Consider the following 144,179-nt stretch of genomic DNA (forward strand, 5'->3'; position numbering starts at 1 on the left):
CACCCAGATCCCTCTCTGCTTGCTCTGGGTGTTGCTCTTCTTTCAGCTCTGGATAAGGTCAGGCTCATTCACAGGAGCCCTTCTGGAAACCTCAGCACCCACCTCAGCACCCATCTCAGGCGCTGGCATCCACAGTGGCCAGGTGGACAGGGTCAGGGACAATCAGAGTGCGTCCGGCCTGCAGTGTCACACGTGCCCTCACACACGGCCTGCCTGGGAGACCCAGCTATTACTTTCCAGACACAAAGCCTCTAATTCCGGGCACGTCCCCCGGGGAAGCTGGGGTGCCGGCCTGCAGGCTCAGGGCTGTCCTCGAAGCTTGCACAGTGACACCCACTCCCGGCAGGACAGGCCTGGGCTCCCTTCTGCCCTCAGAGCCAGTCAGGGAGACAACAGGGGTCAGAGCAAAGGGCAGCCCCGCTCCACCTGCTGTGAGCACACGGGGCCTGCCCCCCTCTGCACCCCGCGCCGCTCGGCTGCAGAGGGAACGGGCCCATTCCTGTCTACACGGGCTCCCGGCGCTGCCGCCAAGCCAGGCATCTTTCTCAGCTGGCCAGGAAGTGTCATGGGCCTTCAGTGTCGTCCCCTCTGGAGTGCAGGTGACCGTGTCCACCAGGAAAGTGCGGTGACGGAGGCCTGGGCAGGGCGTCTGCAGCATCCAGGCTGTGTCCAGGCGGGAAACATCTTCACCAGGCCCGGGTTCCCTTTCTGCTGGTTATTTTGTACCCGGGTGCGTCTGGGTGGCTGCGGTGTGGACGCTCGGGGACACCAAGTCCCACCCCACATGCAAGGGGACAGGGTGAAGGTGCATCGCTGGCCGAGCGTGGCCCAGGCCCAGCCCACGAGGGACACGAAGGATCTTCAGGTCCCGGCAGCTGAGCAGGTGGGAGGCGCCGCCCCTCCCTCGGCCACGCGGCCACGGGGCTCGTCGTTCACCCCCAGGGGACCCGGTCACCAGCTGTCGGCGGCGGAGGCGGGGCAGGGGTCCCCGGGGCAGGGGTCCCCGAACCCCGACCTGCCCCCGGCTCTGCGGTGCAGCTCGGCATCCCGCCCTGGGGGGGGGCCTCACACGCCGGCCCCGACTCCACCCATCCCGGGGCGCTCCGGCCGCGCGGGGGCGGCTCCTGCAGTGCTGAGGGGCAGTGTCCGGGGCAGCGTCGGGGGCAGTCCTGGAACCCCTCCCGTCGGGGTGCTGCGCTGCCCGGACCCCGAGGCCGCAAACCACCCCCAGGCCGCATCCCCACCTCAGGCCGCATCCTCCCACTGAGGCCGCATGCCCCCCAGGCCGCATCCCCCCCAGGCCGCATCCCCCCCAGGCCGCATCCCCCACCAGGCCGCATCCCCCCCCCAGGCCGCATCCTACCCCGATGCCGCATCCCCCCCAGGCCGCATCCTCCCCCCAGGCCTCATCCCCACCCCCCCCCGAGGCCGCATCCCTCCCCTCAGGCCCCATCCTCCCACTGAGGCCGCATGCCCCCCAGGCCACATCCCCCCCAGGCCGCATCCCGCCCCGAGGCCTCATCGCCCCCAGGCCGCATCCCCCCCAGCCGCATCCCCGCCCAGGCCACATCCCCACCCCCCGAGGCCGCATCCTCCCCCAGGCCTCCCCCCCACCCGAGGCCGCAAACCCCCCCCAGGCCGCATCCCCCCCAGGCCGCATCCTACCCCGAGGCTGCATCCCCCCCCAGGCCGCATGCCCCCCCCAGGCCGCATCCCCCCCAGGCCGCATCCCCACCCCCCCGAGGCCGCATCCCCCCCAGGCCTCCCCCCCAGGCCGCATACCTCCCCTCAGGCCGCATCCTCCCACTGAGGCCGCATGCCCCCCAGGCCACATCCCCCCCAGGCCGCATCCCGCCCCGAGGCCTCATCCCCCACAGGCCGCATCCCCCCCAGCCGCATCCCCCCCCAGGCCTCATCCCCCCCAGGCCGCATCCTCCCCCAGGCCGCATCCCGCCCCGAGGCCGCATCCCCCCCAGGCCGCATCCCCACCCCCCCAGGCCGCATCCCCCCCCAGGCCGCATCCCCGCCTCAGGCCGCATCCTCCCACTGAGGCCGCATCCCCCCCAGGCCGCATCCCCCCCAGGCCGCATCCCCCCCCAGGCTGCATCCCCACCCCCCCAGGCCGCATCCCCCCCAGGCCGCATCCCCCCCCTCAGGCCGCATCCTCCCACTGAGGCCGCATGCCCCCCAGGCCGCATCCCCCACAGGCCGCATCCCCCCCAGCCGCATCCCTCCCCAGGCCACATCCCCACCCCCCCGAGGCCGCATCCCCCACTAGGCCTCCCCCCCATCCGAGGCCGCCCCCCCCCCGGAGCGGCAGCGCTCAGACTGACCCCGTAGGGCCCTGCGCTGGCGGGTCCCAAGACAGGGCCCCGAGGACCCCCGGGGTGAGACCCCCCCCCCGAGGCCACACAACCCCCCCACGTCTCGCGGTGCACGAGCGGAAGGGGAGAGAGCCCGGTGGCTGCGAGAGGCCGGGAGCGGCGGGGGCGCAGCGAGGAGCAGGTGCGGCCTGGGGGGGTGGGTGGCGAACACACGGCCGCAGGAGCTGCTGGCCGCAAAGCACCGACGAGCTCCAGCAACGCGTGTGCCTCCGTGCGTGCACGCACATGCACATGAGCACACATGTACACACATACACACGCGTGCGCACGCACATGCAGACACACAGGCACAGACACATAAACACAGGCGCACACGCACATGCAGACACACGCACACATATACACACGCGTGCACACACACATAGACTCACACACACACCCGCGCAGAGACATAAACACAGGCACACCCGCACATGCACGTATAGACACGTACACGCGCACATGCAGACAGGCACACGCACACACATATATGCACACGGACAGACACACACATGCACACACATGCACACAGAGACACATGCATACAGACACACACACTCGCATGCACACACGCATGCACACACAAACGCATACACCCACACACAGACACATGCATACAGACACGCACACACACATGCACACACATATGCACGTGCACACAGACACAGACACGCACACATATACACACATGCACACCTACGCACATGCAGACACACCCAGACCCACACAGACACACGCAGACACATAAACACACAGGCATACAACGCAGACACAGGCACACATGCACACCTGCATACACACACATGCACACACATAAACACATGCGCACACACGTGCATGCATGCAGAGACACACACATATGTACACAGACACACGCACACACATGAACAGACCTAGGCCCAGACACACACACATGCACACGACACACAGACCCAGACACACACGTGCACACACACACGCACACAGAGACATACATACACACACATGCACACACACAGACTCACACGCACACAGAGATACGCTCCTGTGAGCAAGTGGCTGGGGAAAAAGTGACCACCGTAGGTTATGTGAGAGTCCAAGCAGCTGCGTGAAGCAGTGAAGTCACGAAGGAGGCGGGCACGGCGGCCGTTCACCAGGAGCGAGCCCGCGCCGCACACCCCGCCACGCTGCTCCCAGAGCAGAACTCACAGAGCAGCTTTGCCCCTCCAGGCACCTCACCCCCCGGCTCACAGAGCAGACGTGGCGCGGAGGGCGAACACCTGTGCAAGACCACACGGCTGCTTACTCGCAAAGTCACACATCAAATCCAGACACAAAGGTGATGCTCCTGGCTCTAGTGCTCTCCAGTCCAAAGCGACGCTCACCTTCACATCGAGCCCCTGCAGTTTTAAAAGGCAGGGCCGATGTTGGCTTCTGTCTCTACAGAAGAAGAAGCCAACGCTTAGAAAAGCGAAGCGAGTTGCCCAAGTTCACACGTCAGTGAAAAGGGTGATAGGAATCCGGATGTTCTGACCGGAGGCAGCTCCTCAGCTACTATTTTATGATGAGACTGGACTCCTCATGTCACACGTCTGTCGAGAGGCCCGCGTCGTATGTGCAAAGGACAGGCTGGGAGATGCGAGGCAGGAAAGGGGAAACCGTCAAGCACAGGGGCACTTGCAGGAAAAGCCCCAGCTCTGGCCTGACCCCGCACGAGAACACTAGACCCAGACGCCCCGGTTCGCCCTGCTCCCCTCCTTCTTTCCAAACACGGGAGCCGGACTGCATCATCCAGGCATTCAGGAAACTGGGGCCCGCGGTGAGGGAAGCTGGGCTGCAAAACTCACAGGACCTTGGGGCTGTCTACACACCCACGGGTAACAAGCTGGAGAACCCTACGTGGCGGGCTGGGGGTGGGCAGGTGGAAGGAGTGACCGCGCCAACAAAGGGAAGGCAATCCCAGGAAGTAGCTGCCCAACTGGCCTTCTACTGCCGGGACGATCTTTCCTGGCGTGGGAATCATGGCCTTCGTCTATGTGCTTCGTGTCCACCTCTACTAGGAAAAACCTATATATTCTTCTGGAGTCCGAGGCAGAAGTCAGGCCAAGGCCAGAAGGGGGGCAACAGGTCACAGGAAGACAGACATTCCAGATTGTGATCGAAACTGGAAGCCCTAGGCTGAAAGCTTTATTAAGCCACCTACAGCATCCATCTCAGGCGCTGATCTCCGCCAAGGGACCAGATCCCAGCCTCTGATTTATTGGCGATGAGAAGCACTGAAACAAGGCAGCAAATAGAGACTGCGAGAGTTGGCTCTTTTATCACAGTAATAAATGCACGTTCCCAGAATTATTGAAACCTTTTTATTTTTAAGTTCTCCACCCCTTACCTAATACAATTAAGGCCGAAATAAATTATACGAGGGATAAACAAAGAGACGTACTGCTTCCCAGAGACTCAAAAGGAAATCTAGATTATCTTCTTGCATTAATGCTACTTAACAAATACATCTCCAGCCCAGGCATAACTTAGTAGTAGGCTTCCCTTGGAAAAAATTAATTTGCCCCCAGATTTTTCTGGTTCCAGCCGATTTCCTTTAATAGTTCTTGTAAAAAAAATTGTTGTTTTTTGCTCATTTGTTTCTGCTTCGCATTTTTCTTTGAGCAGGACATGCTATATCCTAAAGTCATGAGAATAGATCACTGGGTAAAAAGCAAGCAGATGGACACACGCAGATTTCTCCAAAGCAAAAACTCGGAAGGCCTGGTATATCATGGGGAAGACAAATCTTACCTTGTTTCGAGAAAATAAAAGTCCATGCTTTTGATTTTTGGAGTTTTAGTCACGGCACTGGCTTATTTAAATGTGGGAAGCCTAAACTTATGACAAAGATCGCTGGTTCCGAAAGCAAAATTTTAAGATGTGTTTTAAACTGCAACGTCACCAGGAGATACCAGTGGCCAAAACTCTCTCTTGGGAAAGAAACAGTGTGCATCCTAGGCACAAGTCTAGGCTTGAATTCCAGATATGAAGTTGACTAGCTGGGTTATTTTTCACAAGTTCCCTAACTGTGAATCCCCATATCCTTGTCTGTGGAATGGGGGGAAGAGATGTCACCCATGTTTTATTGTACAGGTTAAATGGAATAACCCATGACAGATACTCCAGGAAGCAATGACTATGAAGAGCTCTCAGCAATTACGACGCATTATTAAGGTACCATTTTCCTGGCTGTATGATCCTTGGGTCCGCCTTGAAGACTTGGAGAAACCTAAAAAGGTCCCTAATGTAACAAATCACCAGAGTAGCAGAATAACTGAGTGGTTTTGTAAACCAGCGAGCAAGGATTGGTGGTGGTATGACATTAGCTGAAAACACAATTCTGGAGAAAGTGTGTGACAGATTATTTGGTTGGAATGTATATTAATTTTCTATTGCAGCACGACAAGTGATCACAAATATTGCAACTTGGAACTACATATACATTGACTGACTCACAGTTTTTATGGGTCATAAGTGTGGGCATGACTTAGCTAGGTCCTCTGCTCAGCGTCTGAAGACTGTGATCAAGCACACTTTGGGCTATGTTCTTATCCGAAGGCTTGACTGAGGAAGGATCCATGTGTACGCCCACTGAGGATGCTGGCAGAAACGGTTTCCTTGTGACCCAGGATTCAGGAACTGCCTCCTTGTTGGCTGCGGGCTGGAGGACACCATCAGACCGCAGGGGCTACCTGTGGCTCCCAGAGGCCACCAACAACTCCTTGCCACGTGGACTTCTCCAGTCTGGCCCCTTACTCATCAAGCCTCTAGATGCAACGTGCTAAAATGGGTTCGACATAGTATAATCACAGGAATGATTTTAAAGGAGGTCATCCATTACTTTTCATTCTATTTGTCATATTATTTTGGTTATAAATAAGTCACAAATCCCACCCGCACTCAGGGGGATGAGATTATGCAAGGTTGAGTCTGACTCCGTTTTTTGGCATTTGCTGACAATATTTAATCAAGCCTTCCTCTTTCCATTCTGCCCCATATCTGGGCAGGCTGATAAGAAAGCCTGGGCACCCCCTCATTTGACTCTGGAAGTTCAAACCACAGCAGCCCCAGGCCATACACAGGAGCCTTTACTCCAGGCCTCCCACCCCAAATGCCGTAAAATACCTCAAGCCACTTTGAACTTTCTCAAGATCCACCTTGGCCTCCCCAGAAAGCCTCATTTTGTGAGTAATAAGCATTTTCATACTCTCTTGGACTATGGTGTATGTGTGTCATTGGTCCTGACATCTGAACCAAATTCTGGGTAGAGTTCTTCCAATGGGGAACATTCTAAATTCAGAAATGGCCGAAGTGGTTATTGGTAATATAGACAGGGATCTAAAGCTTTTTCCAGGATGACTATTTGACTGTATCAAGTAAATATTTCAAGCACTGAGTGACCTGAACGTAGTGGTTCTAAGTGCAAAGGGTTTAACGTGAACTTTCTTAACCACTAGAGGGATTAATCTACGTAGTCTGATCACCCAGTCACGATCCCACCTATGCATTCATTCTAAAAGGATGTGTTGAGCATCTGTTGTTAGGTTCAAGGGATACGATAGTACCCATGACATACAATATCCCGACCTGTCTCATCATCTGGGGTATACAGAAAAATGCAGAGAACTGCGCATCAGCAAATGATACACGCTACCACGGGTAAAACGTGGGGAGCGATGGGATCGCCACGGAGAAATATCTGTCCCACTTCAATATGGTAACGTGAAGTGAGGAGTGAGAGATGAGCAGGGATTAGTCAAGCAGAATGTACCAACATAAATGCAGAGAAGAGGGCTATGGAGAAGCAACCAGGAGCACGGAGGTTGGTTCAAAAAGAGAAAAGCATGTGAAAAGGTCTAACAGCAAAGAAGGAATTGGGATAATCAGGAAACTAAAAGTATTTTAATAATTTAGTGCAAGGAGAGAATGTGTCCGTTACTTTAGCCCCTGGAGACCTGCTCTAAAATCACATGAAGAGCGTAAAACATCCAATGTCACGACTAACATAAACTGTGCATTCAGAAAGGTGGAGTTTTTTTTTTTTTCCCTACAGTTTTATGGTGTACAACAGCCAGACCTAGAGATACTGAGTTGGAAACATTCTGGAGTCTTCTCACGATCAATCGAGAGTCCTAACACATGCCTCCTGGATCTCCGATGTAACGTGTAAGATGAGCTTAATTCTCCAATCTTCTCTGGAGTCATCACAGCACGACAGGGAACGCCGCCGTGCTGGCCATCACGGCGAAGGCTCGGTCATGCTCAGCTCTGTGGTTTGATCCCACACTTAAGAGCCGTGTGGTCCTGGGCTTCTCATGCCCCAGTTTCTTCCCTTGTGAATAGACAGTCATAATATTTGCAAAGATACCACTTGTGAGAATATGGGATTTCTTTGATTATACCAACTCTCCCCGTGTCCCACACCCCAGAGCTGTCACTGTAACCCTCTGCACAGTTGGAAAGAGACAACAAAGCTCCCCGGAGAGAGAAGAGCCTCTGATCCAAACTTTGGCTTCGCAGCGAAGGTGTCTTCAGTTGGAGTCGAGCGGGGCTGCCATTGTTGATTCATTCTGTGTCGGTGCCTGAGAAACTTAGTGACTTGTGTTGATATTTATGTTGGCATTTGGAGTCTCAGGAGGTGGGATTGAGATATGAAAAAAGACAAGAGAAAAAGAGAACTTTTTAAAAGCCAGAACAAGTGCCAGAGTTTGTCTTTTCACTCTGGGTTGACTTCTAAATAACTTTCCGGGTTTCTTTCTGCATAATCTCATAGGAAGAAGGATCTTGGCTGAGAGAGATGGGGGGGGGGGTAAGAAAAAATTTAAAGGATGTAAAGTATACTCAGAATTTCAATGAATATTGATAAAATATGTGCAAAGAGTTACTGTTTTAAACTATTATTTTATTTTTCGGAAATAGGTCAGTGCAGAGTAAAATTTATGCAGGGACAAAATTAGACGCAAAAGATTCAGGGTCTCGACACAACTAGGCTTTTATAAGAACCTAAGTGTGTACATGACCCATGTCCTCTGAGAACAGGGAGCAGCACACCAAAGCTAGAGTGATGCGTGATAGAGCCAATCAAAGTGTCATTCTCATCTTTAAAAAAAAAAAAGATTTCTCAATTTCTTGGAGAGAGAAAGGGAGAGAGTGGCAGGTGTGGGGGAGGGCGGAGGGAGGGAGAGCCTTACGCAGACTCCAAGCTAAACACGGAGCCTGGAGCCCGACGTGCGGTTCAATCCCACGACCCTGGTAGCAGGACCTGAGCCAAAACCGAGAGTCAGATGCTCAACTAAACGCACCCCCAGGCCTCTTTCAGTTCGTCTCATCTCTCACTAAAGACTCCAGATATGGCCAGCAGGACCCCCCACCACCCCCTCGCTCCGTCCTCAACCTCCATCAGATGAGCGAGCGTGCATGCCGACACCATCCTGAGCTCATCCAAAAAGGGAAGCTTAACCAATGAAACAACCTATTTGGCACTTCCAGGGCTTCTTCATTCCTGGATCAGCTTGAGGGAGGGGAGAGGGACTGCGTGGATAAGAGGTCTCCTCCGGTGGAGAAGGACCGCGGTGATGGATGCTGCGCTTCCACTTCACTACACAAGCTTCCCGTTTTGGGGGGAAAAAAGAACTATCGCTCCCTTTGTGATCTTTTCCCTTATTCCAGATGTTGCTTCTTGTTGCTCCATACGGTAACTACACACCCCACACCCATTTGCAGAATTGCTCTTGCGCACCCGTGATGGAGCTCTCCCAGAGACGGACACTAACGGCTCCCAGAACGGAGCCCATCCTGCCATTCTATGAGAGCGCAGAGCAGTGATTCCTGAAAGATGACCCAGTAGGCCCCAGAAATCAGTGTAGATGCTTTCCGAAAGTAAGCACTGTCAACAAGGTTCATTTATGGTAATGGAGTTGTAAAATCAACCAATTGTCTAAAAGCAGGGGATCTATTAAACCAAGTATGCTGTAACTTTAAAACGAAGTTCCATATACGCATTCCAGTTGAATAATAAAAGCATATTCGACGGCGCGGGGAACTGCTCCCAGGGTTAAGATGCAGAGCGCCGTGGGCAACAAGACGATCCTATTCTTGCAATATGTTAAGATGTACGTTCCTAGCAATTTCCCCCTCCCCACCTTCTCTCTGTCTCTGTGCGTCTGTAGAAGGTGCTCACTCTTTTCTTACAGATCTCACTCAAAACTCACTTTCTTGGGCATCCCAGGTGGCTCAGCAGCTTAGCGCCGCCTTCAGCCCAGGGCGTGACCCTGGAGACCCGGGATTGAGTCCCGCATCGGGCTCCCTGCCTGGAGCCTGCTTCTCCCTCTGCCTGTATCTCTGCCTGTTTCTGTGTGTGTCTCTCATGAATAAATAAATTAAATATTAAAAAAAAAAAACTCACTTTCTCATGGAAGCCTTCCCTGCACTCTACACTTAAAATCCCAAGCTCTTCTCAAGTACTTGAGTCCCCATTCCCTTGTTTATTTTTCCTCCTTAGTATTTATAACTCTGCAGCATACTAGGTGTACCTGTCAAGGTCCTAGAAAGAAACAGATGGCACACGGAGTATAGTCACTGCGGGGGGTGGGGGGGGGAAGGGGGATAGTGCAGGGAGTATTTGCAAGGGTGTAAGCAGCATGAAGGAAAATCAGCAAGATACTGCGAAATATCCCAAGATGGGCAACAATTGGGGTAGGGACAATGCCATCCCTGGAAATGAGGGGACACGAGGAGAGTGTAGTTATCAGAACCTGGAGAGAAAGTAGTGACCGCAGAAGAGGGCTACTGGACAGGAGCTGTGGCTGCACAACGGGGCAAAGCCCCTGCGGACCCAGGGCCTCTCTGGCCTTCCATTTCCTGACCTCCTGCCGGTGCCTCCCGTGATATGACGTATATATATAAACATACGTGCATAAAACATGTATAGTGGAGTTCTGAACGGAGAACAGAACTTTTCCTGAGATCATTCCTTGGCTGCACGGGACCAACTTTATTTCTCAAGGGGAGGCCCGTAGAGTACACATTCTGAAGCCAACCGGAATGCAGACGACCAAAGAGCTGCTGGATGGGGTCCTTAAAGTCCATTCTCCCACAGAGCTGGGTGGAAATGCCCAGGTGGAAAGCAGTCAACAACTGCAAGGTTTACTTAGTTATTTGGATATTGACTCCCCTCATTAAAATTTAATTTCTGAGAGGATAGGGCTTTTTTTTTTTTTTTTGGTCCGTTTTGGCCACTAATATATTCCCAGCACCTAGAAGACTGCCTGCACACAATATGTTGGCTTAGTAAATATTTGATGAATGAATGAATGGATGCAATAGATATAAAATGTTTGAATTTGGGTAGTAAGTCTATGGGTAGTTTTATTTATTTATTTATTTTCCTATGGGTGGTCTTAATTTCTTCATGTGACTTTTCATGTTTTCTAAGTTTTTTCAATAAACGTACCTGTTTATAATCAAGATATATATATATATAGTGATACACACACACACACACACACACACACAGACCCACACGCACGTACATACATATACTGGAGTCCAGCAAGAAAGCAGAGAGAAGGAAGCCAATTCCTCTTCTGGAATTCATCAAGTAATAAAACGGGTGCTCTGTTCCCTAGCCCTGAACCATGCAGACTCCGTCATGTCTAGGAAATGCTAATCAATATTGTCTTTCCAGGCTTTACAAACATCCCAGACCGATTGCCTATATATTATTTATGCTGTCAAGATAATATTTAGGTGATACATAATTAAACAACAGCCAACTCCAGAGACACAAGTAGAGCGCTGATCACGAAAGAATCCAGCCTCATTTTGACAAAAGGAAGGAAAGATGTCCTTCGGGGGTTTGACAACTATTTTTTAATAAAACCAGACAAGCAGCTTGGAAGTTCCTCTTCCTGGCGGAGGCCCCCAACCTTTAGCAGTAGGTGTCCCAAATGAGCGCCATTACTTTCACTTTTATCTAGCTACCTGTAAATTAGAGTTACCTGTAGCACGAGCCCAACTTGATCTCTGGTCCCTAAATACCAGGCCGGAAGTAGATTCTGGGAACACGTTCCCCATGGCAGAAATTACCCTTTCAGTAGCAGAAATGTTGATTGGATGATATGAAATTGTATTTTATCAGTCGACTCAAAACATATATGGTAAAATCCTGTTGAGAAGGCCCCCTGGAAAAAAAATTAAAATTAAAAAAAAAAAAAGAACGCCCCCCCTGGTACCCAAGTTTCACCTGCCCCGGATACTAGGTGCTGCACCATACATGTTAGGACAACACAGAAAGCGTAGACCAGTTACCTCCTGCATTCGCACCAGTCCTATAACAGGGGCTTCTAGCACTTTTAATGGTATGTAATAGATATTGACTTACACACCCAGGTGTGAATGGTGTGTTTTCCTTTTTCCACTTTCCAGCTTGAAAACAAATGAGCTTCTATTTCTGTTCACCATTACCCCCTTTCTTCACTCTGGATGCTGTTCCCTGCTCTTCTGTACGGTTAATTGCATGTCAAACACTTGAACACTCCCTGAATGCTGAAAACGAAAATACCAGATTGCATGGAAGGGTTCTGTTGATCACAAGAAAATAATCTTAGATGCAGTCTATAAATATTGTTAAATCAATGAAGGTTTTACGTTGACTCGCTTCATCTATGTTATGGAATTTATCAACTACGGGTGTATTTTCTCTGTATTTATCATGAAATTTCACCAAGAGCATCTTTGACTCCAAAAATGATTCCCAATCAGGTAAATGGCAATAAAAATTTAAAGCAAGACATTATGTTAAAAGGAGACGAGTAAGATATAATAGCCATTGCCATCTGATGTTTCACGGCAGAGAGTTTCTGGCTAAAGACCTCCATGAACCGATGTCCCAAGGTTCCACGGAGCCCTGGCCAGGACTTTGCTGGCTCAGGGGCAGTGGCAGTAAGGGCGGCAGCCTCAGCACCTTTGATCGGAGTAATGGACTGATTAATAAATGGTAACCTAGTTTATACAGCGTAAAGATGTCTGATTGGACACACTAATTCATCAGGGTTGTATCTTCACGCTAAATTAGCAGCGGCAGCCCCAGGAAGAGGGAAGGGGCAGTGGCAAGGAGCCTAGACAGCAGCCAAGATGACAGCAGGAAAGGCTCTGCTGCAAGTTGAGACAGAAAAGCAAAGAGGATTTGTTGGTAAATCCTTTGGTCTGTGGTTCAGCATCATTAAAAAACTAATTTTTATGTTCATCTAACTCCGTTTTATGCAATTAGCAAGGGTCACTAAGAGACCCAAAGAAATAGGGAAGAAAAACCTGAGGATGTACCGTGTCCTTTGCCGAAAGTAATGCAAATTTACCGTCTGCTGATTTCGCCACCACAGTGATGCTGGAAACGCGACTGTGTCAGGTGTACGAGGCAAGGCCCTCGCCCGGCAGCCCATCGACGACAGGGGTGGCATTTTCCTAACACCTGTTTTTAAGAGTTTGAAGCTTAAAACTGCTACTTTCCACTGACCGGACTGACGTTGTTACCAAGGTCTCCTTAGCTGAACTGGTACCTTGGCTTATTTAATCCAGAGAGCCCACAGCAAGGTCTTCAAAGTTTCGGGGGACAGTACAGACGGCAACCTCCCACCCTCCCTGGAGAAGAAGTAGGGAGCCGTCCTGCTGCAGGGAAGGCCAATTCTCAGAAGTTGGATCAAGAATTTAGTTTGCAATTTCTTTCTGTGAGTACAGGGTTTATTTAAAAAGAATAGTCTCTCAAAAAAAATAAATAAAAATAAAAAGAATAGTCTCTCTTGCTTAAAATCAGTCATCCCAGTGTTTATTTAAAAAGAAAAAAATAAAAAGTCCCAGGTCCCTCAGTGTATGTGAACAGCATATGGTACCTGGTTGGTTCACGATTAGAAAATAATTGGAACTATTGCTTTGTTCATTGTCGCGCTCCTACGATGGGTACAGAGAAATGCCATAGTACAAAGGCACCGAGCTTTGTGTGAAGCATTTAACAGACACTGTTTCATTATTTTGTTGTGAATGAAGTAGAGAATAATGGAAGCCCAATTAATGAAGCTGGCCCATTTCTAGAAGAAAAGAAGAACTAAAAGCAGGTCTTCAAATAATAAAAGGGTTTTCATGTGGAATAATAACAACATTCCAGTATGATTCAGGGGGCTTGAAGAATATCTAAGGAGGTATCAGCTGTCTTCCCGCTGATGAGTTCAAGGCAATTTCAGGGAAATTTCCTCAAGTTCTCCAACAGGAAAGCCATATAGATCCAGGAAGAACCTTGGAAACTGCACTTGGCTACTGTATTAGACCAAACCTCTTTTAGTTGTCTTTTCTTTAGACAAAATGGTCCATGTCGAGGTCCTCTGATGTGTGGACTTGGCTAGGTTACGGCACCGCGTGATTCCGCCCAATAGTCACAGAGGTGTTGCTGTGAAGATACATGGTCTATGTGAGTAAAGCCCATAATCACTTGATTTTAAGCCAGAGAGACTATTACCACAGGGGAGTCTCATTCGGTCACCTGAAAGGCCTTAAGAAGGAGGCTGAACCTTCTTGGATGAAGAAATTTTGTCTCTGGGAGGAGCAGCCACAGCCTGTGCTGGGGGTGCCAGCCTGCCCTTCCTGGTTGCCCGCCCCAGGATTTGGAACCTTCCTAGCCAGGCCCCACAATGACATCAGCCAATTATCGATTGATTGATTGATTGATTGATTTTTGCAGTAAATCTCTTAACTTCTGTCTCCTGTAGCTCCTCTTTCTCTGGGTTGCATGCCAACTGGTGCACTCAAATTCCGTTACTCTCTTGTGGTTCAATGTGATATAAAGTCAGTTGCCAAAAAAGAAGTATCGTATGTAAGACAAATGTACAGTTGACTGAAAATGAGAAAAATGATTTTAAAATGGGTATGGGAAAGCAGCTACGTTATGATTGAATATATCGTCTCTGTACATTGTGTTAACACTTTGCAGTTCCTTGTTTTTTTGCTATTTTGCTATAGAAGCCTGATCAGATATGTGTAATATAAAAGCATAATTAAAATTTCATTATTTCATTACTTACCATTCGGTGAGACTTAATCTGTCGCTATTTTCTAGTCAATTAATTTTAAGAATGGGGCCAAGGAGACATGAATTTTGACAAGAGGGTTAAGAAAAAGTTTTCAAAATTACAGAACTGCTCAGGAAAGAGAGTCACTGGCAAAGTACTTCTGTGAGAGGGATAAAGGAAACATGTTGCCTTTTTCTGTTGTTGGAGGCAATGTCTGGCTTTACCAAATACGTAGTTTTTTTGGTTTCTTTTTTTAATTATTTTATTTTATTATTATTATTTTTTACAGTGGTTTCTTTTTTTAAAAAAAAGATTTACTTATTTTAGAGAGAGAGAGCATGCGGAGAAAATAGGCAGAGGGAGAGGGAGAAAGAATCCCAAACAGACTCCCCGCTGAGCACAGAGCCTGCCCTGGGGCTCCATCTCATGGCCCTGAGATCATGACCTGAGCCAAAATTAAGAGTCTGAGGCTCAACCAACTGAGCCACCCAGGGGCCCCTTCAAACACATAATTTTGATAAAAGGCCCTATTATTACCCCAGTTTCTTTATTTCTTCCCATCAGTGCTTTATCATCATAATGCTAGTGGAAGCCAGAAAATGTTAAGTATCTGCAGATCCAATATTTTTGCCTCCTTGCACAAAACTATGACTCTAGCAGTCACCTCCAAACACTCTGGAGCCAAACACAGCCATGGGGTTGAAGCCAAACGGCCGACCCTGGTTGTAATGGAGAACAGGAAACTGGAGTCATAAACGGTCTCGATGAAAATGATCAGCAGTGTGAGTGGCACAGGTAAGGAAGGCTCTTAAATGGATGTTTCAGAATCCAATGGACTCCCTTTAAATAAGAATTTATGGTTTTACTGACACAGGACAGTTTAAAATGGACCCACATGCAGGGAAGAATAATGAAGAGAAATACTAAAGGTAAGCTGGAAAGACAGCCGTGGCCCCTGCACGATTTCTCTAAAATCTAGCTCCACTGAATCACTGACATGTTCTCTATTTAATAGGAGGCTGCTCTCTGACACCATAAATCCAGCAACAGTATTTTAGTTATTTACTAAGTGATTAAACTGTAGTAATTTATTCCATTCTTACACCCATATTTTCCCCCAGGATCCTAAAAGATTTTACTGCCTTCCATAAAGCATTTTCACTCTAAATATCGATATCGATTTAACTATATCCTATTATTTTTTAGATTTACTTTCTTATTTTGCATGAAGTTCTAATCTCCACACAGTTTATGAAAAGATAAAGTAGCTCACTTCCAGAACCCCTTTCTGAGGGTCCTTCTATGCTTTTATTTTTTTCCCCCCTGGCTGCCAGTTCTGGGGAAATTACCTTTGACAATAATCCTAATTGTGACTTGACTTTGGTGCTCCTTATAGACGTTTTTAAAGAGGATTGCCACATTAAAGGTAAAAACTGCATAAAAAGGGTAAAATCTCAGGCCTCTGAGTAAATACTCAAGGCGAGATTGAGCTAACCAGCCAGCACACCCGACGAACAACGTCCCCATTAACTATCCCGCACGCCCCTGGGTAGTGGTGGGGATGAGGCCGGGGAGGAATGTGCAGTAAAAGGAGCAGAAACCCCTGGATCAAGTCAACCCAACATTCTGGATAATCAGTTTTACTCACATTCTTAGAGGAAATACTTTTTAGCAAACCAGTGTGAAATCATTATTTTCAATGTTAATGTGTTATGCATTAACATTGTGATAGAGCGTCAAGTATGAAAATTTTTTTAAAAAGTATGAAACTCATACACTGTATCTTACAGTTTGGCATTTCGTAATGTGGGACAGCATGTTAAACTGCGGCAGGAATTTGTAAGACAAATTGCAACCATTACTAAAAGATCAGCCTTTGGGACTTGCCTTCAGGTGCCTTCAGATATCATCGGCATCGCCTTTTACGTTGGACTCACAATTTCTTCCATTTCCTTCCCTCATCCTACTTAAAAATATGCATTCACTCTCTTCTTTACTGAAGGGTACTTTGGTGAGAAAGTTTGAGGAGCATTATGTTAGGGGCACTGATCTCAGGGAAAGGTGTTTCACGCTGAGACCAGGATAAAGCATGGTTACTTACCATGAGTCAGGCGTGTTCTTAGCAGGTGTGAGCTAACAGCTATGGTTCAAATGCCTTAGCTTTCGTTTATAACACCTACAGAATTCTGAGGGCCGGATGAGTGGTCTGGCCGGAGACAACCTGACTTAGTTCCAGCCCTTTCTTCATCTCCTCTTGGTTGAAAAATATTATTTTCTTTCTTTTTTTTTTCAAAAGAGACAGGCTTTTCCTTCTTCTAGGAACATACTACTCAAAAAGCAATGCTGCTTGGAAACATCCTACAGGAAAAGGTGATGTTGACCGGTGCAATGGAGAGTCACTGAAAGCTGAGGGGCTCTTATCTCCTCAACTCTAAAACACTGCTTTCATCCTTTCTGTGCGCCTGTTTCCCCACTTACAAAAATAGAGGCTATGACTCAACAAAACCCCATTGAGATGAAACGCTTGGTGCCTTCCAAAAGGCTATTTAAAAATAACATTCATAGATTTATTTCATAGACATCTATATATCTCCTCCTCAAAATCAATGAAGTTGTGAATGAAACAAGTAAGGACATTTAACATGGTCACCAGAGTCAAATCAATAGCTTTACCATGCAAGTTAAAATTCTGTTACTTGAATTAATGCTTTTATTTATAAGGAGTGATTTTTAAAGAATATCGACTGAGACCAAATCACCATGTTGTGAAGCAAAATGTAAAGCTTAAGAACACCTTTGGATAGTAATATTTTAAGTTGACTTTGCTTATTGAGCTTTGCACTACTGAAAATAAGACATCTTAATCCAAATAAGCATATGATTATAATCAATTAAAAAAAGACATTCTTGTCCTTTACCTCTGATCTTTACTCTATACCTAAGACTGATGTTCATAAGCCAGACTCTAACTCCACATAAATGGTAGCAGCTCATAGTATGTGTCATGTGTTTCCCTTTGCACCAAAAAAAAAAAAAAAAAAAAAAAAGACGGTACCTTATGTAAGGACTTTATTGTCCACCTTCCATGGAACATTTTAGCACAGTAAACCATAAAGATATTTATTTATTTATTTATTTATTTATTTATTTATTTATTTATTTATTTTCTTTAGCCTCACTCTAATGTCCCAAACTAAGTAAATCAGATTCTAACCTAGCAATTCTCTCCTTAGCAAGAAAATGTAACTCTTGGAGCTGAATTCCCCAGCAGTGAGATTGGAGCATTTCTTGGCTTTTTGCACAATAGGCTATTGAATTCCCTAGCACTGGCACCAAAGAGTACTGTATCTCCCCACCCCAGTACTGTATTCTGAGCTTGGATAATTCACACACATGCACATGTACATGTACACGCACACACACGTGCCTCCTTCGTTGACAGTATCACTCTTAAGTAGCCGTGTGTTTGTTCACAGACAAGCCTCTTTTCTTACCCACGCTAATAATCCTATTTTGTGGGCTAAAAGCCACAAAATAAATTTAGTACTTGCGTCCTTATCTAATCCATATTTACTGCACAGATGTCAGGAGTGATCAGATGGAAGAAAAAGGAGATATATTTTTCTGTATTGCAGAAGAAACGATTTAGATTCAGGATTGGATTTTCCATTTATGTATCCTTGCAATACAAATGCAATAATGCTGGCACAAAATGACCTGGCTGCCTTTTTCAATAAACAGCAAGACTGTTAGCCAGACCATTTCATAAGCTTATCTTAAAGGTGAAAAAAGAGGCATTAAAAAACACAACAACAATTATCTTACAGCAGTACTGCACCTTTCCTCTGAGACTCTTAAAACATTCTGGAAATTATGGTCCAAACTCTGCGCTCAGCACATAACCATCCTCCTCTGGTCCTCCCAGTGAGAAATACAGTACATAAGAGTGGATAAAAATGACTCTCCAATAAATACAGTTCATCTTTCTCTCATGAAATACAACTATTTTGGACAGATATACACAATTCGGAAAGCCAACGGTGTATAAAACCTAAGAGGCCCTTCCCAGGAGTTTCAGGCGTACAGGCCCCCCAGGACTGAATCCAATTCACAGATGTTGTTTGCTTGGCCTGCACATGTTTTAAAGATTAAAAAATTTCACATAAAGTCTTGAGTTTCCATCTTCTCTTGAAAGACTTGAGGGATTTGATAACGCTGAGCCCATATTCCTTAGGGCAGTTGTTGGAGCTCTGTCCTCAGGGATACTGGCTTCACCAGTGACTGCTTACCCTACGTTTGCTACACCTGCCCTATTTGCTTTAGCTGCTCACCCTTGGAGGTAATCCACCTTGAAAACTTAGTTTTAATCTGGGTAGACACACTACCTCCCTAACTAGGTTGCTTTTTTCCATGTGCTTCCTAATCACACTTTAACATTTAGTTACTGAGATAACCCTGGGATGACAACTCCTATTGCAACCTGGACTTCATTAATTATTTCAGCAAATGTTTGTTACATATGCCAAGCAGAAGACTGGGATCTGGAGGGTATATAGAAATAAGTCAGACCTGAATCCCATCCTTGGAAAGCCACTGGTCTGATGAGGAAGATGAAACTTGGATAGAAATTTCAAGGCGGAAATATACCAACGCTGTAAGAGGGCTATTTAAAAAGGGTCAAGGATTTCAAAGAAAGGAAAACCCAGGTCCACTGGGAATGGGGGAGGAAAGGCCTTGTGAAGGAGGCTTCCTAGGTCCCCTTCTCTGGGAAGCAGACTCTGAGATGGAGGTTTGCATGCAGGTAGCTTTAATGAGGATGCTCTCAGGATAATCACTTTAGGGGAGTAAAAGAAGCAGGATGGGAAAAAGGTGATGCTGAACCAACATGCAGTCCCAACAACTGGCTTCAGCAGAGCTCATGGGGAGCTTTGGAACTGGGATGGCCTTCCAGGTTGCTCCAAATAGGGCCGAGTGGCCAGGACTTTATAACCTACGCCAGCCAGCCCGTGCATGTGCTCATCAACGGGCAAACTTGCTGGCTCCCGTTAACTCCTTCTTTGTGCTTTCTGGGCTCAGGTATGGCCAACTCTGCTTTATATTCTGTTCCCAGGCAGTGAGCACATAGGGCAGCGCCTACCTTGTAATTTTTTCCGATGATGGCTCTATGGGGAATATGAGGCAGCCCCATGTCCCCGTGCGGTAGGTGGGTAGGCAGACTCAGGCTGCACTGCATGCCCGCACCCATCCGTGCTTCTTTTTCTCAGCCTCATCACCGAGTCTGTCTCACTCCATTCTTGCTCTCACTCTCTTCCTGGGAATGCCTGAATTTGCAGATCCCTAAGTGTAAATTCAAACTGAGAGATAAGCAGCCCCACGTTGGCACTGGGTCCACCATCTTGTTTTAGCCAGCTTTCCCCAGAAAGTCTCATGATGGAGTTAGATTTTTTCCCCCACTATTTTGCTATCTGGCATCCTTGTATGGATGTTCCAAAATGCTAGGGGAGTGGAGGGGTGATTGGCACACCAACCCTAAGGAACAAATGTGTTTGGGCACCATTACTAGTATCACTCCAACCTAGGCAGCCATATTATTTAAGGTATTTTGTAACACTGACTTAGAAAAATCTTCACTGGCCATGGCCAGCTTGATTAACAATAACAAAAAGTCATAGTTACCAATTACTGACCACTTTCTATAATGACAAGTACAGGAATGAGCAATTTGTGCATATTCTCTTAAATTCTTATATCAACTCTTCAAAAAACATATTATTCCCCTTTTATAGATGAGTAAGCAGAGGATAACAAAGACAAAAAAAAAAAAACTTGCTCATGGTCACATAGCTGATAAGTCGAAAGCTAATGTTCAAATGGTAGTCATCTGGGTCCTCGACCTTAGTTCTTTCTCCTACATCTGCTGCCTGTAGAAATGGTAAGCGGTTATTCAGCTCCTTCCAAGTATAATGTTCTTTACATATATTACCTAACTGAATGTTTACAGAAACCCCATAACATTTATTATTGCCTGATTTTTCCACATGGAAAATAAGGCTAGGAAAACTTGACAAAAATCAGCGAGCTAAGTAGCCATGCCTAATTCATGGTCTGACTGTTCCCTGAGCCTGTATTGCCTCCACTCTGTCTCATGCTCTGTCTCCTTGGTGAGAAAACAGAAAGCTCAGAGAAGCCACATGGGAATGTTCAAACAACTCCACAATTTGCAGAAGTCATTAGATACTGTCTACGCTATCTGCTATATAGGCAGATTGATGTCAGGAGCCAAGGGCTTCCTGCTATTAGCAATAAACCAGATTTTAATGATCCCCAGCCTTGGGACACCTGGGTGGCTCAGTGGTTGAGCACCTGCCTTTGGCTCAGGTTGTGATCCCAAGTCCTGGGACTGAGTCCTGCATTAGGCTCCCCACAGGGAGCCTGCTTCTCCCTCTACCTGTGTCTCTGCTTCTGTGTCTCTTGTGAATAAATAAATAAAATCTTTAAAAAAGAATGATCCACAGCCTTTCCTCCAGCTTGAAGTCAATGTGGCAGCCTTTACAGAGACCTCTAGGTCCTTAGAAAGACTCTGGGATTCACAAGGAAGATGGTCTTCACTGCTTAGAGCCATTGTGAGACTCATAAGCATCCATGAAAGTTCTGAAGATGGCAAATGGAAGAGGGAAAGTCCAAGGCAATGTTTTTAATACTTACCGAACCTATCACCAGGTTACCAGAGTCTTTGGGACCCAAATATAACTCCTCTGAATGACGCCAAATACATATAAACCTCCACTAGCACCTGAGAAGAGACCTAGGGGAAATAATATTTGTATGTAATAGCCTCTTCCAACATTCACCAGGATGAGGCCTCAGAAAAGCGACCTCAAAAAGCAATTCAAAGTGCTGGTGAACCAAATGGAATGGAAAAATAATCATGATTCCAAGGTTTTCTCTTTTTTTTTTTTCTTTTTTTTTTAAATTTTTTTTATTTATGATAGTCACAGAGAGAGAGAGAGAGAGAGAGAGGCAGAGACACAGGCAGAGGGAGAAGCAGGCTCCATGCACCGGAAGCCTGACGTGGGATTCGATCCCGGGTCTCCAGGATCGCGCCCTGGGCCAAAGGCAGGCGCCAAACCACTGCGCCACCCAGGGATCCCCAAGGTTTTCCACAATCAGTGTAAAGTTAAGATCTTAATAAATCTGACTTATGATAGGCTATGTAGAAGAATCCAGATACAAAAGACTACATACATATCACCCCATTTATAGGAAATGTCCAGAATAAGCAATCTGTAGATCCAGAAAGTAGATTAATGTTTGCCTAGGGCTTGGTGCAGGGATAAGGGGCACAAGGTTTCTTTTAAGGTGTCAAAATATTCATAAATAAATAGATAAATACAATTAGATTATGGTGATGGCTGCATGACTCCTTAAAAATACTCAAAACATCAAATTGTACATTTTAAATAGGTGGATTTTATGGTATATAAATTATACCCAGATAAAAGCTGGTAAAAAAAAAAAAGGAAGATGATTTACCCCATATCGATGAAGCATTGATAAAGGATACTTTACATAAAAAGAATAATCAAGAAACATTAAAAATAAAAATAGGTATATACAGGAGAAAAGTCAACCTAAGATTTTATCAAAGATCACCAATTAAAATTTAGGTCTAAAGTTCAGCACACATTTTGTCTAATTTGAATTGGTTTTCCTATTTCAAGTCTTTAGTTAAGGTTACTTGAGAAGAGAATCTGAAATCACAAAAGAAAATCAATACCACAGTTGACCAAGGCCAGGTTCAATAATACTGCCCGCATCTGCGTGCAGTGAGGGAAAACAGCATTCATTAGTCATATAATAACTACACGGCCTCCTGCTTAGCTTAGAAATTCCTCCGAGGAACACAACCATTTCCCACCTATTATTCCCTATTGATTTTTGCCATCTGCTAAGAGGCAGAGAAGGAAGAGGAATTACAACCAGCGAAGGTGAGACCAGAGGGGGCGAAGCTCCGTGGTGTGATCGCAGGCGGGCAGGTAAGTCTTCCAGCTCAACTCCTTTTTCTGTGTTCACTTATGTGACACAGCCGTGAAACAGTGGAGGGGAAGCACGAGCCATGGCAGTCTGCTACTTAAGTGCTTGCTCGGAGGCCTCATGCAACTGCCTTCACAGGAGGGGAAAGCTCTTTCAAAGGAGAACATTTCGTCCCGGGCTCCTATTGTTCACAGACAGCTGAGGTGCAGGAGAGGTGGGGATCCCGGTGGCTGTCATTTCCTAAGTCGTGCGATTTTCATCCCACAAGAGAGGAGATGGGGAGGAAGAAAGAGCAATGAATACTGAGAAAGGAATGGCAAGGTGGCAGAAAGGAATACTTGGTAGGAAGACCAGGATGCCCCAGAACAAACTGCTACTTAAGGAAGTGACAAGTCAAAGTGTTTGGGCAAGATCTTATCACTGAAACAATACTGTCTTGAAAAAACTATCAAATCCCTAATTTGAAAACAGAAATGAGGGTGCCTATTGGCCTGCAACATGTGTCAACCGTTGGTCCCTTAACCTGAATATAAAACACAGCACTTAGCGTCTAGAAGCATTGTGCTAAGTGCATTTTAATCAACAGGCACTCTTTGAGTCCTCTCAACTAGACTCTAAGAAAGTGCTGACTTATTAAGAATAAACATGCATATAGCGAGTCCAGGCCCATTCTAAGCACTTCATGTATTCAGGTTAATTCTCACGATAATACTTTAGGAAAGAAATTGTTCACCTTATTATTGTCATTTTACAGAGAAGGAAACTAAAGCAGTGGAAATTTAAGTAGACTGTCCAAGCTCACACAGTCAGTACGAGGGGAATCCAGGGTTTGGACCAAGCAATCAGACTCTGATCTGGGCCATCTACCACCGACCTGTATTGCTTCTGGATAGCACCCTACTAGTCATTTTCCAAATGCTATTAGTAATTATACTAAGCCGATTTTATAATTGAAGAAAATGAGCCTTGGAAGGGTTAGGATATTTCAGCAAGGTCGCCTGGATAGTGAGGGACAGGTATTTTGAACTCAGATCTCTCAGACACCAGTGCTCTTACTCTTAAATATTCAGCAAGTATCATAACCTACAAGATGCAGAGAGAGAAACCAAAGTTACAAGAAGGCCCAGAACTCAGATCGAAGCTTTCGCTAAAAGACAGCATGATCTTGTTCTCAAAAGCAAATACCAATCCCTCTTTATATCCCCTGTGGGCAAAATCCAGCATGGAACTCAGTTTTCAGCCCCGAACAATGGACACCCACTCTCCTCAGTCCAATTTCCAGCCACCTATTTTAAAGGCTCCTAGTCGTTAGGTGTGGGTCTCCACCATTCTTAGCACCTGCACCCACTTTGTTCTTGGAATGGGCTACCCTCCATTATTTAGTGATTTCCCTTTTGGACCAGTTCGGCTTTGTAATACGATATTCACTTGTAGATCATTTGTTATAAGGTGGTATTTGCTCAATAAATATCTCTTGATTAAGTATTAAATGAATACTAGAGTTGTTGAGTGGATCAAATTAGACAAAGCCTACAAACCACTTAGTTCTATATCTAAAATATAGAGCCTGCTCGATAAATCATAGCTGCTGTGCTACTATGCTCATTGCTACTATGACATTTTTGGTTTCGTTATTGCTATGTATCAGCGGACACAAAAATCATATAGATACATAGCAAAGCCCAAAAAGTAAGATGAGTAACTGGGAGGAATACATACAGGAAAAAAGGGGAATCTATTTTCCTCCCTCCTAATAGGGTGGCCAAGGGAGTTCAGAGGGGATGATCACAATTTAACATGGCGTATCTGCAACTTGGCATCTCTCAAGTGTGATCAAGACTCATTATCAGATTAAGATTGGTTTTATACATGCAAATCAATTGAGAAAAGAATGACTTACTCCAAATAATAGCTTAGTAAACTGTTATCTGACTTACTTCAACTGCATAGTTCTGAAATACCTAGTTATTATTTTAGTTATAATAGATGATTATAGAAACTAAAAAATTCAGATAAAACAAAAAAGATAAAATTAAAATTATGATGTTTTCATATATGGATGCATATAGACACACAGATGGTCCCTGACTTATAATGGTGGAACTCATGATTTTTCACCTTCACAATGGTGTAGAAGCAATATGCAGTCAGCAGAAAGCATATTTCAAATTTGGAATTTTTGATGTTTTCATGGGCTAGCAAGGAATGGTAGGATCTTCTTCTCCCACGACGCCGGGACTGGCAGCAAGTGGCAGCTCCCTGTCAGCTGTGTAATCATGAGGGTAAACAACCAATGCACTTATAACCATTTTGTACCCGACAACCATTCTGCTTTTCACTTTCAGTACAGTATTCAATATATTAAAGGAGATAGGCAGCACTTCATTACAAAATAGGCCCCGTGTTAGATGACTCTGCATGGCCGTAGGCTAATACAAATGCTCTGAGAGCACAGGTAAAGTAGGCTAGGCTAAACTCCCGTGTCTAGTAGGTTAGGTATATTAAACAGATTTTCAACTTACAAATATTTTCAATTTATGATGAATTTTTTGGGATATAATCCCATCTTTAGGTCAAGGAAGATCTGTATACAGTTTGGTATCACTATTTAGCATTTAGTATACTAAACTATTTAGCTGTCAGTTACTATTTAGTATTACTAAACCAGTATTTGAGTCATTAGGGGAAATTATATATATTATATATATATTATATATAATATATAAATATATAAATTTATATATTATATATATTTAATATATAATATATATTTTACATATAATATTTTTATTTACTTTTTACATTTTTAAAAATATTTTAGTTATTTATTCATGAGAGAAACAGAGAGAGAGAGAGAGAGGCAGAGACATAGGCAGAGAGAGAAGCAGGCAGGGAACACGATGTGGGACTCGATCCCAGAACTCCAAGATCACACCCTGAGCTGAAGGCAGATGCTTAACTGCTGAGCCACCCAGGTATCCCATATAATATTTTTATATATATTATATATATATAATTATAATATATATAATATATAAATTATATATATTATATATAATCGTTTAATATATTTATATATATTTTATTTATATAATATTTATATATTATATATTTTATATATTATATATAATTATATAATATAATATTTATATATAATCTTTTAATATATTTATATATATTAAATATATAGTGTTAGTTCCTAACACAATGGCAGTTATGATGAGAGATGCTGAAAATCCCAAGAACTGATGGTAATTCCTGAGCCCCTGGATCAATATCTGAGCAATTTTGAACTCAATTACATGAGCAAATAAATTCCTGCTCTTAATTTAGCTGATGTGGACAAGGTTTTGCTTATGGGCAGCAGAAGTCATCTTAACTTCTACAAGCACAAATTGTATAAACCAAACTCAACAAGCAAATGGAAACTAAAATTTTGGTGAACATGAGAAAATCTTACAACTGGATTATAAGGGTTCCCTTGTGAAGTGGCTGCACTTGGAAAAGAGATTTGTGGTTCAACACCATAAAAAATTATTTCCCCACCTGTCCTCATCAAGCTTAATGAATACCTCACACATAAAACACCCCCCTCTTATTACTGCCTTCTTGTACTCATGGGGATCACACTCCCCCCACACATCAAAATGGCACCCCATGCCAGGCAGCATGCAATAGTATCTCCAGGCATCATTGCCATGGGCAAATATGGCAAAGCCTTCCTCAAAAGAAAAAACATCCAATCAAAGGAAGCATACGATGATCTTTGAAAACTAGGGCAAAAAAATAATAATAATAATGTAGTCAGCTATATTCAAGAGGCATACTGAACAAATATACGCTGTTTTACAGTATTTATGTTTTGAAGGGAACGCTTTGTATCTCTTTTTAAAACCTTGTTATGCCCCCTAATCTCCATAGCCTGTCGCATCCATACAATTTATCTGCACCTGTCTTGTGGCATTTATCATTTGCTACGTTTATTATCATTACATGTGTATAAGTCTTATCTTTGCTACAAGAATGCAGACTCCTTGAGGGGAGGGATCTGGTTTATCCTCGTATCTCAGACATGACATAACACAGTAGCTTAGAGATACTGGGCCTTCCATAAATATTACAAACATGAAGAAAGTATGTTTTTTTAAAAGCAGGGTAAACCTGGATGGAAACAGGAAGCTTTTTTCACTTGTTACAGGAGATTGGGTTAGAAGGAACTTGTAAAAGAATATAAGGAGTTGTAGCTAAAACTGTGGTGGAGAAAGTGGTTCTTCATAGAAACTCAATCATTCATTCATTCATTCATTCACTGAACTGTTATCTATATAAGCTACTGATAAAAAATAAGAATACTAGGAAAATTAGAGCAAATTACTTCTATGAAAAGATGGAAAGTTGCTCCATTTTCCCAGATCTCAGTATTTTATGCAGTCAGTGACATCATGGAGTTTATTTTATCACACTTCTTGCTTCATTAGGACATAAGGGAAAGGTAGGATGATAAGGATAGAGAATTTTCGAATGAAAAATGGCTTTTCCTCCAACAAGTTATAAGAAGGAAATTAAAGAGCTTCTCGTTTGTTTGCTTTTTGTGGCAGGAAAACTGAAATAGAAAAAAAAAAAAAGCATAAAAGAGGGAAAGTGGAGAAGAGAGAAAGAAGAAAGAATGATTATGTGAAACCTTCTCTAAATTTCCAAAGAACAAGAGACAGAATTATGAGTGAGTCCTGGAAAGACTTCAGACTTGGGATAAAAAGATACGATGTGGACAAAAGAAGTCTTCCTTTCAAATCTAGTAGCCTCTCCTGGATTAAGAATAGTCAGAATTAATGAGAAATGAGAAGCATGTTGTAACTTGTTCATTGGTTTCATTCAAGCCTAGATCTAAAATACATAAATAGTTTTTAATAAATTGATATCTTCAGAGTCTACACTTTTCCACTAGAAAATGTGCCAGTAGTATTATTTTGCCTTGTTTATGTTCAAAAATAAATTTTTCTATCCAGATATAATGGAATTATTCAAATAAAGTATAAAACGGGAGTCCAGGCCAGGAATGGCACTAGACAAGTCAGAGGTCTTAAAATGTTAGTCAACAAATAGTCAGTTATAAAGAACACTGGTCAATTATACCTCAAAAAAGCTGAAAAAAACAAAAACAAAAACAAAAACAATGTAAAAGTCTTAGAAGTTTCTCTAATATAATTACTTTGTTGAAAAAAAAAAAGAAAACATTTCCTTTGAGTATGCTCCCATTCATAGAAATATTATGAAATCACATATTCTCCGGGAAAATATAAAGAGTAAAGAAAAAGTATATATTGTTAAACAAGTAGAATCCTTAGTTCAATAAATGGCAGGTAAATACATCTATGTTCAAGAAAACAACTGCATTTTAATTCATCCTAATAAAAAACAAGAAAAAACAAGCAACAAAACCCCTTCTTCCGCTTCTCTGTGGAGGTGGTGTGCCTGGACTGTGGACTGCATATAAAAGAAACCCTGTTTTTTTTCTACTTAACATAATTTATCTTTCAAGATCTGCATATATCTTGAACTCCTCAGCCAACCCAATTAACGTTTCTTCTTTTTTCTCCCTGGGGAAGCTTCCACATCCCAAGCAGGGTGTCTACAGGCCGCACGGGTCCAGGTGGGATCCCGGCCTTGGATGTCATTTCTCCATGCAGGCATTGACTGGTAAACCCATCCCCTTCTTTGTCTTTGGTCCTGGGTCCACAGACAGGCCTCACTTCCATTCACAGGAACCCTACAGGGATAGTCCTCAGGGCTCTGGTGCTTCGTGTCCGAGGAGGAACAATTGGGCTTCTGGTTCACTCTGGGGCACTCTCTGAAGCTTCGGGGAGAAGACCTCACTGGGTTCGACTCAACGAGCAGCCACTTAGGGGCACGCTGCTGCGTCCTAGAGTTCAGCGTGGTTTTTATTCCAGAAAAGTTTCTACTCTAGAAAAGATGGTCAGGGTAGTGGAAGGGATGGAACTGTAGAATGTGCAGAGTCAGCAGGGGAGCTGGAACTTCCTCTGTCTCATTATGTTTCTCCAAACATTTTTTTTCTGGGCTTGGAGCTTTCTCAATTCTCTTAAGTGCTTTAGGATGTAAACCAATGCCAAGGAGAGATTGGTAGGCTATTTTTTTTTTTCTTTCTGGGTTGCTACATCCTCCTCCTGAGGCAATGGCCCAGGATGCCCTAGCTGTTTGAAGAAGAAAGTTCACAAGGATGGAATTATCAGAAGCGGTCATAAAAAATAAAAAATTTAAAAAAACACATTGTTTAATATTTCAAACTTTCCCAGGAAATAGGAAAATTTTCCATGAGGTTATAGGGAAGAAAATTAGCATAATGGTGGAGGTTAGGTGTGGGAAATTAGCATAAATTAGAATAAAGCACTCTGATTTTGCTGATCTCTTCGCCTCCAAGCAATCCTATAGAACTGAACTTTGAAACTCTTTCAAATAGAGAAACTTACAACAAAGACATTCTTTCCTATAACATATTCTTCTGCAGGCTTCACAGTACGCCCTGAAACATCTCTAGGGATAAATCTTTGTTTTCTTCAATGGATCTCACTATTCGAAATTGAACTTTTCCCTCTATTAAATATATCCAAGATCACCAACTGGTCATCCTGGCCTTGCCCTTGGATGCCTTTCTAAGTTACACAGATAAAATTCTTTTCAAACTCCTTAATATATCCCTTCTAAACCCATGTCATATATTCAGCTATTTTTCTTCACAGTTTATAAATTCCTTCACAAAGGAAGTGTCACTAAAAGTCAATGTCTACACACATGTCTTGCGTCATGCAATCTCAGAAATTTCTTATTGATTTGGTCATTTTGTCCCACATTCATTACAATAAAAATCCATATCTGCACTCACCTGGGGGGTATAAATAGCTTGATGAAGCTATGACTTATAAATTAGTGAATGTTCCCCTTTATTTGAAAATAGTTCAAACATTTCAACAGCCCAGAAGCCTCCAGTGCGTGTGCAGATCACCTACCTGGACTGCCTCCGTGCTGTGAGCGTGCATCATCTGAGCATCGACAGCATGCCTTACAAACCTTCTTCATATTTTGGTCATTTTATGCTTTTAGGAATCTTGCCATTCCAAGGTAGAGCTAGACAACTTGCATCACCAGACCTCCCTGCTCCCGGGGTACACGTACGTGACCTGGGTTCTGCTGCTCACTCACACCTGAACGCACCTGGGTTTGAAGGATGTGACAGACGGACGCTTCCAAAGATGTAGGAATTGATATTCTGGCCATTGTGGTGACAGAGACACCCGGTTCCTTGCAGGGGGCAGTGGCAGAGCTTCTGGCGGCCACTCACAGAGCATCACAGGCCCCGTGGTGATAAGGTTACACTTTTCCCTGCCGGAGGTCCTTTAGTGAGACCAAGACTTGCCCCTGGACAGGCGATTCGGGAATTCAGTTCTCACCCTCCTGGAAAGTCATCAGGTACCAGCAACCTTCTAAAAATTCCTGCTCTGGTTAAACTAGATGCTGTTTGCAGTGCAAAACACTTTTATAATTACTGAACGAATAAATAATCACATCACATAACATGTATGTGTAAAAAAAATAATCTCATTCGTGTTGACATGTTAATACTGTGATTCTGAGTAGGAAAAAAGAGCAAACGCTCAAAACACTAGGCATTTGCTACACAGTCCAGACAACATGGTGACCCAATCTTCCTTGGCTAATAGATTTTTTTCACTTCTTTTTTTCATGTTTATACTTTGGTGCCTCTATTTCTGACCTATTAAAAAGGAAGGAGTTTTTACAGGTATAGTTTTTATTACTGGTGATTCATTTTAGTACAGTTCTGTGGAAGATGAGATGGGACTGCCTAATGTAATTACTCTAAATCCTAAAGGCATACATTCTGTGAGCAATTACTGCCTACTTACCATGTACGGTGGGTAGCAAAAATAAAATGCACAAAATGAATACAATGGAGATAATCCCAGTTATCAAGTAGCTCTCACTATTGAAGTTTCCTTGGGGAAAAAAAATGGTATCCAAACTAGAAGTTCTCATTATATTTCCATAATTTCTATTCCATCCCTCAAATCAATTGTTCTTTCCCTGAAATTATTTATGACTGAGACGATCCAAGGAAAATGACTTGTTCTGGCCCTGAAAGCTTCACTGGAAGGATTGACAACTACTGTGTTATATGTAAAAGCACTATTATTCTGCTCTCATGGACCATACGAGTCTAACAAATGTCCTTTGGGAAAATGACCGGATGAATCACTTGTGAATGTGCAACAATGACCACGCGCCTTGTGAGAATCCTAGAGCCAGCCGCCCGTCCTACACTCATCCTAACAGAGCTCTGCTTTGTGGTATCGATAACTCATTACATTACAGCTTTGCCTCACTAACATAGATTGATGGTTTCATTATACCATTTAATTAGAACTGTTTTTAATTTATCAGGAAGAAATGGTGTAATTGGTGAAAGAACAGCTGTTGCAGGTCACATGGAAACACAATGATTGAGTAACAGAGACTGGCAAACTTTGCTGGGAAATTCAAGTAGCATAAACGTCTTCTGGAATGCATTACGTGGCAGGAAAGGGGGTCTGCCGCCTGTCATGTTTCATCTAATCAATACCTCTGGACTGGATCACTTAAGCGGCTGGTGCAGGGTGTGTGGACAACAACAAAACGTGCTTCGCAGAACCAAGGTTTACTCTGGCTCAGTAAACTCTATTTCCCCACAACATGGTACCATCTTAACTTTGAGGGATCTGAAGGAGAATGTTGATCCTTTGATGCAGCTGCTTCTTTGACAGTAAATGCTAATCTTCTTGTGTTGTCCAAACTAGTGGCAGGCATAACCATTTATTTTATTAAAGGAATTGGTATTAGACTTACCATACTCTAGCCTGATTTCCTCCTTAAAGATGGGCCCCGTTGTATTAGTCAGAGTTCTCCGGGGAAACACAACCAACAAGGTTAGGGTTTATCTCTATGTGTGTGTGTATGTAAAAGACGTAAAAATCATTAAGGAATTGGCTCTTGCAACCATGAAAACCACAAATACGGAACCTGTTGGGTAGGCCAGCAGGCTAAAAACTCAAATGAGGAGGAGTTGATGTTGTAAGTCTTGAGTCTGAAATCTTTAGGTCACAATCGTTGTTAGGTCAGGCTAGCAGGTTGGAAATTCAGGCAGGATTTTTATGTTCTGTTTTAATGCCACATTTCTTCTCTGAGAGACCCTAATTTTTGACCTTCAGGTCTTCAATTGATTGAATTAAACCTACTCACATTATTGATAGTAATCTAGTTAAAGTCAACTGATTACAGATGTTAGTGACGTCTACAAGACCACCTTCGCACCAGCATCTGGACAAGGTTTTGACCCAACAACTGGGCAACACAGTCTAGTCAAATTGACATACAATGTAACCATCATATCTATTAACCAAAAAACCTCCCAAGGTTTTTCAGACTTCTACCCTTAGCTCTCTAGGACAAGAATGGCATGTTTCTCCACAAATATTTTCCCTCTGTCTTCATGTTCACAAGGAACACATGGTTAATCAGTTACAGTAATCTTTTCCACTGATACAAAAACATTTCTCAACCCAATGCTCCAAATGCCACTTCCATTTTACTAGAGCTAGCATGCAAAATAAATGTATTGACTCTCCCTTCTTAAGCAATTTACTCACCTTGTGCTTTTAGCTTTTGTTTCTCTGCTGACTGTCACAATAGAGTTGGAAGCTGGATACTAAATATATAAGAATCATTCAAAAAGAGACCGTAGTCAGAGATGAATGCAAGAAAAGAAACAATGGAACTGTAAGACCCAACTCTGGGACAAGGACACTAGAGGATCCAAATGATAACATATCATGAGTCAAATAATGCATAGGTCAGTTAACTAAGTGTGAGCCAGTGGAAGACTCGGGGAGTTGCTCCAGTTAACGTCAAGAGTGAAGATCTAACACTTTAGGGACCACAGAGGACCAGGCTGAGTCAAAACAGGATTTCTATGGCAAATCCAAGAGGATTAGATGGTGAAGATGTTCTGCATTTGTGAAGGATCCATACTGGACTTAAAATTGTGTTATTTCCCAGTGAAGGAGCCACTAATAGCGGTTAATAGAATGGCCGCAGCCAGTGCTTTTTTTACACCATAGCTGGGAAGAATCACCAACCTCATAGAATCAAAATACCAAGTTTATCTTTGCCTCAGCATCTTCTTCATGCTCACTGTCAAAGCACCAAATCCTATAACTTCTCTCCATTCCTTTCCCTCATCCCCTATCCTCTTTGTTCATTCATCCTCTTTTCCTACACCTCTCTGTAAAGATCTCCTTGGAGACCATATTTTTGTTCCTTCTAATAGCTCAAAGGCCCTTAAAACATGATTCTGCTAACGCTTCTTTCACTAAAGGCTTTTGCTAAGCCCTATAACCTTACAGGGTAAAATCCAAATTCCCTAATTTAACATTCAGTGTCTCCCATAAACTAACCCGAGCCATCTTTCCAGGACTGTCTCCAACCAGGCTCCTATTCTGAATTATATAATCCAGAACACTGTGCTATTGGCCATTTCCTGAAAATCTTTGGCATTACTCATTTGCATGCCCTTTCACATGTGTTTTGCCTATTAGCTGGTTTCTACCTCTCTATTAGTCCATTCTTCAAAATCCAGGATAAAACTATTCCCTTTACAAAAAGTTTCCCTGTTCTCTTACTTCAATGAATTCTCTTTCTTTTCAATAAATGACTACATCACTTGTAATATATAGCATTTTATCATAGTTACCTAAAAAGGGACTTTCCTTACCATATAAACTCTTGGATGATAAGAATCATTTTTTTCACTTGCCTTTTTTTCTTTTTTTTCACCAGCAGTGCCTTTCACACATTAAATGTACACTGTATGTTTGTCAGTGGAATAATACACTGAAGAGTGAATCAATCCTTGGAGCAAGCTCATTTTCAGCCATCTCTCATAATCCATGTGAGTGAAAGATTTGTTTAAGCAGAGATGATTAAAATCTCAAAAAATCCCTCAACTTCACAGGATACACGACTCTAGCAAATCTTTTTTTCCTGAAGCAATATACAAGTAGCAAAAAATTCAGTATGAGTTACTCCCTACTCTCTATACACAGTCTCATTTATTCTTATATTCTTTCATTCAGCTAACATTTACTGTGTTTTTAATGTATGCCAGGCCTAATGCTGGATTTCAGAATCGTAGAGAACATAGTTCCTGCCTTCAAGGGCTTTCAGTGGGGATGATTGAATAGGTCAACTGTCATAATTACAGTAGAGTATGACGAGGTGTCCAACAGAGAAATACAGGTAGTCTTGGAAGGCAAAGGAGGAGTACCTAAGCCCAATCAAAACTCAATGAGGATTTTGAGACAGCAGTATTCAGCCGAATTGTTAAGGAAAAACAGAAGTTATATAAATGAACAACTTTGGAGGAAGCAGCCCTCTGGAGAGAAGAACTGCATATGTATTCAAGAGCACAGAGGCATGGTGAGCAGGATGGGCTCTAGGATTTGCAAGTAGTTGACTCACAGAAAACAACACGAGAGTAGGTTAGTTTCTTACAGCTTTTGTAACAAACTACTACAAACTTGGTGCCTTAAAACAGCATACATTTATTTTCTCAACAACAATTCTGGAGGTCAGAAGTTGGAAATCAGTTCACTGAACTGAAATCAAGGTGTCAGCAGGACCATGTTCCCTTTTGAGGCTCGAGGGGAGGATCTAATCTGTTCCTTGCCTCTTCCAGATTCTGCTAGTTGTCAGCATTCCCAGTCCTGTGCCTGCATCACTCCAATTTGGCCTTAGTCTTCATATGGTGGCCTAATTTCACTCTGCTTCCTTCTTATGAGGATACATATATGAAGATATTTAAGGCCCCCCTGGATAATCCAGGATGATCTCCTCACCTCAAGATCCTCCACTTAATCACATCTACAAAGACCTTTTTTTCATCTCTAAGTGCTGTAGCATTTACAGATTCAAGAGAATAGACTGTGGACACACCTTGGGAGGCCATTTCCAACCTACTATATAAGTCTTCTGAAATGCCTTGTATGCTAATCTACAAGAATATCCATAGGCACACAAATAGAGAAAAATCATAAGGCCTGGCATGTCCCCCAAATACATGGAACCACAGGTGAAATGCTGAAGTAGAAATATTTAATGCCTATATTCCTCTAAAGAGGGAAATTAATTGAATTCTAGCAATGCTTTGGTATGAGTGTGGAGTAAAAATGGAGTCCCTGGAGGTGTGATACAACAACAACCTCTTTAGGCATAACAAAAAGAAAACATTATATTTGATGCTCCAGGCAAGGAGTGGAAGATGAGAGAGAAGTGACAGATGAGTGAGGTTAGGGGAGAGAGAAAAGCCAAGATTGGAGCAAAAGGTGTGCCTCAGTCAAGATACTCTTAAGAATACAAGAATGAAGACCTAGCACAGAAATTAGATTCTAGACAATTGTGACAGAAGCTGAGAAAGTGATTGGTGAAGTAGCTGAGCAGGAATATCAGAGAAACCTTAACACACTAGTCTGCCTGAAGTCTAGACAGGGATGGATAATGGATAAGTGGGAGCCAGGCTCGTGGGACTCCCTAGGGAGGAGCACAGAGATAGAGCTTATGTAGGGATCTGTGAACACTACCTCTTCTGGGGGAAGCTTCTGGTCCCTCAGTGGGCCCACAGAGACTGGCCTGGTGATGGGCTTGGGGCCACAGTTACCAACTGAGTCAGCAGTTAGGAAGCCAAGTTGGGATGCTCAGGGCACCCATTTATCTACTTGTCCCTGTCTGACCACAACAACCTTCTGAGAGCAATGGTTTCCACTTCCATCTTCTAAATCCCATGGAATTTTTCTTTTGACAAACTCTTACTTCCTGTTACTTTATTTTGTTTCACTGAAAAGCAAAAGAGGTGTTTTGTTTTTTCATTGAGCCAATCATGGCTAGAGTTAGGGATTCCCTGTCTTAGCCCATAGTGGACACAACAGATTCCAGTAGAGCCTACGGAGTAGGCAAAAGCAACTCCAAATCTTTGATGAAGTCCAGGTTCACAAACACTTTCTTTGAGTGAAATAAGACAGCTCAGAGTGGCATATGTGAAAGGGACAGTAGGCAGAGAAAATTCTGAAAACAGAACTCCCCCCTCCAGATTCACCAACGTCTCGAAGAGTGTTGGGCTTCTGCAAACCACGGAAGATTTAAGCTAATCCACCTTGATCTTGACAGACAAAGAGGCTCCTCTCAGACACAGTGCACAATAATTTATCAAACTCTCTAAGTCAGGGCTTTAGGGAGAGATTCAAGATGATTCTAAGCATTTACACTACTAAATCTTGGGAAAGACTCTTTTAATTCTCCCTCAATTCTTCTTTTTTTCTCTATTTTATTTATTTCTTTTAGCTTTACTTGATGCCAAAGATGTTTATTTCTTTTTTTTTTTATTGAGTCAACCCATTAGTCTGCCTTCAAACTCTCAGAACTTTATACTAGTTCCTTTCTGGAACTCATAGGCCAATCCTGCCCCTGCCTCCTAATGGGGAAGTCTCTTTTGAGCTCAAAAAGAGCAGGGGTAGATCATTAATTCCCAGTGTCTCTCATGAATGAATAGATGGGATCTTTAAATAAAAAGAAAAAGAAAAAGTCAACATCTACCAGTCAACACAAACTCAGTCTATGAGTCTATGAACAGCGACGATCTATCCACCTTATCATTACCAGTAAAGAAAAATATATACATATATGTACTATTTTCTGAGTAACTGAGTTTACCAAGTGCTTTTTGAGACAGTGGTGTGCTCTAACAGTCCCTCAAAATAAAGGACAAAAATTGCTACTCCTTTATTAATGGCAGCTACCCTGGGGAAGGAGAAACCAAGACTCTGCCCTCATACGCATAACCAACGAGCATCAGAACAGACCCTAAAGTTTCTCCACTCTAGGTCTGAATGGACACATCTATCCTTTCAAGGGTTGAAAAAAATTCTCAGAGAATAACCACATTTCATTTTATAATATTATCAAGAGAAAAAAGGGTAAGGGGAGATATTTCTCTTCCACAATAAATAGAAAAATCAAGTCCTATACAGGTTAAGTGCTTGAAGATGCCCAACCAGTCAGATACAGGTGGGACTTCAAGACCTCATACTTGAGCTCTTTCTCAGGCTCTTACTCCTAACCACATCAGAGAAAATAACAGGGAAGTGTGGAAAGCACTAAGACATTCCTCCAAAGCAAGGAGCCCTTACACCCAGCCTCAGGGGAGTAATTCCACCATCTTAGCTTCTAATCTGTACCTTAAAAAGCCTAGTCAGCCAAATGACATTGATTTTATTGCATATTCCAAGATATCATAAGGATAATTAATCTCCTGGAAAACAATACAGTCTGTGGCATATCCAGAGAAGCAAGGGCTAAGTGTGTTCTTGGTGAATTACACCCAACGGGTGCCACTAACCTTCAAATGTGCTACTATATTATTTAACCTTTAGACAGTTTAATACAGTTCCTGATTATTAATATGATTTTAATATCTGATAGTGCAAAAGGGTAATAATGTTGTAGAGCTAAGACAGTACAAAAAGGTAAAATAATCATCACTATTGGTGATTCACTGCTGGTGGTGAGTGATGATAAAAATACACTTTTTCACTTGGTTCTAGGTTAACAATTTAGAAGAAAAAAACCTGCCAATCGGGCAGAGAGCCAGGGGAAAAGCGAGTGGCCCTGTTCTCTTATCCCCCTGCATAAGTCAATAAAATTGAGATTACAAAGGTGTTTCAATCATCCAGAGGAACATGTGTTTATATACCAAATCCCTGCTGAGCACCTACTATGTGCAGCGCCCTGGATTAGACACCCAGGCTCTAAGACTCCCTTTTCTCAAATGCTCACATTTTAACTAGGGAGTTGGATGCTATACGCTACAATGAAGGTATGTACTACGTTACCCTGGGGGTATAGGGGAAGGAACTACTTTTCTTCCTAGATAAGCCCAGGAAACCTCACAGAAAAGGTGCAAGCAGATGAAGGATATGAGTTCCTTCACCCAAGAGAAGTACACGTGTGCACCTGTGTCCCGGCCTATGGTACAACTGGCACAGAAGCAGGGATTTTGTCTACCTTGTTCACTGTCTTATCCACCGCCTTGCCATATTTATTATTTCCATCACTCAATAAATATTTATTGGACAGATAGATGAACTCCGGTACAAGGAAAATGGAATGTGAGAAATTTTGTTATCTTGACCCTTATTTAACCATAACTGTATCCTTTCTAATTCAGGTTCGCCATCCATTATTAGCAATGCCAAAACACAAAAACTTCTGAAAACCAGAAGTATTTTCCTAATTCATTTGGTGTCAACATATAGCCTGACTTGACCTCATTTAGTGGAAAAACCTAACCTGGACTGACACAAGGCTATTTTTAATCTTTATTTACTCTAATTATTGTGAATATGTATCTACTCTGCCGAGAAAGTAATAGTGTGTTTGATAATGGGGTGCTGCCCCAGACCTCACTAGGGGCTCTGCATAACATGCACTACAAGTACTGGAGCACTTTTTAAAAATATGAACATTTTTAAATTCCAAAACACAGTTGTCCCCAAGAGTTTAAAATCTAAAAAAAATACAGATTTGTAGAACAATACAATTCTAATAATATAATAGGCCTGATAAAATTCAGAGGTCCTACCAACCTTTGCTTCATTCCCTCATTCTAGACTATTGTTCAAGGTCTGTCTCACGCCGACTTCAGTGCAGGTGGGTGTGTTGTCTCACTGTGACCTCAGATTATTGTCACCTCCTGTATGTGGTCGACGCCAGTCCGACCCCCTACTTGGGGCTGACCTATCCAGGTGCCCCATATTGGCTCAAAATGGACAAAGGAACCTCTCACAGTTGACCATGATATACCGTCACTGTTTGGGTGATCATGACCTGCATAATACCTCTGTAACAGGAACGGAGGCAGGGCTCACACTCTGTGTGCCAAATGGAAAGAGACAGCAAAGTAAGAAATTACCTTCCCTTTAACCCGAATGGACTACTGCTAGCTGCCCCGAAGACCAGAAAAATTCAATACGCTGGAAGAAAAAGTGCAGGAAAGCAAGGAGATCAAGTCAAAGACAAACATGTCTATTGCAAATCTTGCCAAGGACAGACCCTAATGAGGAAACTATGGACAATCTACTTACGTTGAGCAACTAGTATGTAGTGTGAATCAGACGCCACAGCTGATGATCTGTTGTCACATTTAATCCTCACAATTACCCAGGAGGAGCTAGTTACTTTTTTTTTAATTTAAATTCAATGAAGTAACATATACTGTATTCATTTCAGACGTAGAGTTCAGGGACTCATCCGTCTTATGTAACACCTAGAGCTCATGGCATCACGTGCCCTCCTGGATAGCTTTATTTTACTGAGAAGGAGGAAAGCTATATTAAGATTAGAAAACTTCCCCCCAAGCCAGAATTGGGAAGAGGCGAACCTGGGATTGGAACAGAGACAGGCTCCCCACACCTACTAGGCCACACCCCCTCACACAGCTCCGTGTTTGGGTTCACATGCAAAGGGATGCTGGCCTGAAACCAGGAGGGGCCCCCATTTGTGCTCCTAAGTGACACATAACACCCACTTTATCAGTGGTTAGCAGCAGCCAATTATGAAGAGCCCACAGGCCATGCTTGTGCACAGAGGCCATCTGACTTATTCCTGGTGTTATTAGGAGCAGCGGCCTGTTGAGGACCTGGTGAAGCCGGGCCTTGCACCGACACCTCGCTCGCAGTGACCTGTCTTCTCTTGCACCCTGCAAGGCAGGCATGATAACCTCTGAGATCAAGAGAAGCTGAGGGACGTTTCTAGGGTTCGGTTCCTCTGCTGGCAAGCTCTAGATCAGGGATTTAAATGTACAATTATCGGGCTCTGAGACACACGCTCTTCCCACACTTTCAGATGCGGAGCTCTCGCTGACACTGGATCAGAAGGGCCATCTCTTATTCCCGGCGTTTTCCCTGGAGCCAGCAGTGATGGAGAGCACAGGACTCGCTGCGTAGCCGCAGTTGCTCGCTCTCGATGAACAGGAGACACGCAAGCACAAATGGGACTCTGGGGCCCAGAGCCATCCCCTGCGGCTCACCTAGATCCGAGGGTGCACTGTCGCTTCAGGAATATGAAACCTGAAGTGTGTAAACCAGCACCTCATAATGTGCACATAGGGCGAGAAAGCAGGCCCAGGGCCTGGCAGCACTCCCGTCTGCAACGCGTGGAAGCTCTGCTGCACCAGGCCAGGGCCGGGCCGACGGCCGCGTGACCCCACACCTTGCACACCGACGCCGCGGGAAAAGGGGCGCTCCCCTCCCCCGAGGCAGGCCTGCGGCAGGAGCCCCTCTTCCAGCTGCTATCCACGGGGTGCTGAGAAGGGGAGCGGCCAGGGGCCCCAAGCTCCACACTTGCACTTGCCAGCCTTCCTGCCACAGCCACACTGGCGGTGCCCCCAACGGGCCTCAGTGGCACCCAGGCCCGGGAATCGGCTGGCCCAGGCCTCGGCCTCGGGGAAGTGCTGCCCGGGGGACTCACGCAGGCCTTAGGGGGCGTGTGGCTACTGTGCAGGAGCTGCGGTCTGTCCTTCCCGGGAAGGGACCAGAAATCCAAAGGCCCTTCAAGACCCTGTCCCCAAAGACACCAAGACGTCAGCTCCTTCACTGGCAAACTAATAGTTCTCTCATCGAGATCCATCATGTGGTCGCACACTTGGGGGTCACCTCGGGCTCCGGGTTATTTCCTCGTCCCTCAATTCCTCACACCATCACACTCCTCCTCGCACACGAGAGGTGTGACAGGCAGCCGGCACCGCGTCGGGTACAGAAATAAAGCTTAGTTTGGTATTTTCTTAAGACTTAGCCATAAATAATAAATGACGAGGGTAAAGAGTAAATGAGGGAAACACTATGAGAATTCTTCGTCAAAAGTGCAGATGTCACACGTGTGGATGTTAAATATGGCTTTAAAAAAAAAATAAGGGTCAGCCCAGAAAGGAAGATCTCACAAAAAATAATACTGTTCACTATTGTCCGAGAGCTCGTGCTCTTTCTCTCTCCCTTAATTGTGCATCTGACTTCGTCCCCAGATTTAATCCTGAACAGGAACAGACAGGACACCCGCACCTGCCTGTCGGGTTCTGCACACCCAGGGATTTTTGGCCAAGGATAAGAGCGTGCAACGTATTACAGGGCCACCACATGACGGCCTGCAGGTCACATTCAGCCATTGTTTTCAGTCCTGCTTTTTGTATGATCTGGAAGCCAGGAATGGTTTTTAGATTTTTAAGAGTTTTTTGAGAAGAATGAAGAGGAGGAAGAGGAGGAGAATGTGACAAAGTTCATAGGTGGCCTCATGGAGTCTCAAATGTTTACTATCTGGGTCTTCACAGAAAAAGTTTGCTGACACAAGAAAATGGATGTGTCAGTTATTTGTACCTTAAACATCCTTAGAACAGAGATGGTGACTCCGGTGCTGCTTACAGAGCGCCGATTACTCAGCCCCGTGCCAAACGGCCCTCTACCCTGGATGTAACTTCAGCAGTGAAGCTGGGCAGCTGCTACCTGCCCTCCCTGCGTGTGGGCTAAAAACAGTCATCAAATATGAAGCCTCGTGCTCCTTAGCAAAAGACTAAGTTCTTGCTGAGTATTTGGAAGAACGCCCTCATTCGCCTGAAGGTCATTACCGATTGCCCTCGTCTCCAGGTCTTTATTTCCATGTCAGTGATCCAGGAGCCCAAACAGCTGGCCAGAGCTCACTCTATCACTCCTTCCTCAGTTTCCATTAATTCTTTGCCATCGAGTAGCAATAAATTAGGAAAATACTGCCAAGAAGGGAATTATGAAGATCATAATTAACAAAGAAGACAGTTGGAGGATTTATAGCGAAGGCTGATCCCAGTCTAGTTTCACTGGGAAAGAGCATCATCTCGATCTCATTTGCCAGTAATTAGCTCTGCCTTTATTGCACTGTAAATACTGCTTTAATTACCAGGCTCCTTAGTTCACAAGATAGAACTCGGTATCCTTATTGGATTTCATGTCCTGGCATCCCTCTTCATCACTCCCTGAGCCTTTGCTGTGCACACGGATGTATGCAAATCCAACTGGCACTGGCAGCGGGGAGGATTACAAGGGGCAGCGATGAGCAATATGAGAGCTGCATGGTTCTCAGGAAGCAGTTGCATCCCTCTCTAATCATCATCCTGATCCCTCTTATCCTGGAGTCTCAAGAGGAATTAGCCAACTTGGATGAGGCAACCCTGTTGGGACAGCTTCTGAAAAGGATAACTTCAACAAAGCCAGTGGAGACAACCATACTCAGAACTTCAAGACCACAGCAAGGAAGCGGTCATTAGGTATTAATTAGGGTCAGCTAGGAAGGAGGCCAACAGGTACAGTAGCCAGGGTTCACGGGACGTGAACCTGAGGCTCAGTTCATCCACTAACTCAGGGTGGGACTTGAACAAATCATTTCTCTTTCTGGGCCCCAGCTTCCACCACTGAAAAATGGAGTTCAATTAGGCTCTTGTATACGACTCTAGCTAAAAAATTGTATGAATTTGTACACAGTATGGGGGCGCCCGGGTGGCACAGTTGTTTAAGCGTCTGACTGTTGGTTTCAGCTCAGGTCATGATCTCAGGGTTGTGAGACAGAGCCCCTAGTAGGGCTCCACAATGAGTGTGGAGCCTGCCTAGGACTCCCCCTCTCTCTCTTTGCCCCTCCCTCAAAGGTATGTGCACATATTCTCTCTCTTATAGATATATGATAGATAGATGATAGATAGATAGATAGATAGATAGATAGATAGATAGATAGATAAATGATAGATGATAGATTGTTAGATAGATATAGATGATAGATGATAGATATAGATAGATGATAGAGAGATAGATATGGATAGATCATAGATAGATATAGATAGATGATAAATAGATGAGAGATAAAAATTTTAAAATATATAAATTGTATGAGTCTATAAAGACATTTTTTTTTATAAAGACATTTTAAAGAGCATCTGTTCGAATTTTGTGTGGCAGACATCACATCTCCCAAGCCCACCAAGTGATTTTAGCTGCAGCTGTGGTGGACAGTTCTGTGAAAGTTTATGCCTCTTTAGAATTGCCAATTTCCCACCTCAAGCATATGCCCGGCCTTTCCATACCCTGCTCTGGGGTCAAGTCACTGAACATCATGCAAGGAGAGTTCCTGAATGGAGCCCTCAACAAACAGGGGACAGGAGTGGATGGATAAGTGCTCTAGTCTCCCGTCTTTCAGGTGGATGATTCTGGGCCACGTCTGGTATGCTGCTCAGGAGAACTGAACGCTGCTGCCTACACCAGTGACCTCAGTAACATTCCCTTATGTTACGTTAACTCTTCTTCCTTCCTTGCTCCTTGACATCTGCTTCCTAAGTGCAACTAAAAAAAAAAAAAAAAAGTCTTCCATCCAAGTACCTGTCTCAGGTTTTGCTTTCAGGGAACATAAACTAAGATACTCTTTCGGTTGAAAGAAAAAGGAATTGAGGTGAGAAGAAAACGATGTAACTAGACCAAGGGTAGTGTCTTCCCACTGCCTTTTATAGATGGACAGTCCATATGGTTGTTGCCTAACATGCCCAGAAGAGAATGACTATGGTTCTTTCCAGCATCTCATCCAAAAAAATATAATCCAGCAATAGAGAAATATTAGTAATTCTTATTGTACAGAGTAAGAAATATCATAGGTGATGGAAACATCAGCAACAAAAATAAGAACACATGCTCTGATACTAAATACAACTGGATTTTAACCCTAATTCTACCATTTTGTAGCTGTGTGACCTTGTTGTATAAGCTTTTTATACCTTATTTTTCTCATCTTTAAGGTAGTAGGAATAGAGATCCCTGGGTGGCTCGGTGGTTTGGCGCCTGCTTTTGGCCCAGGGCGCGATCCTGGAGTCCCAGGATCGAGTCCTAAATCGGGCTCCCTGCATGGAGCCTGCTTCTCCCTCTGCCTGTGTCTCCGCCTCTCTCTCTCTCTCTGTGTCTATCATGAATAAATAAATAAATCTTAAAAAAAAAAAAGATAGTAGGAATAATAACTAAAATACCGTAACTTCCCAATGAATTATCATTACCATTATTATCATTGTTATATTTAATAATTTTGTGATTGCCATTCAAACAAAAAAGAAAACGTTCAGTGCTGCAAGTGGTAACCTTACTCAAGACTTAAGGTTTTTTAGCTACTCGGTGCCCTTTCAAAACAACCCCCAGGGAGTGTTTTTTTCTTCTTTTCTGATTATTGTGACACCGAGACAAAGGAAAACACAACTGAAAAGGAGTACAGCAAATCGTACGCCCTCGTCCCTCGGTCTGGAACTCTGACAGAGGCCCACTGATGATCCTTGGCACTAACGCACCTCATTCCTTTGGTTTGTGGACTAACCCACCCAGGCTTGATGAAGACAGACACAGAGCTCCACCCCTCCTGGCTCTCCATTTTTCTAAACCTCTTGTGCCAAGTTGTTAGGGAACACATCCCAGATTCTGCAGAATTAACAGGCAAGCATCCAGCGGCGAATACACAGGAATGCAAAGCCATGTCAGACAATCTTCCAATCTCAAAGACGTTAAATGTCATCATATCCCTGCTGCAGCAACCTTGCCAAGTGGTCACCCTGCTTCTCCTGAACATTGCCACATTACAAGATAGTTTATTCTGTATTTAGACAGCGCTGACTTTTAGAAAGCTTTTCTTTATTTTCACCCAAAATACTTTCCCTGTGGCTTACGTTCGTCATTTGCTCTAATCCTAATCTATTAAGTCATCTACAATAGCAGTGACTCTTCTCCATGTGGCAATCCTTGAAAAAAATTGGAAGCCTCGGTCACATCTTCCCTTGGTTGCCCTTTCGTCTGACTAGACAACTCTATATCATTTCTTGGTTCTTCAGGGATCTCCCACCACTCGGGAAGATCAGAGAAATAACTTGAAAGTATCTAAATAGCTAAATGCCTTTGAAAGTACAAATAATAACAACAGGTATGACTTAATTCTTAAACGGGTAATTCAGAGTTGGCAGTAGGGTCAAATAGGGCCCAGGAACACATTAATTACTAAAAAGGAAGATGGTTGTGCAGGGAGGACATGGGCGCTAGAGCCAGACAAACTTGTTGTGCAGCTCGTTTGCTGAATGACCCTAGGCAGATCACTTCACCTCTCTCAGCTTCAGTTTCCTTATCTGTAAATTGGTCTTAAAACACCTGTTCCAGAGGGTTATTGTGAGCATTCAATGAGTGAAATTACGTGAAGGTGCTTGATTGTACACAAGGTGCTGTAAAAAGACCATGTGCTTTGAAGCCAGGTGGAGGAGTTAGAACCCAGGCCGTCAGGGCGTGATCCTGGAGACCCGGGATCGAGGCCCACATCAGGCTCTCTGCATGGAGCCTGCTTCTCTCTCTGCCTGTGTCTCTGCCTCTCAATCTCTCTCTCTCTCTGTGTGTGTCCTTATGAATAAATAAATAAATAATCTAAAAAAATTTTTTTAAAAAGTACCCCGGCCATCCCACTGCTGCTCTGTGAGAGTTTGCATGAGCAACTCAGGTGTTCTGAGCCTCACCTTCCTCATTTGTCAAATGCCAAATAACACTGAATTTGATCATCTATTGTAAATATTAGAAGTATTATTTGTGAAGTGCATAGCACAGAACCTATTTCTTGAGTTATCTTTATTTTTACAAACTCAAAAAAAAAAAAAAAGGTTTTCTTTTCACTTCTATGGAATCTCATTAGAAGATGCAAATCTGTATAATCTGCTGGTCTAGGGCTTTTCCCAAGATGGTAGTGAGTGGGATGAGTGTTAGGAAAAGAAGATGCCTAGCATCAATTTATGAAATATTAAAAAAAATCCAGAGGATTCCCCAAATTTACCAAAAAAATTGACAAAAATTGACAAATATGCCAAAACAATATTCATTCAGAGTTTTTTTTTTTTTTTCTACATGCTAATGTTCAACAAGAGACCAAAAGAGTTGTAATTACATTAAACAGGATACCGGTGACTTGATGGTTTTTGAGCTTAAAATGCTAACTGAGAAATCCACTGTGTGTGGAACATTGGGAAGAATGTCGAACATTCTGGAAGGTACAAAAAAAGAAAGAGCACATAGATTCTGTCCAAGGGCACACCTTTCAAGAAGTACGGTCTTGCTCAACAGATGTAATAGAAAGATGATTACAGTGGGCTCAGTGCCAATTCATCTCTGCCCCTGCAAAAATATGCCCAAAACACACATCCTTTCGAGAAGGACTGTCTGAGCACATGAAAGACAAATCAGAAATGACAACCTGCAGGATAAAGACACTATGGCTTCCAAGCCCAAATTTAAAAGCAACTCTGAAAACATACAGTGGAAAAAGTATCAGAAGATTTCACTTCTGACCTGTCCTACACTCTACTTTGTACCCTGAGCAAATCACTTCCCCCTCTGTCTCTATGTCTTTATCTGGTAAGATAAAGGAGGGTGCAATGGCTGGTTTCTGAGGTTCCTTTCGGCACCAACAAATGCTGTGTGTCTTTCCCGTATTAAAGGTATTTAAGCCTGATTAGCATCAAGAAGTCAGCAAATTGACGGGATGAGCACTGGGTGTTATTCTATATGTTGGCAAACTGAACACCAATAAAAAATAAATTTATTTAAAAAAAAAAGAAGTCAGCAAATTGCCAAGCAGCTCTTAGCATGGAGCCTAGGACGGTGCAAGTTGAATAAGGAAATACGCCTGGATGTGCACTGTTTCAGAGTTATAATCCATCAGTGAATGTCTAGCTAATGCTCAAAGTGGTTAGTTAACACCCAGTCAATTGAAACAGATCACCTGGAGGCCACTGGCTTTCACTTACGGGAACCAGTTCAGACTGAAACCCAGATCCAGAAACTCAACGCGTCAAAGCGTAACTTCCCCAAGAATATCAGCACCCCTTTCAATTCTTATTTTAAAAGAATTCTCTCTCCTTAAAAAGAATCTAAAGGTGGCAACAAAAGCCACTACCTCCTAAGCCAAGAGGGAAGCCCAGTCTCCTTCACACACGTGCCTACATCCTTCCTCCCCAGTCTCAGCGCCTGGCACTTCTTGATCGTGAGGCGCAGACTCAATACGTTCAAGCGTGTGTCCTGTGCAGAAAGCAGAAGTGGGTCTGAGGGAAGATGATGGTGTCTGAGGGCCCTAAGGACACGAACACAAGGCCACCCACATGCCATCTGCTCATTTGCCATCTAGATACGAGAGAAAAGAAAAATGGGCTGCAGATGCAATCCTCTTAGGCATACGTGCATCCCTTCTCCAGATGCAGTCTAAAAGTTCAATATTAATGACATAATTAGGTAGATATTACACGTAATGAAAATAATCATGTGATTATTCTGACCACCCTCGTCGAACATAAGCACCCTCATTTAGCCACATACACATATGCTGTCATTATGGAAGTTGTAGGTTGCTTCTTCCTGGGCTACTTCCTCATGGAAATGTAGATGCCCCAATGCTTTGTCCTCCTGCCACTTCTAGGGAAGTTAGCTGCCCCATGAGCTGATAAAGGAAGTAACCTTCAAGCCCCTCCCCCCCACAGGGAGCAAAAGCAATACTCATTTTGGACCACCCACTCTCTTACTCTTTATCCCCTTTATTAAATGCCTGTGCCATTCCATCCGAGCAACAGAAGGCTGGGGTGGGCCAGCCGGACGGCGTGCTGCTGAAATCGCTCCCCATAAAAACGTGCCTGCAATGTTACAGCAGCTTTGATGCTGTTGTAATGCACCCATAAAATCAAGGAACATATGTAGAGGCAGCTGCTGGTGGCAGCGAAGGAATGTAAAAAATATGAGGCTGTTGAAAAACTTTGATAGATTTTACTGCCAGCCAAGTATATATACTTTTTATGGTCTGCTATATGAACCTACAAAAAAAAAATCATGGTTTTCTTTAGTGTGTTTATTCATTGCATCGTTTACAACAGATTCCCGAGACAAACTAGGAGACCAGGTGATTACTTTTCCAATCAGTGATCTCTCTTGAGCCTTAAGAAACTCAGAGAGAAAGGGGAAAGGTCTTTAATAACTGGTCCTTAGAAGGCAACAGGGAAGCCCTAGGAAGAGGTCAATGTTACTGCCCATGAACCATTTCCCTACATCGTACCCTCTGAACACATCAGGACCCTCAGAGGATGGCCGCTCAGCTTCCCTCATGCGGCACTGGCCTTGCTGTAATTGGGGGAAAAATCAGATTACCTAAGCCTGAGAGTAGTATCAGGACACAGATAATATACAGGTGCACACGGTGAGTCAATAGGATGTGGGAAGAAAATACCAGAACTGCCCCTATATTTATTCATATGTAAAAGTAACAGGGACTAAAGTATGCTTTACTAATATTTAATATATGCTCAGTGAGAGTGCTCCTATCACTAGCAGATCAATGCAGCTGAGGACTCGACCCAAGATTCATATGTGGTAGATTCATAGGTTGGGATCAGTGCTCCAAAATTCCTTACTACAAATGTGGGATCAAAAAGTTTAGAGATTGCTGAGTTAATGGTCCAAAACTCTTTACCTGACACTGTTAAGAAAAAGCCTAAATATTTAAGAACTAAATTGCTCTTCTATAATAAAATGCTTTAGAGCATGGAAAAACGGCAAATTTCCAAACCGTTGTATTTGCCTGGTACATGAGTTCTGTGTTTGGTTGGTTGGCTTTTGTTTGCTCTTCCTTTACATGTAACACCTCGGTGACCCTTGTGTTGATACACATATTTTTTTTTTTCTGATAGTTTTTATTCCACTGGTATTTTAATGGACATCTGGAAGGGTTAAAATGCATACATGCACGATGTCCCCTCATCTTGCTCTTTCCAGTACACAAGGTGATTCTCCTTGCTGTAAGATACAGTGAAGTTCAAAAGATTAATAAAGTACTAACAGTCATGTCCACGGCTAGAGCAATAGTCATGACTATGAATTTTAATAACAGAATTTAACATATTTAAAAAAAAAAAACCTTGGTTTGATCATGGGAACAGGGTTCATATTCTGGACCTGCCATATATATGGCTGTGGGTTAAGTGTGAGAGTCAGTTATTCTTAGACACAATATAATCATCTACAAAAAAAATGGAGATACTTTATGCATATCTTCATAAGCCTAGTGGTACTTGAGAGAGGGAAACTATGGTCACAAATATGATAAGATGATATTTATTTCCTGTAGCAACTGGAAAGCATCCTGAAGAACAAATTACTCAAAAGATTCAGCATTATCATAGTGAAAATAAGGTTAGGGAATGAGGAAGTAGTAGAGGAAAATAAGAGTAGCCTGAATGAAGAATGAGAAGGAAAGAATTTAAAATACGGTTGAATGCATTTCTAAAGTCCTGCTTAGCACTGCAAGATTAAGGGAGTTGGCACAATCCTGGAAAGAAAGTAATTGCTTTCTTTGGGCAAAGATGCTGCTTGGTTTAAATCTTTCCAATGGACTTCAATGATTTATCTCTTGGCAACACAGGAACCAATGAAACTAGCAAATTCCCATCCCTGACTTGCAGGGCTCAGGTGAAAAATCTATTAATAGGCACGAAAGGCCAGATGGACTGGCCAAGGCCTGGAGCACAAAGGTTAGTTTTCAAGAACCATCTGGGGCTTGTTCTTATGCCTTAGTGAAAAAGCAGTGAGAGCCCAGAACATAACACAGTCAATTAGGAAGGCAGTAGCTGGAGGCCTGCTGGTCCACCAGCCTTTCATTGCTACAGAAAAATGACGTTTTGGAGAAGGGAAAACTTATCAGTTGTTTCCTTCTTCTTTTTTTTTTTTTAATTTTCAAGAACACCTGGATACATTTTGGTGGCTAACGAAGTAAGCAGAGATATTAGGACTCGTCCGGGTACGTGCTTCCCAGTTTCACAGAAGTTTCCAGGACACTCTCCTTCTATCTGACAGGTTGTTCCCATGGTAGGAAGGGAGACAGGCCCGGATCTGGGCATGCACTGTATTAAAATCCAAGCTACTCCGCAGAATTTACTCCACACCCTCGCAGTTTGGTGCTTATCGATACTGTCTACCTTCCCCAAGAGTTCACAGTAAACTTTCAGGTATGCCAAGTTTCTGATGTAAACATAAATACCTGCATCATCATAATGGGGCACATTGGTTTTAAATGTCATCTCTTTGCAACCGAGACTCCGGATTTCAAACAGGTTGCTTAACCATTCTGAACTGCAGTTTCTTCATGTTAGATGATGATAATAATGGTTTTTTCCATGTTAGAAATAATGTTTGTAAGAAATTTATGTTTGGGGCAGCCCGGGTGGCTCAGCGGTTTAGAGCCGCCTTCGGCCCAGGGCGTGATCCTGGAGACCCGGGATCCAGTCCCACGTCGGGCTCCCTGCATGGAGCCTGCTTCTCCCTCTGCCTGTGTCTCTGCCTCTCCCTATTCTGCATCTCTCATGAATAAATCAATAAAATCTTAAAAAAAAAAGAAATTTATGTTTGGCTCAGTGTGTTCACTGTTTGTATCCATCCATTTTTGTCAACATGTGTTCACTGGGTACAATCTCGGTGCCCTATTAATGGCAGGGAAAGATACTATACCAGTTTATAATAGGCAACTAAATTACAGCAGTTATTTTTTAAGAAAGAACTGCAGAAATTTGGGAAATAGAAAAACAGGATGTTTTCTTTAAAACCTATAGCCCTACTGGCAATGTATAACCAATTTTAATATTTTTATATAATTCCTTGCTCTGATTCACTTGAACAATAATGACTTTAGCCTAAGCTTAAAAAAGCATAAATCAACTAAAAATTATGGGTTTTTTTTGAGAATATGTAATAAACAATATTTAGTAAATATTTTTTGCTAATTTTGTATTTTTACATACATATATATATGTGCATGGCCAAATCTTTAGATTATGAGGATATTTTAATTTTGGAGTAAATGAGGCAAAAGTATTATGACTGGAAGCACACGGATCTCATTTTGAATCTAAGCTATTCCTCTAACCAGGTGTGTGATCCTGGGTGAATTTGCTCTTCCCTCTCTAAGATTCAGTTTTCTCATCTTCAAATCTAGTTAAGGGTCTCTATATGATCTAGCCATTACCAGTGTCTAAAAGAATACACATGTTTAGCTATTTTATGAAATTAAAAATGTCTGCCTCTAATTTTATGGTGCGCTTATGACAATTCTGTGGATAGAATTTTAAAGTATATGCTTTGACCTAAAAAGCCAACGAGAAAAATAGATGTATTTTAAATAACTTTGGATTGAAACAAAATGACAGCATAGATCACATGAGATTCAACTAAGGCAGAAGTTTCTCACCCTCTTCTAAAATGTATTTTCAGGTATAACAGAACTGAAACCAACCAATAATGAAGACTTAAAAAAAAAATGAGAACTTGACTATGAATTCTTCATCATGCAAAAGATCCAAGTTATAGGAATAAGAGGCAGAATTTTTATGTTTATTTTTTGTTTGGCTGGTTTTAGTATGAACTTATGCACTTTCCAGGATTTTTCCAACTTCCCTCATAGTCCGAAAATGACACATTCATTTGGTCTAAATAAGATAGAGACAGGGTTGCAGGTAACTGGGGAAGTATGCTGAATGACCCACTGAAGGACAGTGTTCAGCCACCGAGAGCCGCACCCCGTAACTGCGGGTGTCCTGGAGTGAGACTCCTCCCTCTTTTCTCTTCCTCCTGCTTGAGACAGGCATACAGATGGCACACGGAGATAACAGAGATGGGGATAATAATGCCTACCTGCTTCCTCTATCTAAATTTTCTTTTCCTCCCATTGCTGGGAGATCTGCAATTTTTAAACCTCTGACAGAAGATGTCTGCTTGAGGAGATATCAGGATATATTAGACTTCTTCCAATTCTACATTAGTAGGAATTCTAGAATTTTTAAAAGTCTGCATCATTTCCCGTTTAGACCATGAAGCAGCCCTGGAGAAATCTAACCGTGACCTCCGAGAGCCTAACATTTTGCTCCTAGAATATATTCAGTTTGACAACTGATTTTAAATCACTGTGATTTACTGCCCTCTCATCTTCCCATCTAAAGTGTTGACACCTTAAGGGTAGGGACACAACTTTTACTTGTCTTCTGAGTCCCAGAACTGAGCACCTCTGATGAATTGACAAAAGGGTTTGAGACTTCCCAAGGATGGGGAGGCCAGGTGTGCGTGGCACAGGTGCACACAACATAAAGAGAGAAACTGGATCATTCAGTTTCTGATTCTTGCTAAAACACAAAATAAAACTCATATTGACAATTTTAATGTCTTTTGGTAAGGCTGTGCTACAGAACGATAAAGTGACTCTCAAAGCGTTTACTCTTCTCCTGATGAAAGGGCCACCAACTGATCCAAACCCCCATTGCTCGCCTCAGTTCTTATAAGTGAGTATTGCACAGCCTCATAGACTTCCATTAGTCCATTAACTGCATGGCTTTTCCCAGTGAGCATCTGAATAAGGTATTAAAGAGTATGAAAATGGGTTTCAGAAGCTAAAATTAATGTTTACTCAAATTTATTGAAGAATTTAAGTAAATATTCTACAAAACAAAAGAGGAAAAAACTGTCGTCCAACTGGAAAAGCACTTACCATGGCTACACCAAGAGTAAGCACACTTACAAACACTATTGGAATCCTGCTTAAAAATGGGATTCACTGGTCCTGAACCCTCACATGTGTCTAAAGCAGGAGAAAAGTTAAAATGAAGAAATAAAGATGGTAACACTCACGTATATCCCAGTTTATTTTTATTTATTTATTTTTTTAATTTTTATTTATTTGTGATAGTCACAGAGAGAGAGAGAATGAGGCAGAGACACAGGCAGAGGGAGAAGCAGGCTCCATGCACCGGGAGCCCGACATGGGATTCGATCCCGGGTCTCCAGGATCGTGCCCTGGGCCAAAGGCAGGCGCCAAACCGCTGCGCCACCCAGGGATCCCTATATCCCAGTTTAGATCAGAGTCTTTGTAAACATGCTCATCCCATCATTACCCACTGAAATGACTATGAACCAGACAAGGCTGGAGTCAGAATGACACAGAAAAATTGAAACCATTACATAGTGCTGGCAAAAGTGTAAAATGATGCCATCACTTTGGAAAACTGCTTGGCAGTTTCTTAAAAATGCAAATACAGAATAACCATGTGACACAAGAATTCCACTCCTAGGTATCTACCCAGAACAAATAAAAGATATGTCTACATGGAGGTCTATACACACATGTTCTAGTAGTTCACAATAGCCAAAAAGTGGAAATAACCTGAATGTCTATCACCTAGTGAATAAAGAGAATGTCTATCTACTCAATGGCATGCTATTCAGTAATAAAAAGAATGGAAATACTGATACATATTTAAAAAAAAAAAAAAGCAAGACCTTAAAAAACACATGCTGTAGGATCCAGGTATATAAAATGTCCAGAAAAGAACATATCTACAGAGACAGAAATGTAGTTGTCTAGGGCTGGGGATGGAAATGGGAACTGACTATAAATGAGCAAGAGGTTTCTCTTAAGTTTGATGGAAATGTTCTAAAACCAGATTTTGGTAATGTTGTAGAACTTTGTAAATTCACTAAAAGCCATTGACTTGTCTGGTTAAACCAGGTGAAGGATATATTTTATGGCATCTAAATTATGTCAGTAAAGTTGTTAAAAAAAAAAAAAGAAGAAGAAGAAGAAGAAGAAGAAGAAGAAGAAGAAGAAGAAGAAGAAGAAGAAGCTTCCCAGACTTGATTTTGAGCAAAGAACAAGTAGAACAAGGCACATTCTCTGCCAGACAAGAGCAGGTGAGAAGAGAGGGTCCCGTTGCAGAGGTCTGGAAAGATCATTCAAAGTGGATTAGGCCACTACTAGACAAAACGACCTAAGACTCCTTCCTAGATGAGAAAGCAGATCTCATTTAAAACCGGCCTAAGAAAAAAAAATTTAAAAATTTAAAAATTTAAAAAAATAATAAAGCCGTCCTAAGCAGTTAGGAAAGTTCAAGCAGCTCTGTCTCCCACCTCTCTGAGCTTTCACATCCTCACCCTTTACTCTTGAGGGCTGTGGCCCCTTCGTGGACTATCTCCCCCCACTGTGGATTCTTTTACGGTGACTCTCACGTGTTATCTCATTCAATTCTCAGGACAATAGAAGATGTTGTGATTATCCCCAAACCTGGGTGGGAGAGGATACTTAACTTACTGAAAGTCACGTGGTTGCTGAATGGATGAACTGAATGATACGTCAATCAGGTAGTATGAGCCCAGGGCCTGCGAGCTTTTGCCCTTCACTATGCATGCTGTATTTTTACTACTCTCACCCAGGTGGAAAATCTGGGGAGTATTTCAGGAAAAAGCTTTATTCAAAACAAGAGGTAGCTCACAAGGAACAAGGCTCAGAGGGCAGAGAGCACCAGCTTTTGGCCTATTAGAACACTGTGACCTTGACCATGGCCTCTCAGTACGTCACGACCTTGAATCAAATGCCTAATTCTCACACTGTCAACTTTCCTAATATGTAAGATGGAAATAATAACAAAATATATTTCCACGGGTTCTGGTATGAATAGTAATAGCAGTGAAGCATAAAATCTAGTGCTCGGTTTAATCATAAATGTTTATCTTTACTCCTGGCACTGTTACATGAATGTAAAGAATGGTGGCTGGTCAGTAAATGTTAGCTGAATCTAAATCTGAACGTGTTACATGACTTTACATGAGTAACTCTGTCACTCTGGGCCTCAGCTTCAAAGCAAACTCAGAGAACTGAACCACGTGAGCTCTGAGTGCTCTCCTCAGATCTAACAATTAAAGACGACAGTTTATCATTAAATTAACACTTACATTATAAGTTTACTTAGCTAAAAACTCACAAAAACCCCAAAAGACCCTGAGCGCTACCAGTTATCAAGCACCAACTATTTAGGATGTTCTTAGTAATCACCCCAATTTTCCAAGGTAAGTATTCTTATACCTTTACAGACAAGAACACTGGGATCCAGTTGTTTTCACCCTAGAGGGGAGTTAATTAGCCTCTACATTTACTTAGTTGATCGGGGAAGAAAAGGAATTCAGACCCAGGTCTTTCTGGGTCCAAAGTACCCACTACCATCTACTATATCACTTATCTCCTCGGGCTTTAGCTAATAGCCAAGATGATGCTTGTAGTTCGCTCTCTAATAGCCAGAAAAGTCCAGGTGACGGTGACTTGACATCACTGAGATATTGTTCTCCAAAAGCCATCTCCATCTTCAAATTCCTGATGTGTACGCCTTACCCCACAGCTGGATTTACAAAGGAATAAAATGAAGGTGATGGGATTCATGGTGTCAAAAAATGTGTTAGAAGATGGTTAACTTTAAATTTCTTTCAAAAAACTATTAATACTTCATTAGATTTCTATAAGCTCAATTAGCACAGGATTTCAACGGGCCCACTCGTGGTAGCTGGAGAGGCCACCTGCGCCGGCCGAGGCACTGTTGTTGATTCACCGAGACCTCGGGGACTTGTTTTCTATTAGTTTAATCCCCAATGTGGTTTGATTTCCTGGGTGTGAGCTCAGCCCTGGAGAGGACTAACGGCACTTTTCCTGAAATTTCTACCTCCGAGACAGAGGAGGAGCAGGAAGTTTGAACTGGAGGTCGGGAAATTAAGTGGCTCGGGGCTAAGACCCCTTGGCAGACACCAAGGCCCAGGCTGGCCTAGTCAAGAACCTCACATTCTATGCCAGAACATCTTTTGTAGCAGGGTCAGTAGTCCCTCAAAGAGATGCGTCTGAGGCCAGTTTCTTCTAAGTTCTGGGCTTCTTAGGAGCTAATTCCCAAAGCCAGTTACAGTGAAACAAAGAGCTGTTCCTCTGCCACATGGCACCAACCTCACCTGAGGGTTTCTGCAGCCTGGTGACCTCTGAGTCTGAGCCCTACAACCAGAATTCATCCCTTCCCTCCCCAGTTTGTACAACCTAACCACTAGTCAAGCCTGATTATTTTAAAGTTTTTGTAACAAAATTTTAAATATAATAAAACAGTGAAGATTCACATAATAAATCTCCATGTACCTAACTTCTGGGTTTAACAATTACCCCTACTGACCAATCTTATCCCATCAACACCCCCATCCATTCTCCCTCTCTCCCTGGATGGCTGTGAAATAAATAAATCCAGACATGTGATTACCATAAAGAAATATTTCAGTATGGTATAAACCTGTTAAGGACTTTTTCTTAAAAATTAACTATGATGTCATTATCATGTCTAATACAATTTTAAATTTCTTACTACCATCAAATAGTCCATGTTCAAAGTTACTTGACTGTTTCAGAGAGTAGATCTACAATTATTTTGTTCAAATCAGGAGTCACATGAAGTCTAAATACTTCATATGTCTAAGTCACTTTTAACCTATAGTTTCCCCCCAACTTCTATGTCCTTTGTGAAGAGGCTAAGTTATAGGTGCTCTAGAAATTCCATTGTCTGAATGAATCAATGTGATGTCATTTAACATGTTCCTCTTCTCCTCTATTTTCTTTCCAAATTGGCAACTGGATCTAGAGACTCAACCAGAATCAGTTGATATTTTGTCAAAAATATATTATAGACCATGTGTCTTTCTATCAGAAGATAAACACCATAGGCTGTCTTCCTTTTTATGATGTTAGCAGCACTGATGATCATTGCCACATCTATTATTTTATCTCAGATTACAAAATTGTAGTATCCTAAATCTACAATCTCTTCATTTATTAGCTAGAATGTTTTGATAAATAAAAGTAAGTATTCAGTAACTATGTGGTTACTCTCATGTATGGTCCTTAAAGAAAAATGAAAATAAATGCTTAATTCTTTTCTCTAATTTGTTTTCAAAATAGTAATTTGATTCCCTAAAATCCTCCAAGGGTGGTGAATCAGGTTTTCATTTATAGTATCACTATGAATTCATGGATTTAAATATATTTGATTTGTACAGTCTATTTCTGTAATAGTTATTAATGTTCAATCTATCCTAAATTTAGCCAGTGGGAGCTTCTCCAAGTTGATTCTTGAGTTCTTTTGATATTGTCCTAGAAGTCTTCAGTAGCTTTCTTTTTTCTATAAGACAAGATGCATTTCTTAATTTAATATTTTTTGAATTTTTTTACTGAGATATAATTGACATATTGTGAGATATGATTGACATTGTGACATATTGTGTAAGTCTAATCATTGACATATTGTACAAAATGTTGATTTGATATACTTACATACTGCAATATGATTACCACTACAGTATTAACTAACACCTCCACTGCATCGCATAATTACCATTTCTTTTTTATGGTGAGAACATTTAAGACTTAAAAAAAGACAAGAAGTAACAAGTGTTGGCAAAAATGTAGAGAAGAGGGAACCCTTGTACATTGTTAGTGAGAATGTAAATTGGTCCCACCACTATGGAAAAGTACAAAGTTTCCCCCAAAAATTCTAAAAATAGAACTACTTTGTGGTCCAGCAATCCTCTACTTCTGAGTATATATATATATCCAAAGGGAATGAAAACAAGATACTCAAAAGATATCCGCATCTCATGTTATTGCAGTATTATTCACAGCAGCCAAGATATGAAAATAATCTAAATGTCCATCCGTGGATGAATAGATGAGGAAAATGTGGTCTATATGTACAACCAAATACCATTTAGCCATGAAAAAGAAGGAAATCTTGCCATCTGTGACAACATGAATGGATAAACTACACAGAGTAGTACAAACACAGTAGACCATCACTTATTTGTAGAATCTTAAAAAAAAAAAAAAAAAGGAAAGTCAAACTCATACACATAGAGTAGAAAACTGATTGCTAGGGACTTGGGGGTGGGAAAAATAGAGAAGTTGATGAAATAATGTAAACGTGCAGTTAGAAAATGAGTAAGTGGGGCACCTGGGTGGCTCAGTTAGTTAAGCATCTGCCTTCAGCTCAGGTCATGATACCAGGGTCCTGGGTTCGAGGCCCAAGTCAGGCTCCCTGCTGTTTGCTCACTGCAAAGAATCTGTTTCTCCTTCTTCCTCCCTTCATTCTCTCTCTCTTTCTCTCTCTCTCACTCATTCTGTCTCTCAAATAAATAAATAAATAAATCTTTAAAAAAAAGACAATGAATAAGTTCTAGGAAGCTATGGTATGGCATTGTGATTATAATTAATAATATTGTATTATATATTTGAAAGATGCTAAGAGACAAAATGCATTTTAACAATTTAAAAATTATTTGCAAATGTTATATGTTCATTTTTGGAAAATTGAAAAACTAAAAAAAAAAGTACAGAAAAATTAAAATGACACCTAAGTCACCACTGAGAGATTAACCATGTGTTTTTTTTTACTTTATTCTTTTTAAATGTACGCATGTATTTTACAAAATTAAAAACTTTAGTTATAGTAGTAGAAAATTGGAAACAACCTAATAGGATGTGTGATTTTTTTTTAAATTATGATATATCCAAAGAATAGACAATAATGCAACTATTAGAAACAATATTTAGCAAATAAATTGATATATGAATAATCCAACAAAAAGACAGTGAAAATAAGCAACTCTTGATCAATACTGCCAAAGTATGCTCCAAGAAAATATGAATTGGTACTTATGTCAGTAAGACATGAGTGTCCATTTCCATGAAAACTCACTGGGTATTTTTTTTTTTTCCTCACTGGATATTTTCAAGTATTATTTGAACTTCCAGGTTTCCCCTTGGGAGACAAGTCCTACAATCAGCATAGGTCTTCTGCTCCAAAGGATCACAGCCCTTCCTGCCCGGGCTACCACCACATTTTGTCATTTCTCAGAATCAAATCTGAATGTGGTACTCTGCATCTTGCAGTTCCTGGCTTCAGATCCAGCATAACTTCCATCACACTGTGTGGCCTTCTTTACAATCATTCCTAACTTCACTTAAGTCTTAAAGAGCAAAGTATTACCACAATAGAGTTTTCAAATACCTATTTCAAGTTGTCTTAGAAACACATTCTGTGGCTTCATTTTGGTCATTTTTTATGTTAGATGAGATCGGGAAATGTAAACCCAAGTCACTGCAAATGTAAGCACAGCAGCCAATATCAGACTCAGAACATGTGCCAGAAAGACACTCATCTATGGTAAAGTTTCAGATTCTGAAACCTTTGCAGTTCCTTACAGTGAAGGGACCATCAGGTGGGAGGACAAATATTAAACTTGAACGTGGGAGCATATGGACCTAAGTTCTTAGATTGTGTCTACACCAAACCAAATTATAGAAAATCATCTCCAGTGTTCATATATCAACTCGAAGTTCGCCTTCAGTGATGGATTTTATGAGAGCTCGGATGAGAATTGTTTCCCTCCCCCCACCCAAGCATGACACATGATGGACCAAAACAGGAATATAAGCAAACTCCACTGGAGGATGAAAGAGTGCCATCCAAGAAAGAAGAGACTGATTTACATGTTGGATATATTTTTTTAAGATTTTATTTATTTATTCATGATAGTCACAGAGAGAGAGACAGAGAGGCAGAGACACAGGCAGAGGGAGAAGCAGGCTCTATGCAGGGAACCCGACGTGGGATTTGATCCCGGGTCTCCAGGATCGCGCCCCGGGCCAAAGGCAGGCGCCAAACCGCTGCACCACCCAGGGATCCCTACATGTTGGATATTATAAAGAAGAAACATAAGTACCATCTTCTCCTCTCTGATTGACAGGTTCAAGATGAAATATGGCCTGGTTTGAAAAGACAGATCATCACAATCCTCTCAGCTCTCCACAATAAAACTTATTTCTTTGACTAATTCAGGTTATATCGGCTTCCCAGGCACAAGGGAGTCAAATATCTGACCTCTGGAGCCAACCGGGGTCAGGTCCCACCTTATTAGGTGGATGATCCTAGGCAAAGTACCTACTATGCTTCCGTTTCATCATTTATAAAATTGGGATAATGATATCTCACAAGATATCTCATAATGTTATGAGGGATTAAATAAGATAATGTTAATCAAAACACATGAACCTTACCTACAGTTATGGAAGACAAGAGCATCAAGGGCATTTGGGATGGGTATAAAAGAAATTTTATCTTATGGGAGGAAACAGACTGAGCATGTAACTCTATCATAGGAAAGAAATGATTTATTATACCAGACTTTTACTAAAATTATCAATGTGGCTAATATTTCATTCTGAGGCACAGAAGAGAGTTGCTGATGCCCCTCTGCAACACCAAGGAGTCTAAGACATAACAGTGGGAAAGCTGATCCGAAACAAAACCAAACCTCTACTCTTGGTGCTGCTGCCACTTTATAATGCACCTCCTTATTCCACTCTTTCCCATGTTCCTGTATTGCTGAACCAAATAGGAACTAGACCTTAAAAACTGTAAAGTCCTAAGGAAGTCGGAATCATTTAAGATATTTGCCTATGTGTTTTACTGCATGTCTCTTTTTAAAGGGTTACTTGGACATGAGTTCCGCATTTGCATTCTTCTCTCTGCATCAATTTCTGACTCTTGGAACCAACTCTGCTCACTTATCCACATTACTATGCTCTGGGAGAAGAAAGTGATAATATCACAAAGATACTCTATTTATGATGGAGCCAAGATCATCAAACGGGAATTGAAAAATTATTTTCATCAAATAGAAGAAAAACACCAAGAATGTGTTTTGCTAACAGTATGTGTGTGTACGTACACAGGCATGACCACACTCATTTATCTTCCTTCCTGACAAAAAGATGAAAAAATATTGAAAAATGAATATTTTTCTTCCTATTTTTCTCATCTTAAACTTTAAGCAGTCCTCAATAAGATATAAGCAAATTAAGTCTAGAAACTAATAAAAAGGATTATATAAATGACCCAGTGAGATTTATACCTAGAAGGCAAGGTTGTTTTCACATCTGAAAAAAATAAACTGTATCAATAGAATATTGGGCAAAACACACATAATAATCTCAATAAATGCAGAGAAAAGCTTTTGAAAAATCCTACACCCCTTCATGATAAAAACAAAAACAAAGACGAAAAACATTGGTAGCTAGAACTAGAGAACACTCCTACAACTAAATAAAGGTCACCTATGGAAAACTCACAACTAGCATCATATTCAATGTTGAAAAATTTTTTCCCCTAAACATTAGGATTAAGGCAAGAATGTCTGATCTCACCACTTCTATTCAGCATGGTGCTGGAAGTTCTAGCCAGGGCAATCAAGAAAGACAATGAAAAGACATCCAGATTGGAAAGGAAAAAGTAAAACTATCTTTATTTGCAAATGGCATGATTTAATGGAAAGAGATTCCTAAGAAATCTATTAAAAATCTATTAAAACTAATAAAAAATATTCTGTGACATAGCAGGGGATAGATCAATATATAAAAATCAAAAATTAATTATACATCAGGGCACCTGAGTAGCTCAGTCAGTTGGCATCAGACTCTTGGTTTCAGCTCAGGTCATATCTCAAGGTCGTGAGATTAAGCCCTCAGTCAGGCTTGCCCCACTCAGCCTGAAGTCTGCATGTCCTTCTCCCTCTGCTCCTGCCCACCTATTCTCTCTCTGTCATAAAAAATAGTAAAATAAAATAAGATAAAATAAAAAATCAATTATATATCTATGCACTAGAAACCCCAAAATGAAATAAGGAAAAAATTCCACCTAGAAATAAACTTAACAAAAGAATTGAAAAACTGGGCAGCCCAGGTGGCTCAGTGGTTTAGCGCCACCTTCAGCCCAGGGCATAATCCTGGAGATCCAGGATCGAGTCCCACGTTGAGCTCCCTGCATGGAGCCTGCTTCTCCCTCTGCCTGTGTCTCTGCCTCTCTCTGTGTGTGTGTGTGTGTCTCTCATGAATACATAAATAAAATATTTTTTAAAAAAGAACTGAAAAACTTACCTTCTGAAAACTACAATACACTGTTGAAAGACATTAATGAAGATTTAAATAAATAGGAAGATGTCGGTTTTCATGAATCCAAGGACTTAATATCATTGTCAGGATTCCCCCATATGGATCTATAGATTCAACATAATCCCTAACAAATCTCAGTTGATTTTTTTTTTTCAGAAACTGACAAGCTGATCCTAAAATTCATATGGAGATGCAAGAGATCCAGAATAGTCAAAGCAATTTTGGGGGAAAAAAGATGTTTGGGCCATGTACTTCCCAATTTCAAAACTTACTAGAAGTTGATAGTGATAAAGAAGACAAAGTGGTACTAGCATAAGGATAGACATAGATCAACAGAATAGAGTCAAGAGTCCAGATATGGATCTAAAATTATGGCCAATTTTTGACAAGGGTTCCAAGACAATTCAATGGTGCAAGAACAGTCTTTTCAAGAAATGGTGCTGGGACAACTCTGTCTATATATCTCCATATGAAGAAGCAGAGAGTTAGACCTCTACTTCATAGCATACACACAAATTAATTAAAAAATGCATCAAAGAGAACTGAATAATGTATATAATTGTTTTTTAAATAATTGTTGAATCACTATATCACTATACTGTACACCTGAAACTATTATAACACTATGTGTTAATTACACTGGCGTTAAAATCTTAAAAAGTAATAAATTTTTAAAATGCATCAAATATCTAGGTAAGTAAGAGCTTAAACTATAAAGCTCTTAGAAGACATACAGGAATAAATCTGCATGAACTTGGATTAGTCAACTTCTTTGTAGCAATGACATCAAAATCACAAGCAACAAAAGAAATAAATATGTAAATGGACTACAAAAGTAAGAAAATTCGTATGTCAAAAGACACCACCGATAAATACACAAGAGTAAAAAACTAAAAATAAGAAGCTAAAAAAAAAAAAGCTAACCCAAACTATGGGAGAAAATATTTGCAAATCACATATATACAAAAGGAATTTATATCTATAATACATAAGGAACTCTTACAACTCAACAACAAAAGACAACCTAATTTTAAAAGGAGCAAAGGATCTGAAGGGACATTTCTCCAAAGAAGATACCTAAATTGCCAATAAATACATATAAAGACAACTCAGCATTGTTAGCTATCAGGTAATGTAAATAAAAATAATGATGACATAAGCAGTCCCACTGGGGGGATAGGATGGGTATAATCAAAAAGACAAATGTAACAAATGTTGGTGAAGAAACATGAACTGTGTATAGTGGTGATGGTACCATATATAACATGGCACAACCACTTTGTAGAACGATCTAGCGGTTCTTCAAAGGATTAAACACAGAGCTTCTGAATGATCCATCAATTCAACTCCCAAGTATCTAACATAGATGAAAATACATGTCCACAGTAAAACTTGTCCGTAGGAGCACTATTCACAATAGCCAAAAATTAGAAATGACCCAGCGTTCATAAACTGATTAACGGATAAATAAAATATGGTATATCCATAGGATAATACATTATTTAGCAATAAAAAGAAGTATTTGTACATACTACAACATGGATACACCTTTAAAACAGTATTAAAAGTGAAATAAGACAGTCATAAAATATCACATATGATTCCACTTATATGAAATGTACAAAACAGTCAAATATATAAAGACAGGAAGGAAGAAACGAGAAGTGGCTCTAATGAGTAAGCATTTTCATTTTAGAGTGATGAAAATATTCTAAAATTGTAGTGATGGTTGCACAATTCTGGGTATATAGTGAGAGCCACTGAACTTTATGGTATGTGAATTATATTTCAATAAAACTGTGAAACAAAAAGAATTCAGGTACGACTCTGATTTATGAACCTCCAGGACAGACAATGAGCCATTTTCCACCTTACAGAATTTCACAATGTTTGTTTCAGACATCTGAAGACACAAGTGCTATTTCCCTACAGGGAAACCTATTGCTTCCAGAAATTGTTCACCTAATATTGAAACAATATCCTTAATTTTCTTATTCTTTAGATAAGACCGAAGCTAAAGAATATGCTGAATCAAACACTTTGCGGTAGAAAAGGGAGGAAGGATAATACCCAAGAGTTATTTTCTCTGCAGAAGTTTTTTGGTGTTTTCTTTTTTTTTCTTTTTCCCTGTTGTGGTCACTAAATCATAGTAAACGCAGTAGGATATGAAAGTTTAACCTATTTTCTGACACGAAAATTCCAAGGTCATGCCTGTCGATGATACATTATAGGAAATCATTACATACATTCTGTTGAAGAAGGCCACCTTCTCCAGGATGAGAAGAAAATACTCCCTCTTCTCACAAAACAGAAAAGTAGTGAGGTAGTCATTGTGTTTATTTCAAAACTGACCCTGGGTAAAAAATAAGCACTTATGCTGTGGCTGATAGTTTCAGTTTGTTGAAGATTTGAGTTGAAAAACTTCCTGATTGGCTAAGAGCTACTGTGAGAGGAAAATAATATATAAGAGATTAAGAGAAGGTACAGTGTGGAGGGTTAAAAAAGATGGAAATGTAGGAAGCTGAGAAGGTTTGAAGGAGGCAGGCAAGAGAGAAAAATCCCAGGAGATCAGAGCTGGAAAAGTGACCCCGAGGGGAAAATCTGATAAGCCCATGGGTGCCCACAGAAGGTCCACCCAACAGGACTGCACCTGTGTGTAGACATCACGTGGGCACATCCTTTGGGCCACACCAAGCCATCACCATGGGCAGTATGGAAGGTAACTCTGTTACCATTGGGATGTCCCTTACGGATGCCTCCCTGCCATGCTCCGGGGACAATTATAAGGACCAAACAGGATTCTAAGAGAGGGGCTATGAGGCGAGATGGGGTTAATGGGGAAAACGTCAAGACTCATATTCGAAGGGATTGCAGTCAACAACCTTGTCCTTCAAGTGGATTCTCTACATAAATGAGTGTTACTACGGATTAGGTACTTATGGCACATATGTTGTAATATGATTGATCACTTAGGAAATCCTTTGAAAGAGGATTTTATTTTATTTTAAAGATTTTATTTATTTATTCATGAGAGACAGAGAGGAGAGAGAGAGAGAGAGGCAGAGACACAGGCAGAGGGAGAAGCAGGCTCCATGCAGGGAGCCCGATGTGGGACTCAATCCCGGGACTCCAGGATCACCCCCTGGGTGGAAGGCAGAGGCTCAACTGCCCAGCCACCCAGGCATCCCAAGGATTTTATTTTAGAGAAAATATTGATTATGATTTACAGTTGAGTCTGATACTTGAACTAGGGTGAAAAATAAATGAATTATTTTATGGGAGACTCCTACCATTGATTAAAACGTCTATTGAGTGCAAGGCACTATTAGTCTACATCATGGGAGGTAAATGTCATTGTTCCTGTTTCATAAAGTAAACTGAGTGTCTGAGAGAACGAACACCTAACTCGGGGTCACACTGCTGGTAAAAATCTCAGACTTTCATCTCCAACTGGGCTTGTGCAATGTATTGTGACATCATTCTTATTTGGCTAATAAATTGCTTCTGAAGAATAAATGAGCAATAGGGTCATCGGTTTGTTTATTTGGGTTTTTTTAAGTGCATAGTGATGCCTATGTAGACAGTAAGGTAAGAATACTCTACTGTAGAGGCAAAATATGTATTTTTAATTTTTTTATTGAGATGTCATCATATTGGCTGAAGGGAGAAAAAAGGACACGGAGCTGTTTAGAAACTTGTGATGCGTCTGCATGCTATAATCAGAAGCCTTTTGCAGCCCCACTAATACCTTGGAATCCCCATTCCTTTGCTAATAATATGATTACACCCTTCTGCTTTGGTGTCTGATCCCAGCAACACCCCCACAGATAACCCAATTCCGGAGAACACCCAAGGTGAAATTCTATCGCTAGTTCCACTAATAATGAAAGCCATGCATCACAGCTGCAAATTGCCAAGGACCCTGGAGTAGGCTAAGAGGAGATATTTTAATAGCCTTAGGTAATTACTAAGCACAGACATTTGCCATAATAGGAAATGGAAGAAGCTGTATCTCAGGTATAAACTGCATAGCAAGAGGGCTGACCCTTCTTTTCCACAAGCACTTCCCAGCAATTTATTTAGACAGTATCACAGAAAGCATTTTAGGATCAAACCAGCTTTGGTGAGAAATCCCAAATTGCAAGGCTGAACAAACTTGGATATGCAGAATAAAGTGAAGTTTAAGACTGCTCCAATGGAAAAAATCAAGAACTATATTTTTTCTCCACTTGCTAATTCACTTAATAAACCTAATAACCAAGATAGCAGTCTAATGCTGAGAGTACTAAGAGGAACTGCTTTGAGAAGACATTAGGGAGATATCTTAAACCCTTAAATGAGACTCAAAGGCATCCTATATAGAATTACACATATAGACCACACCTTTAAATAAAAGAATATGAATAGTTAATGTTAAAAAAAAAATCTTTCAGTATCAACCAAGTGGGAAGCGAGCTTATTTTCAGCTGTCACTGCCTCTCCAGGATGTGATCGGGAATGCAATGTGAATGCTGCACTCCTCTTAGCTCTTGTTCATCAGGGAGCTCCCCTGGGCAAATTTCTCATTACTTTACCCAATATGGCTAGGCACTTTTTCTGATGTCATGTCCTGTATCTGTCTGTGGCCAAGCATTTAGCTCAATGTGTCCACCTGGAGTTCTATTACTGAACAGGGGCAAGCTCAGCTTAATTTCAAATCATACCAGCTTTTTATTCATTTAGTGTCAAGATCATCAATGACTTTCAAGTTTTAAAACCAATGGACAGTTTCTGGTCCCTAAAACACATTTTGCACTTGACATCCAAGGTCCCAAACTCTCTTGCTTTTCCTCCTACCACTCTGGCTCTCAGAATTCTTTACTGACCCCTCCTCATCAACCTGCCCTCTAAATTTTGAAATATTTTAGGTCTCTCTGTTAAGCTTCCGATCTTTTCTATAGGCATTAATGATCTCATCTCATCTCATGGTCTTAACTGTCATTTAAATACATTCACAATTGTATTTCTCTAGTTCTGACCTACTATTTCCTGAACTCCAGACTCAGCCTGCTGCCTACTCAACATCTTCATTTGTATGGCATGTGAAATTTATAAACACACACACGTATGTGTGTTAAATATATATATAGACAGTTGACCCTTAAATCACATGGGTTTGTACTGTGTGGGTTCACTTAAATGCAGATTTTTTTCAATAGATATATTAGAAAATTTTAGGAGAGTTTGTGGCAATTTGAAAGAACTCACAGATGAACTACATAGCCTAGAAATACAAAAAAAAAAAAAAAAAAAAAACCCAAAAACTAAGAAAAAGTCAGGTATTGTAAGAATACAGTGTATGATACATATAACTTACAAAATATGTATTAATCAACTATTTATGTTATTGGTAAGGCTTCTGGTCAACAGCAGGTTATTAGTAGTTAAATCTGGGGGAATTCAGAAGTTACACACAGATTTTCAACTGTGTGGGGGTTGGTGCCGCTTGTTCAAAGGTCAACTGTATATCCATTCCTCTCTCTGTATCTATAAACGCGTTTCATCACTTTCTCTTACACTCCAAACCCAACCCAGCAACAAATCTCAATGGGCGGCCCCTTTAAAGTATATCCAGAAACTTATCACTTTTCGCCACACCTACCTCGGAATCCAAGCAACTAACCTGCTTACCTAGATTAGCCTAACACACCTCCCTATTTTTGGCTTTGTTCCCTTATATTCTACTCTCAGCACAAGTAGTGTGATGTCTTTTAAAAGCAAGTCATGTTAGTCTTCTATTCAACACATACTGATGGTCTTCTATCTCACTCAAAGTAAAAGCCAAAGTCCTTACAATGGCTTAGAAGGCTTTTAACAGTATGTGTCCCTCCCAACCCACCTCTCTTGACCTTATCCCCAGTGATTCTCTCACTGACTCACTCCACTCTGGCACAACGGCTTCTTCTTACTCTTCACTGAATACAACAGTCAGGCCCCACTTCAAAGCTTTGCACTTGTTCTTCCTTTGCCTAAAATGTTCTTTCCTGTCTCCCTTACCTCCTTCAGTTCTCTGATTAAAATGTCCCCTTCTTTGTGAGACCCTCTCTGACCATCCCATTTTAAATTGTAACGTCCTCTCAGAATTACCTATTCCTCTTCTTTGCTCTTTAATTTTTCTAACACTTGTCATTATTTGGCATAACGTGTATTTTATCCTTGTTGATCTATTGTCTGTATCCTCCCATGTATGCAAGTTGCATGAAGTCAGGGATTTTTTATCTTTTTAAGTCAAGGCTGTGCCCCAGTTCCTCAAACAGTATGTGTCAGATCCAAAACAAGCACCTCATATATATTTTGAATGAATGAATGAATGAATGAATGAATGAGTAAATCCACAGTTATCTGCTTCATATTTAATAGCATGAAATATTTACTTAATGGCTAAGGATCAAAAAACTATAGGGTGCCATGATCTTCAAAATCATCAGTCCAGTGCATCTCCCTCTACAGATAACAAGGTAAAGTCTGAAGTAGACTCATATCCTCTGTTTCTCACCCTGGGTGCTGTCCATGAATGAGCCTACATGGACTGTTGCATAGTCTCCAGTTCCATTAGAGCTACAGGGCCCTTCCATTTTCTTCAAGTCAGCTTTCCTGCTGTTTTGTGTCAATAATGATGACAAAGATGTGATAGCACTAAGTTTATTGTGTTTACTATTCATTACTCATTGTACTAAGATTTTCTTGTGCATTATGTCATTTAATTCTCATAGCTGGTATTATTGACTCTTTCTTACAAATGAACACAAGACTTAGCAAGGTTAAGCAGTGTGAAAGAGCTCATACAGCTAATTAGAAACAAGAATCTGGTTATGAACTGAGATCTGCCTAAGTCCAGAACCTAAGATCTTGGCCTCTAAGGGTTGGCCTTTAAGAGGCCTCTCGCCTCCCTCAGGTCTCTGCCAAGTTGTGCTTGGCCCTATACAGAGGTGTAGACTCCCTTGGTAGTCCTGATGATGGCCACCATGAAGACAAGGCATTTAGAAGCACGCAGGCGATCCCTGTTTCAAAGACCTTTGGGGTGTAAGGGCAAGACTCCTCTCTATAAATGACAAGAACAAAAAAAAATAAAAAAAAAAATAAATGACAAGAACAAAAATGACTGCCATAATTCACTTGAGGTCATCCATCTGGGTCTAAGCATAGCAAAAGTAATTGTTATGAAACATTCAACAGCACCCTCTATTTCTGTTTCTGATACTAGCTACAACATTAGAAGGGAAATTTGGATTTAATGAGACTGTTAAAGCAAATGTACATTCTCTCCTGGCTCATAAACAAGAAATAGAAACCTGCAATCCTTTAAAAGCTCTTGCCAGCTAGAATTGGCTAAATTAATGATCTTAAAAAGCAATTTTGAAAAATTACATAATGAATTTAATTCTCCTTTCATTAAAAGATTTATCTCACATGGACAAAACATGTGCTCATCCCATGAAGCAAAATCTGGTAGACTGTCCAAATCCTGGTTCCAATACTTATTAGATATTAGATACAGATATTAGGAATGGTTTTTAGCCATGATAGGCCTCAATTTGTCCATTTTTAAGGGAATTAATGCCACCTATCATGTGCTTTAAAGACTGAATAATGTTATATATAAAAGTGCCTTGCACAGTAGCTGACGTATAATAGCTTCTCAATAAAGGTTAGTTTGTAAATAGGGTCCCTAAAAAATGCATTAATTGGCCAAGTGCAATGGCATGTTATCATTTGTTAAAGAAGTTTCAAAAGAATTTCTGAAAGTATTTTGTCAATCTTGTCACTTCAGAGGTAGCAAGCCTTTCCGTGGACTCCTGTAGACCTCACAGATCTGTACATATAAAGCTTAGAAGTAAAATAGTGAAGTCCTGGATAGTCACCCACATGTCATTATGAGAAACTGAAAATGATTCTCTGTGTGCGTGTGTGTGTGACATTAAGCGTGTGTGTGTGCCTGCCAAGCCCAGCAGGTGCTCTTAGAGCAAGTGATAGAGTCAAAATGTCTCACAAAGAAGAACAGTGTGCTCAGAGAAACAGAAGTACCTGTTTCTTCATAATAACAGGTATTATGTCATATTCTTCATAATAAATATATAATTATTTTTTTTTAAGTTTTTTTGTTTTTTATTTATTTATGATAGTCACACAGAGAGAGAGAGAGAGAGAGGCAGAGACATAGGCAGAGGGAGAAGCAGGCTCCATGCACCGGGAGCCCGACGTGGGACTCGATCCCGGGTCTCCAGGATCGCGCCCCGGGCCAAAGCCAGGCGCTAAACCGCTGCGCCACCCAGGGATCCCTATATAATTATTTTTAATAGTAAATGAGCCTCTATCATAAGGATTAAGTTCACATGATGATTGAGGCTGAGAAAGCCCAAGATCTTCAGTCAGCAAGCTAGAGACCCAGGAGACCAATGTATATATATTTCTGGTCATGGTTCTGCTTCTCTGATTGAGGCCTAAGTGAGATGTGTTATTATCAACACTGAAGCCTAGACAATGAGAAACCCTGGTGACAGTCTCTTCTGTTTTTTTTCCAGAAAACCAATGAGAAAGCCTGAGGTCATATAAGACCATAAAAACTGATTTATCTGCCAATAGGATAAATCAGCTTAAATATGTCCATACATGTCAAAAGCCATAATGAGACTGAGATGTCATTAAGATGATATGATGATAATATTTCATCAGAGGAACAATGAATATTCAAATCCTACTGTTTGCCTACACACCACCTTTTCTAAGCAAGACAAAGTAACAATTGATGGATTATGGACCTTCACAGCTCTATTGAGATGATGCATAGATGGGTATACGTGTGGTACATGGTAAGAGATGTTGTAAAAGATAATTCAATCTCATCTTCCATAGTGTAAATTCAACAGACCATGCTCAAAATTTAACAAGTGCCAACATACGCACATTAATTAGAAATACAGAAGTAAATACCAAAAGGAGTAGCTATGATAATAGAAAGCAGTTGCCTCCAGGGAGAGAAAACAGTGATGAGGGAGAGGGGTACAGTACAGTGTTGCCTTCTAATATGCCGTACGTATAGCTGATTAAAATTTTAAAATTAATGTAAAAAAGTATACACAAAGATTCCAATCATAGAGTTGCTTATAAAAATAAGAAAATTAACACTAAATATCCATACTCACAAAATGAATAAATTACTATATACTGTATAATGGAATGTACTATGAATGAAATAATCTTTAGAAGGAGAGTTTTAGCAGACATATGCTCATGGTTAATACAGAGCAGCAGGCTTCAAAATCGTACAATCAGCATCATCTCAAATAGGATAAAAATGAACTCAAGTAGGAAAAAGTTAACTGAAGGATGGAAATATCTGGATGTGTAAGTGGTGAGGTATACACAAGTTTGTCCTCTGCTGCTTTTCACGTGTGGATTCACGTTCTCCAAAATTGTCACAATGAACATCAAAAGGAAGGGGGAGGGACAGGAAGAAGCAGAAGAGAAAGGGGAAGGAGGAAAAGGTGGGTGGAAGAGCAGAGGGAGAGGGGGAGGTGATGGGAGCTGCAGTGACTCAAGGAGCAGGTGGAGAAGGCTGGTTGGTCCCAGTGGCACCCAACACTCTGTACCTCCTTGCCACGGGGACGGGGATGACAGACGCCTGGTGCCTTTGGAGTTGCTTTAAAGACTATCCCAGGCCATTCTGAAGGAACTGAGTGTTACTTCCTATGAAGGGGCTGCCCTACTCATGGTCTATATATACTCTTCTGCATCCCCTTTTCTAACTTTTAAAAGAAAAATTCAAATGAATTCATTTGGGGAATATGAAAAATAGTGAAAGGGAATAAAGGGGAAAGGAGAAAAATAAGTGGGAAATATCAGAAAGGGAGACAGAACATGAGAAACTCCTAACTCTGGGAAACGAACTAGGGGTGGTGGAAGGGGAGGAGGGCGGGGGGTGGGTGTGACTGGGTGACGGGCACTGAGGAGGGCACTTGACGGGATGAGCACTGGGTGTTATTCTATATGTTGGCAAATTGAACAACAATAAAAAATAAATTTATTATTAAAAATAAATAAATAAATAAATAAATAAATAAATAAATAATGAACAAAATGCACCCTTAAAAGTTAATGCTTAGATGAGTTTTGACGAGAGCATACACCTGCGTAAACATCACTGCGGTCAGGATATAGAGCATTTCCATCACCCAGGAAGTTCTTTTGTGTTCCTTGCAGGGAATACAACACTCCGCTGGGAAATCACTGCAGGTAACATCGCGTGGTTTATGCTGCTCGTTAAAGACCTTTGTATAAATGTAAGTGCACAGTACGCGTCCTTCCTTGCCTGCATTCTTTTGCTTGGCATATTTTGGGGATGTGCCCATGTTGTTGCATGCATTAATAATAGTTTGTTCTTTTTTATTGCTAATTAGTGTTACATTACTCGAACATACCATAATTTGTCCATCTGTTTGGATACTTTCCGGTTTGACCCATTACAAGAAAAAAAACACTGCTATGAAGAATTGTGAACATGTCCTTTTGTGGACATATGTCTTCACTTCTTTTCAGCAAATAACTTAGAAATGAAACTGCTATGCTATAAGGGCAGATGGATGTTGAACTTTTTAAGAAATCACCAAGCTGTTTTCTGAAGAGGTTATACTTTTGTACTCCCACTAGAAATGTAGAATTATTCCAGGTTGCTCTACATTTCTGCATATATTTGGTATTGTCAGTCTTCTTTCTTTTAGCTACTATACTAGATGAAAAGGTGTATCTCATGATATGGAATATGTTTACTTTTTGGTCATTTGTGTGTCATCTTCTGTGAAACGTCCATTCAGGGTTTTTTGGTCTACTTTTAATGGGTTGTCTTTTTATTGAGACATTGTGGGGATTTTTTAATCTTCTAAATACAAACCATTTGTCAGAAATACGCATTGCAAATATTTGCTACAGACAGTGGCTTGACATTTTTTTTGACTTGACATTTTTTAATGGTGTTTTGTAAGAAACAGTTTTTTTTTATTTTTATTCTTATGAGATTCAGCATATTATAGTTTCTCTTTTTTAGCTAGTGCTCTTTCAGTTCTAAAATATCTTTGTCTGCCCCATGGTTGCAAATATATTATTCTATGCTTTCCTTTAGATATATTATTCATTTCAAATTAATTTTTGGTATGAAGTAAGGATTGAGTCTAATGATTTATTTTGCTTTCCTATATGGGTAGCCAGTGGTGTCAGCAGATTTGTTGAAAATATTTTACTTTCTGCATTGAATTACCTTTGTACTTACAAGAAATAGATTTGCTTTTTATTAGGGTCCTACAGGCACAGCTTTCTCCCACAACAGGGGTGGTCAAGAATGTCTATGCTCACCATTTGCAAGAACAAACAAGAAAGAATAAAGTCAAAATCATTTTGAATTCCTACCCCTTTCCTGAGATGTTCCCTAATGGGTATTAAGTACTTCATCTAAGAAAGGAAGCATTTCAAAGAAGCAGCTACATAATGTACTAGAGAAATCTAAATCTTTGTGCATGTCTCAGATCCTTTCTGGTGCAAATCTTGGTGTTTCTAAAAGTTAAGCAGAGGGAACAAACATTTACGGAGGGTTTAAGTTTTGCCAGGTACTTAGGCAAGCATTTTAAGAACATTATCTCCAGTACCGCTCTTATGGATACTATGAGGTAGCTATCTGAATTCCATTATGTGGATAAGAAAACTAAGAGCTTGGTACAGTCACTTGGCCGGTTGGTGGTAGAAGCAGGATCTGGCTGTGTTTGCTTGCATCCAAATCCACAGTCCTTTAGGATATTTCATGTGACCGTTCACAGAAGAAATCTGAAGGACATCCCATTAGGGGACAAGAAAATAGATGGAGAATGTTTCTAGTATTCTTGAGCTACAGGATCATCAATCCTCTTTCAAAATCCTTAAGTTGTGAGAGGTTTCTTCTCTTTACCAAATTTACCACCTCAATTTTGGGCCTTGAGCTAAGTTTCGAATAATATAATACTCTGAAAGCCACTGGATTGGAGCAGATCCCTGAGTATTCTCAGGGGCATGTGTTGGTAGACTCAATTACAAGAGCAAGGATAGCTTTTATATATTTTCAATGGAATTTTAAAAATAAATATATTTTCCCTAAAGCAAATTTATTGGCTGACAAACTGAGAATTTACTTGTAATTACCGCCTTCCCCACTCATGTACACAGATACCTTAGACACTAATTATTACATGATTCCCTTGACAGTATCTTATTTTCCCATGTACCAAGTAATCATTGTCAGCTGTAAATAACAATAAGAAGACAACATGTGCCAGGGCCATATTGTGTAACAGAGTTTATATGGCTTGCACTCATGTAAAAGAAATAAAAAAGGCAGGCACTGGCCCTGACAATCACAGGAATTTAGGGTTTGCAAGTGAGGTTCTCTTTTGTTAACCTGACAAAATTAGTCATGCTTCCTGTATCTTTCTTGCCACATTTTTGGGGCACTGTTAGATTTTATTTGGGGAGTGTTGCATGTAGCCAAATTTATTCAAATGCATTTGTTTTCAAGCAGACTGAAGCATACCACAACAAAGCTATTCGTATTTGTTACCTCCCTCCCCATGATATTTGCTGGAAATGTGAGGCAAACACACACTCTCCTTTTGAAATGATGGCTCTGAAGAAATGTAAGCTGGCTGCTGCCACTACCATGTCACAAGAACTTATCCATGTGTCAAGTCAATGAAGAGAAAGCAGAGCTGAGAAATGAGAGAATGGATGCTGATCAAATTTAAACTTTGGCTTCGTCCACACCTACGTCAGATTAGGTTTCCATGTCCAACAACGAAACTGTCCCTGAGAAATACTCAAGGTAAGTCCATGGGGACAAAGCGCCAAGCATGTTGCCAACACGCACTGATGCACAAGCATCAGAAATGTCACACAAAGTGGGCATCTAAGAAAAGCAGCCTTGGCTCCCAAGCTGGCTTCTGCTAACAAGATGTTCTCTGAAGATGGTTTTGTTGGGGTTGGACCTAACACCAAAGGGCACACAGAGGAACAGGTTCTATCTGGCTGGCTAGCAGGAGGCATCAGGTGGAGGGGGCACAAGTACATCCTGACGCACCTGTTTGACTTACGTGGCACTTAATCATGCACTGGCTATGATGAGCCTGGTGATGCTGTTTGTAGCAAGTCTTGTATTATGTAGCCTTTTGTGTGAACGTGACTCCAATCCCCTCTTACACTTCAAGCTCCTCAAGAAAGTGCTATGTGTGATGCTTTTCAAAATTCCTCGTGGTGCCTGGCGCAGACCTTGATATACAGCAGATTCTCATAAATACTCACTGAATTAACGGAGGAATCAAACATCAAATGAATGAAATACCGTATCATTGTTAAGGTCACTGTATAAATAAAACTTTATCAAATCCAATTTACCATCTGTTTACTTGATTCTGTTTTTCCCTTCCTTGTCCTTATTTAAAATGACCCTCTCAGGGTATTATGCTGAGCAGAATAAGTCAAACAGAGGAAAACAATTATCATATGATCTCACTCACGGGTGGAATTTAAGAAACGAAACAAAGGAGTATAAAATAAAACAAGACGTAATCAGAGAGGGAGACAAACCACAGGAGACTCTTAATCATAGGAAACACTCAGGGTTTCTGGACGGGAGGGAATGGGGTAACTGGGTGATGGGATGAGCACAAGGTGTTATATCAGACTGATGAATCACTGACCTCTTCCTCTGAAACTAATAATACACCATATGTTAATTAACTGAATTTAAAGAAACCAACAAAAAACTCTAAGCCAAAACATTCAGGAATAAAATATTACACAGGCAAAAAACAAAACTAAACAAAACAAAACAAAACAAAACACCCTCTCCTACTTTTTAAGTCTCTGAACTATATACGAAGTTTGGGTTTAGTCTGAATGTTTAAAACTCAAGCAACCTTCCCCAACTTCTTTGTCTTGGCTCCTACACTTACCTTTTAAGAGTTAGGTGATTTTTCTTCACCAGTAACTTTTTTTTTCATAGGGTGCATCTCCACTATTTTTCAAAACCAGCCCATCACTATGCAGAAAGCTACCCCATTCTAAACCATGAGCCTTGTTCATGGCCAAGACAGAATGAGGACTATATCCTCCAAAATAAATCGTGTACAGGACTTCTGTTAACAGCCCAGACATACAGTCACACCAAAGTCAGATCTCTGGCAGTGGACCTTAGAAATCCCCTCTTTCTCTCTCTCTCTCTCTCCCTCTTTCTCTCCCTTTTTCCAATTATCCCCAAGAGAATTTTATGCTCGCAAAGAATGAGGATCACCGTGAATTACTTTGACTTGAGAAACGGAGGGAGGCAAAGCACCTCCTTACGTTCAAAGGACTCACTATGGTAGCAGGGATGAAGTTAGTTGTTAGTAAGTATCTGCTTCTCCTAGAACAGGAAAACTCTTCAACGCGAAGAATTATTTTGGACAAGCAACAGCATTACAGAGAAACATTCCATTCTAGAGCTGAAGTTTAGAGGTGAAGCCAGAAGCTGTTTAATGTCCCACCATCAGGCCCAGGAATCTTTTCCAAAATTCTTTTCAGGATAATAAAAGGATCTCAGTTTCAATTATAGGCTCAGAACACAGAGGTTATTTTTGGACATCTATCTCCTCTTTGTTTAGGACAGAACCACCAGCATGGGTTTACACTTGATAATTCACTTAAATATCAGTGAGACTATCCTGTCAGAAACCTTCAAACGCTGTGTGATTGGAAACCCTTGGGAAATTTCCCTTTAGGGGGCCTGACAGCCCTGGAAATACAAAATAATGATTTTTTTTCCTTTTTCCAAGAATAGATGTGTTGAATAACTGCAGTTATTTTTTTATGTAACATATGCTATAGTCTCTGAACTCTTTCTAAAATATATGCTACATAGCTACAATACTCAGAAAAATATGTGATCTAAGAAATTCCTCCCTTAAAGTTTCCCTCCATTAAGAAGCCATGTTTGCCTCACTCATTCTCTAAAGACGAGGGAAATTTTTGCCCTATGGTATTGGGAGCCAGGGGGGGAATATTGGGATTATACTACATAAGACCTATGATTTCTGTTTGAGGAGAGAAAATTAAAAAGGTGAGAAGACCTCCTGGCTCCCTAACAATCCCTCAGTGTGGCCCACAGAGTATCATAGAGTATCATACAAAGAGCGAGGAATGCTTGAGCCTCTAGAACCTGGGAAAGGCAAGAAAGTAGATTCTTCCCAAGAGCCTCCAAAAGGAAAATAACCCTGCTGACATCTTCATTTTAGCCCCACTGAGACCCATTTCAGACTTTCAACATCTAGAACTGCAAATAAATAAACTTATGGTGTTTAAGTCACTGAGTTTGTAGTAATGTGTTACAGCAACCATAGGAAACCAATGCATTTCATGATAAGTAATTAATTAGCGACAGGCAGAGGTGGGAACAAATTTTCATAGAAATCAGTTGATAAAAATTACACTGACAGGTAACTTGGAATAAATATACGTGCAACAAGCAAAATGTTCTGTAAACCATAACAAGTACCCTAAAATATATGCCAGTAATTTTGATGCAGCCCATGTAAAGACAAGAATATGAGGGCTTTTTCTGGAAGTGAAAAGTGACTAATAAAACCAGAACTGCACTGAAGATCATTCACAGGTTTCGCACATATTCTGAGGCATAAAACCTCATGGTTAAGAGCATGGGTGCTGAGACCAGACTATTTAGCTCTGTCAGTTGTTCATTCCATTGACCTTGGGCATAAACACTCAAAGCTTGCATTTCCTTAGACATTTAAAAAAAAGGGTAATAACATCTACTTTATGGAAGGATGAAAATTAAATGGGTTAACTCAACATAAAACACAGCACAGTGCCCATATATAATGAGTTCAAAAATGTCATCTATTTGTATGATATTTTCATTCTTACATTGATAGAGTTCTCATTCCAAACATTGGCACTTTAAGCAAATTATTTTGTTGTCTTCATTAAGACCCAATTAAACAACTGCTCCCAGGATGCTACAGTGTCAGGACTGGGTGGACCCAATGGAAGAATCACGGTTCACACTCAGGTACCACACAGTAGGAAGAGCCAGGTAAGCATCTCTGCTGGCAGGATTTTGTCTTAATGAGGGGTATTTCTGCCTGGGTGAACTTCACATTATAGCAGCATCTGGAGCTAATCTCTGCACCCAGCGGGTGTCTGTGGACACCAATGACTCCCATTCCTACCATAAGAGAGAGGAGTAAAGAGTTGAAATCAACTGAAAAGGAAGGTAGCAGAAACACCCGTAGTTCTTGGCATTACTGAGCCTAAAGAATGGCTGAATTGCTTCCTTATGAAGCAGCACAGATGCTAGAAACTTGCACCTGTTCTTAGGTGTGAAAAAGGAGAAGAGGAAAAAAAAAAAAACAGAAGAAACAAGAACATCAAGGGAGAAAGAGACCAGTTTTCAGAAGTCACAAAGACCAAAACTCTACAGTAGGAGAATAAATAACCATTTGGGGACCTATCCTCCTCACCGAACTATGAGTTTTTCACAGAAAATACCTTCCTCACTGTTGTGAGCCACACAGTAGACACCCAACAAATATCTATTCAACTGAGTTCTAAGGGTGAAATACCATAAAATACAAAATTATGAAATGTGTGGCAGGATAATTTAATCATCTGTGAGATATTTTCCTTTCTACAGAAGGTGTGTGTGTGTGTGTGTGTGTGCGCACCAACCAAAGGGAGAAGATTCCAGGCTTTGTATCCTAAAATCCAGAGATCTCCAGCGAATTAAGCTGATTTGTTTTATTTTATTTTTTTATTTTTTATTTTATTTTATTTTTTATTTTTTTTAATTTATTTTTTATTGGTGTTCAATTTACTAACATACAGAATAACCCCCAGTGCCCGTCACCCATTCACTCCCACCCCCCGCCCTTCTCCCCTTCTACCACCCCTAGTTCGTTTTTTTTAAAAGCCAAGGTCTACAGAGACACAGACCCAAAGTCTACGCATAGGGTGCAGGATACAGCCCTGAGCTATGTGAATGGAAGACACAGCTGAAAGGGAGCATCCTAAGGCAAATGAAGCCAGTTAGGGCTTTGGGGGAGACTTCCAGGAATGCCAGGGAGACAAGGCCTTTGACCAGGTGGCTTGCAGGTGTTGGAACCATCAACACGGAGGGCCACAGGGGTGAGCGCTGGGGTTTTGAGGCCTCAGATAAAACTTCCTGGTTCCACGGGATAGAAAAAAAGGTTTCAAGGGCAGCCTGGGGGCTCAGCGGTTTAGCACCTGCCTTCAGCCCAGGGCGTGGCCCTGGGGTCCCAGGTTCAAGTCCCATGTTGGGCTCCCTGCATGGAGCCTGCTCCTCCCTCTGCCTGTGTCTCTGCCTCTGTCTCTGTGTGTTTATCATGAATAAATCTATTTAAAAAAATAAAAAAAGAAAAGGGGAATCAAGACAGCCTCACCAGTGTCAGCTGGGCCTGCGATGGGTTAAAGACTCAGAGCCCTCCATTGCAGGGGGTACCATGTAAATCCTCCGATTCCTTGCAGGACTCTAAGAAAGGAGGACGATGAAAAGGATGCAAAGAGTCATTTAATTTGATTTGGAAAAATAAAAACATGTCATGCTTCTGTCCAGACAGCAGTAAGACAAAATTCATATACCTGTATACAAACGATAAGACTGCCCTGAAGCGTTAAAGCAGCTACCTCTGTTTAGTGCCACTATAATATTCATTTTTCAAACACATACATATACACACACATAAGTACGTTTCTTTTAAAAATTAAAGTATGAAGAATCCACATTCCTACCCTCTACTCTATAGATAATGGTGAAACGATTTTTTTTCCTGGGAGCGACAGATGTCGCCCTTCTTTGGAACAAAGTTAAAGTGGGCGCCTGGCCCTGGCCCCCAAGAAGTGGGGACCCCTTGGGCTTCCCCGTCCCCAGGGCCCGGGCCAGCACCTGCTGCAGCCCACGAGCCAGGCGGCCGAGGCTGGAGGTTGGGGTCTCCCTGGAGAAGACCCCCGCCAACTGCTCCTGCCTCCGCTGGCACCCAGGTCATCCAAGCTCTGACATTAGGAAGTCTCGGTGACTATGGGGGGGCGTCGGTGTGTCCCCAGCCACCTGGGGGGGCTGGGTGAGCCTTGGGGGTGCAGCTCCCAGCTGCTGAGGGCCGCGGGGCCGGGGAGGGCGAGGGGCCCAGGCCGCGGGTCAGGATGCTAGGCCGCGGCCCAGGCCTAGGCCTCTCCCCGCGGCCCTGGCACAGGCCCCGGCCTTGGCCGCCCACGGGCCCCTCTGGGTGGGGGAACAGCCCACCTTGTTCCCTTTTGTTTGTGGTGACAATGGGTAGCATCCAAGCCACCGGACCGCAAAGCATCAGGAAGGAGCCCGCCGCTCCCACACCTGGAGTCTCCCTGACAGAGGGGCCGCCTTACTCCCGGTCCCTCGGCCTGACACCCGGGCCTCGCGGGCGGGGACCCAGGGGGTGGATGGCACCGACCCCCACAGGCTGGGAAGGGGCAGCCACCCGGCCCGGCTCCCTGCCCCTGCTCAGGGCGGGGGCACAGGTTAGGCCCAGACCAACTGCCACCCAGCCCAGCAAGGGAAGCCAGTCGCTGGGGCCGGGGAGGGGGGGGCAAGGAGAGGGTAGCAGCTGACATGACTCAGGGGTCAGTGGGTCTCTGACACCCCCCGGGGACAAGCACGTGCGGGGTGGCCTCCCCCTGCTACAGCCACCCGGCCCTAAGCTTCCCACGGGACCTCGGGGCTCCCCGCTGGCCCCAAGGCCAACCTGACCAGCCGGGAGCTCGGCCGTCTGTCCATCCCACCCGACCGTTAACCCGAGGCCCTCTGCAGGCCCCTGTGCCGAGGACAGGGTTCGTGCTCCCCGTGAGGCATGAAGGTGTCTCCCCCTCACACGTCGGCCCGGGCTTAACGTTTTGAGCTTCATTTAATTCTGCTGTGACCTCCCAGACCGAGATCTCTTGGTGATGATCAGAGAGCCGGTCACAGTGCTCCCGTAGACTTGTTGCCTTCAGAGCACATTTGATTTTATTGATTTTCTTATAATGTTTGTAATTGTTCCAGTTTGTGGGAACTTTTTTCTTTCCTTCCTTTGTGTCCCCCTAATTGCTTTATCTTTAACAAGAAAGATGTGTTTGTGGCTTGTTGATCTCTGCCTTCATTAAGAATGTATGTGGCAAGACAGGCTTGGTAAAGAAAGGCAAAACTCTATTATCAAAAATTTCAATTATGCCTTCTACAGATGTTCCTCTTTCATTAAAACACTGCAAAATGTCTTTGTCCTTCACGTCACGAATATCATGGAGGGGGGAAATCTGTAACGCTCAGCGCTTTGATTCCAATGCCCTGTTACCAGTGTTTGGAATAAAACAGTTTAACTTGGTTATTTGATCCTCTTCGTCCTTCTTAATGCCTCTGCATTATCCTCTGTGTTTTGACAAAGGGAATGAGTAGCCATCCAAGGTCAACCCAAAAGCCCCGAGGAGGAGCAGTCCTTTCTATGCGCGCAGATACAACAAACATTTACAAACAAAATGCCAAGGAGGTTGTCAATTACTGGGAATAAAGAGAACAAAAGACAAGTTTCCCGATGCTAAAGCTGGGTGAAATTGCACAAGGGGATGAGGCCCATCAAAGCCTCCAGCTGTGAGGGTTCAGGTCATTGAGGTTTCAACCAGGGACTCTAGAATCGCACAAGTTGGAGTTCAAGTCTTGGTTTGGTTACGTGAGCAACCTCAGGCAAGTTACGTGACCTATTTGAGTTTCCCCGACCTATAAATATGGGTACCAGCAGGACCTCTCAAGATTTTTGTGACTGTTAAATTGATACTGCAGGTAAAATGCTCATCAGAGTGTCCAGTACAGAGTACGTACCCAATGAGTTTTAACTCTAAGATGGACTCGGATCCTACCTCACTGCCATTAGCCACTAGACTAAACACAGAAGGTTCCCCATTAACGCTTACTGACTGAAGTCAGTCCGGAAAATTCTACGCCCAATCAGATGATGAGACATCACACGTTAAATTGACGATTTCCACCCTATGTTGGGGAAGTTAAACGGGTATTGGGCTTAAGTGGGTGGGAGCATGAGTGTGCAACTTAGGTTTACTGCAGTCCAAATCTCTCACGTTAACGCCAGCCTCAGGTTATTTCTATTCATTTAAAGTCAAGACGATGGTCAACCAGCAGTCTGCAAATCTGTTTATACTCCACAATTCCAATTTCTGGCTAAAGCAAATATAACAGGAATGCTGAATTGGAGCATACTTCTTGGTGCATCCAATTGCATCTTCCATTAAGTCCAGCTTCGGTCCTTGTCCTTAACAATAAAATGGGCGCACAGGACTCCGTGCTAGATTCAAAGTACACCGCGCTGGTCCACCAGGTGTCGCCTCCATGGCAAAAGTAACTATAAAAATAATAACTCCGGAAGAAAGGAGAATCGTCTAAATCTATATTGAAAAGTTTGCAAAAATTATAACATCTTAAAAATCATCAGTTGAAAAAAATAGGCCAACAGCCTTGAGGAAGAAGAATAATAACCAGTTCCAACAAACAATCAATAGCTAATTATTGAGCACTTCCTAAGCATTCAGCATTTTCCAAAAGCTTATCTAAGAATAACCTTCGAAATTCTCTGCCCATGTGGGTAATGACCTGAACTGATATCAGGTATAAGAAATGGAGCAGACTGAACCAATAAAACGAAATCATCAAAAAATGTAGCCCATGTTACACAGCAAGAAGGTTTCAGTATATAGGACACAGAGAAGTGTTGTGGACAAAATCTCTATGGAAGTTTAGAATAAATTTGTTTAAGGCAATGTGCTTAAGGCAGATACTGTCAAAAACAGCACAGAAAAAATTTAGGAACTGACTGTGGTTTATAGAATTCTCCTTTTTTTTGAAGGTTGGTATTTACCATCATCCTGATAAATGCTCCTTTACAGTCTATTCATTCCTTGTCGGCCCATATCCCCCACCTCTAGTATTTATTGCATAAAGGAATGTTTCTCAGGCTATTCAGAGATAAATCTCTTCATTGATGGAAGGTTTTCACACTGCCTATTATGTGCCTATCTAGACTCAGCCAACAATTTATTACCACTTGAAAAAGGAGGCAATGAGGTAAAAGACTGAATTGTTTTTATGTCCGTGTCTATATTTCTTAAAGAGTAAGAAGCTTTATAAAAGAAATTCATCCTGGAACCACATGAACCACCATTCATTTGGAATAAAGTGAGCTTGTTATAAAATATTGAAAACAGAATCAAATTCTAGGAGGCTGTCACTATGTTTTACTACCAGGAGCTATTAAAATCTCCACCCAGTTGCTTTCTGCCTCTTACCAACTAACATAATACTATGAGCCTCCAAATACGAGCTCCTTGCACCACAGATAGAATCCACATATAGCACCGGAACACAGGCCCTCACATCGCTCATTGAGGGAGAGTCCCATCCACTGAATAGGATACGTGCAGTCTTATTAGCCCTGATATATATCGCGTGCTTAGTAGAAAGTACTAGGACGTAGTCCCAGGCTCATCACTAACACACTCTGTTACCTTGGACAAGTCATTTAACTTCTCTTCTCATTTTCCTAATGTAAACGATAAGACTGTAGATGAGATAGCCTCAAAGATCCTTTTTATTTAGGTCCTACATTATCTGAGTCTGTATTTCCCAACCAATGAAAACGCCCGGCCACCAGCCTGCCCCGGACACCACATCCACTACTGACTAATGTACTTTAGTGCTGCCTGCACATGTGCTTTGGTGAGCATTTTCCAAAACAAGACAAACCAACTGAGCAACATCTATTTGAGAACACGAGGTTTTAACTACGACAAAATGTGACTTTACAAAGAGCCATATAAATTCGGTCAAGTGGACCGTTACTACTGGGTTATCCTCCAATCGCGAGATAAAATAACCAGGCCTTCGGCAAAAACAGATTTTTCTCCCTGTCCACAATGTAAGCGTTCAGAGGTAATCACCACCCTGAATCTCAAAGGACAGATTCTAATGCGGTCAGCACTGCCAAACCATGGGTAAGAGTAGTTTAAATATCAATTAGATTTTTGTGCCAAAAAAAAAAAATCATCAGAAACAATCTTATCAATCGATAAATATGCTTATCCTTGACCCAGAGAGAAAAGACAAGGAAGGGCAAGAAAAGAAAATACCTCATTTTTCAACGTATTGTCACTGTCACTATTACAGTTCTGGCCTGCAAGATCCCTGGATCCCTGTCCCTTACCCTTTTCTGAGAGATCTATTTGTAAGCACGAGATGGTTTTGTTTGACCTTAGAACACCAGAGGATTATAGTTCATTTGGATTGTATATTCCTGCGGTGAGACGTATATGGCCCAAACGCAAGCCTTGAGGAAGAGCCAGGGTGTCCTGATAAACACTCTTTCTGGACAAGAGATGATGTGGGTGCATATATGACCATAGGGATATCTATTACCTTCATTAGGCCTCCTTCCATAGGTCTAAGAATAAAGATACCATAGCAGCAATATTTCCTGGTACACCGAGATCTATATGAAGGCACACAAAAGATTTTGGATCCTCTGGCCCCGTGGCTGAAAGTAACTTTATCAATTTAAAAATATTATCTAGTTTTATTAAAGTGTAATGGACAAGCCGCAAAACTGGCTGATTATCAATACGCAGCAAATATTAGCAAATGTAAACCATACGGCAGCTACCGACGCAATCAACTTTGGGACATTTCCATTACCTCAAAAATTCCTTTATGTCCCTTTGCAGACAATCTTCACCCTCCAGCCCCAGAAAACCTATGACCCACTGTCACTATGGTTTTGTCCTTCCTAGAACTTCCTACAAATGGAGTCATCATTTAGTATTTAATTTTATATCCATCTTCTTTCACGTAGCATGTTTTTGAGATTGATCCATGTTATGAGTATTAATTTTTTTATCCCTTTTATCCCAACACAATTTCATACTATGACTATGCCAAAACTTATTTATCTATGTGCCAACAGACGGACATTTGCTCTATTTCCAGTTTAGAGCTCTTATCAATAATGCTGCTCTGAACAATACTGTAAAATTCTGTATGCAGACCTATGTTTCCATTTTTCATGGGAAGATATAAAAAAAAAAGAGAGAGGGAGAGAGAGGAAGAGAGAGAGAGTGGCTGGCTCATTTGGTAAGTGTGCATTTAATTTGTAAAAACTGTAAAACTGCTTTCCAAAGTGGCCACAGTGTTCTTCATTCCCACCAGCAGTGAGGATCTGAAAGTTTCACATCCTTGACAACACTCATAATTTTCAGTCTCTTAATTTCAGTTTTTCTAATGGATATCTGGTGGGATTGCGCTGCAGCTTTAGTCTGCATTTCCCTAAGACCAATAATGTCGAGCATCTTTGCATGTGCTTCTTGCTATGTGCGTTCCTTTGGAATGTGTGTGAAGTGCCTGTTCAAATCTTCTGCTCATATTTAAAATGGGCTGTAGGACTTATTATTGAGCAATAGGATTTCTCTATATATACCCTTGATACAATTTCCTGGCAGATATGTTTTCTGCAAATGTCTACTCCAAATGCGTGGCTTGCTTTTCATTTTCTTAACCATAGCTTTCAACAAGCAAGTTTTAATTTTGATGAATCTATTTCATCTTTTTTTTGCTCTTAGGATTCGTGCTCTTTGTGTCCAAACTAGGAAACCTTTGCCTAACTCAGGGTAAAAGAGATTTTATCCTGTTTTCTTCTAGAATTTTTGTGGTTTCAACTTTTGTGTTTAATCTATGGCCCATTTTTAATTAATTTTTCTGTAAGGTATAATAAAAGGATGGAGGTTCATTTCTTTCCATGTGGATATATAGTTATTCCGGTTCTATTTATTTAAAAAAATATGATTCTTACAATACTAAATCACCTCTGCACCTGTAATTAAAAGTTTGACTTCATTTCTGAGGTTTAACTGTCAACAGCTGTCAAGCCCCACTTGACTCTTCCATTCTGCCCCACAGCTGGGCAGGTATCAGCAGGAAATTCAGACCTTACAAAGCCCCAGCCAGCACGCGCACACTTTTCTGGAGGGCAACCCTGAGCCGCTGTGAAGTTCCAAGCACCGTCTAGGCCTCACTCAAGCCAGCCTGCACCTGTTCGTGCCTCACCTGCTCTCCCAGGAGTCCCTTGTGTGACTAACACCTTTTCCCTCGAGTCCTCTTAGCCTGCGTGGTATCATCATCCCACCTGTTAATTGAGAGGTGGTCCACTCACCCTCTGCCATGTCAGAAAACATCTTTGTCAGAAATGAATGGACTATATGAATATAGGTCCATCTCTTAATTCTCAACTCTTGTTTCACTGATCCGTGTGTCTATTCCTCTGTCAAAACCATATGACCTTATTAGTATAGCTTTATAATTAGTCTTAAAATCACCTAGCCATTAAGTCTCCCAACTTCCTTTTTATTCAAGGTTGTCCTGTATATTCTAGGTGTTTTGAAATTTCATATAAATTTTAGGATCAACATGTCAAATTACAAAAACAATTACTGGGATTGTGATATAGATTATATTAAATCTAGAGACGAATTTTAGGGAAATTGCTATTAATAACACTGATGTTTTTCTTTTTTTAAAAGAATGTTTATTTATTTATTTGACAGAGAGACAGAGAACAAGCAGGAGGAGCAGCAGGCAGAGGAAGCGGGAGAAGCGGGGAGCCCAATGCAGAGCTGGATCCCGGGACCCTGGGATCATGACCAGAGCCGAAGGCAGATGCTTCACCGACTGAGCCACCCAGACGCTCCAACACTGATGTTTTTCTGTGCAAGAACATCATGTAATTCTCCATCTGTTTAGGTTTTTAATTTATCTCAGCAAACTCTTAGTTTGAAGTGATAGGATCTGACACATCAAAATGTATTCCTAAGTACTTTTTGTTTGATGTAATTTTCAAATTTTTAGTTGCCAGAATCTACAAATAATACATTTCTGCATGTTAATTTAGTGCCTTGTGACCTTGCTAAATCCATATATCAGCTCTAATATTTTTAATGTATTTCTGAAGGTTTTCGATAGATTTGACATTGGCATCTTGAACAAAGGCATATTTATTTTTTCCTTTCCAATATGTGTGACTCTTTTTCCCTTTTCTTTATTTCACGGGCAATGTTTTCCAGGTCAATGCTAAATAAAAGAGGTGAGAGTGAATCTCCTTCTCTTGTTCTTGATATTAGATAGGAAGCATTCAGTCTTATATCCTTAGGCAGAGTAGACTTATTGCATTCTGTGCCCCATTCTTCACCTTTCCCTCGATCTACAACCTTTCCAATATAATCTTATAGTAGCCTATCTAACTCTGGACCTAACCATGTGACTTTTCATGAATCATATTTATTTAAATCCTGTTGGCTAAAGTGAGGTTGGAAAAAGTATTTATACATTGCTACTTACTCTCTTACGCTTTCTCTTATTTCAATAAAAACATGTCTCGGTTAACCTCGTAGAAATGAAAGACATGTGGAACAGAACCAAGTTGACCTGAGCATCTTAGCCAAATCTACTGCACCTCATCATCCAGTGACCTTCAGACCTATGAGCAAGCCCCGCCAAAAACAGCCAAACCATCCAGTCAAGCTCCATTTGGCTTCAAGTTTATGAGCAAGCCCATCTGAGATTACCTGAGCCATGTCAGAGCCACTAAAGCTTGCAAATACATTTATTGTTCTGCCGTTGAAATTTCATAATTGTTTGTTATGCAGCATTACTGTGCCGCTGGTTAACTGACACAGTGGATTAGAATCAGCTTGTGCCAATCCCATTCGATTTAATCTAGGAATACCAATAGTCATCTGAAATTCTTCCATAGTCTCAAAGCATCCAACATAGCCCTGTTCTTTCTGCAAATGTTTCAGAGAAAAGGGCATAAGCTATTAACATCTCAGTTTCAATGAATTTTTCATATTCAGAGGCTTCCTGCAATAATATTTACAGTGTCCCTGAAAATAGCATGTATATGTGTTAGGGCCCAGAGAAGGGAATACATAGCATAGCTGGAGAGAACCAGGATTTGATAATATCAAATAAATTGGGCCATTGTTACATGCCAAGAGTGTTAGTCACCTGCCACATTTCTTTCTCCAGCTCCAAAAGCAGGCCCTCTTTCTTGTGCTCCATCATGAGAGGAGTTTTGGCAATAGAAATGCAACATTCCTCTTGTGATTTCAATTTCACAGTTGAATAAGGAACAAGCATGAGCAGAGAGTAGCCTAAGAAAGGCATGACAAGCATGGCAGATGGGGGAGCCTAGTCATTTATTCTGCATCCTTCCTCCTTCCCATAACCCTTTTACTTCGTACAACAACAACAAAAAAATGAAAGTGGGCTTCAAGTCCGTTTGAGGTGCCAGACACAGCCTTTAACTTCCCCAAATGACTAGATTCCAATCAGGCAGAAACATAGGGTTGGTGTCCTTCCATTAATCTCTGATTGTGTTTCTGCTTTAAGGTTTATTTAAAGAATAAGCTTCTTCCCCAGGTCTGTGCCACTGGAGGAGAAGAGAAGAGAGGACAGTGAAAGTGACATCTGTCGGCTAGCAGTAATTAAGCAGAGATGTGTCGAGTTTCAGAGCTCTAAATGGTCCCGTTAAAGTGTTGATGAGCAGTGAAATGTCTGATTAAATTTTAAGCACGGATAAATGGGCCAGCCCCACCATAGGATAAGGCTAATGGAGTAGTAGACTGAACAAATTAAACGAACAATGTGTCAGTGCTAGTGAAGGGACAAGCTGGCACAAATATGCCTCCTCCAGGGTCTAAACATAGCTTCCTGTTCAGGATCACAAAGAACAGATCTTCTGCAAGAACCCCCTCAGCTTCAGAGTATTTCAGTGTAGTGGAAAATGCATCAGTTTAGATATTAATGGATGAGAGTTCCAGTTCCGGCTCTGATGTCATCTAAATGACCTAGGGCAAATTGTACCACTTCTTAGGGGCTCAATTTCTCATGTGTAAAATAGGAGGTTGGTTCATAGATAGTCTTAAAGCTCTAAGAGGGTAGGATCGAATTTCTTAAATGATTTAAGAACCAAAATTTCATTTTTGTGCCAAAGCCAGAAAAATCTGAAGTAGTGATCCACAGCCTTTGTAGTATACGTCAAAGCCTTAAATATCATGGAAATAACTGGAGGGACAAGGTGAACACATGTTTTTTTGTGGCTTCAGAACCTCATTCCATCATTGAACCACAGCAGGTTTTCTCTCTTCTATTTTAAGTTTTGAGTTCCATGCACATTTTTTTTTGTAATAGCTAAAGCTTCTGATGATAAATTAAAAATCACTGTATTATTTTTTCTGATTTTCTGCTCACACATTTTAAGGGGAACAGGCAAATCTGAAAAGGATAGAGGGATGAATATAGAACAACAGAATAGTGAATTGTGCACCGAGAGAATCTTGGAGAGTAATCCATTTCCTTTCTCACTGAGTTGGGAAGACCGAAGGCAGAGTGTCTCGTGACTTCTAATGACAAGACTTCTAATGACAGAATTTGCAGAGGCACATGAGATGTCATCACACACATAAGAAATTCTGAAGAGGCTTGTTCTCACTCTTACTGATCAGAAAAGCACTCAGATGTCCAATGGAAAAGTAAAATCATTACAGAGGCCTAGAACTCAACAGGACCCTGGAGATCACCAAATCTGGATCTTGTATTGGTATTTCTCCCACTCTCTCATTATCTGCAATTATGATCTCACATCATCTCCTTCTCTTTACATTTTCTACCTCCTTCTATCCTCTCTTTCATATGAATGACTTTACCTTATACTTCATGAGAAAACAGAAATTATTAACCATGAATTTCCACAGGTCTCACTATCAAATCTATAAACACGTCGGCACCTTCACCTTTCTTTCTTTCTTTTTTTTTTTTTTTTAACAAGAGAAGTACCCAAAACCTCCTATCAGAACCCTTGGGTCCTCTTCTCCCTTGACTCTTCTAGTAATCTCAGTTCTTAAATTATTCTTTCTTAGATTTTGCTGGTCTCCCTACTGAATCATTCCCATCATCAATCAACATGCTTTACTATTTCTTATTATTTAAAAACCTAACCATTGGGTCAGTCCATATTGCCCCCAACTAGGTACTTCTATTTATGTTAATATTCTTTCTTTAAGATTTTATTTATTTATTCATGAGACACACACACACACACACACAGATGCAGAGACACAGGCAGAGGGAGAAGCAAGCCCCATGCAAGGAGCCTGATGTGGGACTCGATCCCGGGTCTCCAGGATCAGGCCCTGTGCTGAAGGTGGCACTAAACTGCTGAGCCACCTGGGCTGCCCTTCTGTTAATATTCTTAAAAATATCTGTGTACATGAGTGTGCGCACACACATACATATACTAGCCACTACTTCAATTACCATTCACACAAAAGTTGGATGGATGGATGGATGGATGGATGGATGGATGGACAGATGTACTTTACAAATTCTCTCTTACATTATGGCATTCCCTTCACTTTTTTAAAGTCAGACTTTGTTTTGGGAAAGATTCCTATAGTTAAAGCAAAAAAACCCAAAAGAAAGAAACCGCTATTTTTATCAATTTTCAAAGCTGACATTTTTAGAATATATAAACATACAATTAGTTTTGAAGGGCAGGACTGGCCAAGAAAGAAATTGAATTTTCAAATTCTAGAAACTACCTCTACAGAAAATAAAGTTTATGGTCTGAAAATGAAGTCTTACCAGAAACCATGGATTAGAGAGATGGAGCATATTCTGTGAGCAAGTTTTTATCTCCCCACCTGACAGGAAGTGGAAGATGAAACCCAATCTGGTAGGTTCTAGAGAGGAGAATGATGGGAGAGTGAGGGAGCAGGTGAAATAGTAAACACACGTGTTCCGGCCCTCCATTCTGGGTCAATACCATGGATAAATAATCTTGTTTAAAATAGCCATAAAATTTGGGCACAGAGCAGATTAGCTTGTTTCCATACTTCTCTGGCCACAGACTGGGATAGTTTCAGTTTCCTTTAAAGAAGTACTGTGTTCAATAAGCTGTTATCTAAGTAAAAGGCTAACAGATAGCTGAGGGAAGATTCTAGGAGAAAGAATCAAAGAGAGTGACACTAGAGTCTCCCTCTTCATCCATGGGCATGGATGATATCTAGAAATTCCTCTGTACGCTCACTGGAGGAAACCAAAGGTGGCTGAGTCAAGTGTAGCAGCCTACCACAGAACTACCTTAGGAAGTCGTGAAGCACCGGATAGTGGAAGCTGAAAGGTGGTAACTGTGTCCATGCATAAGACAGAAGGTGTTGCCCAAGTCTAGACTATCTGCTATGCCAGCCAGAGATGGGGACAAGGGGAGAAGTATGGGCCCTAACCAAAGACCTGCTGCTTCATCAGTAGCAGGCCTCAACACCAGATGCCATAGGGATGCCCAAGGACCAGATGCCCAAGGACATCTCCATGGAATTTACCCAGGATCCCCAGAGCAGCATAGTAAGTTACACATGATCTGCTGACCCTTTCCCACTTCTGGTCATGGGAATATGTGTCTGCATCTATACTAAACCAGCAATTTATCTAGAAGAAACGTAAATTCATGTTGGAGGGTTAGAAATGCAATAGGCATCTCTATTGTGCGCCATCCTCATAAAGCCAACTGTCAACTTGACATCCTTACTTGTAAATCCCAAAGGCATCTCAAACTTATCATATCCAAATACAAATTCTTGGCTTTCCCTTCCTCTTCTGCTTCTCCCTCAGATTTCATCTTCTCATTAAATGACAAATGGCATGTTGTGAACCCATCTATTCATACATTTGGGAGACATCCTTGAAACTTCTTTTATTCTTATTCTTAGAAATCCCACCAGTGAATCTCCTGCTCTCTGTCTTCTACTACCACCTCTCTGACCCAAGCCAACATCATCTCTCGCCTGGGCTTACTGTCCTCAACAATGAATTCAGGGAATTTTATTCTATTTAAATGTGGGATTTCCAGAAATGCACAGTGGAATTCAACAATATGTCCCTTGCTTCCCTCTGGTCAAGCTCATCTTAACTAAAAAATAAAGATAAAGAAATCACAAACTTCTACATGATGGAAATATGTTGGAAGAGCAAGCAGATCACAAAGGGCCAATTAGTCAGTGCCAGTTGAGAAAAATGCTGATGAGAAACCAATCAACTCAGCAGTTTTTATTATTAATACCCATAAAAAGCTCATGAATAACAAGTATCCGCAGTGACATGCTGGTAAGTATTTAGCAATTGGCTCTCCTGTAAAAACAAGCAAACAAAACCACTGACTTGTACCATTTGCTGATTTCCATGATGGGACACTACCCTGAGACAGTATTTTAATTGCAAACTTTAAGTCAGAACATCCTATTTCCATATACTTACCCCTGTTATGAGAAAAATAAATCAGGTGGCTCCTGAATGTATCCTAGGCCCTGCCCTACTTGTTATAAGTAGAAAGGCTAGAGCTATGGATTTAGTTTTTCACTGTTTTGTTGTTGTTACTGCTGTTACCTGGCTTGGTGCTGCCTCTAGACTAGTGCGTCCCACCCTAAGGATTTCAATTCCTCATCTGCAAAGGACAGATAATGAATGGGTGGTTGTCCCTTTCTGCCTCACAAGAACACTGAAAGAAAGAAAGGAGTACCTTACATCAAGCAGCATAAATAGCTACAATTTTCCAAGCATTTGTTAGGAATTCAGCACTGTGCTAAATACTTCATGTATATGATCCTACTTCATTCATTCTTTGCAAAACCCTGTGAAAGAGATACTACTATCTCCAGGTCACAGAGAAGAGAACCAAGGCTCCAAGAGGGTATATAATTTCCTCAGAGACCAGCACTAGGATTCAAGCCAACCCCTCTCTGAATCCAAAAACAACTACGTGGCCCAGATGGTTAAGCTTCTGCCTTTGGCTCTGGGTCCTGGGACTGAGCCCCAAGTGGGTGGCTCCCGGCTCAACAGGGAGTCTGCTTTTCCCTGTCCCTCTGTCTCTCTCCCCTGCTCCTGCTGCTCCTTCACTCTCTCTCTTTCTCTACCTCAAATAAGTAAAATTTTTAAAAATTGACAAAACAAAAACAAAGAAAGCTACACAAATCCCACCCTCCTGGAGTCTGCAGGGGATGGAAACCACATAAACCCATCATTACTATTTTTTATCTTCCAATGTATTAAAAACACTATTCTTCTTCAGGATCTTCTGGTTCTCCTGGATCCCACTCACAAGAAAAATTTGGCCACGGGTATAACCTCTATGAAATGTTAACGTCTGACATAATTGGAAATCTTTAAATCGATTTTTTTAAATGTGTGAGATACTTAACCCCTGAAAGTTTGGAATTTTGAGATAAGAAAAATGTTCACCCAAAGACCGCTATCCTTACACAGTTACTTATGTGGGCTTTCCTTCATATGCATATGTTACACTGTCACCACACACGTAATAACTGCTGGGTAGTCTCATTACCATTTTTAATGGCTTTATAATACTGCTTTGAACTGCCATGCCAGGGGTTATTTAGCCAACTAACTCCATAATGAAAAGTACTTTATTTCAACTGTTCACTATTATAAATAATTGTCATAAACATTATGCATTTATTCTAAATATAGTTTCAGGTATATGTTTGGCATACTAAGCATTTTCAACTTATTGTGATGCAAACGTGAATTTATAACCTACAAAGTGTTCATTTTCTCACCAATATACACAAATACTCTTTCTTTTTTAATCAGTCAGCACTTGTGTATTAATACCTATTATAGGGATCCCTGGGTGGCGCAGCGGTTTGGTGCCTGCCTTTGGCCCAGGGCGCGATCCTGGAGACGCGGGATCGAATCCCACGTCAGGCTCCTGGTGCATGGAGCCTGCTTCTCCCTCTGCCTGTGTCTCTGCCTCTCTCTCTCTCTCTCTCTCTCTCTCTGTGACTATCATAAATAAATAAAATCTTTAAAAAAAAAAAAAGAAAAAATACCTATTATAATAAGGTCTTGATTATATTTTCATAGTGCCAGATACTATACCATGAGCTTAGCATATATTCAATTTGGCTATAGGAAGAGCCCCATTTCACTAATACCCTATAAGCAAATGTCCTCAGGGTTCCCATAATCATGAATTATCATGAAAATTATACCAAAAAACGGGATATAAAAAGAGAAGCATGACTCTCAGGCCTGTCATCCAATATCCTTTATCTACTTAGAGTTTAATGAGCACTAGGCACAGGGGCTACCCCCAGGAACACTGAAGCATGTGCTATGAATAAACCGGTATCTTGGTCCCATCTTTACTCCTCTGTTTTCAGCTACTTGGTCAGGGATCCTGGGCAAGTATGCTAGAAACTGTGCTACCCCTATGTGATGACAAGCAGTACCCTGAGTAACAAATGAGCCTATTACTGCTTTACAGTAGAGGAGACAGGTTAATCCTTTGTCAAATCCCTGTGCATGGTGTCCTCTTCCTTGTTCCAATTACCCAGGAAGTGATGGCACTTTCTCATCCACAGCCTTTCAACACCTGCTGACATGTATTTAGGACACGTCTGGGTCTGTGAGTCTTAAGCACACTGTGTTCAGAAATTCTCATGGAAAATAAAAGTAACAAAGGCACACAAGAGACTGAGATCCAATACTTTCCAGACTCAGACATGCGACACCCATTTAAAAACCAGAGGAAGAACTAAGATAAGCAGAGATTCCTTTTCAATCAGAATATGCATTTAAATCCAGAAATAAAATAATTACTGAAACAGAACTGGTCATAGAACATGGAATACCACCATTAACCAACATCTTGACTTTACTAATGAGGAAGCTGATTTCCTAGGAATCGTAGCAACTTGCCTAAGCTAGTTTGTGGCACAGTCCCTCTGGAAGATACGCCCTGAAACATCATTTGCCTTTTTTCATTATTAGCAATTCAGATTTCCTCATTTTAAATAGCTTTTTATTCATTCAACAAATAACTTTTGAGTGTCTTCCATAAAATTACTACACTAGGCACTAGAGATTCAGCCAAGGTTGAAATGTAATGATGCTGGGAATGTAAAATCAAAAGTCATGGTTTGGCAAGGAGATAGGCTTACAGACTGGTAATTAAAATGCAGTGTGATGAGCAGAATCAAAACAAATGGAACCCAAAGAAGTGTGCTCTAATGTCTGCCTGGAGACTCAGGGGGATCTTCTCAAAAGAAGTGGCCCTTGAGCTTGACTTGAAGGATGAACAGGACTTAAAAATAAATGAAATAGGGAAAGGCATTGGAGGCAGAGGGAATATTATATAAATGGGATAAAGTATTTGAAAAGCTACATATAGTTTGACCAATTTCATCACCTCTAATAACACACTAGCTTCTTGATACCTCCTTAGCTTTGGTTTCTATGGCACATGTTGGGGTCCTCTCTCTCTCAGCTTAACCGTCAGTGCCCCTAAGTGCTCTGTCCCCAGCCTTCGTCTCTTCTCTATGCTGCCTTGGCTTTCGTTGCCTTGTATGTATCTCCCAAGTCTCTCTCCTGGTCTCCAAGTTGACAAACACAACTGTACGATGGAAGTAGTCACCTAACATAAACGCCTCAAACATTAAATGTCTGAAAATACTTCCAACATTTCTCTACACTTCCAATATTTTTATCTCACTCCTTTGTTACCTCAGGAAATGGCACCAACACCAAGATAATTACCCAAGAAAGAAACCTCAGTATCACTTCTGTTTTCTTCACTCCTCACATTCAATCTGTCACCAAATCAGCCAAAATTCTTTGTGCCATCTATCCCACTGTCCTGTCCAAAGCCAGTAGTAGAACACATATGTACTACAGCAGAAAACTTAATGACTTTTCATGTCTCTAGTTGTATCAGCATCTAAAACTATATCTACATAGTAGCTTAATTTCTGAGAAGTAGAATTAATCATGTCACCCACTCCTAAATACTTAAAACTCTTTGGTAGATTTCCAATTACCTTAGTTCCAATTCCAATTCCTATGATCTGCCCTTTAACTACGTTTCCCACGTCATCTCTTACAATTACCTCTTCAGCTCCTGTGATCCCATTTTATTCTAACCTGCTTAGTCCTTCTACTCCACCATGCCAGATTATAACTCACCTTTCTCCTACTATCTGGGACATATTTCCTTTCCTCTACTTTATATGTTTAACACATTCTTTAACATTAGGTTTCAGATTAAATGTAACTTCCCCAAGAATCCTTTCCTGACAATATCCTAACTCTCCTTCCCATATCATAGCACTCATCAGATTTTGTTAAGGTGTTTCAAATGTCAAGACTGATTTCTGCCCCACTTCCAGTCAATCAATGGCTTGATTTCTGTTGCTATGGGTTAGTTTGCATTTTCTAGAATTTTATACAGATAGAATCAAACAATAGGTACTCTTTTTAGTCTGGCTTCTTTCACGCAGAATGATTACTTTGAGACTTTTCTATGGAGTTTTCTGGCATCCACACGTTCATATCAAGAAGAAAGATCAAGAGAAATACAAACTTTCAGATGATTCCACATTGGAGCTAATCAAAAATTGCTTTTCCATTTTTTATTAATATATTTAAGAAAAGAGTGGAGAATTTTGGCAGAGAAGTGAAAATTACTTTTTAAAAATCAAATGGGTTCACAGAAGTAAAAAGTACTATAATTAAAAGTAGGAGTTCAGAATAGTTTGGCACAGTTGAAGTATGGATTAATTACATTTCTTAAAGGTCTACAGAAAATGTCCAGATTAAAACATAGAGAAAAATGAGCATAAAAGGGAAAAAGAGACATGGATATAGCAAAAAATTTTAACACACATGTAATTATAGTTTGATAAGCAGTAGACTGTAAGAGAGGACAAGAAACAATTTTTGAAGAGATAATGGTCAAGAATTTTGTGAAATCCATTAAAAACATCAGCTCATGAGGCACCTGGGTGGCACAGTCAGTCCAGCATCTGACTCTTGGTTTCAGTTCAGGTCATGATCTCAGGGTCCTGGGATCGAGCCCTGAGTCAGGCTCCAGTCTCAGTGTAGAGTCTGCTTCAGATTCTCTCTCTCCCACTTTCTTTGCCCCTCCCTACCACACACCCACTCCTTCTATCTCTCAAATAAATAAATAAACCTTTTTTAAAAAAATCAACTCACAGTTTAAAGAACCATAATGAAACCCAAACAGAATAAATGTAAATAAAACCACCACTAAGATATATCATAATTGCTGAAAAGTAGTAACAAAAAAGAAAACATTAAAAGCAATCATAGATAAAAATGCATCACTTATACAGAAGCAACACTAAGAATTACAGATGACTCCAGGAGAGAAATGGTGAGATTAAGACAATGGAATGACTTTATGAAAATACTAAAAGTGTCAACTTAGAGTTTTACATCTACTGGGATGCCTGGGTGGCTCAGTGGTTGAGCATCTGCCTTCGGCCCACAGCATCATCCGGGGGTCCTGGGATCGAGTCCCACATCGGGCCCTGCAGGGAGCCTGGTTCTCCCTCTGCCTGTGTCACTGTCTCTCTCTCTCTGTGTCTCTCATGAATAAATAAATAAAATATTTAAAATATTAAAGAAAAAAAGAATTCTACGTCCACAGAAAACCTTTGAAAAGTAAGAACAGAGTACAAACATTTCCAGAAAAACAAAGATTGAGTGAATTAGTTACAAGCAGTTCCTCGCTAACAGCAATACTAAGAATACAGTAATTTTTCAGGAAGAAGGAAAATTATCTCAGATATAAGTAAGGGAATACAATAAGAAATTAACATGGCATTAAGTATTAATAGGTAGCTAAACATATGTAATCTTCATAATGCACAACAATAATAGTAACAATGTCATGCCGGATTTATTCTATACATAGAAGTAAAATGCAGGATGACAGCAGCACATAAATAGAATAGAGTAAATATAATTAAAGATTTGTAAGATCCAATCAGAAGAAATAATAAAAGTACTAATTTATGTTAAATAATAATGAATCAAGAATGCATGTAATAATGTCTCTAAGGCAAACATTAAAAGAAATACAAAAGAATGTATTATTAACAAACCAACAGAAGACGATATTTAAAACAAAATAATCTATAAGTTTAACGGGAGAAAAGACAGAGCAAAGGGACCATATAAAGCATGAGATAAGTAGAAGACAAATAATAAAATGATATTTATAAATACAAAGGCATTAATAATTATACGGCATGTAAATGGAGTAATATTCCAATTAAAATACTCATTTAAAACACCATCTGAGGGGCGCCTGGGTGGTGCAGTCAGTTAAATGTCTGCCTTTGGCTCAGGTCACGACCTCAGGATCCTGGGATTGAGCCCCGCATCGGGCTTCCTGCTTGGCAGAGAGTCTGCTTGTCCCTCTCCCTCTGTCCCATGCTCTCTCGTTCTTGCTCTCTCTCTCTCTGTTATATAAATAAATAAAATCTTTAAAGAAAAACCATTTGATTATAAAGTGAAGCAGAAGCCCCTTTATAGAAATGTGAAATAAGGAAAAAGTATTCCGCATATCAATCATCTTATCATAGAAACTTGGAGTAAGAAAGTTCGTGACCACAGCAAACCACGCATTTGTCTATTATAGACCACAACTACTGAATAACATAATGTGGGCTTCGAGGCTACGCATACCAGGACTAGAACCTTGACTCTTCCTATTACCAGCCATGAGACCTTGAGCCAGTCTGTTATAACATCGTATGAAAGTAGCTCAATGGGTTTAACAGGAGTTAGAGTCTGTTTAGAATAGTCTGATATATCATAGGCCCACATAAAATCACACGGGGATGGTTCAAATGGGGTAGACATTTTCTGTCCATAGTAACTAACATAAAAGCACAGAAAAATGTCGGTGTGAATGAAGAGCAGAGAAAAAAGATTAGATAGATGAGAGAAGCAAGAAAAAGAGGGAGAGATTGTCAGGGTCAGAGAAAATAAGGATTGGTTTCAAATATTACCTCAAAGTAAAAGATAAATGCTCTAGGTTGCAGGCAGTGACTTGTGATTGAGTTACTTCTCACATACACAACCCTGTGTAGATTACTCCCTGATGAGTAGCAGCAAGAATTGATTTAAAATTATTACATTTATGACTTACTCTACAAGCTTTTATTGGTATACACTCAGCACTAGGCACTAGGCTACACATACACATGGGTAAGAGATACGTCCCTCGTTTTCAAGCATCCAAATCAAAAGACATGACTAGTGCACAGAAAAAAGGCAGAAATTATATCATTTTATGACATAGTTGGGGACAGAGAAAATAATACAAAGGACTTAGGAAAGTCATCTCCTCATCATGCATAAGTTCTACTCCTCAGAAAGTCCTGTGATTGTTCAATATTACCTATTAATTGTGGTTACATTTAAATCATGGAAAAGTCATAGAAAGCTTGATTATGGATATATATCTAAGCAACATTTACCAAATTAGCTCTAATCAGTAATAAAGCTGAGATTTCATTCCCCAAAATTGAATATATTACTATAAGGAGTGAAACACAGAGAAGCTCAGGGAAAATGCTAAGCACAGTCTATACTACTGTGCTTTAACTATTAAAAGCATCTATCATTTATTGAACACTTATTATATGCCAGACCAGTGCTAAGAATTTTACATGCATGCACACCACACATACGCACGCACACATGCATGTGCATAGTCTTCCAGGAAAGATATTACTAATTGCTAACCCCATTTTCCAGAACATAAAATTGACACTCAGAAATGTCCTCCAAGATGGAATTTAACTCAAGGGCACACAGCTTTCTATGCGATGCCATCATCCAATGGTGTTAGGAGGTTTAATCTTGTCCCAGAGACCTGTTGATGCTGTTGTTGTTGCTGATGCTGTTGATGCTGTCATATCTGAAGGGTCCTGTGTCATGATTATTAGCTGCATAGTAAGTGATTTTGGGGGGTGAGTCATCTCAAAGAAACCTGTAAGGAAATGAGGTCAACAAGAACACAGCAGAAGCAGTCATGGAAAGACATGGTTTCAGGTGAAATCTGGCCTTAGTCTGATCTTGTAGAGAGATCTGAGTTGTGAATGTCCCCTAGAGTTGTCTCACTTTGAAGGAAGCGGGCCAGGCTATTGTACTGCTGTATTAGTAAGTCCACGGACACAGGACGTTCCTTGGGGCAGAACACAATGGGCACCAGAGCTAGAAAGAGAAATCAAGGGACACAGAGTGCAAAATTTAAGAAGGTCCTTGCTCATGGGAGATCAAGAAAAACCATGAGAGACTCTTATCTGTAGGAAACAAACTACAAGGTGGCAGGATGGGGGGATTGGGTGATGGACATTGAGGAGGGCGCGGGACGTGATGAGCGCTGGGTGTTGTACGCAACTGACGAATTACTGAATGCAAAAAAAAAAAGAGAGAAAGAGAGAGAGAGAGAACTCTCACAAGCTGCTTCTGAACTTATACAACCCCTAGAATGAGTATCCCCTTTAATTTTTGTCTCTAGAGGCCCTGCTGTGTCACTGTAGTCCAGGCCCTATGTACAATTTCCTAGGTATTTGCAGACAAGGTGATTCCTGTTGGCAAGGAGCAGTTCTCAAAAGAAGGATCCCCGTGTCACCCATTAGCAACCAATATTCAACATCTGGGAGATGGACATACCAGTTCAGGAAAGGGGATCCAGGTAGAGTGTCAGGAGTATCCACTACATTCCACCTCCTAGACTGCTCAGAGCCACTTTTACCTTATATTAAGTTTATTCCAACCAGACACAGATTCTCTAGGATCCCGGTTAGTCTTAATTTCTGGAAAAATTTATAAGCAGAAGTTGGTCCTGAGGCAGTAATTTATACCCATCTCTTCTACCACACAGAGATCCCTCTCACCTCTGCAGGTGGAAGACCCAGACTCTCATCTGGGAAGGATCTGAGCATTTGTTTATCATGAGTTTATGAGACAGCAGCTGCTACATTGGCCATTTACAGTTTAAACTTGGCATGGCAGTGCCAAGGGTATGTCAACCATATGCCGCCCCGCTCCCATGGTAGAGCAGCGGCCTTACTTCCTCCTGGTGATCAAGTTAATTTCCTCCTCTAGTTTGGTAACTCCATCTGTTCCTGCTGGAATATTGGCATGAGAAGCCCAAGGCGACCAGACAATAGCCATAACTTTAAGTTTACGGAGACTCTCAATGGGCCCCATGTTGGAAGCATCTCCCTACTAGGAATAAATGCTCTATATCTGTAGATGCGGAGGTTGTTAGGATGGGAAGACCAAATTCCCCCAAGGAAGTCACTGGGAGTGATACAATGGCTGTTGGTTTCAGGGGACATATCACGCATTGAAGGACAGGGCCTCATTCTTGCAAGGTGCTCTCTCCAAGCTGCACCACAGCTGTAACTTCAAGGGACCATACCAATGCTCTCTGTCAGGTCGATAGTTTCTAACTGGTGTGGCATCCCAGGTCCAGGTGGTCTGAAGCCCTGGTGATGCGCCCAGTGATGCACCTTCATTACCACCCTTTAATTCAAGGAGAAGTTACAGAGAATCCCATGCTGGACGCGCCCTCAGGCAGTGATGCTGACTGAGTACTGTAGCAAGAAAGGGCAAACCTATCCCTGGAATAGATGTCAGTCCAAATCTGGGGTGAATGTCTACCTCTTCCAGAAAGGCAAGGAGCCTAATGTAATCAACTGTGCACCAAGTGGATAACTGGTCTCCTCCACGGAAGGTACAGTATTAAACCCTCGGTGTCAGTCTCTGTGACTGGGAAGTCGGTATTCGGCAATGCCAGGAGCTAGGTCCGCCTTGGTCAGCGGAAGCCCAGGTTCTGACCTGTGCAAAACCTCCCGCTCTGTCACCATGGCTTTTCCTTTCACTGGTCCACTGTGCCAAACAGGGGGTGACTGAGGACAGAGACCAGCTAACACTTATGGGAAGTCATTCTATATATTCATTTTTAAAATAAAAAATTCTGCAACAGATGTCCTGTGGCCTACAAAGATCCCCATGATTTGTTTGCTCCCGTAAGTCCAGCCACGTGTCATTCTCCCGGCCTCCGTGTCACTGATCTTCCAATCTTCGCCTTTCAGGTTCCTAACCAACCAGGAAGACGATTCATCACCGCCTGTGAAACTCAGGCCATTTCTTTGTCCATCAGAGGGGATGACCAAGCAGACTAACTAAAGCTCTTCTACTCTTCTCTTTGGAAGGATTTCTACTCACTATGATTTTAGACGCCCACTTACCCATAGAGCTATCATGCAACCACATTCTATTTTGGGTTTACACTAATATATTAGGGCCAACTTCTAGAAAAAGCCAAGCAGTTTGTTTCCTCCTCTAAGGATGATATGGCCTCACTCCAGAGCCCTGAGGGTCTGTGCTGTGGGCACTTGGCAGAGATACTAGAAAGCATCTTTGCTCAGCACAAATACCTCTGGTAACATGGGATCCCAGAGCCATATGGCTCAAGTTGACAAAGCAACAGCCTGGACCTGCTACAAAGGATTTTCCTACTCTGAGCCTCATTCAAAATAATTAGCCTTCAACATCACCTGATAAATGGATGAAAGCAGTATCCACAACCGTAGAACATGCTCTTTCTAAAATCCAAACTCATCACTCAGACTGACCTCCAGGTTTGGGAGAATATATCTCTTTCAAAGGTGTCCAGAAAGGCCATCTGAACTTCCACACGTTGCTTCAAATTGACGATTCACTGATAAGCACTTACAATTTTCGTTCTTCAATGTGTTAGTGGTGATTTGCACCACCACCCAATTCCACAATCCCAGTGATTATTGTTCCAAGGAAATTCCAGCGGGGTTGCAAAAACTAATGTACTCCCTTCTCTCTGTATCCCATGCCAGTTCCTCACAGGTGAAAACCTAAGCAATTCTGTTACTGCTCACTATGCCAGGGCCCATCAATAATCCACCTATGACCTGGGAGGGGTCCTCATTGCCATTCAGCCAGCAGATGACCCAATTCCAGAAGCCCATTCTTTAAAGTTAGCTTTCTAGGATCACTCTTGGTCTTACGTCAGATTCCCAAGAAGCAGAGTCTGAGATGGGGTTTCTGTGCAACCTATATATGGAGAGAATATTCTCAAAAGAAAACTGTAAAAAAGACAGAAAAGGAGGACAAAGAAGGGCAAGAAGCTCAGCAAAGATGTGGCTTTGCTGAACTCTGAGCATTAGACGAATCTCTTGGTGAGTGGTGAGCTCTAGAACATACATACACCTATAAGGTTGTCCTCTTTTGAGATCCTTGCACCCCATACCTGTCAGGAATCGGCTGTGGCCCACCTCAGAAGGATGGGTATAGTCTCCCAAATGTGTTTGAAGAGGCTCGAGTCAGGTAAGGTAAGTTCCCAGGAGGTGAATATAGGTAGGAGCCTTTACCAGCCAACATCTTCAGCAACGGGAAAGGAAGTACACCAGCCTAGTAAAGGATATCTGGATGGGCCCCTAAGCCTCCACCACCCTTCAGTCAAGTAATCAACTCCCTTGCTGGCCACCTGCCTGGGCTGCCACACGGCAGCTTCACCATGCTTCCCAAACATCCACCACTGACAGTTGCTTACTTCCGCCTGCCATCAACTATTTAGATCCTGCCACAATCAGAGAACATGTCTCATCAACAGGCCTGGTGTTGGAGTCAGGGGAGGTCATCACAGAAAAAAAAAAAAAAAAAAAAAATTATTTTGTAGCCCTCTCCCCTTGAAATTTGCTCAGTGGGGAGCCCTTTTTCAATGGCTCCTAAATGCAAACTCAGGTGGACTCTGATTTTTCTCACCCTTGGTAAGCAGACTAGAAATTAAAATATCAAACCCAGCAGTCAAAGCTACAAACTTGCTGTATAGTTCGAGACTCTCCCTCTCCTCCATTTGTTTCCCTGAATTTGGGGATGCGATGTGGTTGGTTTCTCTTTATAGGTTGGTGCTGAGGAGGCAGGAGAGGGAAGAGGGTAAGACAGGAATGTTCTTACTTGGCTGGCACTCTAGTGGGTTTCTTTGTACTCTCCGGGCTCACTGTAGATAAAAGCTGCCTCTTTTCTGAGAGGTACTTTCATAGGATTTTCTTTTAATTTTTTTTCTTTTTCTAAAAAAAAAAAAAAAAAAAAAAACATGACATTCACCAAAGAAACTTTCTTGACCTTGACAAATCTTATTTCAGCTAGTCACTTACTCCTTTGTTGGTCCCTAGGAATCTGGTGACAATGTCAGTTCCTATTTGCTGGAGAATGTTCAGCTATCCATGGAGCCCTAATGTGAATGGAATCCCAGCTCTCTCCTGCCTCCGGTCCATGGAGAACACACATCCATTCTTTCCCAAAAACCCCAAGAATGTAGGATGTTCCCTATGCTACAGTAATACTTCTTCACTCAATCCCAAAGCAGGTGGCTGGTCACACTCTTGCCTTTTAGATTTCTCAAATAGTTTTTAGAAACAGGCCACTGTGTCCTCCAAACCAAAGAGGGCACCTGTCAGGTACTGGCCACTGAAGCCAGTAGTTAGGTTTGCCATACAAATCAGGGACTTTCTATCTTGCTTGGGGTGAGTGATGGGACTCACAGCACAACTAAAGTTTACTCCAAAGGTCCTCTTTATAAAGTTTCTTTCCATTTTCACTCTTTCTGTCCTGTACTTCATAAGCTCTAATGTGAGTAGCCCTTTACCCTACGAGTTCTTCATAATCAGCTCCTTGGCTAAATCTTTTAAAAGTGCATCTGCAGGGATTCCTGGGTGACTCAGTGGTTTAGTGTCTGCCTTCATCCCAAGGCATGACCCCAGAGTCCTGGGATCAAGTCCCACGTTGGGCTCCCTGCATGGAGCCTGCTTCTCCCTCTGCCTGTGTCTCTGCCTCTCTCTCTCTGTGTCTCTCATGAATAAATAAATAAAATCTTTTTTAAAAAAATGCATCTGCATCTTGCACTTCACTTTGAGTATGGTGCCCTCTGTATCTCAGAACTCCTGCAGCACTTCACTTTATGGTCACATCTGGCTTTTAGCTCCAGATCTGACTTCTTCAGATATCTTTCAAAGTTGATGTTCTAAAATCATGCTCCTTTCTCCAGTTCTCTACAGGACTTTTCCATCCAGTTATTTTATCTTTCCTAAGGACAATCCTAAACAGACTTATTAAATAGTCAGCTATTGATCTAGGATCAATTTCTTGCTCTCATTTATTGGTTGTGCGATCTTCAATACATTACTTAGCCTCACTAACTCTCATTTGTGAAATGCCTGCCTTGGAGAATAACTGAGGTGATTAATATAAAAATTATAAAATGCCAGGTACCAGGCTCAACAATATTAGGGTCTCTTGCTTTGACCCATATTTTTCCTTCAGGTTAATTAAGATTTTTGCCACATAGAGGACACCTGGGTGGCTCACTGGTTGAGTGTCTGCCTTTGGCTCAGGTCATGACCCTGGGGTCCCGGGATCGAGTCCCACGTCAGGCTCCTCACATGGATCCTGTTTCTCCCTCTGCCTGTGTCTCTGCCTCTCTCTGTGTCTGTCATGAATGAATAAATAAAATCTTTTAAAAATAATAATATTTTTCATAGAATCCAGTCAAATCCCATCTTCCCACACAGCAATTAGAAATTGACTATTTTCTACAAGGATGTCATCATGATGCATGCAGAAGCAGGAGAGCTCAGTTCCCACACCCCCACAAAGACCAACTACTTGACAGCTATCTAGGAGCAAACCAGCTCTGAGAGAGCTCGGGAGTCCATTTAAGAAACTTCAGGGACACAGTAGAACAAAACAACCTGAGAATAACTACCAAAAAAAGGGGGAAAAATAGCTTCACTTTGCCTGCATTACCCCACTCCCCAGATCAGCTCTGCTCAGTGCCAAGAGGGAATTCTCCAGCAAGGAAAAGTTCCCCTCACTGAGAAGGGTGAGAGGCGTGAGCAACAAGCTTCCTCAGCTCTATGGAGCACCACACAAGTACCCACCTTGTTTTCATCTCACAGATGCACAGAGATGGCTAAGAATAAGGAAGAAGGGAAAGGACAACCAGTATCAGCTACACAGTGGGAGAAACTGCAGGTCCCAGTGACTTTCCAAGAAAAAGAGAAAGAGAGAGAGAGAGAACTCAAATAAATAAAATGAAAAAGGAGACATTGTGACTGATACCAAAGAAACAGGAAGGTTCACTAGAGGCTACTGTGAACAAGTATACCCAAAATAAATGGAACAATCTAGAAAAAAAATGGATAAATTCCTAGAAACATAAAATCTACCAAGACTGAATCAAGAATAAACAGAAAATCTGAAGAGATCAATAATAAATAAGGAGATTGAATCGTTAATCAAAAACCTCCCAAGGAAGAAAACCCTAGGGCCAAATGGCTTTACTGGTGAATTATACCAAACATTTAAAGAAGAATTAATGCCAATCAGCCTTTTTAAACTCTTCTTTAAAAACTACACAGGAGAGAACACTCCCAAATTTATTTACGAGGTCCCCATTACCCTGACAACAAAGCCAGATAAGGATATTATAACTACAGGCCAATATCTTTGATGACTACACATGCAAAAGTCCTCAACAAACTATTAGCAAATGGAATTCAGCTGCATATTAAAAGGATCATTAACCATGATAAACTGGGATTTTGCCAAAGCCATCTTTAGAAAGAAGCTGCAGGCATCACACTTATTGATTTCAAACTATATTACAAAGCTAAAGGTGTGAAAACAGTCTGGTACTGGCATAGAAACATATAGACCAATGGAACAGAACTGAGAGCTTAGGAATAAATCCATGCATATATGGTCAATTAATTTTTTAAAGATTTATTTATTTATTTTAGTGAGAAAAAGAGAATACAGAAGTGGGCGGGGGGGGGCAGAGGGAGAAGGAGAGAGAAACCCCAGTCAACTCCCCACTGAACATGGAACCTGACACTGGACTCCCCATGGGGCTTAATCCCAGGACTCTGAGACCATGACCCAAGCAGAAACCAAGAGTCAGTGGTTTCACGGAGCCACCCGGGAGCTCCTATAGTCAATTAATTTTTAAAAAGAAGCCAAGGACACTCAATGGGAAAAGCATTGTCCCTTCAATAAGTTAGGAAAATTGGATATTTACATGAAAAAGAAACTATCTTACATCACTCCTCCAAATTAAATGAATGGGCTAAAGAATAAATATAAGACCCGGGACTCCTGGCTGGCTCAGCGGTTGAGCGTCTGCCTTTGGCTCAGGGCAGATCCCGGGTCTGGGGACGGAGTCCCACATCAGGGTCCCTGCGAGGAGCCTGCTTCTCTCTCTGCCTATGTCTCTGCCTCTCTCTCTCTCTCTCTCTTTCATGAATAAATAAATAAATCTTTTAAAAAAAATATAAGACCCAAAACTTTAAAACTCCTAGAAGAAAACATAGGGGGAAAAGCTCCTTGATATCGGTCTTGGCAATGATATTTTGGGTGTGACACCAAAAGCAAAAGTAAACAAGTGGGACTACATCAAATTAAAAACCTTCCACACTCTGCAAGAACAGTCAACAAAATGAAAAGGCAACCTACGGAATGGGGGAAAAATACCTGCAAAACATATATGTGATGGGAGATTAATATCCAAAACATATGAGGAAATCATACAACCTTCAATAGCAAAAACAAAAAACAAGAAACAAAAACACAAATAATATAATTTACAAAATGGGCAAACAACCTGAACAGACATTTTTTCCAAAGAAGACGAATGGCCAATAAGTACATGAAAAGGAGTTCAACATCATTAATTACCTGGGAAATAAAACAAACCACAATCACATATCACCTCACACCTGTTAGAATGACTATTATTGAAAACACAAGAGATAACAAATGCTAGCAAGGATTTGAAGACAAGTAAACCCTTGGGCACTGCTTGTGGTAATGTAAATTGGCACAGCCATTATGAAAATAGTATGGGCAGTCCTCAAAAAATTAAAAATAGAGCTACCATATGATCCAGAAATACCACTTCTGGGTATATACCCACAGAAAATAAAATCGGTATCTCAACAAAATATCTGCACTCCCACATTCACTGCAGCATTATTCATAACAGACAAGATCCGGAAATAACCGAAGAGTCCGCTGATGGCTGAATGGATAAAGAAAATGTGGTGTATATATATGTACAACGGAAAACTATTTAGGCGTAAGAAAGTGGGAAATCCTGCCATCTGTGACAACGTGGATGGATCTCCAAGGCTTTACGCTATGTGACCTCAAGTTTCCCTTCTTCTTGCTTTTATTCTTTGTCCAACTTCTCCTCATTTCCTCCACTTTCCAGGCCCCTGAAACCACGGTTTTACTCTCTGCTTCTGTGAGTGCTAATCGAATGTACAACACGGTGGTGACAGTTAACAATACTGTATTATATACTTGAAAGTGGCTGTGAAAGTAGACCTTAAGTACGCTCACCATAACAATGACAAAATAACTTCGTGAAGGACGTGTTAACTAATCTTATTGTTATCAGCATGTTGATATGTTATCTTATTGTTATCAACATGTTGATATGTCATCTTATTGTTGTCAACATGCCACAATGTGCATGTGTATCAAATCATCATATTGTATGCACTTAACTTACACCATTCTACATGTCAATTGGATCTCAATAAAGATAGAAGAAATAAATAACAATCTGATTCCCCATGAGACAATTATGTCCCTAGGATGTGAAACTATAGGCAAACAGTTCTGAACTCAGGGTGACTGAATGAGTCAGGGTTACTGAAACAGGACCCGCTACACAGTTTGTAGAGCCTAATGTCAACTGAAAATGTGGGCCCTTTGTTCAAGTATCATTAACAATTACGAGATACAAGTAGCGGAGTATTAAAGCAAGCACAGGCCCCTAATAGGGCCAGGCCCTGTAAAGCCAGCTCTTCACAGAGGTCTATACTCTGTGATTGAGCCCTGACCTCTTGTTTCCACTCTCCCCGTACTAGCAAAACTTACACAGACAAATGAAATAAACTTGCTCCAACCTCAACACAATTGAAGCTCATCACGCAAAACCTTAATAAGCGAGAGAATGGCCCTCCCCGACTCTCCTTTGCAGAAATAGGGAGTTTTAATGGTTTCCTGCTAGGCCCTATTCAGCTGACAGGCAGTATCAAGAGGCAAATTCTGTGGAAACCTTGCTACTATTTAAAATCTCTATCTATTCTAGGAAGTATGCAGCTAGAGCAACTTGAGGTCTCTTTTGTGAGAGGGGAAAAAAAAAATGAAAGAGAAGGAGGAGAGAGAAACAAGGAGGAAGCAGCAGCAGGACAAGGAGGCAGAGAGTGGTGGGCCTCACCAAACCTCAAGGAATCCCTAAAAGATTCATTTCCTAACCTACAAAAAAGAAAATTTTGACTTGTATCAGCTGGGTGTCAAAACATCAGAAGATTCCAGATCCTCCCAACTTGACCACTGCCCGGAGTCATGTAGACATCAACTTAAGATGATTTCATTTGTTCTGTCTGGATAAGATGTGACAAACGCTGTGAACCCATGCTTTTAATTTGTACCTAGATCTGAACAGTTTTATTAAAAGTGTGGTGTAGTACATATCAAAGATGGCAATCATGCCACAGAAAGAAAAACAGGTCACCAGATTTTGTATTTCTCCACTAGACAAGACCGTTCAGGTTCTCTAGTAAATGAGGTTACCCTTTTGGGCATCATGAACAATACACACATTATTTTGCAGAGTTCCCAAAAGTTGTATAGAGTCTACAGAAATCACGGAGTTCCAAAACATCCTCACAGGACACAGGCTACAGACAGAGTCCCTCACGGTGTGACCTCCCTAAGTCCTTTCATTACCAAAATAGAGACAATAATGGTAAAACACGAGTGAACCTTGAAGAAATCTCCGGTGCTAAATAAGTCAGTCACAGAAAGACAAATGCCACATGATTCCACTTCTATGAGGCATGTAAAACAGTCAGATTTGTAGAATTAAAGAGTGGAATGATGGCTGCCTGGGGCTCGGGGGCATGGCTGAGGGGTCATTAACCAATGGGCATAAAGTTTTAGTTAAGCAAATTGAATAGTTTTACGTGATATAAAACATGGTACCTATAAGTCACGTATTAACATGGCACACTTAAAAATGTGTTAAGAGAACAGATCTCATGTGCTCTTGCCCCAATAAAATAATAATTATGATGATGATGATGGTAACATCTACTTTACAGGGTCATCATAAGTACTGAGTAAGGGAACCTAAGAAAAGTGCTTAGAATGCACTCGATGGGCCTCCCTCATCTTTATCTCTGACCGCACGCTACACTGCGTGGCGCAGACCCTGTGCACTCCCTTCTAGAGCTAGAGCTCTCTTTGGGGACTCATTTCCCCTCCCAACAGGCAGCAAGCAGAGGAGGCTCTCACTGTAGGAGGTCTCACCCCCAGATCATACTCCTCCCTGCCAAAGCTGCAGTCCAGTGAACCCGCAGAAAGGCCTGGTTCTCTTGCCTCCTTTCAATGCGACTCTAAAAAGCAGTCCTAGACTCAGTGTTGCCATAGCCTCAGCTGAGGCCTTCGTTGCAAAGGGAACACGCGTCAACTCTAACCCTGCTTCCTTCATGCCCCTGGAAGGACTCCTCCAAGGAACTGACTGCATGCACATCTCCAGGTGTGAGTTTGCTCTGGAAAACCTCACCTGTGACTGTGTCGTCTCCAGAGCCACACAAAGCCAAGATATGTGAGTCCACGGTCAAGAGGTGACTTCCTCAGAAGACAGTGGCATCCCAACAGGGAGAAATGGCAGGTTCATGAGTGGCCTCAGGTCCGGCAGATTAACAGAGAATGAGACTAAGGACAGTGAGAGTTCCACCCCTAGGACAAGTGAGGAGAGTGATGGTCTCAGCAATGGACGGTCTGGACTCATAAGCAAGGCCACTCATGGACTCGGGTGCAGAACAGGGAAGAGAAAGGAAAGAACAAGTAGCTTCCTGAGTAAGAGAAATGGTGAGAAGCTGGGCCGAGGGGCTCTGGACCCTCTGTCCATCCTGCTGGGGCCGGCTCCCAGGTGCAAGCGGAACCCACAGCAGCGACCGGCCAGGTTCACCAACAAGGGGCCGAGCTGACCTTGAGGCCCAGGGACAGAGCAATTCATGGCAGCAGCTGGGCCTCAGGCTTCAATAGGCCCCGACACTGATGAGGACAGACGCCCCAAAGGTGTAGGCCATACGGTTGCCCTCTGTGCACGTTACCCCCTTGGCTGCAATAGGCCTTACCAAAGGCCTTGTCGTTCTTCAGACCAGAACCAAAACTACCACCATTGCGGTGTCGGTGTGAAGTCTCCCCTCTCTGTAACTCCCTCTCTACGGCTCTTTGATGGGCTGATGTAACTTAGCCCACGCGTAATACTTCACTGACTTAATATGACTTAATATATATGACTGAAGTCGCCGCACTACATTTCAGATGTGTACTATACTGCAGACAGACCACCGAGGGCAGAGATGTTAGCTCAGAAAGCTGTTATTTTGTTAAGGCTACTCAAGGGGACTGTAAGCCCTTGATAACCATGTGTTTCTCGCTTGGCCATCTCCAATCTGATCATTAGCACGTACTAAATTTATCATATTATCTTCATTTTATAAAGAACAGACTGTGCTCTGGGATTTGGATAAGGGCTGGGAACTTTCAAAAAGAAAGCATTGTAGCTACTTTGAATTTTTAAGATTCCACCAGGTTTTAAAAACCACGTTGTACAATCAGACAATATATCCTGACCTGGAGTTCAGGGGTTATCTAATGTGCCTGGGAGGGAGAGGAGGGTGTGCAGGAGGATAATTACTCCTCAGTCTTTCAGTTTCCATGATTTTTCTTAAATGCTCTTGGCTTCTTTTCAGATTCCTTTGCTCCTCCTTTAGAGATAGAGACATACCTGGTCATATTTCGAGAGTAGGGATTTAATATTAGAAAGATCAGTGTTGCCTCACACACCTTATTCTTTAATATCAACTTTATTGATGAATAAATTTTGTTTTGTTCTGTTTTTTTATTGATGATAAAATTGATAGTGGTTTCCATTTACCTCTTCTTTAGTCTCATCTCTCATTTAGCTTAAAATTCAGAAAAGTATTATTTTTCCAGCCCCCTCAAACTCTACCATTAAATAGAGGATACTGGCTTAGGGGAGGTGGAAAGATGAAAGATAATGTTTGGAACAGTTTGCAACTATAGCCAAAGAGCGACACCTCAACAGAGTCCGTATAGGGTATTTCTTAAAAAATAAACAAACAACAACAACAACAACAACAACAACAAAAAACCCTCTAAGAACTAGAAAACCTGAGTTGTAAACTCAGTATTACCTTTGTCAATTTTGCCTCTACTCAGAATAAATGAGAATAAATGAAGTAAAATTTAACTCAATCTCTGAACTAGATGATCTCCAGGTGTCTGTTGAGCTTGTAGTCCCAGAAGACTTTGATACCATTAGGGGACAAGCATTAAGCTAGGCACATGCACACACTTTGCTTCATTTAATTTAATTAAGATCCAAACCAGAATTTAGCATTCAAATTTCCAGCATCATATTTACATTTCATAACCAATATTTCAAATAGCCCATTAACACACTTCATCAGCTACTGGATTTCTGATTTTCCATTTGAAATGATGCCTCCTAGAGTATGGGGCTGATACGTCCTCTAAGAGAAGACCCACATACTCAGAGCAGTTAAATTTAGCTTTACCACCTCATTGCATTCTCTTTCAAGTGCTCATCCCGTCTTCTCAGTTAGTTGAAGCAAAACGGAGCTGGTCTGGTAACAAAGACGCATTGTTCCACAGTCCCAGAAGTAGTTCCTAATGGCCTCATGACTTTTGTCTAATTCATATCTGATGGAGGAAGAGAGAGGGATGGAGGAGAGTGAGACGCGGCCCTACAGATGACCTTGGAGCAGCGTGAATGATGTCTAATGCTCAGCAGTTATAGGCTATCAGACACTAATATACTCTCTGGGCTGAACCGAATAGGACCATTACTCTCAACTGCAATTCGCCATCTGTGAAGTGAGCTGGTGGCTTCAGACAAGACTACAAATTGCACCTGATACTGAAAAAGACAGGGAGGGGATTATGATGTAAAACCAAGGGAAGAGGAGACAGAGACCTAGACTGGCCAGAGGCCATATGAGGATCCGAAGAAACAAAACTTAGCCTTCAGAACAGCTCCCAAATAGCCCTGAGCATTCACAAGATTGGATGCATGGATCCTAACAGACTCTACGGAAGTTTCTGGGATCAAAGGTTTAGTGTCATTAGGAGAGATGTGCACAGCTGGGGCTGACAAAACCCTCCCACTATCCGGCAGCTCCTCTCTGTTGTCACAATTCATTAGCTCCTTCTGACATTCATTTGACATCATTTCAGGAAAGAGATCTAATCATGGCCCAAAGAAAGGAAGAGACTTTGAAAAATATGATGGCTGTGGAGACAGAGCAGTTTATCGTTTTGAATAACAATGATGAGGATGATAATGACAATCCATGATGCTGGCCAATGACACGTTTTCATTCCCATGATGGGCAATGCCACTGGGCAGATGTAGCTGTAAAACTGTACGCGAAAATATGTTTCAACCCTGACTCTACCACTTGTGAGCTATTACTGACTGAACTGTATTCCCCCCAAAATTGGTATGTTGAAGACCTAACCCCCAATGTGACTATATTTAGAAACAGGGCCTCTTAAGAGCTATTTAAGGTTAAGTGAGGTCCTAAGAATAGGGCTCTTGTCTGATGTAACTGGTGTCATTATAAGAAAAGGGAAGATGCACTGGAGATCTTTCTCTCTTTACGTGGACACAGAAGAAAGGTCAGGTGAAGACATGGAGAGGTGATGGCCATCTGCAACCCAGGAAGAAAAGCCTCTTCAGAACTCAACCCTCTGGTACATTGATCTTGGACTTCCGGCCTCCAGAATGGTTAAGAAAATCAACGTCTATTTTCTAAGCCACCCTATCTGTAGTTTCTCGTTAGGGCAGCCTGAGCGGACTCATACGGGAGCAATGCTAGCTCGACAATCGATACCTCAGGCAATTTGGGAGCACATCCAATATGTATTGAATGTTGGGGGCTGAGCATAGTGGCTGGGACACAGCAACTGGTATCTCTCAGCACCTTCTCGGGGACATTCCAAAGAAAGGGACTATGTTGAGAATGCACAAGCTCTGATCTCTGCCTAAACTGTAGTCACCAGGTACCAGAAATCTATCAAAGCTGGGCACCCCCAAAAAATAAATAAAAATAAATAAAATAAAAAAAAGCTGGCCCACCCTGCAACACCGAAGAGGCCTTTACCGTCGAATTTAAGGAGTGTGAAAAAGGACCTGCATTCATTGAGCACCTCTGTGTACCAGATACTGTAATAGGAACCTCCATGCTCATGGTCTTATTTTTATAAAAACTCTGTGAAAGAGACAATTACTGCTCTGGAGAGTTAAGGGGTTTGCCTGAGAACGCACAATGAAGGAGTGGAGATGAGAACTCCAAGGTCACAGACTGCAGAGTCATCTAGTGTAACACACACAGGCCTAGCAGCGAGAACACAGTAGGAAAGTAGGCTCCGTCCAGTACTATGGAGAACGAATGGCCACCTCGTCCACGTCCACAGGAAGAGTAGTAAGTGAAAAGCAGGATATACAACTTTTAAAAAGAATGATCCAAAAAATAAAATTAAAATAAAATTAAACTAAATTAAAACAAAATAAATAATAAAATAAAATAAAATAAAATAAAATAATAAAATAAAATAAAATAAATAAATAAAATAAATAAAATAAAATAAAAAGAATGAAATAAAGAATAAAATAAAACATATAAAAAGAATGCACATATTAGGGATCCCTGGGTGGCGCCGCGGTTTGGCGCCTGCCTTTGGCCCAGGGCGCGATCCTGGAGACCCCGGATCGAATCCCATGTCGGGCTCTCGGTGCATGGAGCCTGCTTCTCCCTCTGCCTGTGTCTCTGCCTCTCTCTCTCTCTCCCTCTGTTACTATCATAAATAAATAAAAATTAAAAAAAAAAAGAATCTAATTCTTCAAAAAAAAAAAGAATGCACATATTATGTATGTGTGTACACACATATGTATGTTGTACATAAACATGTGTATATCCATTAAATCCGTCTGACATGCATCAGACATTATCTCAGAAAAAGACACATCCTTATGGCATGAGTTTAGATAGGCATGTATTCATACATGTAAAAAACATACCAAAATGTTTATTTTGTAGGAAAAAAAAAACTGGTCCTCTTCAAACTTCCAATGTTTTCTATAAATTTTTTTAATTTTTTTTTATTTATTTATGATAGTCACAGAGAAAGAGAGAGGCAGAGACATAGGCAGAGGGAGAAGCAGGCTCCATGCACCAGGAGCCCGACATGGGATTCGATCCCCAGTCTCCAGGATCGCGCCCTGGGCCAAAGGCAGGCGCTAAACCGCTGCACCACCCAGGGATCCCTGTTTTCTATAAATTTAAATAATTTTGTATTATCCCTTTTTATTCACTGAAGTTCATATGTTAATCAGATTTCTTCAGTTTTAACCTAATTTTTTTTTTTTCTATCCAGCATCCTATCTAGACTATCATGTTACATTTAGTGGTCATACGTCCTAAGGCTCCTCTCAGCTGTGACAGTTTCTCAGACTTTTCTGGTTTGGGATGAGCTTAATGGTTTTGAGCACTGTTCAAGTATTTTGTAGGATGCCCCCTAATGTAGATGTGTCTGATGTTTTCTCATGAGAGACCAAGGATATGTGTTTTGGGAAGGAAGACCCCTGAAGAAAAGTACAATTTTTATCACATCTTATCAAGGGAACATACTACCAATGTAACTTATTACTGCTGATTTTGAGGTAGTGTTTGTCAGATTTCTCCATTCTCAAGTTATTCTTCCTTTCCCTTCTCCATGCAGGTCTCTTTGGAAAGAAGTCACCCTGGGCAGCCTGCACTTACTGAGTGGGGAGTTATGTTCCACTTCCCTCAGGGCAGAGTATCTACATAAACTATTTGGAATTCTGTATGAGAAATTTATCTATTTTCCATTATTCATTCTTTTATTTGATCATTTATTTGTATAAGTATGTGCTCATGGATTCACTCATGGATATGTAATCCAATACTACTGAATTTTGAAGTGGTTCCAGCTTGGGCACTGGGAGCTCTTTGCGGGGCTCCTGTGTACCTGACATACTACAGAAATGTGGGCATTTCATTTTGTTTTTTTAGAGCAGTTCTGGGCCTACTTTCTGGTACTAAAAGATGCTCCAGATTCATCTCATGTATTTTCTGTGTCAGTCTTATAATCAGCCATTTTATCCACTCTAACAGTCTCTATCTTTTAATTGGAATATTTAGGCCATTCGTATTACAGTGATTATTGATATAGTTGGTTTAATATCCACCATATTTTTAACTGTTTTCTATTTATTGTATTTATTCTCTCTTTCCCCATGCCCTCTTCTTTCACCCTCTCTGATTTTAATAAAGCACTTTATGTGATCCCATTTTATCTCTTCTTCTACAATATCACTTACACTTGTCAAAGCTTTTACTGGTTACTACAGTTTCCGATGTACTTTTTAAACTAATCTGATTCCGCATTAAAATAACACTGTGCCACTTCATGTGTAGTACAAGTATTTTAAAATAGAATATTTCTAATTCCTCTTTCTCACTCTCTACAACACTGCTGTCAATTATTCATGTACTCATAGGCTGTAATCACCTAGTTGTTACTATTACATTAAACAATTATCTTTTAGATCAATTAAGACTAAGAAAAATAAAACATTTCATTTTACCCTTATTTATTACTTCTCTGATACTTTTAATTTCTTTATGTAGGTGCATGATTCTGACCTATATAAATTTCTTTCCCCCTGAAGAGCAATAATTAACATTTTTTACAGGGCAGGTCTGCTACTGATGACTCTCTCACTCTCATCTGTCTGTGAAATTCCTTGTTCCTCCTTCACTTTCAATGGATCATTCACTGGGTACAGAATTCTAGGTTGGTGGGGTTTACTTTCAACACTTTAAATCAATTCTCTTCTTGCTTGCATGTTTTCTGATATGAAGTCCACTACAATTCTTATCTTTATTTTCTATAGGTATTTTTTTCCCTCCAGCTTCTTTCAAGATATTCTCTTTCTCTTTGGTTTTCTCAAGTTTGAATATGACATATTGGGTGTTGGTTTGTGACTGCTGATACAGTGGGGAGGTGCTGCAGAAAAGAAGCATTCTATAATTTTATGATTAAATCTTGTCTTTGGTAAACCTGTGTTTCTGGGTTGTGACCATCACAAGTGTTGATCTAGTGGTATAGTTTCCTGTTCCCCACCACCACCACCTCAGTTGGGTCATCAAGTAGAAGGAATACTCTTCCCTCAGCTGGGATAAGACGACTGTAAAGTCCTTTCCTTGGAAACAGTCTTTCGTTATGGTGAAGACATTTCACAGGTATTACCTTATCCCTTCTCCTGCCAAAGCCATGGAAGGATCTTTCTCAGATCTAACTAAGAGAACTTGAGAGAGTTTCTGGAGGTACAGCCCACCAGAAGTGTGCCTCTCACTAGAGGCAGCTTATCAAAATTATCACTGAAGTGTTCCTACCAGCTAAGGCTCTAGTGCCTTCTGCTTCAGGTAAGCAGATCTCAGCTATTACTCTCTGCATTTACATGTCTCTCTAGATTACAGGGGGATGGTGTGCCCTACTATCTCGATTCTCTGATAAGTCCAATAAGTGTCATTGAGTTTTCTGTTTGTTAAGCTTTTTTTTGTTGTAAAGATAAGAGTGATGACTTCCAAGCCCTTTACATATAAGAGCTGAAGTCAGATATCGTATATTGCTTTTGTGAAAACAAATACCCACACACACAAACATGTTAAAGGAAAGAAAAGGAAAAAAAAACTTTCACTGCAACCATTGGTTGCAAAAAGCACTAGGCCCAGTTTTAACTACTCTTCAGGGGAGAAAATTAACTACTTTTATTTTGTAAGTAAATTCCTACCTTCTATGGCTTATGTAGCAGCCTAGGTCAGACCCTATATAAATGTTCAGTGTAGCCCTATTGTTAGAGCATGATGTTTGCCTAAAAATACATTCATATTTCTGCCACCTACTAGCTGAGCCAAACACGTAACCTTTCAGCTTCAGCCTCTTCATTTGCTAACTTAGGGTAATATTTATATCGTAGGGATGTTATGATAGCCAAATTATATAATCTACATGGAAAGCACTGCATAAACTTCAGACCTTTTCTATTTCTATACAAGTAATGACTGATCAGAAGACTTTTACAAGTATGGATTCACACACACACACACACACACACACACTTCCTGGAGCTGTGAAGATTCATCTCACTGGAAATGAAAATGCTATTCACCCTTCCAACAAATCATCCTAAGATGATAACTTACCACCCTTTACAGACTACTTTTTGGCCCTTCTTTGGATAGAATTTTCTTTCATGACTCCAAAGACAACCATTTGTCAGGTTCCCAACTGTCATGTCCATGGGCACAGAATAGAGAAGAAGGGGGGAAAAGAAGTGTGACCTGAAAATAAGTCACTAGGATATCCACCTAATCTCATAACAGGCACAGCACAAAGGTGAATGATCATAGACCTAAAGGATTTTGTAACCCATCTTTTCTGGCACATTCCTTAACATCAGACACCCCTCCTGCCATCTCTCCAAATGTTTTCCTTAAGGCCGCCAAAGAAGCAGTGTCTGGGAGTCTCTGATTCCAATTCTTCATGTAGCACAGGCTAAGCCTTCCAAATAAATAAGAAGCTACGAAGTTCCAAGCTCATTAGGAAGGCATCAGTGCATTGGTAATTGTGTGAAAGTGTCAGTGTGCAGAAGCAATTCCACATGTAATGCATTTGGTCTCTTCTCTTAGAAATGGGCGCACAGGTTTTTTGAGGTATGATCCAGTGGCTGAGGAAGGGAACGATATGAAGAAACAGCTCCCCTCTTACTGGCTGCGTATACCTCTTGTTACAGACACACTGTCATTGTTGTGTTGGATAAAGAAAGAGAAAGATAGAAGCAATGGAATTAAATGGAATTATTAAGAGGGAAGGCCGTGACCTTGTAGTCAGGGTTTGGGTCAACTGGAATATTGATCATCTGGAAATGAGGAATATCTCCTAGACAAAAGTTCTTAGTCATCATAATGAGCTGTTTCCCTAATGTTTCACTCTCAAATTGACTGCCCATGATTTGGAGAGTTTCATACAATCCTCCTTCTAGAGGCTGAGGAGTTAGTGAACAAGTCCCTGTTTTTACCGTATCCTAATCTACATTATAAGTGATACTCTAAGTTTCACATACTTTAGTCCTGCTCCTCCTATGAACTCGGCACATAAAAAAAAAAATCTCAGTACACAATAGTGTCTATTTGGTTCACTCTGCTACACACCAGTTCCCCAGGGTTTGGAAACAGAAGACTTGCTCCTTACTCTTCTTTGATTCTCTAATTAATCTGCAATAAATGAAGGCTCCAAGTGTTTTACGGCACTTCAATTTCCCATTCCCCTCTGACATTTGGAGGGAAAATGGAACACACAGCAAGACCTTTGAGCAAGAAGTAATAGCCGTTAAATTGAAACACGATGCAAGCTTTTCCTAACCATGAGTTCATAATATGTGTATTCGTGGAAAGTGATGTGCTTGTTGCCTGCAGCAAAACCAGATGCTCTCTGTTTTCAGCTGATCCGCGTTGCTACAGGGCTATAGTTCAACGTCTGAATTCACAAAAGAGAATGAAAGGGGTGGTGTGCTAAGTCCACCTTCAAAGCCCACACACTATTCCTGATGAGTGAAACTGCAGTGAGTTTTGGATTCCATTCAGTGGAATCTAGCATAGAATAATGGAAAAATAAGTATACTGGTAAACTGAAACTTGGGATTGGATTCCATCTTCACTGCCTCCCGGATATTTGACCTTAGGCAAGAAGGAGAAGAATCACATAGCAAAACTGTGCCATTAGATAGAATAATACTTCTACGGGCCCACCCAGTGCCTGCTCAGCAGAGGCTGTTGGCTGAAGAAACCGGTGAAATGGACAGTGTCACATGGTTAACTACCAGGGTTAGGTGTTGCATCTAGAGATTGTATTAGTCCGCGGGGGCTCCCACTACAAAATACCACAGACCAGTGACTTAACAGAGACTCGTTTCTCACAGTTCTGGAGGCTGGACATTCAAGATGAAGCTGCCGGGAGTTTGGTTTCCCCTGAGGCCTCTACTGGGCTGGCAGGTGCTCACAGCCTTCCCTCCCTGCATACACGTCCCTGGTGTCTTCCTCTTCCTGTAAGACTCCTCAGTCTTAGTGGATTAGGGTCCCATCCTTAGGACCTCACCTACCCTTAATCATCTCTTTCAAGGCCCCACCCCCAAATAAATTTATGTTGGGGTTAGAGCTTCCACATATGAATTTGTAAGTCACAGCTGAGCCCACAAGAGAGGTATTAGAAATACTGCTTGATATGATATTCCAAATACCACTTCAAAATTAAAGATCAAATCTAGCTTGTCTCTGAAAAATAGCAAAGCATTTTCTGTATTTTCTGTTCACATCTGATCTCTATTTCTGCAAAGTAAGCATCGTTTTTGGTTTCTGAGACACCTGGATGTCAGCTTCTCTGACCAACTCTGACTGGAAGCTCTCTAGGAAAAAGGTAAGCTGACCAGGCCTTCTCTTACTGCAGTCAGGGTCCTCATCACTCCCTTTTGTAATGCCCTGTAAAACTAAAATTTGAAGGATAGGAGAGAGTCTCAGTAATAAGCTCAGATGTTGGGAACATATGAACAAGACTATCACAACTAGCTTCCATGGTGACCTGCTGGGTGACCTGGTGGTTCCTCTAGGTCTCCTTCACCCTATATTTCCTCTCTTATACTCCAAGGATGGGGAATAATCTTATTCCTTAGAGGACAGATGTATACATATATGGCTATTCATTTATAAATATAAATATTTAACCCCATCCTTTCCCTTACTAGCCAATTGCACTTACTGCTGCTAAAGTAACCATTTTCCAATGATATTTAAATCATTCTACTTCTTCCTACAAGAAAGAAAGAAAGAAAGAAAGAAAGAAAGAAAGAAAGAGAAAGAAAGACAAAGAAAGAAAGAAAGAAAGAAGAAAAAAAGAAAGAAAAGAAAAGAAAAGAAAAGAAAAGAAGAAAAGAAAAGAAAAGAAAGAAAAGAAAAGAAAAGAAAAGAAAAGAAAAGAAAAGAAAAGAAAAGAAAAGAAAAGAAAAGAAAAGAAAAGAAAAGAAATCAAGAACCTACTAGGGCCCTCTCATTTTTTTCTACTAAATTTTTCTCAAATTTCTCTGGATGTCCTCTGAGATCTTTCTCCAAATGCTTCCACCCAGATCACCAGATGACTTCTTATTCCCACATTCAAAGCCCCCCTACCAGAGGAGAGTCAGTTTTCAGACATCCCTACAGGGCACGAAGCCTAGCACAAGTATGCATCAGGCCAGAGCTCTGCTCAGGGACTCTGTCTTTTCTCCATCAATCGCCTCACTGCACCTAGCATAGAGCCTAGCACACAAAAGGTCAATAAAAGGTAAGTGATAAAAGAAGGGAAAACCTCCAAGTTCCTTTTTACCTAGTTAAAATCCAACTAGTCCATCTAACTCATTACCTTTTGACTGTTAGGCCCTCATTTTCTTTTTTTTTTTTTTTTTTTTTAAAGATTTTATTTATTTATTCATGATAGTCACACAGAGAGAGACAGAGAGGCAGAGACACAGGCAGAGGGAGAAGCAGGCTCCATGCACCGGGAGCCCGACGTGGGATTCGATCCCGGGTCTCCAGGATCGCGCCCTGGGCCAAAGGCAGGCGCCAAACCGCTGCGTCACCCAGGGATCCCCCTCATTTTCTTTTTTGTTTGTTTCTCTTCTTTCTTTCTTTCTTTCTTTCTTTTTTTTTTTTTTTTTTTCTGGAGGTAAAATGTAGTCAGTTTTATTCTTCTTACACCACAAAATAAGTCTGGTTGTACAAACATCACTAAAGTCTTGCCGACAGGTCCCAGCTGGGGAGGGGGTGGTAGTTAGCAGACAAAACTCCTGAGGCTTCTCTTTGAAATGCTAACACAGTTGAGCTTCCAATTCTTGGTTTCAGCTCCAGGTCCTGAGATGGAAATCCCAGCCAGGCTCTCTGCTTAGCTCAGTGGGGAGACTGTTTCTGGATTCTCTCTCTCCTCCCTTTGCCCTTCCTCCTAATCATGCTTGCTCGCTCTCTCTCTCAAATAAATAAATATTTTTTTTTTAAATTTAAATTTTTAAAAAAATGAAATGCTAACATTCACTTTAAAAGATTCTGAGCAAGGTTGGTGGCGCAGCTGGCAGGGCTCCTACCCCAAGTTGGGTGTGGTCCCCCATTTTCATACTTTGCAAAGTTAGACCCTGGTGACAAGCACTTAGACAAGTTGCAATGAGAATGTCATTTCATTAGGAAGCCACTTATTAGGAATGTACCAAAAGGAAGAATGAGCCTTTGTGCATGGTGCACTCAAAAGTTATATTTAATCAATAATTTAAATTAATATCTCACTCATTGTCATAGCCCATACCACCGCTTATTTCTGAATATTTAAACCAAGGCAGTAGACACAGAAATTTATTACCAACCGATGTTTTGAAGTGTTTACTTTGTCCTGGAATTGGACTGAGGACTACACATATATTATTTCCATGCTTCCCAAAAAAATCTTTGAGGGAAACTGAACTGAAACCAGTTTACTCACTAACTCAAGGCCAGAAAGTAGGCCATGGAATCACAGGATTCAAAAGCAAACCATGTGACTCCAGAACCTTACATGTATCCTTTTATGTTTTGGCATCTTTAAAATTAGATTGTCTACATATTCCTGTGCCAAAGAAAGATCTTGCAAGATGTTTCTCCTTCACACATTCTACATGGAAAGAAATCAATAGGTTGAATAGACTTACATCCTTTCTCCCTAAACACAGATAACTTTGAAAGAGAAAGAGAATCCTATTTAATGAAGTCAACTTGGTTTGGTCTAATTTGGAAAGGATGCAAGGAGGTCATCTAGGTGAGTCCCCGGCCACCAAATAAAAACATACCTTAAACATCCAATATTAATTATTGATCATCTTTAGACTATTTTAACTCAATAACCTGTGTCAGGAGAGCCAGTAAAATACAGACACACAGGCCTCTGTATCTCTCATATGGGTTAATTGAGCACTGCCTCAGTACTTTAGCAATTTCTGCAGAATTCTCTAGCATTTCTTCAATTAAAGGAGACAAGTAGTTATGTGGAGCTTTTTCACTATTTGGGTCTCTTTCTTTAAATCCAGCTTAATATTTTTCAAGTCATTAATTACAGATCTTTTCAATCTTTGCCCTGGTGAGAGGAAAAGATTAAAAACCACATGGGCACACCAGAGGAGGTGCTTTCAAAAAAAAAATGCAAAGTTTATTCTTCAAGAAGAATCTGGAGAATAAAAGGAAATGTTTTTTTAAATCCATCTGAAACCAAGAGCCCTGACTGAAGTCTGGCTGGGTGTGATTACAGGGAGTTTCTGATTCCATAGATGAGTTTTAATCCTGTTGGCCAAGGGAGACGGGAGCATACATTTGCTGATTTTGTATGTAGATCGTCTCACTGCTTGCTTTTTCATTTAAAAGATACAGAATGAGATATTTCTTTTTTGGAACAATTTGAAGTTGGAGGCAAAGAGAAGATATTCTGAGTTTTGAGACCCCTTATTAATAGCTCCAGGGAATACCTAGTTGTTGGAAAACTAAAATGGTATCACAGGGAGTAAAATGTCTCTTTACACATTGTGTGTGTGTGCATGTGTGTGTGTATAAGTTTCATTGAATTTTTGTTTCTTTCAGATTTGACTACACACTATCAGAATGAAGCATAAAGTCAAGCAGGCCAAAAACCTTTCATCTCAGCAAGTCCTGGGATTGGATACTGAGTCACACTCATTTAGAAAGATAAACATTCAGGATCCCACATTAGTCCCCATCAATCCACATCCAAAGATCAGGACTTTAGTTAAGAAAGATTTCAAGTACAAAACCCAGACAGGAGGTGCTTCAAGAGTGGGAGAAGCTAGTATATTTATATTCATTCTCCACAAAATACCATCTTGACTTTTCTAGTAGTTCAAGTTTGGAAAGGGAAATAAAAAAAAAAAAACAGGGATAAACAAACAAGGTATTCCTTTGCCCTATGACTCTTGCACGTCACTTCGCCATTTGATCTTGCAGTCCCTCCCATTTACAGGTGCAGTGGTATCTTCCCCACCCCTTTTCTTTGGGATCTGTCATATAATATGCCTTAACCAATGGAGAGTTAGCAGATGCTACGCAAGCAGATGCTTGAAATGTGCTTGTAGGGCTGTGCTTTCACTCTCATACTTCCACTGCTGCCATGAAAACAATATGTCCCAGGTAGGTCAGCAGACCTGGAAGGATTAGTGCCACAAGGAGCAGATCTGACCTGAAGCCCTCAACTGGAGCAAAGTCTACGTGGCCCCAACTGACATCAGCAGAATGACCCTGGCTGGCACACAAGCAACACAAGCATGTGAATGAGAACAAATTATGGTGGTTTAAGCCACCAAATTTTGGAGTAGTTTGCTATATTACATATTGTACAATAATGGACTAATAGACACTTAACTTTTTTTTTGTTCAAAGATTTCTTTGAGAATATGATGAAAGCTGTGACCTTCTTCCTAGAAAAAGCAAATGCATAAATTTAAAATTTTGCGTGCAATTTCAGAGTATTCATTGGCCTCCTAAATCAGCCAAGAGACCTGGTTACTAAAAAATTTTTATCATATATCTAAATAAAATGTCTGAGTAAAATGACAGTTCAACTTAGAATGATATTCAGAGGAGGAAAAAAAATGTTATCTGTTTTGTTTTGCAAATGATTTTTAACAATTTCTTTAAGAATGTTCTTTTTGACTGCAGCACCCACATTCGATCCTTGAACAAGACCTACTGGTAGCACTTCAATAGCATATTTTGAAATTTTCCACTATTCTCCACTTTCATGACTACCATCCTAGTTCAAGCCACCATTATCTTTCACTGAAATGACTGCAACAGCTTCCGAACTGACCTTTTTGCTCCACTCTTGCCCGCCTACAATCCAGTCTTCACCCACCAGCCAAAGTCTTTTCAAAAATTTCCCTAGGAATATTTTGTTATTCTAATTCAAAGGGCACTATGCACTTATGTCAAGAAATCACTTCAAAATTTCAGTTAGGAAGTGAAGTTACAGTTTGCCCAGCACACACCACAGGAAAAAAGCATAATGCTTTTAAAATAGGTAACTCATCTATTTATTCATGTGCCTAGCATAGTCCATATAAAATAAATAAGACATTTGGTAAGAAATCTTATAGAATGGAATGGTTTGTGAATCTGCATGTGTGCACATGCAAATTTTTTTGAATATACTATAAATGCAGGGAATTTCAGAAAAATCTATAAAAAGAATGCACAACCTAATATTAATTGGGCAAAGCCACTAATGTGTCGGTAGTTGGGAAAACTCAAACCTAGAAAGACACAGCACATATTTGGGATTCTCATCAGTTTGCAATATTTATTCACTAAGAAAGAACTAGAAAAGAGTTTTTATACCATATTTGCATGCACTTCTGATTAGAGAGGTCTTACCGATAGGCACAGTTTACAAATGTATAAAATACAATTTAAAAAAATCAATTCTCCTGACATCTGCAAGTCTCATTCTTCCAGAAGAATGCCTTGATAAATGTTTCCCTCCTTTGTTGGCCATTCCATCTCTTGAAAATTAGAGGAGGTGATAAGACTATCTGGATTGGATTGTGGGGAAACCATTGACAACACATAAATCACACAAATTTAGGAAGACAGTAGGTCATTATGTAATTTCATAAGTTAAATTATCCAACCAACAAAGAAATGGAAGATACGGCATTATCAGATACTTCCTAGAATTTAGGAAGGCAGATTTCTAAAATTTCAAAGGAAAAATAGATGATCCTAGGGTCAGAAACCCTCAAAAGGAAAGTTTCTCATAATAGAAGAGAGAACATATAAAATGACATCTAGCTCTGCAGTAGTTTGGGGTATATGGGGAACTCTTTGATAATCTCAGAACTAGACAGTGATTCTGGTGATGATCACATGAGGTGTCACTTGTTCAAGTCAAAGCTCAAGAATGTTCCTCAACCTTTTATTGTCCTACCTATAGTGTATAATATGCTTTAGTCTTCCACATATAGCTTTACGCCAATCTTTTTGACACCATTAATAACAGGACCATCCTGTCATCTTTGTACATAACTTTCAAAAATATGAGCCTATTAAAAATGCTGAAGACAACAGACAGTACTTCTAAATTATCTTCATCATTTATTTTACATTTATGTATATATATATATATATATATATATATGTAAATAATATAACAACCACTCATCTACTTGAGGAAGGTGGTATAAAAGGCAACAAACAATATAAAAAAATTCAACATTCATTTCACACCCGCTTTGTACCAAACATTTCAGTAGGCTCTGAGACTAGAGCAAAAGGGGATATAGAAACTGCAGTGAGTCACAACTGAGCAAGAGGAGCTATTTTAATATAAACGGTCAAGGCAGACCTTTCTGATGAGTGAAGTTTAAACTGCTGCCTGAATGGAAAGAGAAGCAAATCACAGGAAGATGTGTGATCAAGTAATATAAAGTCTAGGGAAGTAATAAACCGGGCATGTATCAGAAACAGTCTAATAGCATAAACAGCTGAAGCATGATACGTAAAGGGTAGACATGAATGAAATAAAGTCCAAGAGTCAGGTAGAGACAGCTCCTCTGGAACTGTCTAAAGTAAAGAATTTGGAATTTATTCCAAAGGCATGGGAAGTCACTGGGCAATTTCAATCAAGAAAGTGAGTAACATGACACGATTTTCATTTTGGAGAGATCATTCAAGTGCTACATGAAAAACTGGCTGTAGAGGGGCAAGGAGGGTGGGGCAAAGGGACCAAGTCAGGAAGTCACTAAAATAAATCAGAAGAGAAAGACAGCTTAAACTATCGTGGTAGTAGCAAAAATGAAAAGTGTCACTTGATTCTAAATGTGATTTGAAAGTATCTCCATCAGGTATAAATGATAGATTAGATTATGGGGTATGAGGAGAAGAAAAAAAAATTCAAAAATGATGCCAAAGTTTTTGGTAACAAGAGCAAACAACCAATCAAAGTAGAAACGCATGGGTCAAAACTGATGTAAATAAGCAAATTAAAGAATGAGGAGAGAAATTACTTATTTACAGTGGAATAGCAACTAATAAATGTTTCTTCTAAAGCCTTCAAGTTCTTTCTGTCAACCCAAATTCTCCTCAACCTGCCAGTCTTCTCTATACTTTGAAAGTATAGTCTAGCATCCAGCTCTACATTTACTTCAACTGACCCTCTTCAGTACATGAAAATCTGCCTCCAGCTCCATTATTCTACAAAAATTGTTCTCGCTGGACACCAATGATATTCTATTTCCAAATGCAAAAGTATGTTTTGAACCCACTCCCATAGAAAGCAAGCCTTCCAAGATCGATGTAACTTATAGTGGTATGACTTTTAGCTCTTTTCATCATATGTGTACCCACAGCATGGAGACACTGTTATTAATAGTGTTTATGCCAGTTTCTATATTCAGAACAATTTAGCTTCTCAGAGAATTTAAAATACATTCTGCTTGTGCCATATGATTAAAGAGACTTTGAAAAGGGGAAAAATAAGAAGAGATGAGATAAAGATACATGAAATAAGATGATACATATAGATATATTAGAAAAAACTAATGGTGTGATCCGATTAACCTTGTGCCAGAACACAAGACTATGACAGTGTTTAGATGAAAGGAAGTGATCTTTACAAATGTAAAATGAATCTATGGAGCTCTGAACCAACGGGTATTATTGAAGTAAATTGTTCAGCAAGTTTAAAGGTGGTAATGAGTAACCTTTAAGACAAGGAGAAATTGCAGAGTCCATTCCAAAGGCTGGGATTTTTTAAGTGGTCTCAGTTCACACATGGAAAACAGAAGTAATCACCATCTTAATCCCTCACCATCTACTGTAGCTAGAACTCTTAGCATATGAAATAGAAATTCTTTGTTTAGATGGAGCCCAATTAGATGTGCATATATGTAGTGTACATACATTTGTGCACATACACAAACAAACATATACACAGCAGAATGCTGTTCAGAAGGAACAAAAAAAGTAAATAAATGAAATTTTAAAGAATTAAAGTTATATATCTAAAATTTTCTCTGAAACAAAGGTATATATATGTTTAAGCAACATCCTTTCTATAACATTGTATTAAATAAATTACCAGTATAGTTCCAACCCTTTTTCTAATGGTTAATTTTATAATATGCACTATAACTAGAGTTTTTGGTAGAAAAAGACATCATTGATTAGTTTACCAGTTTGGAAAAGGGTCCAGAGTCCGAGGTCCTAGTTCAGGCTATGCCCTTGACAGCTCAAAAGACTTCAGGTGCCAGTATGTAAGGAATAACAGCCTTGAAGCCACTCAGCCTTGAGTTTGAATTTATCACAGTTTAATGTCTTCACCATTTGTATAAGCTTGTTTAGTTATTTAAATTATTAGCTTATTTTGTATCTGCAGAAGGGGAAACTCACTATAATGACAGTAATTGTGACTAAAAGCTCCTTGGACATTGTAAGAACCCAATAAATAGAACTTGTTTCTTCATTAAACCAGCCAAGGATTTTAGTTCCCACATCTATAAGAAGAACATAATTATTGGCCAACCTATCATAAAGGGTTGTGGAGGGGATAAAATGAGCTTATGTATGTAAAAATACTTTGAAAAGGGAAAACTAATGAAGATGATTAGGGCAGTATACTATCCATATTACTCATTATTGACTTATGTACGGAGATGTCAATGATGGATGACATGCCAAGAATAGAAAAGAACTAAAGACTAAATAAAGCATTTGTGGTCTTTTTTATATTTAACCATTCTTATTTATGAGGATTATATAATAATGATATCTAACTTCAAAAAAGTCTGTGTAGATAAATAAAGTATTGAATCTTTACATTCTTATTTATCAGCAGTAGAATAGTAGAGCAGGTCCCTTGAATGCCAATTCTGTATTAGGGGCAATATTCTAGGTGCATTACAGATACCTCATTTGAACCTCATAACAACTCAAAGATGCATTATTGCTTCTTGGCAATTTTACGGGTAGGAGCCATGTACAGAAATCACTGAACATGATATATAATAAGCATTCCATAAACCAACCCTATAGTTATTCTTACCATTATGTATTATGGAGAACAGGGATTTCATTTCTCCTCTTGATGAGAAAGTCCAGACCAAAGAGAAGAAATGGTTGCATATAAGTTATAAGACCAGTCAGGCCCATATGCTGTCTAATGACTCTTTAGACTCAGATTCCATATTTATTAATTGCTCTTTTGAAAACCATTTCAAAGGCCAGAAAATCTGGATTCTACCTGAAGATTAATCAGATTTTAATCTTTAACAAGATTAAAATTTATTTTTATCTATACAACCTTGAGACTTCAAAAAAAAAAAAAAAGTCAAATTCTAGAGGAAAACTCAGAACTGAATTTTCCTTTACTAGTTCTGGTTCAAAATGATGTGCCCAAAGAAAGCCCTGGAATAAAATCAAGTGATAGTCTTTCTGGGCAATGTGATCTACTGCCAAACTGTCAGTGACACCATCACTTTCAAGTGCTTCCTAGGATTTATTTATTTATTTATTTATTTATTTATTTATTTATTTTTGATTTTATTTATTTAGTCATTAGAGACACACACACACAGAGAGAGAGAAAGAGAGAGGCAGAGGTACAGGCAGACGGAGAAGCCGGCCCCATGCAGGGAGCCCAACGTAGGACTCAATTCCGGGTCTCCAGGATCACGCCCTGGGCCAAAGGTGGAACTAAACCACTGAGTCACCCGGGCTGCCCAAGGATCCTTTTATTATATGGTTTTAAGTCAGAGTTTGCCAGTGAGAGGAACTCACAGGAGATTTGCAAAGTACAAATAAAGCTGAGGTCATTAATCTTAAGAGGTCACACAGGTCAGACAAGGCAGCTTCCACTTATTTGGCAGTTTTCCAGAAGCCCCTCACTCTTTAATTAAAGTGGTTTGGCTGAACTTGCCATGAGCTCCCTCTTTGTAGTAGCCCAACCCAGTCATTTCCCAAGCTTCCTCACAAGATCCCATGAGTCTCCCCATGCTAGTGCTTGGGACTGATGTAGTCAGTGAGGGTTTCTCCAGTCCTTTTGCTATAGCTTTCATTCCCCAGCTCCTTTTGCATTTACACATGCTAATTCCCATAGTAAAACATTTACTTCTGTGTTTTTTGTAGTGGTTCTGTTTTTCTGACCAAACCAGACTGTTACAGCTACCCTCAGAAATATATTTTGAATTAAGCCACTTTAGCTTCTCTTTCTCTACCCATTTGTATAATTATATGTCACTCTGTTCTTTTTGAATATGCAAGCACTTTTGCCACTTTCATGAGTAAATCCTATTTTATTTTAGACAGCAGTCATTCAGAGTTGGCTGTGAGTAAGAGACTTTATTTATTTTTTTTAAGAGACTTTAAATGATTCATTTAACAAATACTTGTTCATCTCCTACTCTTTACCAGACTCTGTGGAAAGCAAGAATGAGACATGGCCTTACCCCCATGGAACTTATAATTTAGTAGGAAAAACTGATATGAATGAAATATTTAGACAGGGAAATGTAAAATTTCAAGCTGACAAGTGTTAGGAAGAAATTGTGCTTTTCTAGTCCATATAGGAAGGTTTCACCCATTCCAAATTCTCAGGGATTTCCCTGAGTGAAGAAAATGGAAGAAGTTAGTAAAACCAGTCAAGAGGGGAGGCAAGGGTATGGCTTGCACAGAGTACAGAAGGTATAATATACTTTGGTGGAAAACCAGGGTACAGAGAACAGTAAGTAGGAAGAACTAAAAAGTGTGTGGCTAGAGCAAGATGGTGGTGATGTACAGAATGAAAATTCTGAATGGTGTGAGGTAGGAAGCGACCAGACCAGGCAAGTCACTGACAGCCACAGCAGCATTTTGTTAAATCCTAAAAGCAGTGGAAAGTCACCGATTATTTTTAGGAAAAATACTTTCATGATCAGATTTATACATCTTAAATTTACTTTATCTATACTGGAATATTTTGCTCAAGAAAGACATTTTTGGAAGACTGGAACAGATACACCTTTGCTCTCTAGAGGATGAAAGTATGATCTCACATAGGTAGGAGTCAAGTCGTGGTGTAGCTCATGAAGATTCTGAATTTTTTTTCACACAAGATATTTTCTTCTTTTTGTAAAGATTACTTATTCATTTATTTGAGAGAGGGTGAGAGAGAGAGCAGAAGGAAAGGGAGAAACAGACTCCCTGCTGAGCAGGGACCCGCCCCCAACACAGGGCTCGATCAAAAGACCCTGGGATCACAACCAGAGCCGAAGGCGGACACTTAACCAATGAGCCACCCAGGTGCCCCCACACAGGGTATTTCCAATGAGTGCTATGCGGTATTTAAATATGATATCAGGATCATAGCTACACAATGAGAAATAATGATAACCGTGCATCTGTCCTCTTACACCCATCCAATTCTCCACCACCTGTTCCTACTTTACCTCTACACCAAATGGTGAATATACACATTCAACCACTACTTCTTCAGATTAGAATTGACTCGGCCTTTAGTACAATTAATCATTATCAACAAAGGATATTATTTTGGATCGACATACTTATTATAATGGTCACTTTAACTGAATAAATGGTTATTTTGACTCATTGTGTCTTCACTACATCTTTAAAAATTTAAAAAAAAAAATTTTTTTTTTAAATTAACCAAACCCTTGTCAATGTGAGAAACCATGTGTTTCCCATGGTAAGCCTAGTCTGGCTAGAGTCACAGAAACTGATACACGATTAGATTTAGATGTGCTATTGTTCATTTGGTCCTTTAGTATTTCTGTTTGTTATGTTCTTGGTCTAAACACTTTGGAAGGGGAAGGAGTATGAGGAGGAGGTATTTACAGTCTCCTACTGATTCCAGTCTAAAGTTCAGAAGGGGAAAAAAAGAGAGAGATATAGAAAACACTTTTTACAAGTGTTTGAGGGCCTATAACTTATATGCTAAACTAAAAATAAGTGTAAGCAGACTACAGATAAGTTATGGGAATTCTTTGGTGCGGTCATGCTAACTGTGGAGTAGGATTATAGACTCTAAGGGAAAGTTGAGTGGATAAGTGGGTAAGTGGTGAAGGAGGCATTACAAACAAGAATGAGAAGATAAACAAAGCAGCGTGATGGAAGAGAGAGGTGAACAGAGACCGCAAGAAGTAGGTTGACTTTAGTTCTGTTAATCCTCACTCTCATCTTGAGGTCTCTGTATATGGTGCCCACCAATCTACATAGAGCCATACCCTGGTAGCTCATGCTTCTCTTGAACATAACTCTGGGGACCCACCGCTTACTCTAGACAAGCTAAGTGTCCTTCTTTCATCCTTTACTTCCCTGGTCATGATATTCATCACTCTATAATAACTGCCTATCAACATGTTGGTCGGTGTTCCCTGCTTGGCTGTGGATGGCTTAAGGGCAAGGATTCTGCAGTAGGCTGAATAATTACCCTCCAAAAGATGCCCATGTCCTAAGCCCAGGAACCTACCAATATAGTATCTTATACAGTAAAAGGGACTTTGTAGATGTTATTAAGTTAAAGACCTTAAGATTGGGAGATGATCTTACAATGGCTAGATGAGCACGATGTAATCACAGAAGTAGTTATAAGAGGTTGACGGGAGGATCAGAGTCAGAGAGAAATGTAATAATGGAAGCAGAGGTCAAGAAGAGAGAGGATACTAAACTGCTGGCTTTGAAGATGGAGGTAGAGGCCAGGAGTCAAAGAATGCAGGTGACCTCGGAAGCTGTAGAAGGCAAGGAAACAGATTCTCCTCCACAGCCTCCAGAAGAAACACAAGTCTACTGACACCTTGATTTTAGCCCACGAAAGCTGATTTTGGATTTCTGACCTCCAAAACTGTAAAATAATAAATGTGTGCTATTCTAACCTACCAAATTGATAGTAATTTCTTGCAGAAGCAATGAGAAACTAATACAGAGTCTATCGCACTTGTCTCCCCAACCCTTAACTCAGAATTTGCTCAAAATAAAAATTAAATTAATAACAGTATTAGAATAAAGAAGAAATGCAATATGGAGATTGAAAGCCAAAGCTAGGAGTGATAGAGGTATGAGTATTATCATAGAGAACCCTGAGCGATCCTGAGATGAATTCCAACATGAGCTGAGGGTCAGTAGCAGTGCAAGTACAGTGACTATTTTTCTTGAAAAGCATTAAAAGAAGAGACAGCTGAAAATGACTGGCTAGATGAAAGCGTTATTTCTCCAAAAGGAGTCAGTGACCATCTGTAACAAAGGACATGTCGTTCACGCTCCTTCCTTCCTGCATCCCTGCATTTGCAGCCTCTGCCTTTACTCCCTCCGTGCGTGAGGAGCAGAAGATCTCTAGGCTCCCAAGTGCAGAATAGGAGGAGGGAATGAGTTGAGGAAGTCCAGAAGAGAGCTCCGCCCACACCAGTCCTTGCTTCCCTTAGGGGACATTTCTGTTTTGGTCGCCAAGCAGCCTGGGGTAGCGTTTCATTTCCGAAGCATCATCCACTGAGGCCCAGCCCAATCTCCAGCACTGAAAGCAAGGCTGGGTCCCTCTCCTGCAATGAAAGAAGGGAGGAGCCAGGGCCCAGCAGTCAGAGATCCATTTATTTCTGCTCCATACTGGGAAGGCTAAAAAAATTGCTTACCACATCCTGGCCCCCTTCTGAGCTGCAGCCTGCCCTTCCAGATGTGCCCATCCAAGAGCTCAATGAGACAGCACCCTTCTGGCAAGACCTCAAAACTCCAAGCTAAGGAATCCAAATGTTGAGGGTCAGCCACAGTGAGAATCGCAAAGACAAAGAAACGACAACTTGACATCTCATGCAAAATCGTCAACCTGAGTTTCTGGCAGTGCTGATGACCACTTCTGCCCACCTGGTGACAAGGGGAGGGCCGCAGGACTTGGAGAGATGAAGAAGAGACTATTAGCTCACTCGTAAGTGAATTCCTGGGCTGAATTCAGTCCTGAATGCCTGAAAAATGCAGAATCTAGAGGAGATGGTTTGGCAGGCCCAGAAGCATCTTGTGCTCTCCTGTGTCGGAGGGGAGGGCTGAACAGCCTGGGAAGGCCCTTCTGGCACACTCTCCATACCAAACTCATCTTCTTCACCATGTGAGAACAAAGGCAGGCAGAGATTGAGAGTCCACCGGAAAGAACTTCCCGGGGTAGGTAGGTGGCCCAATTCAGCCACGGCTCCTCCACAAAGCTTTATTCCTTCCCTCCTCTGGGCCAGATCAGGATATAATAACGACGAGCATTTCTACCTTCACTGCAGCATTAGGTCACTTTTCACATGATTAAACGTGGATTAAATATGATTAAATAAGGCCCAGAAAGTCTGTCACGTGTCTAAGCTCTTGCTAGTAGCAGATGTGAATCCACATCTCTTTGACCCTAGAAATCGCTCTCTCACCCCATGCCATATTACTCTCCCCTGCTTGCCCTTATACGTCTGTTTCTCACCATAAACCATCGTAATTTATTCATAGAAGTCTGTATGCCGGAGGGCAAGACTGGTGCCTTGCTATCCCTCCCATCTCACACAGCACCAAGCATGATATAGCAGCAAATGTGTGCAGAGCACTTAGGCTGCGCCAGGCCCTATTTCCAGAACTTTGTGAAAGCGAATTCATCCAGTCCCCTCAACAACTCTGTGATGCTGACACTATGATTTGTCCCATTTTATGGAGGAGGAAACTGCGACTCCCAAAAGTCAATGAACATGTCAGGGGTTCATTAACACAGCTCCTAAGTGGGGACCCTGTGCAGCCTGGGTCCAGAGTCTGGGCTCGTAACTCCTACATTAACGCCTGTACTATTCTGCCTTTGAAATCAGTACATGTCCATAGGTTGCACATTTACCCCTTTGAGCTCAGCAGTGTTTCTCAGCAAGGCTTCTGCAAAGCAGGTACCCTCTCCGGGGAACATATGGCCAAGGCAAAAGCCTGGTCCAGAGTGGTCAGGCCAGAAAGCAAAATCTAAGCTTTGCACTGTGCCTCTTCCTCATCTCCATCAACAAACCAGCATTCGGTTTCATCATCAGCTCTCAGGCTTTTACCTTGAATGCTTAATATTATCGCTTGGATTTCTGTACAATTGAAGCTCACCTCAATTACTCAGAATATCATTTGTCTGCTTCCTAGGGGTCAGAGAGCTAAATGTTATCCAAGAGACCAGAAGAATCATTGAATAACTAAGAGGTTCAAGGCAGAAAAAAAAAAAAATAAGGGCCTGCCTGCTTGACCCTTGGGTATCTAGCACTTATGTTAATATCTCTGTTATAAAGCTGGTCATGTAAGACAGAAAGTCCCGAAGTGCATCATCGGAAGCCCCGGTTCTGCAGACTATAGCTGATCACTTACATAAAACATTCTGTGATCCTGTAAGTTTGAGAAATCCGCAGTTAAAAAGTAAAGGCAAAATAAATAAATAAATAAATAAATAAATAAATAAATAAATAAATAATAAAAACATAAAAACATAAAAAAATAAAAAATAAAAATAAAAATAAAAAAATAAAAAGCAAAGGCAGATTCCTTCCTGCAGGACTTCTCAGAGCCTTCAGCATTAAGCATGTACTGTGATTCTCCCGGCCTGACCTACATAAAACAGCTTTTCAGAAACTGGCCAGAAAGAAATGGGCACACTGTGTTAGAAATAAGGCTTGCAACTACAGGGTCATAGTGCATCAAAGGAGAATAGAAAAAAAAAAAAAAAAAAAAGGAGAATAGAAGATAACATTGTTCACCGCACTTTTATTACTGGGACTTACCCTGAACCCTGGAACCCAACCATATAGTGAATGAGCAGTATTGATGTGGACACTTGAAGGGACAGACGTAGGGGTAGCTGAAGAGAAAGGATTCTCGGTTGGGGCTGAACACATCAAAAAGCTAAAGACACTGGATTTCATATCTAAATTATCTGGTCTGAGATTGATACGCAGAAATTCATCTGCAAATGCAAGCACATCAGCTGCACAAATTCCAGATCGCACACAGAGGGTGTGCATGACGGCTCGGTAAGAAGTCCTGATTACTACAATTCTCACCCACAGGGTCCCCCCACCTCGAGATGGTCAGAGTACCTCAACTCATAATGAAATTAACTTTGCAAGATAAGAACACAAGGGTGCTACCCTCTATAAAATCCTCTCATGGCTAAAATCTGATTCCTCTCCAGACTCAACCGCAGGCCCCTCACTTCCTGCTAAGAATCAGGTCTAACCTGTTCCAGGGACACCTGCTGACGACAGTCTGTGATCACAGATTCCTGGGTTCTTTGGGCCCATTGTCTACTTCCAGACCCCCCAGGCACAGCGCGGGGTAATGGGGCGGGAGTGAGCCCCATGCCCCGCCCACCGCAGAAGCGGGGAGTCTAGTCTTCCTCTGTGTGGCCCTCACCCTCCTTGTCCCATAATCTCCACCTCGAAAGGCGGTTTCTGTGGCCTCATTGCAGGGCCCCCAGCTCAGGGTGCCCCTGTGTCCCGCACATCCCACAACAGCAGGAAACCGTGCCTCCGTTCCCTGATGCTCAGGCAACTCCTTGCCACGGATGTAAGTGTCCTCCAAAGCTTGAGAAAGAGAATTTCCTCCCTGTGTAATTGTGCCCACTACACACCAACACGGGCCCAGGGCTCCAGGACCACGACTCTGAAACAGGGTTCTCTCTCCTTTGCCCAGGGCACAGACTTGCCCTCAGAAGGCAGACAGGGAATGCGAAGGACCTGGGCCATCATTCTGGCCAGGACATTGGCCTACCCTTCCCCTTTCTTGACGGGAAGCCATGCCCTGGGAATCTGGTCAGGCCTCACCCAGTCTACTCGCCCCAGAGACCTTCCTTATGAGAGTGAAGATTCAGGGTCCCCAGCCTTTCTCCCAACCGCTCATGGAAATGGGTCCATAGAACAGGAGCTTTGCACTCTCGCGCACGTATATGTGTTTGAGGTGGGGGACAAACCCAACAGACCCAAGCAGCAAACCACACAGTTTTGAAAAACAGGCCCAGACTGATGGAAAGAACATCCCGTCGGGAAACACCTCCTCCTCTCACATACCTACTGCTCCTGGAAAAGGTTTCTTTGTCCCAGAACCAAATTTTCCCAAGAGTTACGAAAGGTGGACCCAGGCTCCCAAGCTCTGAGCCCAGCCGGTGAGTACAGAATCCAGCCTGAGCCATTCCCACCGGGTTCCAACACCTCTTTATTGTTTCAGTTTAAAGACTCATCGACGTACCTATTTCTTATTAATCAGCTTTAACATATTTTACAAAGTGTCCTGCTAGCGCAGTCACCAATCTTCTGGATTTATAGAACTCACCTCACTTACTAAATATCACATTTGGCAGAACATGTGTCATTTTCTATAAATATTGAAAAATCAATAATTGCTGCCAGAAACCCTGTATTTGTTCAGACCCTGGGTGAGATAAATGATGAATAGAAATACCATTCTCCCTTAAAATTCAGAAATAAGACACATCTGATTGCTTATTCTTTTGATGCTTCTACAATGTGCCTGGCTTCAACAATCACGGGTGCAGCCCGCAGCGCTTACTCTTCCTTCTGCTGTATTTTTATTATTTTACATCTATTTCTAAATGAACAGTTAGAGTCAGCAGACTACCCTCATCATGCAGGGATAAGAAACACGTGTGAACACTGGGAGCGGGTACTCACAGCCAGCTGGGAAGGAGCATGGAGTTAAGTACAGATTCATCGTCCTAAAGTGATGAACCAGCAGTACAAAGTGTTGAGTTCGGTCTCTATGTGTGTGTCTATGTCTATGTGTGTGTCTCTTTCTATATATATATATAAAAAGTATATTTATCTTGCATTTTATATTAAACACAAAAATATTTTGCAAATATATTTATAGATTTAATATATTTAATGAATATGAATATATTTGTATATTTAATAAATATGAATGTATGTAATATAAATATGATATACGTCTGTATATTTAATATATGTTAATGTGTCACATTAAACATATAAACACTATTATATTAAATATATTTTAATTATATACATTCATTAAATACTATCAGGATGTATAGTACATATTAGAGAAGTTCATTCTTTAATTACTTCAGAAAGAAAATGAGATAAAGAAGGTGCTATATACGCACACACACACACACACACACACACACTCTGGAATATTATTTGGCCATGAGAAAGAAAGAAAATTCCCAGCACTTGCAATAACATGGATAGACACTGAGGACATTGTGCTAAATGAAAAGTACCAGACGGACAAAAATCCCCCAGGGAATCATTTATACGGGGAACCTTAAAAAAAAAAAAAAAAAGGCAAAGTCCTAGAAACAGCATAGAACAGTGGTTGCCAGGGGCAGGGGGAGACAAGAGGTTGACAAAAGGGTGCAAGGGTTCAGCCCTAAGAAGAAGAAGCCCGGGATCTCCTATAAAATGATAAAATGTCAGGTGCAAAAAAAAAAAAAAAAAAAAAACCTCAGGTGCAGCTGAGCTGAGAACGCGCACTGGATAAGTGAGAGCCGGCGGGCGGGCACATGGAGACAGGCCAGTCCGCCCACAGGGGACCCGCCCGTCAGGCCCCACGACCAATGCTCTCTAAACAGCTTGCAATTTGGTATGTTAGTTATATGTCAGCAAAACCGAAATTTTAACAAAAGAAGACGAGAAAAAAGCCCAAGCTGAAATAGATTTCTCCCTCCTCCCAAGGGGCCTTCTCGCACAGGCCCGCAAACCAGCCACTCGGAATCCACTAGTTCCAGCTTTGCTCTGCCAAGGGCCAGGGAGCGCTCTCCGTGAAGGCCAGAGGTGACATTTTGAGCCGTCTGGGCCCTGTGGGGGCTGCCAGGGCTGACCAGGATGCCTCTGTGGCAGGAAAGCCCTCACACACAGCACCCAGGTGAGGGAGTACGGTGCAGCCTCATAAACTCCATGCACTCAGACAGGCAACAGGCCTGGTGGGACCTACTTACCAGCCACTGTCCTTGCTGGTCCTTGGCTTGGAATATGGTGAGGAGATGCTTGGGGGAGTGTGGGGCAAGCTCATGAGAACTACTGAAAAAGTCATGAAAGCTGCCATTTTGTGTGTGTGTTTATTCTCCCTAAAACTCTTTTCTTCCTTACAGCTCCAGACCCATTGCCCCTGACTTAGAACCTGGATCTGAAAAGAAGAGAAAAAGACCAACACGCATCGATACAAGTGGCATAAAGAGGATCCTGACATCATGTCAGGGATCTCCACCCCTGGATATACCTCTATGAACCCAAAGGGACATACTTTCCCATTCTTTCTTAGGTTCTCAGCTGGGTCTGTGTAACAGAAGACAGATTAACAAGAGAAAAGAATAGAAATGTATTTAATATAAGTTTTATGTGACATAGGAGCCTCCCTAAGGAAATGAAGACCCAAAGAATCATTTCAACCTGAGTGCTCTTATACTAGATTTGACGAAGCAAAGGAAGTCACAGAAAAAATGTGATAAGACAAAGGAGTATGAACTAAAAGTAGTAAACTGGGGGCGGGGGGTGTGGTTAACTTAGCAAAACCTGTGCATTCAAATTCCTTTTAGCATCCCTGCATCTTTGGAGATAGGATGCTTCTTTCCTCCATATATAAGGAGGACGCCTCCCATATGAGGGTCTCATGACCTGCTTCCAAGGAAATGTCTGCAAGGCCTTCCTGCACCTGCTGTTTCTCGAATTCCTTCAGCTGAAAATATTCAATGTGCCAAGACACCACAGCTTGGGGTAGCACGTCCTGAACCCTATACCAAGTCCCCAAATTCCCTCTTAGTTTCTGGTAGTTGGGGTTAGATTTTTGTCACCTGCTGCTAACAGTAGTAGTGATACATCCTGACTAATGCAGTATTTCATTTAATCCTCATACAACTCTGTAAGAGAAATTCTTTCTCATTGCGTAACTGAGGGAACTGAGGTACAGAGAAGAAGTTGCCAACGTACACGCCGCTGGGGAACAGCAGGGCCAGGTTCTGTGCTCTGATGGGGCGGATGGCCCCTGCTCCGCCCTAAGAAGTCCAACTGGCCCTATGACACTGCCCGTCCCTCCTGAAAACTCGTGAATCTGATGTAGCCCTCACAAAAGAGTAAACACACAGGATCAGTTCCAGAAGCCACCACTTGTGTCACCCAGTTAAATTCCTATTTAACTAAGAGAAAATGGGTATCGACCACAGTTGGCTTGATTGCAAATGTCAGGCTCTTTGAATTATTAGAAACAGCAATGAAAAATTGATTACATTTAAAACATCCTGTGAAAAGTTTTACAATTGCACATTAAGAAACGGTGTTAAGCAAATAAGAACTAATTGTTCTCAGCTGCACTAGTAACAGCCCTGTCTGCCTTCCCATTACAATGCATATTCATTTTATTTGAACGGGAAAAGTAAATAAAAATAAAAAGTCCCAGATCTCATTCATATTCAATCTGCAATTCTGAGCCTAAGGTTATCCTCTGAAGGGAGGATAGCAATGTAACAACTAATGTTTTCCCCATCAGTTAGCTCCAACTGGTCTAGAAACCACTATCTGCCCCGTGTACAGAGACTAAAAAAACATTCACAGGGAAAGAATACCACACACCATGCAGTAGATGTGCATCCAGACATTTGCGGGAGGATTTGAGGGATGAATTAAGATATTTTAAGGGTCCTTAGGGAATTGACTTGAAAAAAGAAACCAAAAAACAGTCAAAGTAAACTATGTTCTGTGCCTTCGTGTTCATCCAGCATCCGCGGGCAGCACGTTGACCCAGAATGCCATCTAGACTCTGAGGTCAGCTAACCCCAGTGGCCTCCCCACCCCTAACTTCATGGGGAGTCAAAACAGAAAGCTCTAGTCCCTCCCCATACCCACTCTTGTCCTCACACCGTGACTCCTCTCCTCCTGTAGTCGCCCAAGTAGGCCACATTATAGTGTCGTAACCACACCAAGACATTCAGTAGCTTAAAACCACAAAGGTTTTATTACCCATTCGGGCAAAACGTCCGTCATGGGGTCCACAGGTAGGGTGACTAGCTCTCCCCAATTCGCCTTGGACTTTCACGGGTTTTGCACTGAAAGCCCCACAGACTGGGTCACGCTATCCACAAGACAGCTCTTAATCCGATGCTTGCTCCAATGCTAAGTTTTAATTGTTCCTTATGATCCAAAAGTCTTCTGAATTATGTCTTTCTCTGTTTTGGAATTGGGAAGTAGTTTCCTCTTCCAACTGTGAAGTATTTTTGTGTACACACTTTATTTCCTCTCATTTCTGCTGGCAAGTCTGCCTTTATCCCCCACTCCCACCCCCAGACCTAGTTAGCCACCTGCAACTAGCACCTGATACTAAGAGTTTGTTCTCTGAGCTTTTGCCCTGGATCTATACACTCAACATTGCTCTAAAAGGTCATACACTATGATCAAGTGGGATCTGTTCCCGGAATGCGAAGATGGTTTGATAACCACAGATGCATCAGTGTGACACAGCACATGAACAAAACAAAGGATAAAAATCATATGATCATCATATATTGATATCAGTGGTTTGTTCCCCGAGCTTTTGCCCTGGATCTACACATTCGTACGTACATGGTCTGCCTCCCCACCCCTCACCCCGTCATCTCACGTGACCAAATGCTTTAGCACAGAAGAGCATGGATTGACCATTTTCCAGCTCCCGAAGCGTTGCCTTGTTTTTCACCACTCAGTCCTTAACAATGAAATATATTGAATATTCTGCTTTACGGCAGCCCCATTTTGAAGCACTAGTTCTATATTGGTCAGAGCAAGCTAGGTTATGCTGAGGTAACAAAGCAAATAAGCATTTCTGTGGCTTAAAAAAACACAAAATCTTCAGTCCCTATTCCTGCTTCGTGTCTATCATGGGACAGCAGGAAGGCCCAGGTCCAGCACCCCAGGCTGATACAGACTTTAGTATTTTAAATGTCAGGGGTTGCCAAGACACAGAGAAGTGGATATTGTCAATCCTGAACTAGCTCTTAAAGCTTCCATGTAGAAGCGTCTACACTTGTGTCGCTTCTGCTCACTTGTCACATTGGTCCAAGCAAGCCACGGGCCAGCCCTGATGACAGGATGAAGGAAAGTGCCATCGTACCACATGCCCCGAAGAAGAGACAATGCCTGTGGAGAGTCCTAGTGACTACCAAGCCCCACCCCAACCCCAACCTCCATTCTAACCTTCCGAACATACCCTGTAAAACTCTTCCTCGGTCGTTAAAAGATGTAGCTGATCCCAGAGTCTTCTCTTTACCTCCTGCCTCAACCACGATCTGTCTCTCTCTTAGATAAGCAGCCCCATCCCATACGCCTGTCTAAATGTTCCCTGTCCTCTTCTTCCTTCCTTCCTCTCTTATCCATAAGGACACCTACTTTTCTTCTCAGAGGAAGCACTCAGGGTCAGAACAATCCTGTTTCGTATTTCATGATATCCTGCCTCCAGACCATGACTCATCCATCCTTGAGTAACAAACATCGTTCTTTGAGGTTCTTATTTAGGACTCTATCCCTTCTCTCCCATATATGCCCAGATTCTCTGTTCACTGACCTTCTTATCTCCAATGACCTTCTCTTACTTTCTAATCCCACTACTCAAATCCATGGCCACCCTCTAGTTCTTACACTCACCTGGAACCTGTGCTCCGCCTTTGAAATCTTAAGTTGGAGTATCAAACTTTCTGGTCCCAACTCCTGTCTTTCATTCTTGCTTGAGACTACTACTATTGTAGCTCTCAGTTCCTTGCTCCCCTTAGAGTGTTTCAAATGCAAAACTGTCTCTTCCCTAAACAGCTTACCTGCTCAAAGCCCTTCACAGGCTCCCCATAGCACAATGATTTTCAAACTTGGCTACATAGTAAAGCCACTTCAGGAGCTTCTTAAAAATCCCAATGCCAGACTACATCCCAGATAAACTGAATCAGAATTCTTGGGGTGCCAAGCACCAGTATTTCTTTTTTAAGTTCTCAAGTGATCCCAATGTGCAGCCAAAGTTAAGAACCACTGACTTAGAAAATAAAGTCCAAGTGTGAACGGTAAATTACTTGAAAAATGGGCAGGGTTTTTTTCTAAATGTTTTTTTCCAACCATGGAGTAATCAACGTTGCTTATTTTCCTGGGCTCCACCCCAAGATATTGAGTTATGGTGACTTTAGCTACATTCCCAGAATCTAATTTTCAATAACTCTCCAGGTAGTTCTAATGCATGCTGAAAATTAACAATCACTTTCTGACATATTAACTTGTTCACACTAAGCTTTTGATACGTCCCTATGAATACAGTTTATGCTAAGTAAAGTCCTAAGTGATATTCTAAGTGAAGTCCACAATTTTTAGACAAAACTGTGAACTAGAACACATAACCACATCTAAATTTCCACAAATTGTGGAAAACAGGGAAGAAATTAGTAGAGGTAAACAGACACCATAAGAGATCATGATGACCAAGGGGAAAAGTCACCTGTAGAGCCATCCAAGAGTCTGGTATCTCCTGGTCAGGTGTAGGGTATCTTCCCATTAACCCCCTTTCCCCTAAAAAAGCTCAGTGTGAATCTAATCCTTGAATTACAAATCATCTACTGGATATATTCCCCACTTTTAGTCTTTTTCCAGAAATGACCCTCTCCCACCCAAAATAAATATTTGTTGAATCAATCATTCAGTCTTAGTTTTTCCACATTTTCAGTTAAAGGTAAAAGAGTTTCTGGGTACCTCTCTGCCACTATGAGAATCACTGTAACGATGTTATATTGTTCAACTTAGTAGAGATCTGAAGTCAGTTTACCCCTGCCAAAATTATTTCAGTAGTCTCTCCCCTCTCAAAACACAGGACTCTCTTCTACATGCCAACCAAACATTAACAGCATCCCATTTCTGGCTCCCCTAAGCCAAATCCCTTCCTCTCACAAGAGCTACTTGTTAAATATTCAGGAGTTTTTGAAGTGGTTTTCACAAAATGTTTGTTTGAAATCAGCCTTGGTGGGAGTATTTATACCACAGAAATTGGCAAATGCTACTAGTCAGAGCTAATTTGTTTTATTTTGTTCTTTCTGGTAAAACCAGTTTACTAGTAAACTGCTACCTCACATAAATTTCTTATTTATACTTATTTAGAGTTTACAAACTTTTTCAAATCCATTATTACACTGAAATTTGCATGAGAACACTAGGAAGAAGGTACTATGTTCCGTTCCCCATTTTGTATAAAGAAAACAGAAGCTTACCATGCT

At 41.3% G+C, this 144,179-nt stretch overlaps 1 long non-coding RNA gene across 2 annotated transcripts; it reads right to left on the reverse strand.

Moving 5' to 3' along the window:
* Positions 1-7,390: 7,390 nt before the first annotated feature.
* Positions 7,391-80,191, reverse strand: LOC140612928 (uncharacterized). Of its 2 annotated transcripts, none has more exons than XR_012014051.1 (5): positions 79,893-80,191; positions 79,036-79,124; positions 11,771-11,930; positions 11,384-11,566; positions 7,391-8,014 (listed from the first exon to the last, which is right to left on the reverse strand). It is a non-coding gene; the product is annotated as an uncharacterized lncRNA (long non-coding RNA). The 2 variants fall into 2 exon arrangements; XR_012014052.1 differs by having other exon boundaries at positions 11,767-11,930.
* Between the last annotated feature and the right edge of the window lie 63,988 nt (positions 80,192-144,179).

This window comes from Canis lupus, chromosome 21, assembly GCF_048164855.1.
Source record: "Canis lupus baileyi chromosome 21, mCanLup2.hap1, whole genome shotgun sequence".
NCBI classification, from domain to species: domain Eukaryota; kingdom Metazoa; phylum Chordata; class Mammalia; order Carnivora; family Canidae; genus Canis; species Canis lupus.